Source organism: Aedes aegypti, chromosome 2, assembly GCF_002204515.2.
Source record: "Aedes aegypti strain LVP_AGWG chromosome 2, AaegL5.0 Primary Assembly, whole genome shotgun sequence".
Taxonomy (NCBI): domain Eukaryota; kingdom Metazoa; phylum Arthropoda; class Insecta; order Diptera; family Culicidae; genus Aedes; species Aedes aegypti.
Genome location: NC_035108.1, coordinates 117,366,879 through 117,492,623, shown reverse-complemented (window position 1 = coordinate 117,492,623; position 125,745 = coordinate 117,366,879). Strand labels below are relative to the sequence as shown.

The 125,745-nt window shown below is 37.6% G+C and overlaps 1 protein-coding gene across 2 annotated transcripts; it reads right to left on the bottom strand.

The window, feature by feature from the left end:
* Positions 1 to 23,918: 23,918 nt before the first annotated feature.
* LOC5564462 (protein lin-28 homolog) lies at positions 23,919 to 121,240 on the bottom strand. 2 transcript variants are annotated; one of them, XM_021842090.1, is made up of 6 exons: positions 121,183 to 121,240; positions 120,922 to 121,072; positions 39,474 to 39,580; positions 39,222 to 39,394; positions 39,038 to 39,164; positions 23,919 to 24,858 (listed from the first exon to the last, which is right to left on the bottom strand). In XM_021842090.1, the coding sequence occupies exons 2-6, from the start codon at positions 120,926 to 120,928 to the stop codon at positions 24,853 to 24,855; spliced, it is 420 nt and encodes a 139-aa protein (XP_021697782.1). In that variant the 5' UTR covers positions 120,929 to 121,072; positions 121,183 to 121,240; the 3' UTR covers positions 23,919 to 24,852. The 2 variants fall into 2 exon arrangements, with proteins under 2 accessions (XP_021697782.1, XP_021697781.1); XM_021842089.1 differs by lacking the exons at positions 120,922 to 121,072; positions 121,183 to 121,240 and adding an exon at positions 76,345 to 76,947.
* Positions 121,241 to 125,745: the final 4,505 nt, after the last annotated feature.

The following is a 125,745-nucleotide window of genomic DNA, read 5'->3' as shown; positions in this document are numbered from 1 at the left end:
AAATGGTCTCTGGGCTCACAAAATGCTGGTGGATTACATGAGTAATGGAACACTTTTTAACGACGCGGATGCTGAAAGTGGAACTGGAACATTCGGCCACCGAAGGACTTTTGTGAGCTTCCAAGCAATTAAAATCGCCGACAAGCTTGTCAAGCAAAATCTTTGCTCGAAGTCAAACATTACCCGGTTCTGCATAGTCAGGAAGAAGTAAGTACATTTTGGAACTATGTGGGAGCTCACGGAAATTTCGTCAAGAACGTCATCGATATGATCACATGGTTCCGAAGAACTTAAACTTGTTCAAAAACAAAACTTTTGTTATAATTTCACTAGAAAACATCACCGATCGCCATGAGACACGTTGACTAAGGTAAAGAAAATGACAGTTAGATTTGTGTAACGCCCTGAGCATACAAATTCTTCCATAATAGTCACAATTTCATGACTTTAAGTCATGATATCATGAAACAAAAAATCTTATGAATTCATGACTTTTTGTTCATGATTCCGGCAACGAATTTTTTTCCGTGTATGTGGCTTAACTTATGATAATAAATGTTGATTTGACAGCTGCTACGGATTGATTCGACTTACTTTGTACGAGTGTGCGGGACGAAGCAAAATGTACAAATAAACTCAGAAAATAAAAAAGTGTTTTATGCGAGGAAACTCATCAATCTGACGAGTTTATCCACGGTGTTTTGCGAGTTTGATGTAATTAGTATGAATAAACGAGTTATAACGTGAACTTTCATGCGATTTCTAGTTGTCTGGGTAGGCTTTTATGGAATTACATATTCGTTAATTGACTTAAACTTTTTACACATAATAATTGACGTCTACAGTATCCTACGTTGTGTTACAGTCTAAAATATATCACAGTGATATGCGGTGTGTTCATGTGGAGGTAGTGATGGAAGAGCTCTGCGTCGACTATGCATTCCGCAGAAGCGGCGCACATTGGTCCAGTTTTGAAAAATCATGGCATAAATTGCACATTCTCAAAATTTCACTATTTTTAGCAATTACAAGTGTTTTGGAACATTATTTAGGGTTGAAGACTCTATTTTGGGCAAAATTCTAACAAAAATGCTGTTTTTCATACGTTTTTTGGCTCTCAATTTTTTCAAACAACCATTGTTTAGGCAAACTTAGGCAAGAAGAATCTTCTTCAATCGTTTCCTTAGTCTTAAACGCGCGCTTGAGCAAGATATTTCCGCAGGGAGTGGTGGGGAGCGATTTGTACGGTATAAAGATGCTCTTTTTTAAATATTTGATGAACGTACAACAATAAGTAATAATTTAATAAGGTTAACGACACTCGAATATAAATTTGCATTCGAAGATGTTGAATCTATATGAGAATGAGCTATCGACCAGAAAAAAGTATGCTGAAACCCAAATTTACACAGGTTTTGGTGAAAACTGATTAGTTGAGTTTTGAAGCAAAAATTTAGGTTTTTGGACATGTGCACCTTTGTTACGTCTGAACATGCAGAAAACATGTTTAATTTTAACTTCTCGTACGTATTCTCAACTATCTGATATACTAGATGAATGTTTGACTTTGATTTTCAAAATAAAAACTAAGTTTGGAAATTGGGTTTTTGTCAGCTATTTGAAAATCTGGACCATTGTGCGGCGGTTTGTCCGAACAAAAGGTTTAGTTAAAAACTGTCTTCTGAAAAGATGATCACAGGACTAGTAGCTTTAATTTAGGACATGTTTTAATTCAGAACTAACTCACCAGGTGGCGCACTTCTATAAGTGTCGCATGTAGAGGCAACACTTGAAACAAATTTTCAGCGTGCAAATATTTGTTTCGTATATATCTCAGTCCAGCGATAAGATACAAAATTTATGTGTATGACTAAGTTGATTAGCTAAATGAGACCTATTCGCCTAAAACAATGTTAGTTCAGAAAACACACACAAGATGGTAAGTGGTCAAACATTTTATTTATCTTACATCTCAGTACAGGGATGGGATATAAAATTGTTGTCTTCCACAAAAATGATCAACTTAATGAGATCTATTCGCTAAAAACATAGTTGTTCGGAAAACACTCCCATGGTGGCACTAATAGGCAAACACATTATTACATTATTTGCTCATAACTCAGTGAACCAGTGATTGGATGCAAAGCTGGCGTCTTCAACAAAGTTGATCAACTAAATGAAATCTATTTGCCTAAAATATTTTTAGTTCGGAAGTTATTCTCTTGATGAAGCTAGTTGGCAAATACAGTCAGTGAAATAAGTTAGTAACCAAATCCTGTTTTTCCATACAAAATGCCCAAGTTTTGGGTGCTGTATCTCAGCTTATGGTAGTCTGAATTGGCTGAAATTTGGATGATGAATCACAAATAATTTGAAATTTTATCTGTAAGGGAATTATTACATTGCAGTCATTTTACATAAAGTTTCAGAGGGTTGTTCCAAGACAAAAGCTATTGAGGACTGCTGGCGGTATTGAACTACTATTAAAAAATTGCACTTTTATATGAAATTCCATCATGTATTATTTAGGTATTACAATACCTGATCTAATTATCAGCTGTTATAACTCAATTAGGATAAATTTTGAACTGTTTCAGGACAATTATCCACATATCAGTGAGTATTCGTATCGAAAAAGATGCCGTTGAAGACATACAATTTTGAGTTCATTTTTGATGACCAATCGTTTGAATATTCTAGCAACAGATGGAAAATAGGTTTGTACATCATAAGTTTATGCGCCTCTGGCTCGCCAATCCAGCAATCGAGGAATAATTAGAATTCTATCAGTTATTGAATATTCCAGCTCAAACATTTTTGTAAGTTTGCTTAGAAATTCATTTTCAGAAATTTTTTTATTCTATTGCATTTGGAGTTCATGAAATCAAATTTCTTTTTAGTGTCATAATAAAATTAACTGGTATGTTTTATCTGAAACGCTTTCTCCATGCCTTTTGCAAATATTTTATGTATGCCTCATTTGTACAAAAAATCTGATCCAAAAATTTCAAGATATCATGAACGGATTATTTTGACTCTCGATATTTTGTAAATGTGAATTGCATCAACAAAACTAGGAGTCAGCCTAAGCCCATCAGTATTAAAATTTTAATGAAAAAGTTGACAAATATTCATAAGAATTCTTTCATAACTAGGTAAAAATAATTAGGTGAAAATAATTTAGGTAAAAAAATGATGTTTCTTTGCACGGCAGAATCAATGTTAAACAGTAAATTCGAAAGTGTATCTCCCTGCTTCAACCCGTCTAACGTCACAAACAAAGTTTACACCTCATGTGCCATACCATCACTTGATTTTGAACCATCCAGCATAGCACGTATCAGCCTAATTAGTTTCGCCGGAAAACAATGTTCAGACATTATCTGCCACAGCTCATTTATGTTCACTGAATCGTAAACCGCCTTAAAATCAATAAACAGATGGTGAGTCTACTCTCGGAATTTATCCAGGACCATTCACAAGGTAAACGTTTGGTCCATTGTCGAGTGGCCCTCACGAAAACCAGCTTGGTATTCGCCGAGTTCTTGAGTGGTCTCAGTCTATTAAACAGGATGCATGACAGTATTTTGTGCTCTGAATTCAGCGGGATAATTCCTTTGTAATTGGTTCACTTCAGTCTGTGTCCATTTTTTAGATTGGGCATATGAGGCCGGTGGGTATTCTTTCGCCTTCTTTACCTTAAGGTGAAGATAAATCGAAGCCAAACCTCAAATTTTTAAAAAGCACGGATCTGGAGAACCAAACATCCATTTAAGCTGAAAACATAATCGATTGGTCACTCACTGGTGGTGATCAATCGATTAAGTTTTCAGCTCAAACGGGTGTTTGGTTCTTCAGATTTGTGCTCCTATAAATTAAAGGTTTGGCTTCGATTCATCTTCACCTTAAGAAGTATTCGTTGGATCAACTTCATTTTACGTTTTTAATTTATCAATGAACACATCGAGTATCTAATTATACCCTTTTGGTTAATGACCATTGCACACTATTCTCTAAGGCTGTACTTTATCCATTTCATAGCCACATATTTGTATATGTTGTTTGTTCGAATTTTTCAACTATAAATTATTTTTTTCTGGATTTAAAGAAAACAATAACATAAGCCTAATAGTTTGCCAGTCATTCTTTATTCATACAAAAAAAAACAACAATGAAGAATAATCAAGTCATTCTTCACGAAATTAGAACTAGAAATTGCTTGAAGAATTAATGAAGAATTAAATTGTATATTGTTTAAATTTTCTTTTCACTCTTCACTTTTCAAAATTGAAAGTTTTAAATTGGATAACATCGTGATGCATTAGATAAAGCTTCCTTAAACAAACCGGATCTATTTTTTTTCAGTGTGCTGTGAACTTTAATTGACAAAATTAACTGTAATTTGGATCGTAAATCACATCAGAAAAATCATTTGAAACAAACCTGACATTACATGACAAACTTGACAAACCGCAATTCGAAGAAACCAATGTATTAGATGTGGTACTTGAATGAAATTTTGGCAATGGGATCCACCGCTCAAAATTAATGTTTTCGCTGAGTATTCCCTGGATCATAGATGTCGCTGCCTTCTCGCATGCATAATCGACGTGACTGTTGAAGTTCATCCGATCGTCTAGCATTACGCCCAGGTGTTTCAGCTTTCGCTGTGATGCTATGGCATGCCCCCCCGACAGTGATCTCACCATGCATGACTGCTTTGCAGTTGCTAACCAGTAGCACCTCCGTTTTGTGGTGGGCTATCTTCAGCATGACTCCCTCCAAGCAATCTTCGACTAGAACAATTGCCTCCGTTGCCAGCATTTCTACTTCCTCCTTCGTCTCACCTATTTCCATTAGGATGACGTCATCGGCGAAGCCGACAACTTCGACCTCCCTTGGGTAGCTCCAGCGATAGGACCCCGCCGTACATCGCATTCCACAGCGTTGGTCCCAGTATGGAACCTTGTGGGACTCCAGCCATTATTCTTAACTCCTTCCGGCCGGCGTCGGTTTCATACCTCAGTACACGGTTTTGGAAGTAGCTCTTCAAAATCTGGCACAAGTAGTCGGGAACCCGCATTCTGTGCAGCGCAGTGGCAATGGCTTCCCAGATGGCGCTGATGAACGCGTTCTTCACATCCATCGTGATCACGGCGCAGTAACGATCTCCTCTACGCTTTTGTTTCAATGCTTTCTCGGCCCTCTCCAGCACTGTCCGAATTGCGTCCACCGTCGACCTTCCTTTCCGGAATCCAAACTGTCTTTCTGATAGCCCGTTCTAGGTGTCTGAGCATTTCATCACCCTGCTGAGGATAACCCGTTCCAAGAGTTTACCGAGTGTATCCAGTAAACATATTGGCCTGGGGATTCCATCCGGACCCGGGGCCTTGTTCAGCATCAGCGCTTTCACAGCTGCTATAAGCTCCTTGTTGGAGATCTGACGAGCTTCGGCATTTCCTACCTCTTCATTGTCATATAGTGTGGCTGGCCACATTGTAGGATCATGCTTTGGGAATAGACCCTCGACGATGACTCTCAGTTTGTCCGCACATGTTTTGGCCAGCGTCGACGAGCAGTTGATTTTCGCCATTATTACTCGGTACCCGAGGAGGAAATAATAACTCGCAATAACTTATGCATACCATATTTTGGTACATACCATAAATAGGTATTGTTCAGTTGTCAATACCTCATTTTGGTATTATGATGGTATTTGAAAAAAAAGGAAAATGGTTAGAACAATTAAAAATACTTCATTTTGGCATTCAAAAGCTATTGAGAACTGCTGGAGGTATTGAACTATACTATTAAAAATTTTCACTTTTATATGAAATTCCATCATGTATTATTTAGGTATTACTATACCTGATCTAATTATCAGCTGTTATAACTCAATTAGGATTAATTTTGAACTGTTTCAGGACAATAATCCACTTATCAGTGAGTATTCGTATCGAAAAAAAAATGCCGTTGAAGACAAACAATTTTGAGTTCATTTTTGATGACCAATCGTTTGAATATTCTAGCAACAGATGGAAAATAGGTTTGTACATCATAAGTTTATGCGCCTCTGGCTCGCCAATCCAGCAATCGAGAAATAATTAAAATTCTAACAGTTATTGAATATTCCAGCTCAAACATTTTTGTAAGTATGCTTAGAAATTCATTTTCAGATAATTTTTTTTATTCTATTGCATTTGGAGTTCATGAAATCAAATTTCTTTTTAGTGTCATAATAAAATTAACTGGTATGTTTTATCTGAAACGCTTTCTCCATGCCTTTTGCAAATATTGTTTGTATGCCTCATTTGTACAAAAAATCTGATCCAAAAATATCAAGATACCATGAACGGATTATTTTGACTCTCGATATTTTGTAATTGTGAATCGCATCAATAAAACTAGGAGTCAGCCTAAGCCCATCAGTATTAAAATTTTAATGAAAAAGTTGACGAATATTCATGAGAATTCTTTTATAATTAGGTAAAAATAATTTAAGTAAAAAATTTATATTTCTTTGCACGGCAAAATCAATGTTAAACAGTAAATTCGAAAGTGTATCTCCCTGCTCCAACCCGTCTAACGTCACAAACGAAGTTTACACCTCATGTGCCATACCATCACTTGATTTTGAACCATCCAGCGTAGCACGTATCAGCCTAATTAGTTTCGGCGGAAAACTATGTTCAGACATTATCTGCCTCAGCTCATTTATGTTCACTGAATCGTAAACCGCCTTAAAATCAATAAACAGATGGTGAGTCTACTCTCGGAATTTATCCAGGACCATTCACAAGGTAAACGTTTGGTCCATTGTCGAGAGGCTCTCACGAAAACAAGCTTGGTATTCGCCGACCACTTGAGTGGTCTCAGTCTATTAAACAGGATGCATGACAGTATTTTTACGCTGAATTCAGCGGAATAATTCGTTTGTAATTGGTACACACCAGTCTGTGTCCATTTTTTAGATTGGGCGTATGAGGCCATCCAACCAGCCGGTGGGTATTCTTTCGCCTTCTCTACCTTAAGAAGTATTCGGTGGATCGACTTCATTTTCTGTTTTTAATATATCAATGAACACATCGAGTATCTAATTATACCCCATTGGTTAATGAACATTGCACACTATTCTATAAGGCTGTACTTTATCTATTTCATAGCCACATATGTGTATATGTTGTTTGTTCGAATTTTTCAACTATAAATTATTTTTTCTGGATTTAAAGAAAACAAAAACATAAGCCAAATAGTTTGCCAGGCATTCTTTATTCATACAAAAAAAAACAACAATGAGGAATAATCAAGTCAAGTCATTGTATATTGTTTAAATTTTCTTTTCACTCTTCACTTTTCAAAATTGAAAGTTTTAAATTGGATAACATCGTGATGCATTAGATAAAGCTTTCTTAAACAAACCGGATCTATTTTTTTTTCAGTGTGCTGTGAACTTTAATTGACAAAATTAACTGTAATTTGGATCGTAAATCACATCAGAAAAATCATTTGAAACAAACCTGACATTACATGACAAACTTGACAAACCGCAATTCGAAGAAACCAATGTATTAGATGTGGTACTTGAATGAAATGTTGGCAATGACAATGGCAATGAGTATTCCCTGGATCATAGATGTCAAATATTTATCTATCTATCCAATAAATCTCAGCATGTATTTGGAATATTGCTGTACCTAATTCAAAACTGTAGACTTTTCAGATTTCGAAAGTAACCAACAAAAACTAGATCTCTTAGACCAGTAGTTTACTTCAATGGTTGGGCTATTTTCCCCCAAATTTAATTTCCCCAAATGCCAGTTCCACGAATATCCCGTTTCCCCGAATAGCCCACTTCCTCAATCTTGATCAAATTACTTCTCAGATTATTTCAGTGCTATAGGCAGATGATAAAAAAAGTTTCTTACGGAAACTTGTGGATTGAGTTCAAATTTTGTATCTCCACACAAAGCATTTTTTATTTGTAAATTTAAAACGAATTGAACGACAAAAAAACTTTGACGAAGAAGACAAAACTGCCGAAAATAACATATGTATTTCGTTAGAAGTAGAAACAGAAATTGACTTACAAATTCTTATACATTGAGAATTCCAATGCATGGCAGCCCTTACCGAATCCCACCCAGCCTAGACTAAAACAATTTTCTCAGCAAGTGGTTATCTATCTCCATTTTCACGATTCCTTTTTCAGCGTTTTTCCAATCTCTCCCGCATCATCTCGCTTGAACGCATTACCGAGAGCTGATCTCTTCGGCATCGCATCACGTTTTTCTCTCATTTCCCGTCATCGGCCATCATCTGGTCCCAATCATCGCTGGCCAAACAAACAATCATCGCCATCAGTGAGCACACGACAACACCGACTGAGTTGAGGCATAGGCTCAGAACTAGAGAACCGATGTGATGGTAGGTACCACCGCCAAGAGAAGTGTTTTTGCTTCCGGACCACGACGACATCGATGGGAGCTCTCCCTCTGGACCCTACAACAGCCCCTTGCATTTGCTCATGGAAATCGAAGCCGGAGCCTTTTCTATGTAGGTTAAATGAGGGTGCGGCCGAATTTTTCGCTCGATTCCACTAAGGCAGTTTTCCTTGCGGAATCCCTTCTCAATGTGATAAGGAGAGAGCGGAAGAGAACTCCAGAATCGTATTCCATTCATCCCAGCGATTCGTTCGTATGTCGTCATTGGTGTCGTCCGTTGGCATTTGGCGACACAGGTCACAGTCGTAGATAAGTGGATTATGATACGGATAACCTGATACGTGGGTAGGGAACTGATCGCGGAACTGCTACAATTGGATGTTCAACTGAATTCTATATCAAATTGAAATTGTTTTTAATTTCTACATATTACGCCTCAAAACAAGATCATGACAAAATCTCATTAAGGCTTGTACTGTGCATGTCAAAAGTTGCTACTCCGTGATGGAACAGAAGTGGTAACAATTGCACTTCGTTCCAAATGAATAAGGGATGGGACTATCCACTTACACTCTAAGTGTACATTTTAGCTGCTCTCATGTTTTTGATCAAGAACGGCGCCGGTCAAGTTCTTACAGATCAAAAATACCTTTGCATTTCCATTAGTGAGGGAGGAAAAAAATGGAAGTCGCCTTTAGTCGCTGATGCGATCCATGGATAAGGAGGAAAAATAAGACTCTTGCTCAAAACTAGTTTTGATATTTTGTCTCGTGGTGTAAAGATATTCATGGCTTGTTTGAAAATTACATATATGTAACATTGGCACGATAAAAATGTTGTTGGAGAGCGGTAGGCCATGATGGAAACGAACGAGAGAATAAAAATCTATCAAGCCAGTGTAATAAATCGAAAACCATTTAATTAGAAGCAGTTCAAATTATAATTATAATAACCCATTGTACCCATTGTGGATATTTCCCGAAGAAGAAAAAAGAAGTATTCCGTCGAATTGCTTCCAATAATTTGCAGTTGAGCGAATCTTCCGAAGCAATTCCATACCAGCCTCTGTGCAGAAGCAATAAGAGCTCCCGAAAAGACGTTTCCATCAAGCGACTCCAAAAAAAAATGTGTTTTCATAAGTAGCATCTTTTCGCACTCACACAACGCGAACCGAACACGATTGATCTTGATTCCGTCGCTCATCCCACAGGGGCATGCAATTGCTTGTGTATGGCCATAAAAATAAATGCGAAAATCGTCATAACATGTTATATTCTAGTTTTCATATGGAAAATGAAAACAAAACAAAAATGTTACCGTGATGAATCAATACCCGGACGTTTAAGACAGCACACATGTTCAAACTCTTATTTATGTATGTTTTGTTGGGATATTCATAAAATGTTATTGTTAAACACATTCTTACAAATCAAATCTTCATAAAAGTGAAGAAATATTCGGTATCAACCATGATTTTAACAAGAAAATTATTAAAATATTGACGCTTACCTTGTCTTTAAATCCGGACACCGGATGCAAAATAAATTTTTATATTTTTTGTGGGTCGTGGCCGTGCGGTTAGTGTCGCTAGGCAATGAGCGCATCGTGGCATGAGGTGTGGGTTCGATTCACGCTGCAGCCATTGAAACTTTTCTGGTGATATATTGGCTTTTCAGTCTTGACAAAATTAAAAACTGTTATTTGGACAAAATAAAATAATAGTTTTTAATTTTGTCAAGACTAAAAAGCCAATATATCACCAACAACGAACTACAGTCGATCTACCAACGATTGAAACTTTTCGTCAGGAATGTTTCTCGGCTGTACCATTGGAGCATGCTTGTCCGTTGTCTAGTGTTAAGTTACAGTCTGTGCAGCTAAATGGCTGAAGATGGTGTCCGTGTCTTTAATATCCGGACACTGTAGGATCAAAATCCGGACATTTGGTTAAAACATGATTTATTTGAATATCACTAATGAAAATCATGTCAAATTCAATAAAATATCGTTCTTCGACAGAACCGATGTTAGTACTTCCCTAACAATGTTGCACGTAATATTAATATTAATGTTGTAGTTACCTGAACTGGATGCGGCTTGAGTGTCAATCAAGAAAGATTTACACAATTTATCTCACATTTTATTGTATTCTGATAACTCACACCGCTTTTCATTTATTTTTTACAATTCTTCTCTAATTTTCTAAAAAAAAATTACTTTCACTAGTAAAAATTAGGCTTTCCAATTGTTGTCCGGATTTAAAATCACTGACTCAAAATCCCGGACAGTCTTTCAAGTATTTGAAGCATACCACAGTGCGTTGCTCCATAGACAAAAATCAAATTTCAAGTTATTTTATTCGGCGATAATAAGTATCCACAAGTGTTCATAGATAGCATCCGTTATTGAAACAAGTATTTTTAAGCTTTACAAGGCACTAAAACTACTACAACAAGCGTCGAAAGTAACAGTTGAAGGAGTAGCAGAAAAACTAAATTTTGTCGCATGTTTTCAATATTCCTTTCCAACCAATGTATTCAATCAAAACCTAAAAAAGAACATGGCTGAATGTTGGTAAGGTTTATTTGATGGGATAAGCATACCAATTTTACCTTTGAATTTGAGTTGGCTATGAAATCAAACTTATGAAATACTAACATGTAACTTTGATTATGGATTTAAAAAAAAATCCACTGAATTCCAGCATAAATCACTCACAGACATGTTTTTTAGAGTGTCCTCTATGAGGCCTGAAATATACAGCAGCAACTCCCTGTAACTCTTCGAGTTTTTTTTTTACTATTTTTAGGTATACTCCTTAACCAGCACAAGTATGAAAATGAGTTGTTTGTGATAAAAAATCCGAAAATCTTGCAACGCTCAGGTCAACCAGACATTACATCAGGGTAAGTTTATGCTTAAAATAATATATTTTAAAAGCAGTTTCGAAGATTTTACTCACATTTTATATTCAAAACCGAAAAATTAAAAAAAAATGTGATTTTAGGCTTTTAAGTCACTTTTGCAGCTACGAGTGAGAAGCGAAGTATTTACAAATAATCTCTTGCATCGATATGAACAATAAAAGTACAAATTGCGTGTTTTTTTCTTGGAAAATAATGGAATTGGCGCTTGGGACAGTTATGCGATTATGCGTATAGTGTTCGTCATTCATGCAAATTGTAGGTCTTTTGAATAGAAACAACTTTCCCTTCCATACCAAGGTGCTCAAATGGCTTGATCTTCCAGTTTTGATTTTTGTCCCGCATCTCCACACATTCAACGCACTGCATACCTTCAAATGTTATCATGCAGTCCTCGAGTTCAATGTCTTTGTGATGAAGCTTTTAAAACATCAACGATGAAGTGTGATTCCTCACAGCCCTACACTCTTAAACATAATGGAAATTACTGTGGACGTAATTCATAGTATGACTGAATGACACATGATGTAAATGATTAAACGACTCAAAAATGGGGATTTTTTTATTTCCAAACGGGTTTGTGCCGAAAGGTCTCAGATTTTTATGAAACGTTTTTATCAATATATGAATTGAAAAAAATGATAAAAATTCAGGGTCGCCTATTTTCCCGGAAAACTCAGTTGGATTTTTTTTTGTTTTCCCCTGACACTACTTACTTTGAAAAATCATAACTCAAGAACGAAGCATCATAGAAACAAAGTTTTTTATGAAAATGAAAGCAAATTTTCTCAGGAATTAAAAAAATTACTGGAAAAAGTTTTCCACAAAATTTTCCACCGTTGAGAAAATTCATATAGAAAAGCCGGAAAAACTATGCTCCAACTCGTGGAAAATTTTCAAAAAAATATTTTTGAGAAGGTTATTTCATAAGCTTTAATCGTGAAATTTTAGAAATGGTATTTTTTTTTCGTTTTTGAGTTATGGCCAATTTTGTAAAAAAATATGCAAATGTGCCATTTTGAGCCTTTTCTTTGAAAAACCATAGCTCAAGAAAGAAGCACCGTAGAAACAAAGTTTTTTATTATGAAAATGAAATCAAATTTTCTAAGGAATAGAAAAAAATGTCAACTGGAAAAGTTTTCCACAAAATTCTCCACCGTTGAGAAAATTCGTAAAGAAAAGCCGGGAAAACTTATTCCAATTAGTGGAAAACTTTCAAAAATAGATTTTTGAGAATGTAATTTCATAAGCGCTATTCGTTGAAATTTTTGAAATGTACTTTTTTTTCGTTTTTGGGTTATGGCCAATTTTGTGGAAAATGACCATATAAGCCTTTTCTTCTTCCCATATTTCAATCGAAGCTTCGGAAAAACAAAGATTTTTTATCAAAGCAATTGCAAAATTTTCTAAAACATCTGAAAAAAAGATATGGGATTGGTTTTAATAAAGTATAAGTCGGAGTGGATGATATTTTTCATGAAAAATTACACCGCTAAGAAAAATTGAAAAAAACTGTTTCTGCCTCAATTTTTCATAATGGGGCCTTCCTTAGCCGAAGGAAGGCAAATATTTTATTGTAATCATGAAAAACACGTTCTCTAAAGCCTCCTCCATTCTCTGGTACCAAACAAACTAATATTTTCAACAATCAAGTATGATTTTCGAAGGTGGAAAGTTTACCACCAGAGTATACGACGATCAAACGCTTTTTCTGACTTTTATCGAACAAAACCTTTAAACCTTTTTGCTTTAGTTAATTATTAAGATTAGTATGCAAAATATGATAAAAATCGTCATAGAGAGCTAAAATATGTTAGAATATACCACAGTAATCAAAAATTATATTTACTCACGAGAACAATGAAAATAACGCTTGTGGAAATTTAATGTCAAACCATTACGCATTATTATTTTTTACTAGTGATCCCGGCAAACTTCGTCTTGCCATCAAGTAGGCCAGTGGTCATCGAACTGCGGCCCGCGGGCCGCATGCGGCCCTCGAGAAGGATTTGTGCGGCCCGCGAATGGATTTTAAATAATAATGTGATGCGGCCCGCATGTTATATTTTTTGATATTAAGGTTTATAATCCTTTGCTCTTGAAACTTTATTCTTGAAAAGTCAATCTTCGAAATCACACATTTCTTAGTATCTGCGTTCATCCATCTCTATGACATAAGTAGTGACATGAAATTGACTTTTTTATCAATTAATTATCAGCTCACAATCATTCAAAGATTCAAAGTTTCTAAAAACCTGAAATTTTCTTGAATTTTTAAAGGAGTTCTGGTAAATAGCAGTCTGCAAAAAATCTTCAAATCCCCACTCTTTTGAACATACTTCAGTTTACAAAATTGTGCCATTTGTGCTTAGTCTGCGCGGCGTGTGGGGTGAAACGAGTCGAATGAGGTGACAATTGTCGACTCGCTCCCATTTGATTAACATTAGTCGTCTCATGTCACTCGAGGTGAGAGCGACTCGTCTCGACTCACACGCCGCGCAGAATAAGCACAATTATCTTAGTCTTTTAGAGGTGTCCACAGAATTATGTTATTCGAAGTATTTCAAGATTAATTGCTTTCTGAATTTTTCCAACTGTTTCGATCTTCCATAAAAAATGGTCAACTTTGATGAGCTGACTGAGTATACTAATGTTGTATACTAATATTTTGTGTAGCTTTTTTCAAACTCAAATAATGGCGCGTACATGGTTGGTTTGAGTTTTGAATTTTCGTGTGTTAAGAAAGTTCAGATGAACACCAACTTTTGCACGATGACTTGAATGACTGCTTCATTGATTTCGAATAGTTTTCAGATTTTACGCTAAAATTTTGTGAGAGCTCTTCAAAAAATATATGATTATGATTTTAAAGAGACTTTGATTTCTAGATTCTAGTCAATTCAATGCTGAGAAAATCATCCATGTTTTAAGTGTGTTTTTTAAATGTCACAACTTTAAGTAAAAATTTAGTACACAAATATCAAAATGAATTTTCATGAATTCTGTTATATTACCTAACATAATTTATAAAAAAAAATTGGCCTTGTTTCTCTGGCATTTATTTCCTTTGCTTCCAAACCCCTCTGTTTTGATCATGAGGTTCCCAGAAATGATTATCCATTTGCGTCGAAATAGTGATTTTCTTTTTGCAATCACATTAAAAGCTGTTAAAATTAATCCTCACAAATCTTGCGGCCCGCGACTCATTTTGAAAGCAGTGAGATGGCCCGTGTAGTCGGTTAGGCTGAGGACCACTGAAGTAGGCTGTTGAAAAATGACATGCAATCTCTCGTACAAAATTACATAATAACTTTCTCCCGTTTCTACGACTATTCCGAAGACTTTCATGAACTTTTTCTATGCAAAAACACGTCGGAGCCCTGGCCAATTGCAACAGTGGATTTCTGTTTCATGACTCGATATTTCCATGAGTCGATGGTCCCTTCAATATCGACTAATTAAGGTTTCACTGTAGTTGTTTTATTCATTTTGACGTTTGTTTATCTGTCTATCATATTCTCAATTAAGAGTAAGAACCCTTGTTCTAAAGTGTATTCTTGGAGATAAGTATGGGATCAAACTGTTGCCAGCTCGCTTTTTCTTATTTGAGACAAAGTTGGGAAGGTGTACCGGTATTCGCCATGTACAGTTATTCGTTCTATGACATATATGGTTGCCAATTGTTTAGTGTTCGCTAAATTGCTTTAAGATGACACGCAAACTTTCTTAGAAACCTCAAAGTTTGCTCAAAAAATAATAGAAAAAAATAATTTGCACCTTGTTTTCCCATGGTGTTCCTGATTCGCCACCCTCCATAAGAAATCAACGTAGGTGGCGAAGCCAGGAACCGAAATTGAAACGTGGCGAATACTGGTGCAAGTGGTCTTGTATACGCCACCTCAATTTTTAATACACAAAAAAAAATGTCTGATAAGTTTATATATTTTTCCTGCTGAGCATGGATTGAAAGCTTTCGTTTAACGTATTGACAGTTATCTAGGGTTTTTTTTTAATTTATGTGTAAATAATATATTTCCTTAGGGTGGCCAAAACAGGTACACTTCCCCTTGTATGTTTTGTCTGATGTGGTCTTGCTGAAGTGTTTGTAATTAAATCTGATCCAAACTAATTTGTACTAAATTAAAATGACTACAGAAAGCATTTGCAAAGCTACGATAATACTATCATTAGCATTAGCATTAGCATTAAGCATTTCGCACAAATTCGTAAGTGATACAGTCCTAGACCATTGTATGAGGGTTGCCTCCTTCCCGTCCGTTACCACAGTCTGAAATTTGGGACTTACCTCTAACTCTTAGACAAAATTGACGCATCCTCCAATAGCCGAGAGCTGCCCAGGCCACGTTCTTGCGAAAACTGTTAATATTTACGTATTGTGATCAGATGTGCCAAAGATGAATCGAAGCCAAACCTCAAATTTTCAAGAGCACGAATCTGGAGAACCAAACATCCTTTAAAGCTGAAAACTTAATCGATTGGTCACTAGCTGGTGGTTTTCAGCTTTAAAGGACGTTTGGTTCTCCAGATTCGTGCACTTGAAATTTTGAGGTTTGGCTTCGATTCATTTTCACCTTAATATATAAATGCTAGGAAACAATAAAAAATGAATGAAATGTGCAAAATAAGAAACTTAAGATATCATGACAGGAAATTTTGCATTGAATATTGGAAAGAGGATCTGTTATTCTCAAAATTCTTACCAAGTTTGGTATTTCAGGCAGGAGTATAATTATTTATTTATTTAGTTGGTGTTACATCAATTAATTTGATAAAACCTCGTTAACGATGCTACGCCAATTAACTCGGTCCATGGCTGTGTCTCTCCAACTTCGATTTTGACCCACGTTCTCCAGATCTTGTTGCACCCGATCAAGCCACCTCGCTCGCTGTGTTCCCCGCCGTCTTGTGCTAACCGAATTCGACGCGAACACCATCTTTGTAGGATTGTTGTCCGGTAGTCTTGCAACATGCCCTGCCCAGCGCACCCTCCGGCTTTCGCAACCTTCTGGATACTGGGTTCGCCGTAGAGCCTAGCGAGATCGTGGTTCATTCTCCGCCGCCACACACCTTTCTCCTGCACTCCGCCAAAGATCGTCCAAAGCACCCTTCTTTCGAACACTCCAAGTGCTTGCAAGTCCTCCTCGAGCATCGTCCACGTTTCATGCCCGTAGAGGACTACCGGCCTTATGAGCGTTTTGTACATGGTACATTTGGAGCCTGAGTGAATCTTCTTCGACCGCAGTTGGCGCGGCTTCCACTGATGATGCGTCTCCGTATTTCACGACTATGATTTTGATAGAGATTTGTTCTGTAACACTTAGAACAAATCTCGATCAAAATCATAATCACGAGTACATGCACGCCCAATGCTAAAACCGCTGTGTTTGGTCAACAGGTTAACAGATGGCGGTAGTGTGTAAACGTCGAACACGAACAAAAACGATGCAAGCGCTGCTGGTGGTGGATTGGCCACCTACCATATGTTTGAATCGACCGTTTAAAAGGTGGTCGATGGACGATGAATGTGACATCTGTTTGTCTGTGTCAAAAGTAACAATGCTTCCCAGGCGGGCTCTGTTGCGCTCGGTTTCGCCTACCAGCATGTACTGTGTGTTTGACGCATTCACCACCAGGTCGACTTTTGTCGTCTCACGTTTCAGGCGGGTGTACAGGTCTGCCACCGTTCCAAATGTTCTGCCGACAATATCCATTAGCCTGGGACACGGTTATATGAAAAATTTAGATTCTCGCTCCAGTCCACTTTTTGGATTGCATTTAGGTTCCATAACAACTGTGCAAAATTTCAGCTCAATCGGAGAAACTATATTTTAGCGCCAGCCGTTCAAAGTTTGTATGGGATTTACTATGGGAAAACTTACTTTTTGCAAAGAAAAATCGCCAGAGGTCTCCCACTGACCTCTATAAAAATTCTGAGCACAGATCTCGATAGGTATCACTACGATGATCAACATTGCCGAAGACTGCAAAGTAATCCGATGCTTGTGGAAAAAGTTATTGAGCATAGACTATTCAGAAATTTTGCCCGATTTTGTTATTATTGTTATTCCTTTACGTGTTAATCAACGTCGCCTTGCCAATAGGTTTTCATTGAATAACTTTTTTCACAAGTGTCGGATTGTTTTGCGGTCTTCGGCAATATTCTTCATCGTAAAAATACCTATCGAGGTCTGCATTCAGAATTTTTATAGAGGTCAATGGGCGACCTCTGGCGATTTTTCTTTGCAAAAGTAAGTTTTCCCATAGTAAATCCCATACAAACTTTGAACGGCTGGCGCTAAAATATAGTTTCTCCGATCGAGCTGAAATTTTGCACAGTTGTTATGGGACCTAAATGCAATCCAAAAAGTGGACTGGAGCGAGAATCTAAATTTTGTCCCACGCTAATATCCATATCATCCGCGAAGCAAACAAATTGGCTGGATCTTGTGAAAATCGTACCTCGGTTATTGAACCCGGTTCTCCGCATGACACCTTCTAGCGCGATGTTGAACAGCAGGCACGAAAGTCCTTCATCGTGTCGAAATTTTCGGCGAAATTCGGGCGGGAATAGGCAGGAGTATATATTCTCGTATTGTAAAATTGTTTGAGTTAGTACACTAAAAACTCAATTTACGAAGTCTTTTTTCAGGCAAACTCAATTAAGGTCACTTTTTTACGAAGTTTGAGTTTAGACAAGCATGTAATGGAATAACGTCTGTTTGTGGAAAAACGTTGGAAACATGCAATATGGAAACTTTCGGAACGGGCACGACAAGGTGATGACGAAAATCCATATCCGATGCTATTTTGAAATCCAATTCACTAAAACCTCAATTAACGAAGTATTTTTACGCAAATTTGATTGACCTCACTTTTTTACGAAATATTAAAGAACAATCCATTGATAATTGGTTACGCTTGCAGATCCTAATTAGGCCTATATTCGATAGAGATCTTGGAATACCAAGAACATCCGCACAAATTAATACAATACACCGTTTACTCACATGAATGGTTAAGAGCCTTTGGAGTATTTGAAAATTATCCTCTAAACACTTATTACGGTCGTAGATACCAGGGCCTATATTCAATTGAGTCCTTGGTGGAACAAAAACATCCGTAGAAACGAATAACATATTCCGATGACTTTGATAAATGGCTAAGAGACTGTACCATATCTAAAAACTATCGATAGACCATTGCTCACGCTTGTAGATTCTAAGGCTTATATTCGATGGAAACCTTGGAGGATCTAGGACATCTTTGTAAAATAATAACAATACTCTTTTTAAAACTATGAAAAAATAAGGGCCTGTGCCATATAAAAAACATCGAAGGATTGGTTAATACGCCAGTACATTGCAGCTATATGTTCCAGGAAATTTCTGGATGAACTAGAACATACTACAACCACTTAGTTATCATAACTCGGATCTGACAATATAAACGATTCTTCAAAATATAACAATCTTCAAGGGTCCTTTATTGTGAGATATTTCATTTAGAATTATATGCCCAAACTCCAAAGAGTTCTTGGAAGACCTTAAATTACACGCCATGCAGAACCATGCACACTCCGAAAAAATCATGCGATTTTACGTCTTTTGAATGCACATAAAAGAAGCGAACCAACTGACGTGAATTTGTGTCTCATTTTAAATACGATGGTGTCTGATTCGGCAAATGTCAATCATAGCGGCATTGTTCTCATGACCTTCATCATGCAAAATTACATTTTTCTTTCAGTACATCGTTCAGAACCCATTTTTACATAATTTCATCACTTACATCATGTGTCATTTAGTCATAATGTGAATTACGTACGGAGTGGTTTTCATTATTTTTAAGAGTGTACATATCAATAATATGAAAATATTACTAAAAGAGCATAATTTCTTTAAATAATAAAATAGTTATTTATGCAACAAGTTGCAAAATGATGATTTTTTCAGCACGAGTTGTACATTTATCCAACGAGGCTCACCGAGATTTATCCAACGAGTGCTGGAAAAATCGAGTTTTGCAACTAGTTGCATACAATATTTTTTACCATTTCTAAAAATGCCGTTTCAACTGGATGAACTCTTAAAGCACAAACAAACATTTCAAGAGAACCTTCATGGGCATACAGCCATGCGAAGTTTCAATTCAGTATTTTTCAATCACGTAGGCTGTGATACAGCAGTACCCATGAATGTCACAAATTATCTCGCTCCTCGGTGTCATGCACGGTAAAAAGAAGCAAGGTATTATACTCCGAAAAATGACATTTGGCAGTGACGTCATTCCTATCGCAATCTCGAACGCGTGCAAAAGAAAGCAAGGCCTGCTCTCCCTTTTTATCATCAAGGCCTCATGCTTGACGATAGGAATGACGACACATGTTTTGATGGAAAATCGTTATTAACACGTGGGAATAGCGTACCTTGTTGTGTATACCGTGGGTGTCATGCAGACCCTATTGGAGGAGTGAACAAGTAAGATAGCACAGACAGTAGCTGACTACAAATGCTGATTCCACATCAGAATCGCCTAACTTTGTCGGCACCAGAACGGAAAGAGACTCTAGTGAAGTGACTCGCCGTGTAAACCAAATGGAAAATCACTTCACTCGAGTCGAGAATTGTCACCTCGTTATACGACACCGACAATTCTCCCCTCACGCCAGTCGTAAAATAAACACAAGAATCATATGCAATTGTGCTTATTATGTGCGGCATGTAAGGCGAGACGAATCGGTGAGATGTCTACTCGCTTCCATTTGATAAATATTCGTCGCCTCACGTCACCCGAGGTGGGAACGACTCGTCTCGACTCACACGCCACGCAGAATAAGCATGGCATGAAGAGACTGGGTTATTTGGTTGATGCCTACCAAAACAGTACTAAAAAGTGATACTTTTTAGCACCGAAATAAGTGCTGAAAAGTAGCACTTTTCAGCACTTTTTTTTCGGTAGGAAAAGTAGGCCTTTATGTTCATCACCTTCTTAATGAAAAGTTGATTGATTTGCAATGGAATTGCAATAGTAGTTTACGGAACAAGTTGCAGAATGATGATTTTTACAGCACGCGTTATATCAAAATCGAGTTCTGCAATGAGTTACGTACAACATTTTTTGCAATTTCGTATAGGGTATCAGAAATTATATGCAATGCATTCACCAACATTTTACAATTTCTGAAAAACTGTTGTGTAATGATACATTACGCAACTCAAAACAATTGCGTAATGAGAAAGCGTTGCGTAATGAACCATTGCAGCACTGGTTTCAGTTGTGTAATGACTATTCCAGCACTGCATTCTTCAGTGTCGGAAAGTAGGCCATTTCATGACAGATTGGCGTGATGAAAAACAGCCTATAACGAAGGCAAAACTTCGTTCTACGCACTGATTCAATTTACGTACCCCCGATTTGGTTCGTAAATTGAGGTTACAGTGTATTATGAACACCCATTATGGGGCCTTCCATGGCTCAGTTGGTAGTTTTCTGGCCATATAGGAAAAATCAACGAATTTTATTGGGCGGCTGCAAGCATATTTGAAAATTCGGTTGAAACGATACTAGATCGGAAAATTTCTACCAATTTCAATTCATCTGGAACAAAAGTTGAAGTCCTATTTTACGTGCTCGATGGGTTGAATCAACCAACAAAAATAGCAATAAATCATAGTTTTCTATTCTGATATCGGACTAAACAATCCATAATTTACCGCAGACAAACAATCTTATCCCTCTACTACCCAAATTTTTATTTTCGATCTAAATATCATTTTAATTTATCTAAAATCGTTCTAAACACGTTTTTGGCATTGATTTATTTTTATTCGCAAATCTATGAAGTTTGTTTTTCGATTTTTAAAATTTTTAATTTTGAACATCCCTATCCTTTTACATTTTTTTTTCAATCCTCTTCTAGTTACGAATTTTTAACAATGCTTAAAATTCAATTTTTTTCGGTACTATTAAAAACATATAATTTTTAATTTTGTTTCTGGATTTTTTTTTATTTTCCGTGCAATTAACGGAAAACATGTTTGAAATTATTTAAACACCACCAAGCTCTTCTTCTGTGATACGTTGATCGTAGACAAATATAAAAGCTACGATTTTTTACATTACACATTAGGGGCTGTCCATTAATTACGTAAGACAATTTTAGCGGTTTTTCAACCCCCCCTCCCCCCATGGTAAGATTTTTTGTATGAAAACCAAAAATAATTTGTATGGCGCGTAAGAAATCTTCAACCCCCCCTCCCCCCATAAACCCTTACTTAATTAATGGACCACCCCTTAAATGAACCTGAAGGTTATATAAGAATACCAAATAACTTTCAAAAATACAAAAATTATCAAAAGTCATAAAAAACTTTTCTTATATGCATGTTATGAATCAAGGTTTGAGCCAAAAATAAAATCATTTTGATTTCCGAGCTACGAAAAAATACACTAAATTCCACTAAATAATAATACACTAAATTCGTACCTTTAGACGATAGGGTTGCGTATTAGAGGGTTGCATTTGTGTAATTTTCCATTAACATAAGTTTGGACCATGGTCTTGTGCCAAACTCTCCCACAATAAATAAACACGTGGTATATGGATAGTCCCTAATAAGATATTATAATTATTTGTTTCTCGTAGTGTATAATTGTTTTTTTTTTAATGTTTTCTATTGCGTTAATTTCACGTCGACGTCAAACTGACATAGTTAAAAACTCATCATCCAAATCAGTTATGGGCATAGATGTTTCGTATATCGGCATGCGTGATAATTTGAATGTTTCCATATTGTTTTAACCCCTCTACCGACCGCTTCATTTTTTACCGCTAAAATATATATTCAAATCACGATAACTTTTTTGTTACTTGATATTTTTGCTTTGAAGATATTCCGATGTTCCTTGGGGGACCGACATTCTCCATATAAAATTGTCTTTTTTTTTGTGTTTGCTCAATTTATCAAAAAAAATAAATCTGTTCTATACAATGCCAGGTAATAAGGAGCTACTCTGAAAAAAAAATCATACAAATCGGTTCAGTATTCTTTGAGAAATCTAAAAATTACGATATGATGTTTTTTTTTATAGTTTTTAAGAGCTTTATTTGTCCAGTGTGGCACCAGAAATATAAATGCTCATTACTCAAAGACGGAGTGAATATCCGAATACGATAAAAGTTATGTAGCCTGAGATATTTGTGTGGGTTATGGCTACGGGACGGTCCCCAAGGAATTTTGGAATACCTGCGGCTGATAAATTATCAATATCGACACATATTCTAAAACTAGAAAAGATTTTTGAGAGATTGTGAAAAAATGGTGCAAAAATATCAGGAAACAAAAAAGTTACCGCGATTTGAATATTTTTTTAGTGGTAAAAAATGAAGTTGTCGGTAGAGGGGTTGACAGTGAGATGTAGGATACACTGTTTTGATTCAAATTCCAAAAACTTAGAATCACAGTGATTTTGAGTGTATATGATTCTCATAAATCAGCTGAAATTTGTGTATAGGTTTTCCAGAAAATCTATCTGCAAAATCTAATTGAAAACTTTTGAGTGAGCTGATAAAAATAATGATATATTATGTTTAACTGTTACTTCACGCCAAAAGTACGGAACAACTTTTTGCCTCAAATGCCATTTCTTTGTCTGTCTCATATTCCTTCTTCTTCTTCTTTCTGGCGTTACGTCCCCACTGGGACAGAGCCTGCTTCTCAGCTTAGTGTTCTTATGAGCACTTCCACAGTTATTAACTGAGAGCTTACCATGCCAATGACCATTTTTGCATATGTATATCGTGTGGCAGGTACGAAGATACTCTATGCCCTGGGAAGCCGAGAAAATTTCCAGCCCGAAAAGATCCTCGACCGGGGGGATTCGAACCCACGACCCTCAGCTTGGTCTTGCTGAATAGCTGCGCGTTTACCGCTACGGCTATCTAGCCCCCTGTCTCATATTCCATATACCTTGATTCAAATTCCAATCAGCATGAATAATTGGCATCGAAATTAATAATATCGTGAATAAATTCATATGATCAACTTGAACTACAAAATCATAAAACACTTTATTTAAATTAGCGTACACGCTTTCCTGGAAATTTATTACCATATTTCAATTGAATTTTCCAAAGAAATCTTCATAGTGTTTGAACTGAAACATTAAAAAAAAACTTAAAATGTGAAAGTTATCTAAATTTTTCATATGCCCATATATGTAACCACTTGGTATAATTTCCTTATTAATAGTTTTCTATAAGTAACGTGGAATGAACACGATATGTTAGAGATGGATGGCCGATGAGTTATGACAAATTACGTTAAACGAAGAAATCGACACGCTCGTCCTTTTGTGGCGATAGTGTCACTTGGACACACGATTTGGCAAAATAATGGGTGGAATGGAAAAGCATACAACTTGCGACACACTATAGAATGACAAATTTGATGTCGGAAGATAATAGCATCTTAAATCAAAGCGCATAAATGGACTGTCATCTTGGGAAATGTATCGAAATCGGTATACAAATAAAGCTTATAAAATTTTTATTAAATCAAACTCTCCGCTTCTTAGCTAAATAGTGACTACGAAAAAAAGGTACGCTCCTATGGTAGCAAATTAAATTTTACCAGAATGTCGTTTCTAGTAACTCTCGATGAAGGGTGGGCCATTGTAGGGTTCTCTGTTTCGTTTCTCTCAGAATGTTTCGATATGAATGTCTAGAACTCAATCCGTTATAAAAAGAAGATGAATATTTATGATTCGATCTTGACTGCGATAACGGTTTCCGTTGGTTCTTCTCTAGTTAAACTTGCATTTGATTGCACATACTGTATTTACACGATCACACACGACACATACACTTGCATCCCACTCAGTTTGATTTCAGCAACATTACTGGCTGAGTTCAAATCCACGTCACACAATCTACATCTAATATTGGAATAAACTCCACACGCCGGTGATGACCTAACATTATCTTATACGTATGTGGGCTTGTAAAAACTACAAAAAAAAAACTCATTTGGCGAAGGGAAACCGCGTGAAAAGTGGTGAGTCAAAAGTGACACACCCCTTCCCAGGGTGGATACAAACCTAGGTGTGCACACTAAACCGCCCCTTAGTCCCCTTAGTCTAGGTTGCATTCGATATAGTATGGAACATTTAAGCGTTGCACTTCGCATTCGAGTGATCTGGGTAAGGGTTTGCGTGCAGGAATTTTACTTGGATTTTTGTTTTCTTATTAGGAATCGTTGGTTTCTCTGTTTGTACTGCTGCGGTAACGTTTGTTCGTGTGCGTAGTGCTCTATTGATGAGGTAGATGGTGCGTTGGCTGTAGCGAGGACCAGAACCAACAAGCGTTTCGATTACCCTTGCAAGGGTGAAACATGCTTTCGGATGGTGTTTGCCTCGATGTTCTGGTCTCTGGTGTTATCGTTGATGTTTGAAACATGAGATTTCTGTTACGTCTGGTGAGAAAAAAATATACATAGAGAAAAAAATTAGTTAATTATACTTCTTGACAATGATCAAATTGATTTCAGATTAATAAACTCTTTGAGTGTGTGTAGAGGACAAATTATTTGCGAAATTATGAAAGAAATCCACGTGGTCAGCTTGGAGGAATTGAACTCATGAGTCTTGAAAGTTAGACTTGCGCTTTACCAATAAAGTTACTGAGCCACTTGATGATTCAATCCTTCACATGTCTCGAATTAGAATTATTAGAGCTCACGAGGTTCTCCTTCATAACTAATAAATCCACGTTTTTAGATTTCGAAATAATTAAGATACATTCATAGTAAATATTTGAGAAAGTTCATGGTGTTGAGTGTTTTTGATTGAAAAATATCTGTTAAACATGGTAAAATCTGAATTTTCATTAAAACAGTTTTCCACAAAAACAAAAAAACTTATTTGGAAGCAATATATTAAAACAAATGTCTTTAACTAATGCTTCATTAATTCCTTTTAAAACTGTTGAATGCAGAGTTGGGAAGAGCCATGAGGTTCACACTACAGTAGCCAAGCGAAACAATTCACAGTTAACGAAGCCGATGAAACTCACGCCCATCGCTACAGCAAAATACTCGTTGCTAAGTACATTCCAAAATTACTACTTCCCACTGAATTTTCCACATTTATGAGCCGTGATTAAACTATCGATTGTAAAAATAAATGCACTAAACAAAGGCTTCACGCTTTTCAAACTACTGTAGCGAAACGAGCCACGCAAATTTCGTGAATATCAACCCTACTATTATTACCATTCTAAGCCCTGGGTGAAAGTTGTTTTTCCATTATCTTAAAACTTCAAAGGTATGCATTACAAAAAGAACTAATACTATGCTTATGACTGTAAATCTCAATTAAAATGAGAGAACCAAAACTAAAACTATAGATTTTATCATATTTTAATCACTGCTTGGGTTTTTATGCATTTTATATCTCAATAATATTTAACTCAAACTAAAAATCTGGAGAGGTTGATTACACAATTTTACTACTCTGTGATTATTTTCTGTGAAAAAGTCGAGGTGCAAAAACAATAGGAATTTTATTAACAAACCCTAAGTAGAACATGGAAGATTTTCATTTTCATTTCTAATATTGAGCAAAAAAAAAGAAATAAAAACTTTACTAAAGACTGTATTTTGATAATTTTGAAACTTTGTGAACTGTAGGTCAATTTTTAAGTTTTCAAAGTGAATTATCTTTTTAAAATAACGCTCCAGCAGTAGAAGTTACTTCTTTGAAAGACTTTCGAATGCCTCCTAACGAAACTGACATCAAATAAAAGTCATTAGACACTTATTATAGCTTTACCTACAATTTTCTGGAAGATCATGTTCCCGTTAAAACACGAAACAAGGAAGTTTGAGCCCTAACTTTATTTATGGAGCCCCTCTAATACATATGACACTTTAAGAATCTATTTAACAGGCCTAAATAAAAAGAAAATAAATAATGTCTTCAGCAAAGTTGCTCAAAATAACATTTCCTACGAGGTGATCTATTTCTTCAATAAAAAATAAGTTACACTCAAAAGTTCATTCAGAATTTCAGAAGCTGTGAGAGTTTGAATGAAGTCCATCAAGTTTAAGAGAGGCTCAACAAATTTTAGTTATGTGTGATTAAAATCGATCTTATAAACGAGAGCCACTAGTTTTATTACAGTCTCAATGAACATATTCATGAGAGTATGAAGCCTTGGTTGGCACGTTGGTGATAAGCCACCCTACACATTTTTTTTACGGTGTACATACTGTTATTGTTTTAACAAGCTTCCAACAGCTGAGCAGTTCGATAAAATGTTGAGGCATGGTTATCTTGTTATAAAGAATGTTGTGTCGATATTCCTGTGACAGTCCTTAAAATGCAATGCTTTGTGACTACCACTAATTGAATAGGTTGGTTCAATGCTAAGCAATGGACAATTTTACTGAATTTGTTGAAAGTTCAGTAAAAATTCGGAGTGTCTGTCAAACAAGTAGAAAATCAAGTAGAATGCAAAATAATAGTAAACCTCAATATACAATGCTAGACAAAATCGAAACTCAATTACTAACAAGAACTCCAAAAGCCTTATACATTCCATACTGGAAATATTCCATATATTAATTTTTTTTTGAATCAATAAATAGTTACCACTAGAAAGCTTCTAATTGTAGTGGTCTTCAGTGTTATCAAGAACTCAATAGGCAGAACAAAAATACAACAATGAGGAGGTAAAAAAGAAAATATGGAAAGTAAGTACAGACAACTTGCGGTTCAAAACCAAAGTTCTGAGGGTTTGTTGGTCAAATTCAGTCTTCAGAATATATTTTAGACAACTTATGGAGTTAAAGGTTTGTAGATCAAGTCCAGAGGATTTAAGACCACGTTCATAAGTTTTGCTGACAAAGAAGGGGAGACTTGTGGAAAAAATTCCAACGACTTGCGGAACAAGTCCCAAGGACATGCGGAACAAGTCTCAAAGACTTGCGGAACAATTTCCAAGGACTTGTGGAACAAGTCCCAAAGATTTGCGGAACGAGTCCCAAGGACTTGTAGAACAAGTCCCAAAGACTTGCGGAACAAGTCCCAAGGACTTGCCAAACAAGTCCCAAGTACTTGCGGAACAAGTCCCAAGTACTTGCGGAACAAGTCCCAAAGACTTGCGGAACAAGTCCCAAGGACTTGCGGAACTAGTCCCAAGGATTTGCGGAACAATTCCCAAGGACTTGTGGAACAATTCCCAAGAATTTGCGGAACAAGACCGAAGGACCTACGGAACAAGTCCCAAAGACTTGCGGAACAAGTTCCAAGGACTTGTGGGACAAGTCCCAATGACTTGAGGAACGAGTCCCAAGGACTTGCGGAACTAGTTCTAATGATTTGCCGAACAAGCCCCAAAGACATGCGGAACAAGTTCGAAAGACTTGTGGAGTGAGTCCCAAGAACTGGCGGAACGAGTCCCAAGGCCTTACGGAACAACTCCCAAGGACTTACGGAATAAGTACCAAGCTTGCGGAACGAGCCTCAAGAACTTGCGGAACAAGTTCGAAGGACTTGCGGAACAAGTTCGAAATACTCGCAGAATTGATTGTGAAAATGCATGAAACAGCAGCAGCAAAAAGATTCTGAAAGGTGGATACGTAAAACTCGTCGAGCGGTTCGATTGCGCCGTATGTATTGGCCACCACTTCGATCCATCCGTCAGCTTGTCCGACAGGGCGCTGAGATTATTTTTGTGGATTCCCAAGCAATCCAGAGCAATCAATTGTACCAGAAATAATTAAAAGTCTTTATCGAGATTTTCCCGTTATTAATTTACTAATTACTCAATGATCTCATATATTTATAAACAGACTGGTTAAAAGATTATATAAGTATTTTTCCAGGAGTTCCTCGAGGAATTTCTCCAGTTATTCCTCCAATAATTCTCAGGGCTGGTAGCGAATCACTTTTTAGTGACTTGGTCACTATTCACTATTTGCACCAAGAAGTCACTTTTTTCATTATTCATTTTGATATATTTTATTCCTTCTGAAATTTATCTAGAAAATCTCCAGGAATTCGTCCAAGAAATCCTTCGAAAATTAAGAAAATTTCTATTTCTTTATGAATTTTTTAAGAGAGTGCACTATCCTGTTCCGATCAGGAATATCTCTTGAAATTCTTTCAAGTTTTTCTTTGAATATTTCTTAAAAAATCGTCTAGATATCTTGGAAATGTTCCCCCAGAAACTTCTCCGGATATTTCTCAAAAAATCCTTCAGGGATTTCTCCAGAGATTGTCAAATATTCGTCTGGACAAACTTCCTGAAATATCACGATGGATTTTCCAAGAAACCTCAAAATTCTTCAAAGATTAGAAATTCTTCTATAGATTCCTATATGAAATCCTCGACGGGTTACTTCGGGAAATCTTTGAGGCATTTCTCCAGATATTTTTTCCGAAATATTTGCAAAGATTACTCCGTGTATTCATCAAGTCATTTTTTAAGAAATTACTCTAGAACTTTTTCCAAATATTCTTTTAGATATCTTTCCAAGGATTTTATTTTATTATTGAAGAATTTCTCCCAGGTATTCTTCCAGTGATTCCTCAAAACGTAAGGTTTCCTCCAGAGATTTATCCAAGCATTTCTACAAGATTTCCGTCAAAAAATCTTCTCGGGATTTTTCCAGAAAGTCCATAAGAAATGTATTCAGAAATTATTCCATGGCTTCCTCCAAACGTGTCTCCAGGGGTTCTTTAAAAAATTCCGTTAGGATTTCCTCGGGCTTACTTTAGGAATCGGTTAAGAAAAGTTTCAAAAATTCCTGTAGACACTCTTCAAGAAATAACGCCAAGGTTTCATTTAGTAATTTTTTCAGTTATCCTTTCAGAATAATTTTCCAATTTCCTAGTTTCTCCTAAAATTTCTTGCGGAATTTCATTCAGAAATTCTTCTAAGGATACCGGGGTTTCTCAGGAAACTCCTTTAGAGATCGTTCCACAAACTACTTCTGAAATTTGTATAATTGTCCTACAGCATTTTTTAGGCATTCCTAGAGGATTTTCTCTGAGATTTCCAGCAAAATGATTTTTTTTTCAGTAATTCCTTCTAGAATTATTATTGGGATCCCATCCGGGTTTCTTCCTGCGATTCTTCTTAAGATTCCTACTTTGTTTGGAAATTCCTCCATGAAATCCGCAAGGAATTCAGCTAAAAAGTCGTTCTTTAAATTCTCCAGGAATATTTGCAGAGATTTCTTATGGTGTTCTTGAAGAAGATCCTTCAGAGTGGTATCTCAAGGGATTTCACAAAGAATATCTACAAGTAACTCTTCTGCGCTTGCTTTAGCAATTCACATATCCTATTCCAAGAACATTCACACGATGTTATCTCACAGAAATTCTTCCGGAAAAGTTTTTATGAGAGATTCCTGATGGAATCTTTGGATGAATTCCGGAAGAAATACCTAGAGAAATTCGTGAAAGAATCCTTGAATAAATTTTTTTTTTTTTATTTATTTATTTATTGATTAAAGTGGATCTTTTAACTATTGTCATTCGGATCCACTGTAGTATAGAATTACAAACATCTTGGACATATCGTTAGGGATTTCAAATTTGTTTATACATGTCGATGTTTTTAAGATATTGAATAACATTTTTCGCTTTGTCTAAATTATCTTCCAAAACATTTTGGAGGCTGGTAGATATGTTTAATTTTTGCCTTTCTTCGTCTAATACTGGGCAATCTGTGACTAAATGTCTCACTGTTAATAACGCATTACAGAACTGACAGTTAGGTGGAGGCTCCTTATTCATTAAGTATTGATGAGTAATCTTGGTGTGTCCGATACGAATGCGAGCCAGAACTACATCATCCTTTCGATTTCCGATGAACGCTGATGAGTAGGGTTTAACAGAGGGTTTCACTTCGCGTAACTTATTGTCCCTCGTCGCAGACCAGAGGGCCTGCCACTGAAGAATGATCTGGTTTTTAATGACGGTTTTGATTTCTTTGTAGTCAATCGATGTTACAGTTTCGTAAGGGTCACCCAGTGCACGTTTTGCTTCGCAATCTGCTTTCTCGTTGCCTATTATTCCAATGTGGCTGGGAATCCACATAATTTTAATGTCGTTTCCTGTTTCCCTGATACTACGATAAAGTTGGATCATTTCATCATGCCACTTATTTTTAATCTTGTGTTTTTCTAAAGTTGAAACTGCGCTGAGCGAATCAGTACATATTAAGTATGCTCCAACGTGTTCGTTGTTGACTATCCATTGGAACGCTTCTTTTAGAGCTGCACATTCGGCTGCATATATGCTGCTGTTCCCATAAATTCGCCTTCTTATGATGTGTTCATCACATACCACGCTATATCCGCAGCGGTTTTCACGTTTTGAGCCATCTGTGTAGATGACATTATAAATACGGTATTTTGTTGACTTGATACTAGTGAACAGGTTTCTCATCGCTACTTGTGGTATACCTTCTCGAGCAGCATTCAGTATACCGTTGTCAAGTGGTATTTTTATCCTTTCCCATGGTGGAATCTTAGGTGTTGTGTACCTACTCACTGGAGGTAGATCAAGCTGCATTTCATCAATTACTCGCTGCCCTCTCAACTGCGCTGTTTCAGGAAATTCTACTGTATTTGTTCCCCACATCTCACCTGAACTTTCCTCGCTGCTAGTTGTACAACATGATGATCCTACTGATGAATTAATCGTTTCGGTCGAGCACACGTCCGTATTTTTGACTGCATGTATAGCTGTGCGTTGTTTCAACAGAGTATTGATACTGGGGATTCCTGTTTCAACATGTAGACTTAAGATAGGGCTAGTTCTGAAAGCTCCACAAATTGTCCTTAAACCAGCATTATGTACCGTTTCTAGTTTTTTAAGTGTATTGCTATTGCATGCTGAGACGATCGGTGCTGCGTATAATATTTTTTCTACGGTCGTTGCTCGATAGAGTTTGACGAGTGTAGTCCTGTCTGCTCCCCACGATCTACCAGCGACTGCTCGAAGAATTTGAATCCGTTGCTTACATGCTGCTTTGACTTCTTCCACGTGTTCATCGAATTGCAAGGTTTCATCGAATATTACACCAAGGCATTTGTGATACTTCTTCTGTGGGATGATTTGGTTGTTGAGACTTAAGGTAATTTTGGTCTTTGGCTTCCTTTTTCGATGTTTTCTGAAAACAACCAAAACGCTTTTTCCGGGGGATATATTGAATCCAGTTTTCCCCTGCCATTCCTGGATGAGGTCGAGTGCGTGCTGTAGCTGATCCTGTACTGCTTTAGAATTGATTCCGGGCTAGTATTACTATGTCATCTGCATACAACAAAATTCTAATTCCGCTAGGCATAATACTTGTAATAGTGTCAATTGCTATCAAGAATAATGTTACGCTGAGCACTGATCCTTGGCAGAGGCCCGTCTGCATAGGTCTTTCTGATGACAAGTGACCATTAGCTAAGACTTTAAAATTTCTTCTGTGAAGCATAGTCTCCAAGAATTTGAGAAGTTTTCCCCCGATCTTCCATTCACTCAACCTGTTCAACACTAGTCTACGCCAAGTTGTATCATATGCCTTCGTTACATCTAAGAATACCGCATAAGCATACTCTTTTTTGACGAAAGCTTCTCTAATAATCATTTCCATTTCAGTCAAGTGGTCAACTGTCGTTTTGCCTTTTCTAAATGCATACTGATACTTACTTAGCAGTTCCCTAGATTCTAGGATGTGGATGAGCCGGTTGTTTATTAACCTTTCCATTACTTTCCCCAAGCAACTGTTAAGGAATATTGGTCTATAGTTGTTCGCGTTCGATCTATCACCTTTCCCCTTGTATATTGGAACAACGGTTGATTGACGCCAGCTATCGGGGTACTTAGATTCCCCCCAAAGCTGATTGTATGCCTTCAGAAGGGTAGTTTTACAGTCGTAAGGAAGCATGGAAATCATTTTGTAGTGTATCTGATCTTCTCCTGGTGTTGATCCTCTTAGTCCTTCGAGAGTTTGCTCTAACTCGTACACTGAAAATGGTTTGTTATACTCAGCGTCATTGTTCTCAGGATACTGCAACGGTTGATTCTCCACTGTCGTTTTGTAGGTTTGGAAATCTTTTGGGTAGCTGTTATTGCTGGATACAGTTTGGAAGGCCTGTGCCAAGGCGTCTGCTATTTCCCCGTCTTCAGTGACCGTATTTCCATCAGCTTTTATGGAGAATATTCTGGAGTTTGTTCGTTTTCCTTGAACATGTTGGAAATTTGACCACATTTCTTTTGTGGGTGTGTGTACTGAAAATCCATTGACGAAATTTTGCCACGAATTATGTTGAGCTCTTGATACCGTTTCTTTTGCAGTTTTACGCGCTTCTTGGAACTTTTTCAACAGTTCGTCCTTGTTTGAATGTTTTTTCCCTTTTGATTTTAAGTTTCGCAGAGCTTTTCTGCGGTTCTTAATGGCATCTGCTACTTCACGGTTCCACCACGGAACCGGAGTTTTTCCAGATTTGATTCCTTTCGTTTTTGGTATGGAACTTTCTGCTGCATCCAAAATAGCTCTGGCGATTTCTCCGATTTGATCGTCAACATTAGGAAGGTTTTTAAAATGTACCATATTTTGATAAGTTTGCCAGTCTGCTTCATCTATTTTCCATCTTTTCCTACTCTTGATAGGCCGTTCGGTCGCTGGGAAAGTAATAATAAGTGGCAAATGGTCGCTACCGTGCGAGTCAGCAATTACTTCGAATGTTAGCGATCCAGCAAGATCGCTCGTACTGCATGCTATGTCGATGCAAGACATGTTCCCATTTGCATGGTGAATATGAGTTGCTTCTCCGTTATTCAAGATAGCTAAATTACATTCGTTGAAAGCTGCTTCTAACACTCGTCCTCGGGCATTACTTGAAGGTGAACCCCACAGAGGGTGGTTTGCGTTGACATCTCCAACCACTAATAAAGGGGCTTGGACTTGATTAATCAAGTTAACGATTTCCGATTCTTCAATAGGTTTTCCCGGCGGAATATACACGTTAAGGATGGACGTATTTAACGGGTGCCCCACTTTAACCGCTACTGCTTCAATTTCGCTCTCCACATCAATCTCCTGACAATCTAATCCAACCTTGACCGCAATCAATACGCCTCCTGATGCTCTTCTACCTCCAGTACGCTTTCGATGAAATGTTACAAATCCCCTGATTCGAGCTTGATCTTCTGTTGAGCACATTGTTTCTTGGAGGCAATATGCTAAAGGTTGCCTTTCGTTGTTGATCACTTTAATTTCAGGACGTCCTGTTTTTAGTCCTTGAATATTCCAAGAGATTATTGAGGGTTCACAGGAATTATGTTGGTGTTTGGGACCTGGTTGTGTTTCAATTTCTCCTTCAATATTTCCTACTGCTGTTTCCAAATTCGATCTTGATTCCATTAGGTTTCCGTGTTCATAATCATTGTTTCTGCAAGGGTCTGTATTGATGTGATTGGAGATGCATGTTTTATTTTCGTTGATCATTTTTCCGGTGTTTTGGTGGTCTTCCTCGTTTGGTGTTGTTCGATTTCGATTGATTGCCTTGCTTTTCCTCGAATTTATCGCTGGATTTACTATTGTCACTTTCCGATTCAACATTTTTTCCTCGCTTTCTTCCGTTTTGCTCTTTGCTACCACGAAGCTCGTAGATATCTTCATCTTCCATTGCTTCCGGTTCCGTGTTCTGGGGTTCGGTTTCAGAAGCTAGTTCTTCTGTTTCCGAAATATCCAGATTAAAACGCTGTTTCCCCAATACGACTCTGTTTTGGCTCATCCCTTCAATTACTTTTCTCAGTCCTTCAATTTCCTTTCGGAGACTTGCGATCTCTCTGTCCTTCTCGTCATTGGAAATTTTATTATTGGCTTCCCGTAGCTTGACAATTTCGTCCTTTAGTGTTCTGATTTCGTTGTCTCTTTCATTATCCTTTTGAATCTTTTCTATTCTAGCTTGAGCGCCACTAACAGCAGCATATGATTCCTTTCCGTGCAGTTTCTCGTACTCTTTACGAGCCTCACCGAAAGATACCCCAGCTTCGACCTTGATTTTAATGATTTTCTCTTCCTTCGCGTACCACGGGCACTTTCGGCTAACTGGCGCGTGATCTCCTTGACAGTTCTTGCAGTAAGGTACTTGGTTGCATTGCTGTCCTTCTACGTGTGCGTTTCCAGAGCAGTTGGTGCATGCAGGCATTTTTTGGCACTTAACTCTAGTGTGACCAAACTCACAACAATTGAAGCATATCATAGGACGCGGATAGAAAAGCCTTGTTGGAGCACTCAATGGTCCAAAGAAAATGCGCTTCGGTGCAACAGTTCCGCAAACAGTCAAAATCAAAGTTGGAGTATTGATTTTTTGATTTCCGTCCATGCGTGAAATTCGTCTGACACCGCTTATCCCTTGTGGAGTAAGTTCGTTCAGCAATTCACTTTCAGTCATATCTATGACTTGACGACAACTTACTACACATCGACACGAGTTCAAAAAAGGGTGCAAAATGATCTCCACTTTTGTTCCGTCGATCAATTCTGTCATTTGCATCAGTTTTTTAGCTTGTTCTGCATTTCTTGTTTTGAGGATGTACTTGGTCCCTTTATCTTCGGTCTCTGCAGATTCTAGTTTGCTGCGTCCACTAGCATTCTCGATAGATTTTCCTATTATCCATGGGTTTGGTAGGGGTGTGTTTCCGGCCGGGCGTAGCGATAGAATTATTCTTTGCCCGTGCATTCCCAATCGATCCATCCATTCAGGAACTGTTCGATCATTGTGGTTAACGTAGCTAGGGCCAGGTATACCTTCAGGAGGGGGGTCCGGGGGATGATTTTTTGCTGTGGCCATGTTGGCCATCAGCCTGAATCACGTTGCGTGCGTCAGATGTCTGTGAGTGTTGATGAGCCGGTCGAAGAAATACTTCACGCTCTTGCCTAGGCAAGTAACGACTACCCTTTTACCTGCTGTTACTTGATTGCCCAAGGGTTAAGGTCCAGGCAACAAGTTTTGCGACTCCACCGAAGTGGATGGCGGCTACGCTTTATCCTATACTAACACGATCAAGCGTTTGAAGGTCCAACCGTGAAAGGGACGTTTTTCCTAGACCTTTGCTAGCTAAACGTCCAAAGGTCCAGCTAGCAAAATTTGTCCTCTACCGCTGCTCGAAACAGTTATTGCTCCACTACAAGCGGGTAGTGTGCTGAGATGGTAGAGCTTTCGATTGCGCCTAGCAGTGAGCAACTCCCGTAGCAAATCTTGTGTGCAAAATAGTACACAAGCTTGCTATTGCTAGTCGGCTTTGTACCGGGGTAGCTTTATCGACTGTAGGTTTTGTTTGTCAAGCAAAACTGTTTTCAATGGCGTTGGTTATATTCGGCAACTCTAAATCCGTTTAAAATGCACCAATTAGCTGCAATTTTAATTATACTCCACTGTTCAAAACACGCAAATATGTTTTTATAACGACCGAACACTATAGATCGATTTCTCGTATTCTAAAAACGTCGTAAAAAGGCTTCAAAAATTAGATACGAATCGGCTTCTGCTTTTCGATCACAGATGTAACTCGAAACTGTGAATAAATTCATTTGAGTGATTCTCAAAAAAATTTCTGGGTGATTTATTGAAGGAATTTCGGGGGAATGTTCTGAAAGAATCTCTGAAGGAACTCTTTAAAGTATTACTTAAAGAATCCCATGAAGAACACATAGAGAAATACCAGAAAAAAATGCTTAAGAATTTTGTTCAAGTATTCTGGAAGGAATCTCTGAAACAATCTGTGATGTAAATTGTGAAAGGCTTCGAAATCCCTTGATATATTTCTGAAGAATTACTGGCAGTGGTATTCCTGGAGGAACTCAAAAACTTCATGAATATAATTTTGTAAATACTACTGGCAGAATTCCTGCAGAGTTCTATTAAAAGAAAAATAGAGGAGATTTCCTTGTTGAAATTATGCAGTAAATACTGGAGGAATTGTTGGAGAAATTTGTAATCGAATCCATGAAAAAATCTGGAGGCTATCGTGGAGAAATACCTGAAGGATTATATATAAAAAAATCATCATTAATAACTGGAAGAATTTATAAAGTAATTTTTGAATAATTAGAGAGCTTTGAAAAAAATACCTGAAGAAACTCCTGTAGAAATCATTGCAAATATTACAAAAGGAGTCTCTGGGGGAATTTCTGAAAGACTCTGGAATCCCTTGATGAATTCCATGGATAATATCTGGAACAGCTTCAGAGTAATCGCTGGAAAATTTTCTGTAGGAATACCCTGTGAAAATCATGAGGTATTTTTATGCTATTTTCCAGGAAAAAATCCTGGATGATTCCCTAAGGAAATATCTGGAGAAATTTATGAAGCAATCGGATGAACAATTTTGCTGAAAAGTAGCTCTTAGAATGAATAAACTATTGTTCAGTTGCTAATGTTTTATGGGAATTCTTGTCGATATTCCTTAATATTTAATCAAGAAAATTTTTGAAGGTATACCTTTAAAAATTAAGAATTACTGACCGAATACCGAAAGAGTACTGACAGAATCAATGAAGAAACTTCTGAGAGAATCCTTGGAAATTTCATGTGGAAGCTCAAATAGATTGTAAAATTTCAGAAGCAATCTTTGGAATAATAGTTAGAGTACTACCTTCCGGAAATATTTCTGGACGTATTTCTGGTACAATTTATGTAAAAACTCTTGCAGTAATTCGTACCGAAATTCCCGAAGCAAATCATAGAGAAGTATTAGTTTTAAATATTATTTATTAGAATATTACATATTATATAATATATCAAAATATATTAAATATTAAATTAAACTTTGATATTATAATTAGTTAAAAATATTCCAGAGGCAATATATGATGAATTTCGAGAGAAACTGCTAAAGAAAATCTTTGAGGAAATTTTGTAAAAAAATATGGAGTACTTAAGAAGAATCGTAGAGGAATCTCTGTATTTTTTTAAGGGATCCTGTGCATAAGTTTGTGAATACATCCTATGAATAATTTCTAGTAGATTCTCTGTAGATTTTTCTAGAGAAATTCTTAAAGGAATGCTAGGAGGAATTTCTTAATACATTCCCAGAGGTATTTTAGAACGATTTCGTGGAGGAGTTTCTGGAGGAATATGTCAAGAAATTTGATGGAGGGTTCTTTGAAAATAATCGAGAGGAGGCTCTATATTAAATTATGCAGAAGCTTTAGTCAATTCATTAATATATTTTTGGATTAATCTCTAATGATGAACTCTGGAAAAATTTCTGCGGTAATTTCTGAAGTAATCTCTGGAATAACCTCTGAAGGAGAACTGGAATTTTTTGCATGAAATCTTTGTGAAATTTCTGAAGGAATGTCTAATGATTACTTCTTTAGGAATTCCTGGCGTCATTTCTGCAGAAGACTCTGAATGAATCACTGAAGAAATTTCTGAAGGAATCTGAAATATTTCCAGAAGTAATCCCTGGAGGATTGTGAATAAATGGAATCTCTGAAGGAATCACAAAGAAACTTGTGGTAAAAACCTTCGAATAATTAGGAAAGGAATTCCTGGAAGATTTTACGGAGGAATCCCTGATGAATTTTCAGTAAGAATTCCTGAAAAAGGAATACCTTTAGGAATTTGTTGAAGAATTTTGTAAAGTTTTTTATAGACATTTTTGGAGAATTTCCGGAAAAAAAATCCCTGGAAAGTTTGCTGAAGAAACCTCAAAAGGGATTTTCTTTAAGAATTCCTTAAGGAATGCATGGATCAATCGCTGAAGGAATTCCTAAAGGATTCGACGAATTTCTGGTGCATATTTTGAAAGACTTTTGTAGAAATATCCAGATAAATTTCTGATGTAAAAATCTGGATAATTCCCTGGTGAAATTTTTTAAGAATCCCCTGGTGGAAGTTTTGGGAGAATTTTCAATTCTATTCCTTGCAGGATATTCTGTATGAATCGCTCCCTCTCTACTGGAAACTTAAAAAGTAAATCCTTTTCCATATGTTTCCATTGGACCAATGGACAACGATTAGCTGAAATCCTGCACTAACAACATTTTTAATTAGTTCATTTTCTCGATTCTGGAACGCGGTAACATTGATTCAACATTGATTATCGATTTTTGTTTCATCCGATTGATATCGGAAATAATTTCTAGCTTTTTCGCATTGAAGGGAACAACAGCCAATCAAAAATCAACGGTCGAAAATATTCTCCATCCCGGTCACATTAATGTTGGTGCAACAAGATTTGACAGTTCGTCAAGCTGTCGTACAAACATAAATTGGTTTGATTAATTTGCTGGTGGAGCCAATGTCGGTCAAACAGACTGAGCGTCTGTGCGCTGCACAAAAAGTCTACAGGACTTGCGAAATAAATCCACGAAGCTGACGGAACAAGTCGACAGGACTTCCAGAACAAGTTCAAAGAAATTGCGATACAAGTCCAAAGGATTTGCTGTACAAGTTCGAAAGACTTGCGCGTTAAGTTCAGAGGTTTTATGGATCAATAATTGTACTTCTGGATTTCAAAAAAAATTTAGGCTCTAAACCACGGGTAGGGATGCCGTAAGTTACAATTGAATGCGTAAAACAAACAATAAATATTGTTGGAGCTACTAACGTCTTTCTAGATTCTACTTACCGGTGGTTTGTTCGGACAGTTCGCCACTAAGTGATCCTCGCCCTTGCAATGGTGACACCGTTTTGGCAGCGGACCTAAGGCGCACATTTGAGCAATGTGGTTTGCGAATTCTCCACAGTTGTAACACCTGAAGAAAACCACAAATGATTATTCGGATTCGACTCTTCCCATCCAAACCACCCACCTCATCTTTCTGTACTTTCGCTTAGCCCGCGGCCTGAACTCGCTTCCTTTGCACTGGCTCTGCGAGGGGCCGTACACCTTGGTCGCTTCGTATCCCTTATCAGTCAATTTGGCTTCGAACTCAACCGGTTCGTTTTGCCCCAGCGATCGAAACCCCTCCATTTGAAGCACACTCTGTCGGAAAAAAAGGAAGTTTTTAAATTAGCTATGCTGTTCATCATTCGTCATTTCGGAATCCCCTCCCCTTTCTTACCTGATGGACAAAGACATCCTGTCCTCCGTCGTCCGGCGTTATGAATCCCCATCCCTTGATCACGTTGAACCACTTGCACAGTCCTCGCCTCGGCTGCGTCTTTGCTTCTGTAAGAAAAAAAAAACAAGAAACGGATACAAATCAGATCTCGCATCAAAAGCCATCGGAAGGGGTCAAAACTATCAGATTAACGTCAGGCTTGGTTCTGAGCGGCAATCCAGCGATTGAAATCCTCAGATAAAAGTGACACCTTTCCGGTTGGACGTTGTTGGCCCCGGTTTCCTGTGCGAATCCTGAAATTCTCAAAAGCCGCCAATCAACTCGACGATTGCGATGACGACGTCTTACAGCTTACTGAAAAGGTGGAAGAGTTTTTTTTTGCTTTGAGGATGATGAAATGGATCCGCTACCTGTCTAACGGTTTTTATGCGGGAAATTATGAAAAGAATTGTTGTTTTTTATAAGTACTTGACAGGTGAGGTGAGGGTTGGCAAGGCAGGACAGAGGCAAAAAATGTTCGCCATTGCCTTTTGCGTAGCTCGTTTGCAACTTGAAATCTCATCATCCATGCGTCAAATTGTACAATCTATTATTCCTTGGAATTTATGAATTATGAGAGGGTAACAACTATAGTTTATCTTTGGCTAGATTGAAGTTGAAGAACCGACTTCGTTTGTCAATTTCTTCATTTCTTGGCCAATTTTTAAGTACACTGTATGTTTTAACTAAATGTTAATGAAACGCGAAAACCGTTATCGTAGGATTGATCTCAGAAAAGATGCCCACAAACTGAAATAAATAAAATATTTGTCATGAGATTTGCTAAAGAAGCGATGAACATAAAAATAAATTTCTCAATTCAGGTCAATCTTACACATCATTAAATTGACGCTTATATTGAGCTGTTCGGTAGTCCAATCAGCATAATTTTCAAATAAATGAACTCATTACGCGTGGAAAAGATGGATTTATTAACTTGACATTGACCCAATAACTTAGAAGGTTATAAGTCAAGAATTCAAATCACCACAGATCACGCAGACCCTTCTCATAACCCATATACATTCACCTCATATGTACTACACACGCGCGCAAAGCGAGTGCGATTCATTTAGTGTTGAAACGATGTAGATTTGAAACGTATACTCTTATAGGGTGACTATCCATCGTATGCTTAATTTGATCACTGAGAATCTGCAATTTTCCCAGTATTGCAGTGAATGATGCTGATACAAACCAATGCCAAACAATTGTTTCCCAAAACGGCTTTCGCATTGTACAAAGAGATTTTGATATGATTTTGATTTGATATGATGATTTTGATCTCTTTTTGAAAATAATGCAGTGAAATTGCATCTTGGCGTATTCGTCTTATCATTTTCATTTTTGTCGCAATCAGATTTCAGATTCGTCTTATAACTCACGGCTCACTGTAATATAGTAGGTGGTCAATATACAACATATCAACGCTATAATAAAATGTTTCACTTGAATATATAGATCTACGGGCATCTACCTCCATTCCTTCAGCAAGATGAAATATAATAATTTCCTTTAAAATTAATTGTTCGCCATCAAAATTCTGCTCAAACATTTAAACACAATTCCTTTTGACCGAACATTCATGACATTTGCTCACAGTGCAGCGAAAACAACACAATCAAAGGAATCGTTTTCTACGCCATAACATTTTGTGAATTATAGAACTTTTACGGCGTGTGATTGAATCGAAATCCTTCAGTGAAGAAGTACGAAGATTTCCATAGTGAAAATAAGTGCCCGGCGAATTAAGTCACAACTTGTACCGTAAAGTGGTGTGACTGGTGTCGATCGCTAAGCATTTCTCTCAAATCGTGTTCGTCCATGCGTTTTCGGTAAAAAAAAGTGCAAGGTGGATAATTGAACTGAAGTTATGTATCGAAGTACAGTAGTTTTATTGCATTGTTGGTGTACAAGTGTACGAACCATAACAGCTTTCACAAAATTACACTTGGAAAATTAATCTATGTTGCAGCTAAGTTGGAATTTCCGCCGTAGTGGGACATTTTAAGATTGATAGGACGAATAATAGCGCTTACGACGAAGTAGAACGAAACCCTAGTTATTTACTTAGAGTTTTCTTTGCCGATTGAACTTTCTTGCTTGTGCAAATCGTGTGGAAAGTACAAACATATGTTATGTTCTGGGAAGGCGATAAAATTCACAACTCGAAAAAATCTTCGACCGATGGGATTCTTTCAGGTAAATCTCCAATGATTACTTCAAGCATTCCTCCTGATATATCTTAAGAAATTTCTTCCAGGAAGAGACTCTTGCTGAGGTTTCTCCAGGAATTACTTCGAAGATTTATCAAGGAATTCCTCCGAGATAATCTACAGCGATTTCTCCGGGAATTCCATTGGGAATGTCACCAGTGATTCCTCCATCAAATTTCTTCTTCTTTTTTCTGACGTTACAGAAGCCTGCTTCTCAACTACTCATGAGCACTTCCACAGTTATTAACTGACAGCTCTCTTTGTCAATCGACCAATTTTGCACGTGTATATCGTGTTACAGGTACGATCATACTCTACGCTCAGGAAAGTCGAGAAAATTTCCTTTACGAAAAGATCCTCGACCGGCTGGATTCTAACCTACGACCCTCAGCATGGTCTTGCTGAGTTTTCTATTATGGCTTCCTAGCCCCCAATATCAATTTTACTTTATTTTATTTTTTACATCGAGTATTTCGCTTGAAATTGAATTAACGTCATTATAATATTAGTTTTAAGCAGGGACGAAAATACTCAATCTACCCTCGCCTACATTGATACTTGCTGGGTAGAATCCTCGCTGATTTTTATTTGTTTTTATCTTCACCTTGACAACACAACAAAGATTGGCAAAGCGCTTGCGCAAGATTGTCAGTTTCCTTTTAACCTGCTGCTACTCAACCGCTTTTTGATAATCGGAAACAAATAATGATATTCATTCTAACCATCTTGACTTTATTACATTCCGCTTCGGGAAGTTGTAATTTTTGCACGAGGCATATTAAAGACGCGTCAATATTATCCATTCCGTGCATCGGATCCTTCATTACCCGTATAACAGCATATTTTTTAATTAATTTGAACCTCATTGATAACCAATTTTCTAAAACTGACACTCTTCTGCTTCCGATAATCAAAAACACCAAAGACATACGGTCATCATTGTTTGTTTTGCCCATCTACTTTTGAGTCATTTTCATTGGTACAATCATATTGGTGGTGGTGCGGTTACTTTGATGGTGGCATAAATTCAGTGAATTGAGTATAGTGAGCATGTTTTTTTTTCGTCTCTGGTTTTAAGTACTTGGTAGGACTGAAAGAACTAAGACGGATAACCAACATATAACAGGGAATTCAAAAACTCTTTTAAAAACACATTTTCAAAATCAGGTCATTCACCATATTAAAGCATGAATTTGCTTTTTGAAATTGTTACATATATTTTTACGGAACAAGTTGCAGAATGATTATTTTTACAGCACAAGTCGTAATTTTATCCTACGAGGCTTACTGAGTTGGACAATTACGACGAGTGTTGTAAAAATCGAGTTCTGCAACGAGTTACGTACATCTTTTTTTGCAATTTCTTAGAAGACCACTTGATGGTATCAGAAGTTATATCGGAATGCATTCATCATTTTTTTACAATTTCTGAAAAATTGTTCTGTAATTATTTATTACGCAACTCAAAACAGTTGCGTAATGAGAAAGCGTTGCGTAATGAATCATTATAGCACTGGTTACAGTTGCGTAATGACTATTCCCGCACTGCATACTTCAGTGCAGGAAAGTAGGCCGTTTCATGACAGATTGGCGTGATGAAAAACAGCCTATTACAATGAGAAATTGCAAAAAGAAACTGACAATGCTTCTAATAAGACAATCCATAAGACAGCTGCGATCAGCAGGCTTTTTGGTTTGCCATGAATTTTTAAAGTTGCGCAATCGGTGTGACCGTTAGATTACGAAGAAAAATGTAAAGCTCTGAGGGACGATTCAAATATGACGTCCATTGTTTATCGGGATTTCTAGACCCCCCCCCACCCCCATCTGTCACGCTTTTTTCAATACCTAATACATGCACTGTCACACTTCCATTGACCCCCCCTCCTCTAAATGATGAACGTAATTTTTAAAGATCCCTGACCATACTCGTAAGATTTGTTTTCCTTTTCGTTTCGGTTATATGGGTACTTTTAGCTGTCAACCCTACCATGAAACGTTTTCTGGAAAGCATTATGCACGATTATGACCTTTGAAGGGAGCATCACACGAATCAACGGACTAGCATGCAACGCCAAATGGCACAGTTCCTGACAAAAAACCGAGCTGAAGCGGGAATTTAGCCTACACTTCTTTGATCGATGCAGCTAGTTACTTTGCAACACTATACGAACGGCAATGAAGTCCAGATTTTGTTGTTGTTGTTGTTTTTTATTTATCTTTACGGCCTGAGGCGGAATTCGATTAAGGCTAGATTTTAATTGTTAATATATCAGTCTCAACAATAATAAAGTTTAGTTGAGTATTTCATAGTACTGCAAAAGTTTAAAGTTTCCCAGTTTAAAACGCATTTCGTAGATCAACATAATAAACGATGTTTTTGCAACTAATATCAGCATGGGCTGCATACATCAATAGTACGCTATTTAAAAGACTCTGCAGTTCAGAAGCAAATAGTAAGTAAAGGTTTTAAGCTCCAGTTGTCCAAGTTCATAAATATCATAGCAGATATTGAACCAGCATGCATTGTAGAACACCAAAATGGATTATCGATTCAACATGATATTGACAGATTATCAAAGCAAGGAGAAATTCAAATATTACGTCCATTGTTTTTAAGTCTATCTAAATCCTTCTTATGCTCACTATCACGCTTTTTCCCAAGCCCCTATTACATGCACTGTCACACTTTCGTACACCCCACTCCCCTAAATGATTGACGTAATTTTTGAACGTTCCCCAAAAATTTTACTGCTTCTTAAACTTTGATATAGGAGATTTAAGACAATAAATGTGATTCCTAATCTATTTCAAATATGGACTTATAAAAAAAGGTTTTAAACCAAAGCTATGGTTTTCTGTTACATAGTTTTTGTACGGTACATACTTTTTATGATTCTTATGTAATCACTCATTCACGTTCCAATACAATATTATGCACTATTGTGGACATTAGAACCAGATTCAACCACTTAACTTGATCAAAATACTGAAAATGAAAATTGGTAGTCCACAACGAACATCGACCGGGTAAGGGCCGGCACCAGCACAATTGTGCTGCTCCCACTTTGTCTCTCCAGAAATTTTTGCTGTGTGAATCAATTCACAATTGGTCTTCACCAGTGGTCCTCAGCCTAACAGATTATGCGGGCCACCTAAATGCTCTTTAAACAAATCGCGGGCCACAAAATATGAATAAATTTATTGGAACGGCTTCAAATGTGTGTTGCACGAAAAAATCTCGTGCGGAAGATCTTGAAAACTCTTGTACACTATTTGTAGGATAATTTCTCTCAAAAACTTTGCTCCGAGCACATTAAGAACCTTTGATTGCAGAACTTTTTCCCGAAGAAACTAAAGTTCTATCTCTCATGGTTGCAGACAAATCAGAGATTTTCTTTTTAAAATCATTTTTTTTCAAATGTTGATACTTATCTCTGAAAGGTGCAAACGAATCCTTTGATACCATTAGAAAGACTCGATATTTTCTCTGTCTTTGGTGAGAAAACTATGCGTTCATTGTCTGAAGAGATTCATTGAATATTGAAAATCATTTAATTTTGAGCAAAAATCGTCCACAATTTGAATTATAATCGAGATAGCTTTTCACAAGTGTCGGCTTGCCTCGTGGTCTTCGGAAATATTCTTCATCGTAAAAATACCGATCTAGATTTGTATCCAGAACTTTTATAGAGGGCAAAGGGTGGCCTTTGGCGATTTTCCTTTGCAAAAGTAAATTTTCCTATAGTTAATCCCACACTAACACTGAACGTCTTGCACCAAATTATATTCTCACCAATCGAGCTGAAATATTACACAGTTGATATGGAACCCAAAACAATTCAAAAGGTGAACTGAAGTGAGAAACTGAATTTTGTTCCACACTAGCGATCAATCCACAATCATTCAGACAAGTTGGAATAATCACCCAGAAGACACCGAAAGAATGTCAAGTAAATGCTGAGATCTACAAACATGAGGTTTTAAAGATATCCGCCACGAAAATTGTTGGCGGGATACACAGTATGAACATAAATGTGAAATTTTTGTGTTCTCTCGGGCTCTTCCCATTAGAAACTATTGAAGAGATCAAACATCTGTGTTGGAGATGATTTGAACCTTAACATACTACAATTTAAGAACACAATTTATAAACCACTACACATCCTTACCTAGTCTATAGTACCCTCATTACTATTGTTTTATACATACACAATACACGAAGAACAACCATTTAAATTGCACACATATGCATCGACACTAAGGAGACAATTAACGATGAGCAATAAAATCAGTTTGAATTCGACTATTGTACAGTACACACGCTTTGCAATATCTCTCGCGTCGGTGAAAAAAGATTCCTTCCGATTCGTTTCTCGTCAGTGCTTTTTCTCCCCAGTTCAGTGTGCCCCAGCCATATATCGTCGATCCACCTCCGTTCGATCGTTCTAACGCTGTATAAAGTTTGAAGTTCGTCGATTTTGTGCGCGGTGAATAGTCGCGCCAACAATCTGGTTTATCATGAAGTACCCATAACTTTCAAAATCTCTCAATATTATCGCCTAAGTCTGGATACCAGAATTGCTTACTGAATTTTAGCGCCCATGCAACTTACGAAAAACGTTTCTTCGATAGATCTTAAAAGACATCAACAAGAGGAAAGCAACAGTTTTCGCAAAGCCAATCAATAAAGCTGATACAAATATTAAGTTTATTTTCTTTTCTCCACTTGGAAGGTACGAGGGGGGGGGCGATAAATAAGGAACAAAAAAATAAAAATGAAAACAAAATACTTGTTTTAATTATGAATCGTGGTTTACGGCCAACCAGCCGAGTGGAAGTTTAACAACTACCGAAAAGCTAAACATTACATATAATTTGCAATTGGATTAGATGGACAAATTGATGTGAAGATTTGCGAAAAAGTTACACGTCTTCTCAGTGAGAATCGAACTCACGACTCCCCGATCTCTAGTTGGGGCGCGTTAACCACTACGCCATGAGAGGACTCATGAACGCAGAAGTTAACCTGAATTCGATTTCAGCTCAATAATCACGTGGTCCTCTTTCGCAAAGTGCACCTCTTTCGGAAGAATTAGATGCCCATCCAAACACAACGCTTTCTATATATATCCAATGCCTAGCCCGAGAGCGCATTGTTTTTTAGGTATAGGAATAGCACACTACACTAGCCAGCAACTGCGCTGGCTGAGGTTTCTATTGTGTGGGCTTCCAATGGGTCGCGACGTTCTCAAACGACCGGTTACGGAACATGAGTCCGTTGCTCGATAAATACTTGTTTTAATTATGAATCGTGGTTTACGGCCAACCAGCCGAGTGGAAGTTTAACAACTACCGAAAAGCTAAACATTACATATAATTTGCAATTGGATTAGATGGACAAATTGATGTGAAGATTTGCGAAAAAGTTACACGTCTTCTCAGTGAGAATCGAACTCACGACTCCCCGATCTCTAGTTGGGGCGCGTTAACCACTACGCCATGAGAGGACTCATGAACGCAGAAGTTAACCTGAATTCGAAATCTTCACATCAATTTGTCCATCTAATCCAATTGCAAATTATATGTAATGTTTAGCTTTTCGGTAGTTGTTAAACTTCCACTCGGCTGGTTGGCCGTAAACCACGATTCATAATTAAAACAAGTATTTATCGAGCAACGGACTCATGTTCCGTAACCGGTCGTTTGAGAACGTCGCGACCCATTGGAAGCCCACACAATAGAAACCTCAGCCAGCGCAGTTGCTGGCTAGTGTAGTGTGCTATTCCTATACCTAAAAAACAATGCGCTCTCGGGCTAGGCATTGGATATATATAGAAAGCGTTGTGTTTGGATGGGCATCTAATTCTTCCGAAAGAGGTGCACTTTGCGAAAGAGGACCACGTGATTATTGAGCTGAAATCGAATTCAGGTTAACTTCTGCGTTCATGAGTCCTCTCATGGCGTAGTGGTTAACGCGCCCCAACTAGAGATCGGGGAGTCGTGAGTTCGATTCTCACTGAGAAGACGTGTAACTTTTTCGCAAATCTTCACATCAATTTGTCCATCTAATCCAATTGCAAATTATATGTAATGTTTAGCTTTTCGGTAGTTGTTGAAAACAAAAGTTTTTTTTCGAATTTTTTTTTTTTAACGATAGTTGTTAAACTTTTTCCAATCGTTATCTGGATCATTATTTTACCTGGTTTTTACTCTAAAAATTAAAAAAAAAAACCTTACTGATTACCTTACTGAAACTTTCGGATTTTTGAAGGGGGGGTGACATAAAAGAAAATTAATATTTGTATCAGCCTAATTGGAGATTCGAAAAAAATATGCAGCCCTCGGACTACCAAAGCTTTTTTTTTTTTGTTGATTCCAGAAAATTTGGAAATTGGACGCATGGGGCCTTGGACAGATTGAAAGCAGTTCCTAAGATGATATATAAAGGCTTATTTGTTAATTCCAGATAATTGTTAGAGTTTTCAACATGGACAACGTAGATGCAGACTGAAATGAAAGATAAGTTCTGAAAATTTAGTTGATATAACAATCTAATATAACCCTGGTCACCAAGTAATTACAGCTTGCGGGCCACATAACACTACTATTCAAAATCCTCACGCGGGCCGCACAAAACCTTCTCGAGGGCCGCATGCGGCCCGCGGGCCGCACTTTGGTGACCACTGGTCTTCACCATTTCAAAGAATGACTCTTTCACTCTTAATTAGTATCTGTGCATACCTAGAAAAAACGAATAGTTGAAAAGTTGCTACAGATAAAACTTTTTCAATTCTTACGATGTATGTTTACATTTTGTTTACCCTGAGCTGGTGTTTCCCAAACACGATGTAAACAAAAGTTTTTGCGCTTAATTACAAGTATCAATGATAATTCAATAATCTAAATCAAAAAAGTTTGGTAAAACAATGATTTATTGGCTTAAAGAATTATTCAACGTCATGGCTACCGAACAGCACAATTGTGCTGGTTCGTCGCGAAAGGGTTATCTAATGGAGCAAAAAATCAATTCCAAATCAAGCGCTTTCTTGAACCTATAATAACTATTATATAATGAAGCAGATGTGTGAAATAGAAAATAAGTAGCATTTATATAGTGTACATCCTCAAATGCTTGTTTAATGATCGCTAACATTCCAAATTCATATATAAAATTGATGCCAATATTCTCCTGAAATGCTGCACGTTTCCCTGAAGCCATCCAGTGCTGAAAATATTGATTTGACAAATTCAATGGTTGGATAATTGAATTTTAAAAGATATTGATATTATGCTTATTACACTTTTTGTCAATAAAAATGCCAAATTTTCAAACTTTGTCAAAACATAATCCAAGGGTGCTGCAAATCATTTAAAAACGGCCTCTTTCTACATTTTTCTTGCACTTTAAGACCCATATAAACGCGAACAGTGTAATATAACATCGTGTCATTATGTCATTCCCAATCATATGTAATATCAGAAACATCAAACAAATTTAGAATGATGTCACAGGATCCTAGTTTAGATTACTATCGTAGTTCTCACAAAATCATGGGCAGCATTTTCCTATAATCTTAGAGCAAATATTCGTACATTTTTAAATGAATTAAGGGACCGGCTCTAAGCGATTTCTTAACTCGTCAATTCTATGCATTGATTGTTTTCTAACAACTGCCAGTCAGAAAACTTTGCATGTAGCAGTTTACTAATGTTTGGACACACCACTAAACTATCTGAAAAGACCCAAATTTCGATCATATTTTACGCACATCTTTTCGCAATAACATAAATCACATCCACGTCACAACTGACCATCGGTCAACTGCTGGTCGGTCCCCTTCTCATTATGCGCAAAATCACATCTCGATATGGCTTTGAAATGTTACAATACGTCAGCCCCGGTCGTTTCCTTAGCCGCGGATTCAGAGCGGTCAGCGCATGGCAGGTCCTTCCTCGTTGTTGTTGCCGCCGTAATTTGAATAATCCTTTATTAACAAAATTAGACCCGTGAAGCCTTTGCCGGCCGCTCCTCCGCGTTGTTCCGACCCGATATTCGCCGGATCTCGAATATCCCCTCGGTATAATTCCTTCTCAAGCAGGATTTTTTGTCGCTTCGGTTTGCCTCTCATCATTCATACGGCGAGCTTGTCCTAATTTCAATTCCACAAACAATGTGCGTAATGCACTGTGCTTCGAACGGTGAGCCTTCGTCAAAACCAGGAAGGAGAGCTCCTGTCATGCTTTCACCTTACGCAGTTTATTTTTTTCCTTTTCTTTAGAAGGTTGTTGCTTCCTCCAATCCGTACGTAGCACACTGGGATAGATGGTTGATTTGACGGTCAAAACAAGGAAATACATCCAAGAAATTTGATTTCTTCGTCAAAGTGTTTTGAAATGATTGTTACTACATTTCCAAGTGGTCAATTTGATTTGATCTAGAAAAGGAGAATTCTAGCAAAAATATCTTTTCTCGACAAAGCTGTTATTTTTACATTTTTCCGAAGACGCTTGCGTACTACAACAGACGTATGTATGCTGGATGATATTAATATATTTTTTGATAATGTTTAGATTTTCAAAATTTAAACGAAATCAGAGTGTTTAAAAAAGCATTTTACTGCAGAGCTGAACGTTCCACCCTGGGGAAAAACAAATTTCTAATTTCCAAAGAAAAAGACTTTCGTTTTGTCGTAGTCTCTTCTATAAAAAAGTTAAACATAACATATACCGGGTACCCCCGTTGGTTTGACCACATTTAATCTGAACACTTTTTAATCTGTACTCCGCTAATTTGCACATCATTAAAAATTAAAAATGATTAAAAATGGTTCAAACGTCATTTGGCTCATGGAACGCAGTGATGTGAAATGGAACACTGTGGAAAGGAACGCAGAATCAAAACAAAACAGTGAAAGAGGTAACCAGAAACACGGTTCCAGGGTGACTAGATGTTCAAATTAAAAATAAACCCCGATGGTTTGCATGAGGTACCGTTCAAATTAGCGGGGGTGCACGGTACATTGTAAATGTATTAAACGGACTAACTGAAAGGAAATTTGTGAAAAAGTTACATGTCTTCTCGGAGAGAATCGAATTAACGACTCCCAATACACTAGACAGGGTGCGTTGCCGCAACGTCACAGAACAACCCATGAACGCCGAAGTTTACCTGAATTCGATTTCAACTTTAATCACGTGATCCTCTTTTGTTTAGCACACTTCTTTCGGAAGAATTACATACTTATCCAATCACAACATTCATTGTTCATTTTTGCGGTAATTGTTAAAACCTTTACTCAGCTGGTAGTAGAGTTTTCAATCCCGGGAACATTTCCCGGGAATTGAGATTTCCCGGGATTCCCGTTTCCCGGGAAATGATTTTCTGTTTCCCGGGAATCCCGTATTTCCCGAGATTTCTGTACTTCCCGGCAAGCTCTATTTAAATACAGAATGGACCATGTATATTCAGTTAAAAACTATCGCACAACTTACTTTTCATATCATACCAAACAAAGTCCTCACTAGAAGAGATACGATGTGTTTGTGAGTTAAAATATTGGAGAAAACCAACCCAAAAAGGGAAGAAAACGGGATGTATTTCACTGACATTTTATAGGTGATTTCTACATGGCTTACTTCACTGCCTACTGGTTGGCAATATAACGTTTACCGGGACAAATAGTTGGCAATACAATAGAAAGAAATTTTCGAATAATCTTTTTCAATTTGAGTAGAATTATAAAGTTTTAAAGGTTTCTTCTTGTTTGTTTTTAATTTTAGTTTTGTAAAGATTTATTAAATGTTGGTAAATATTATTTGATACGATACCTCCACATATAATTTTGCTTAATTTTATAAACTTTTTTGTTAAAAAGCCTAGCAAAAAACGAAGCAAATATTTTTGGAGGAACATAAATAAATTACTAATTAAATAAAAATAAAAATAAATAAATAAGGGGCCCAGATAGCCGTAGCGATAAACGCGCGACTATTCAGCAAGATCAAGCTGAGGGTCGTGGGTTCGAATCCCACCGGTCGAGGATCTTTTCGGGTTGGATATTTTCTTGACTTCCCAGGGCATAAGTATCATCGTACCTGCCACACGATATACGCATGCAAAAAATGGTCATTGGCATAGTAAGCTCTCAGTTAATAACTGTGGAAGTGCTCATAAGAACACTAAGTTGAGAAGCAGGCTCTGTCCCAGTGGGGACGTAACACCAGAAAGAAGAAGAAATAAATTACTCATTAAAAGAGAGAACCAATCGTGCAAATGCAATGGGTTAAAATAAAACATACATAAAATCTGGGGGCCCAGATAGCCGTAGCGGTAAACGCGCAGCTATTCAGCATGACCATGCTGAGGGTCGTGGGTTCGAATCCCGCTGGTCGAGGATCTTTTCGTAAAGGAAATTTTCTCGATTCCCAGGGCATAGAGTATCTTCGTACCTGCCACACGATATACACATGCAAAAATGGTCAATCGGCAAAGAAAGCTCTCAGTTAATAACTGTGGAAGTGCTAATAAGAACACTAATCTGAGAAGCAGGCTTTGTCCCAGTTGGGACGTAACGCCACAAAGAGAGAGAGAGAGACATAAAATTAGACATTATTTCAAAAAACTTTATCAAATTAGCATGACTTTTACGTTTTTAGAATTTCCCGGGATCCCGGGAATTCCCGGGAAATGATAATTTTATTTCCCGTTTCCCGGGAAGTCAATTCCCGGGAAAATTGAAAACTCTAGCTGGTAGGGTAAACAGGTATAATACGCCCCCCTCCCTAACGAAAAACTGCTCTATCGCAGTGGCAAATGCATTACTTCTATAGTTTTTGGTTGCAAAGTGTTATTTACTTAGTTGGTCATGCTTTGACTGCATTTTTTTTTTGGCTAGGTAACTTCGAAAAAGAGTACAAGACGTTTTCTGAAAATGGTCCAAATCTTGACGTTTCAAAACAAACCGGGCAATATGCCCCTCCCGTAGAAAAAGTTCCACAGCGCTGTAGAAATGTTTCCTAGGGGAATTCCACCACTTGCTAAGCTTTTGGAATTTCTATTGGTTGTTTATACTTCTCAAAGATCTTATATGCGCAACATCAGTTTTTCGCGGACATTTAAGGTATGTAATCATATTTACGTGTTAAATAAGCCTTAAGCCCTCGAAAATGAAGTGGGGCGTATTGCCCGGTTGGGGCGCATTATATCAATTTACCCTAAATACGATAAATCATAATTGAAAAGTGCGTTTCTTCTATATGGATAGGATAATCTTTAAAACAATTATGAAATAAATTTGTCCTTTAGTCGCCATCTACGGTCAAAAGTGCAACAATGATAGTATATTTTTTCATTTATTCAATAATAAATAACTGCTTAGCTGTTTAGTGTAATACTTTGTGAAATTTAATTGGATAGTACTAAAATAGGTTTTCATATGTTTTGTCAATTTGCATCGTTTTGTTCTAAATAAACAGGGTTAAGGGTTGTAACTAATGATTTTGGAGTTTGATAATTATGGGCTGGATAATTAGATATCGTGGCCGTCAAAAACAGCGATCTGCCCCAGTGTGCACAGCTTGTTCGCCACCAAGAAAACGAACGTATAATTATATAAGTTTCAAAAGTTGAGGAACGCTAGTCCCTCAAGCTGAATCTACCATTGCGGCAATTCTAACACAGGGGTCAACCTAGGAGATGCCCTTGCGTTTCCATTCCACCTCGGAACCACGGACCCTACGAGGTCCGAACACAACCGCTTCAATCAAAATTTGCTACATTTTGATGGAACACATCTTCTGTGCCGAAAAACCCCGAGTTTCCCCTCTGCCCAGTCAGTCACGTCAAGCTGCAAGCGGGAATTTGACGCTTGGCAGACGAATAAAAGACGTTCTAATGTCTCTAATGTATTTCTAATCATAATTTATTCACATGCTTGTAAGATGTAAATCCGAACATTGGGAAAAAAGGGTCGCCAAAAGAAGAAAAAAGGAACAGAAGGACGCAAACCAAGGAAGAAATTTCAATTGCGAACAATAGAAAGGAAAAATTAAACTAATAAGCTACGGTTAGGAAAGGATGATACTGGTTTCCCTCGCGCCTTCTTTTTGATGAGCTCTCTCCTGCGCGTACGCGGAATAGGAAGGAAAGCAAGCGGATTAAATTTTACATGTTGAACAATCTCTTGCGGAGTGGAACCGTTGCATTACTGTTGGGTAGAAATATTCATAGACAAAAAAATTAAATTTGTTTGGAAAATTGAAAAAGTACAACGCAGAGTTTAATAAAGTTTGCCAAAATTAAAGGTTCTGAATGCACAGGAACGCGTCAACCCGAAAAGTATAAAAATAACGGAATGTTCAGAATATTTTTGTCTGCCTCAGGATAATTTTAGTAATAATCAAACTTTAAGAATTCTAATTCTCTCATTTAATCAATAACCTGACTCTGTATTTTTCAGGTGAGCAAAATTCATGTGCCATATTATGTTCTGAACTTGAGCTTTCATGTGGAGAATTTACTTACAGTTGTGTCCAGAATACAATTCGCCGATTTTCATACAAAATGCTCAACTTTGGCATGCTGTAACTTTGTTTCCTTATGAGCAATGAGCATGAAATTTTGGCGGTGAACTACAAATATGCTCAATTTCATTATCACAAAATTTGAAAATTTTCACGCTATTTGTAGGATTTACAAAAGAAAAACTACTATTATTTTGAGCGATTTTACCTGGTGCTTAACTTTTTAGCCGGTAGTGTGAAAATTTTCAATTCTTGAGATAATGTAATTGAGTATATTTGTAGTTCACTGACAAAATTTTATGCTGATTGCTAATATGGAAACTAAGTTACAGCATGCCAAAGTTGAGTTATTCTGAATACAACTGTAGATTTACATGAAACCCTTTTCTTTGTAACCTTTCCTATTTAAACTACAGAAAATGATGCCATATTTGATAAAAATGGTTGAAATGAATAATTATAATGATACCACAATCCATCAGTGTACTTTTCAGATATATCGAGAACACTGCCTTTCATGTTTTCTGATGCATTTTTGTCCAGTTTAAAAATGTTTAGAGTAAGGTGGGGCAAAAGTTCGACCTTAGTGGTATAATCAAAGTTTCCAGGAAAATAATAGCGGATGAAACAAAACAAATACTATACAGCGAACCTTCAACATATTGGCTATAATTTTGCTGAACAAACTTGTGTCAAAATATTTACCCATTTTTAGTTATGACAGTTTCAAAATTGATTGTCTTAAACGAACTTTTGCCCCACCGGTGGGGCAAAAGTTCGTTGGCTAAAACACAAAATATCAATGCTTTTATGCCAGGCATACTTTATACCAGCCGTAAATTAATGTTTGCCGAAATTTTCATCAAAAAATGCCCAAAACAGGGTTAATTGTAATCCACCCAAAAAATAGCAGTTTTTCGCAAAACTAAGTGAAAATGTAAAATTTTTGTGACATTTTTCGCACGATCAGGCAAATTTCGCTAAATTTGAAGATAATATGTAGATTTCAGGAAATTTGAAAAATTTTCCGTGGGTTTATATATGGGTCGAACTTTTGCCCCGCTATGGGCCAAAAATTGATTCCAACTATATATGGAAAAACTAATACACGTCAAAGCATCCTTATGATAGGCCTAGAAACGCCCTTACATAAATATTGAAAAACATTTTATCTTCATTTGGTTCCATGCATCGAAAGTTTGACCAAATATTACAATATTTACGTCGAAAAACAACAAATAGCCATAACTTTTCCAAATCTCAATCGATTTTTATAATATTTGGAGTGGAAGTCTCTTACTTGAATAGCATTCGAACCACCATGACATTTCTAAGTTTTGATTTGATTTGAGCTAGAAATCTTAAAAAGAAACTCTTGCCCCACTCGATCTTTTGCCCCACTTTACTCTACTTTGATAGTTAAAATTTAAACTGCACAGCAAGTTTTTAAGCTTTTTCGCAATTAGTTAGTAACAATTTGTTTTCCTCTTGCAATGCTGAAATTAGCTTCTGATTTTATTTTATTTTTCAAAATTTTAGCTAGTTTCCTGAAGGGCTTAGAGCCAGGGTCCAATTGATAAATTTTATTTTCACAATTGTTGTTTCTGAATTGATTGAAACGTTCTTTAGTTTCTTCTTGCAGATCCAGCCATATTATTTTCAAAGTAGGATCTCGAGTGCGCTGAAATTGCCTTTTTCTCACGTTTTCGGATCAAGAGTTAAATATCATCGTCTATAATCACGGATTCGAATTTTACTTCACATTTAGGTTTTGCACTTGCTTCAACAATGGAATTAGTTAATGTTGAGAAACCATTGTCAATTTTGGTAATACTTACTATTAAATCAAATCATATCAAATAAAATGCTGCCGTTGGAATTGCTTCGGGAATATGAAGGTGCATTTTCCGATGATTTTCTATTGGAATTCCCTGTTGACGAAGAGACGGACTAGGAGTTGCCTAGGGTAGCAGGAGTATTTCCATTTGATTTTAAACATTTCGAATGGTCAGACAATTTGAAGGGCATGTTCTGCAACTTCTTGTGTCAATATTATCAAAGAAGTTTCCTTGGGTGAATCCATTCGAAATTGAAAGATCCGAACGGCTACCCGACGGAAGAAAATTGCTTGTGAATGATCATGATTAAAATTTACCAGATAGGTATGATTGTTGAGCAAGCGATCGTTAACTGAAAAATTATTATTGTTTGAGATTCGGTCAACGGAATTCCGATTAAAAAAACGTTGCAATTAAACTGCCTGGTACGAGCTGCGTTTGCGCGGAGGACAATCCCATAAATTAGACTTATGGTTGCCCCCGCAATTTGCGCATACAAACCTTTTGGTATGTAAATCAAGCCTTTAACATCCATGTGGCAATGTTTTGTACCATGACCCCACTTTTGCCACCGATGACACTGAGTGGAGCAGTAGAAATTTCCTCGAGGTTTCTAGAATTGTTCCCATGTTACATGGACATCGAACTTAAGTCTTGCTTTTTCTAAAGCTTTTAATTTTTTCCTCGTCTGTAAAGCCTTTTAACCACTGCTTCCATTATCTAGGAATATTGTGGAATGACCCATATTTATTTGGTGCTCCTCAAATATCCTTTCACAATTGAGATGTGCTAGACATAGGTTGATGTGTCACGCTGTCCCAACAGGGCACAACTCGTTTTATAAAGTCTATTACCCTATTAGGACTACCTTGCCAAATTTCCAAGGCCTCTAATAACCCTTTTCCAAATGCTAGAGTAAATGCTCTGCAGTTTCGTTTTCAGCTTGACAAAAACGGCACTCAGAGGATTGGATTTTTCCTATATTTTTACTTGGGCAGTGACCGGTCATCAGGCAAGTTATCATTCTAAGATTTCCTTTATTAAGATTCAGTATAGCCCGGGCTTTAGCCAGACTGGGTTTTGTGAATCTTTTCGCTGGCTTGGATGTATCCGTGGCGTTCCAATTGGATTCTACCATGGACATTTCCCAATTTTTCAGTTTCAAGTGCACTCAGGAACACCACAGAACGGTTCATGGCCGACAAAGCTCGAAGCTGCACCCTTTCTTGCTAGATTGTCGGCCATTTCATTCCCCTCAATTCCACAATGGCCGGGCACCCAGTACAATGTAACTTCGTTCCTACTGGCGAGTTATTTCAAAGAATGCATTCCCACACTAACTTTGATCTACATGTGAATGCCTTTAGAGCTTTCAAAGCTGCTTGACTGTCAGAGAAAATACAGATCTTTGCAAGCCTACACATCAAAAAAATCTTAGATTTACACGTAACGTTATTTTAATTTCAATCATGCAAAGCCATCTCTCATGTTTTCTTCAATGATAGAACCTATAAACACATTTATTATATACAACATTGTTACCAAATTCCTTAATATTGTACGCGAAAAGAATGTTGCTTGCAAAACGGCTCGGTTTACATGATTCTCCCGCTGAAAATTCAATCATAAATAATGTACTTGGAATGACAAGCCGTCGATCCATCCATGTGCATTCTTTTTGGCAGAATATTCAGCGGAAGAATCATGTGAACTGAGCGATCTTGTTTTCAATTTCACTTTCAAGATGCAAGAAAGCATGCAATATTGGCGAATATTGGATGAAAGATCATGAAATGTTTCAGTTTCACTCAAGATTGCTAGCATTTTCAAATGCAATGAGACAGTTAACATTATTTATCGTTGAATATTCAGTTATAACTCGTTTAACATGATTATCATGGAAGTTTATGTGCCACGTAAATTTAAGATATTTTTGCTGTGTATAGTTTCTTTTGAGACAAACATTTGTACAGTCAATGATGGCTTGTTTTTCAGCTTGAAACACAGTGGGACTGCGCCCCATAGCGGTTACCTTGCTGATACCAGGGCCGAAAACTCCAGCTCCGGTATTGTCGCCCATCTTTGACCCGTCGGTATAAAATACAATAGAACCTGGACGTAAGCTTGGCCCACCAGAATCCCAAATAAAGCGGCTTAGTTTAACCACTTTAAAGGGAACATCATAGTTGGTCTTCGTTGTCATCCAATTTTCTATTGTTTTCATATCTGAATTCAAATTGAATTCCTTGATGATCTTCATGTGACCAATCAAATCACCATCTAGTATTTTATTATAATGAATAAACTGCAAGGCATTTTTTGCAGCTTGCAGTTTAATGAATTGATGCAAAGGCAGTATATTAAGAAGGGCATCCAAGGCAACCGATGGTGTACTTTTCATGGCTCCTGTCATTGATATACAAGCAAGTCTTTGCAATTTAGCCAGCTTATTATTTAGATCAAAAATTATCAAATGATCAAAGATCTAAAATGTTCGTTGCGTCGGAGACTACCAGGTTAATGTTTGAATAGGTTCGCATTTTGCCACAAAGAGGAAATGTTGAGACATATACAATGTCGGTCCAAAAATTTCATGTTGCTGAAAACGAATCGTTCCAAAATTGAGAAGCCTCTATGTGGTGAATTTTTCTTACAAAACTCAGCAAGAATTGAATAAAAAATCATTATACTGCTCTGATTTTGACCAATTTGTACAAACGATTGAAAATTAAATCACAAATATATCCAATTTTGAAACATCTTGCGATTTTGGCATGGTGAATGTCACCAAAATTTAGCAGTTTCGGGTCGCTAAAATCTAACAGGATCGATATATCAAGATGGAGATCAATTGCCTAGAGGTGGAATAATAATATCAGTTTACAATCAAACTCTCTTTTGCTGATAACTATAAAGAAATTGATGAATTAAACGAATACCACAGGTTCCGGAAAAATGCCATGCAGATTACGCTACACCCGAAAGTGCAATACGATTATGATAGTGCTTGTTGATAGTGGTACCTCGCGTATCTGAAGGAATTAAAATGGCCCTTTTGTGTGGTCCTTAGCCTCCTGCCCTTCTCGCGGTACTGAGTACTGGCCGGGGTACAATTGTAACCTTAGGGAAGATCGGGTAAACAACGCCGGTGAGAACTTAGGTCGAATTCTGACAGTAAAGGGGGGGGGGGGGTTGCTTCTGCAAATTTGGAGCGTCTGCACCAGCTCTGCCGTCGTAAAATTTAAGCTTCTTAGACGTCCCTTTTTGAGGGGGGCGTTACTATCGCCCAGAGGGCGCTTCTGTTTCCAGGTGTTGTGATGTTTTCTCATAAGAAATATCACACATATTTTAGTATATAGGGATCAACTATGACGGAGGTTATATTTGCTATGGGTTTTCGACTTTTAGTCTGTACAGATCATAAACGGAAATCCAAAAACCCTTAGCAACATTCAATATATAAAAATTATAAACATCACAAACACTTCAATATACATTCCTGACAAACGAAAACTAATCTGCTTTTGCACGTATTTAGTTTGTATTCCATTTCTATTAAAATATGGAACGAAGATATCAAGTACATGGGCTTAAAATGACTCAGTTGATAAATTTGCTAATGTAAAAAGTGAAAATTATTTACTCCTTGTACCAATTGAAACTACCATAACAATGCCTGTGACTATTTATTAGAGTCTAACAACTAAGACTGTTACGATGTGCACTTTGAAATTAATCTCAATCCATGAAATAAACTCAGTCTTTTAGAACCTATCACTCAATGTAAAATGGATCATCGAGTGCAAATCCAAAAACCTCATCGAACCGTTTATTTGAAAACGTTTTTGTGTCCGCCTCAAATTTAATTTTTTTCTTATATTTGGCATTTTGCTTTTAAAACAATGTATTGTTATTGCATTTCGCTTTTAAACAAAATTGTGAAAAAATTAAGCAAATTGATGCAACAATCAAAAGTCAAAAGCATAATTTTGACAATACAACTGAATAGTATGATATTTTTTATTATTTGACTTTCTTGTATTTCTTTTTGTTTGATAAATTGACTAAGAACGAAATGGCCTTGTACAAAATATGATGTTTGGATTTAATCAGCAATTCGTTCATTCGGTTAATATTATTGGACAGTTTATGCAGCTGCTCAAACTCAGTTTTTTATAAGCTTTTTGATGCTTATTTTAAAATTCAAAACGAAGCTCTAACGTTGAAACACGTTTTTCTGATAAAATTCACAATGGAGTCGAAATCTAAATGCCCCTAAGATTGCTTTGTGTTTCTAGGAATATATGAGAAGAAAGATACGTGAAGAAATACATAGATTTTTTTTTTTAAAACTGAGCTTTTTGCAAAATGTCAAGCCTAGGATTCAGCATTTTGAGTTATTTTTTTATTTATAAGGGTTTAAACTTGATTAGCCAGTTCATTCGCCTCGCAATTTTAATTAACCAAAACGCTTCTCCTCTAGTTTTATGAAATTAAAGCGAAATACGACTGTTGGTGTAGGATGTTCGGCTTCTTTTATGCAATAACACCGATGATGTTGGTGAAATAAGCGCTAAAAGCTAAGTTAATTTAATTAATTCTTGGTTACATTTTTAGGATAATTACGCAGTAAACTTACATATTTGATCCGCTATCCCACTTGTGGCCAACAAAAAATATAGTTTTAGTTATTCTGCTGAGTTTCGCCCTTAAATTCAATCTATCAATTGCTTGTCATTTAATACAGTGAGAGGCAAAATAAAGTGCCCACCTTACCAGTTTTCGAATTTCTCTCATTGATTTGGTTCAAATTAAAGTTAACACACCTAAATCTTTTGTGATATTTTATTTTTGATGTTCTTTTAAAGTTGCACTTACGAAATTTTGATTAAAAAAAGAATTTTACTTAAAGAAAAAGAAAATCAATTTGTATTGAAAAAAAAGTAGTGACAAAAATAAGTGCCCACTTCCTTCTTGGCCCCAGAAAAGATGATTTAAGAAAAATAAAAAGCAATTTAATAGTTAATGTGTCCTCCTTTGGCCTTAAGGACTTGCTGGAGGCTCTTCGGCATGCTTTTCACCAGGTTTTGTAGGTGTTGTGGATCTAGTTCTTCCCAGGCGCGCTCCAAGGCTTCAAAATAATTATTTTTGTTGGTAACACCAGTTTTTTCAACCCTAGCATCGAGAATCGCCCACAAATTCTCGATGGGGTTGAGGTCTGGGCTTTGTGGAGGCCATTCCAGCGGTTTAATCCGACAAGACCGGAAGAAAGACTTGGTCTTCTTTCCAGTATGCTTCGGGTCGTTGTTCTAGAGAAATATGAATTTCTCTTCAAGGCCCGTCTGGATCAGCGAAACCTCCAGATTTTCCAGCAAGATGTTAATGTAGGAATCTGCCGTCATTATTCCGTCGATTTTCACGACGCTTCCTACTCCACTCCATGAAAAACACCCCCAGACCATCACATTTCATCACATCACACTTCCATGCGTCACCGTTCCTTGGATGTGGCGCTCCTGAAGCTCGAGCTGTCTAACCGAGAGCGGCGGGCTCGTGTGTGATGCAGAGCACCACATCCAAGGAACGGTGAAGCATGGAGGAGGAAATGTGATGGTCTGGGGGTGTTTTTCATGGAGTGGAGTAGAAAACCTCGTGAAAATCGACGGAATAATGATGGCAGATTCCTACATTAACATCTTGCTGGAAAATCTGGAGGTTTCGCTGATCCAGACGGGCCTTGAAGAGAAATTCATATTTCTCTAGAACAACGACCCGAAGCATACTGGAAAGAAGACCAAGTCTTTTTTCCGGTCTTGTCGGATTAAACCGCTGGAATGGCCTCCACAAAGCCCAGACCTCAACCCCATCGAGAATTTGTGGGCGATTCTCGATGCCAGGGTTGAAAAAACTGGTGTTACCAACAAAAATAATTATTTTGAAGCCTTGGAGCGCGCCTGGGAAGAACTAGATCCACAACACCTACAAAACCTGGTGAAAAGCATGCCGAAGAGCCTCCAGCAAGTCCTTAAGGCCAAAGGAGGACACATTAACTATTAAATTGCTTTTTATTTTTCTTAAATCATCTTTTCTGGGGCCAAGAAGGAAGTGGGCACTTATTTTTGTCACTACTTTTTTTTCAATACAAATTGATTTTCTTTTTCTTTAAGTAAAATTCTTTTTTTTATCAAAATTTCGTAAGTGCAACTTTAAAAGAACATCAAAAATAAAATATCACAAAAGATTTAGGTGTGTTAACTTTAATTTGAACCAAATCAATGAGAGAAGTTCGAAAACTGGTAAGGTGGGCACTTTATTTTGCCTCTCACTGTAGGTGTACAATATATACTTTTAGGTAACAACCAGGCTCGTTAACTTGCAGAATTATGCTGTCTTTATAGGTGCTCAAAAATCTACATAAGATTCGGAATTGAATTCAAAATATTCATATTTTTAATATAACTACTTACAATAAAGAAAATTCAATATTATTTGCCAAAAATTGCTTTTAAACTAAATTAAACGTTTGAATAACTTCTCGCTAGCTTCAACTGATTCATAGAGGTGTTGATATCTATTTTCATTCTTTGATACTTCTACCTAGATTCGTGAGTAATGACAGATATGTCAAAAGCTAGCGCACTACGTTCGTGTCAGACCGAGGGGTATCCAAAGGGACGTTGCTATCCACAGTAACAACGACACAAACTGTAAATCTAATTATGTATGCCAATGGTAATCACATTTCAGCGATAATTACTCGACCATAACTCGGGGACGGACCTGGTGTAGTGGTTAGAACACTCGCCTCTCACGCCGAGGACCTGGGATCGAATCCCATCCCCAACATAGTCACTTATGACATAAAAAGTTATAGTGACGACTTCCTTCGAAAGGGAAGTAAAGCCGTTGGTCCCGAGATGAACTAGCCCAGGGCTAAAAATCTCGTTAATAAAGTCAAACCAACCAATCGACCATAACTCGAAACATTTTTAACGAAGTATTATGCGTATTCTCAGTCCTGTCAGACTAAGAAAATTTGATTAGGAAGCAAAGAAAAGTTTTAAAGTTAAGCATAAACAAATTAATATTTAAGATTCAATGTTTCAAATGATTGATTATATTTGAACCTAAAGTATTCATATGTTATACATACATATAGAAAAATATAATTTTTTTTTTTTTGAAAAAATCAAATTGTTAAGTTAACAAAGACTTTTTTTGAGTTTTCTAAAAGCAGGACATCTAGAACGTTCGAACTCCCCACTGGGACAGAACCTGCTTCTCAGTTTAGTGTTCTTATGAGCACTTCCACAGTAATTAACTGAGAGCTTACTGTGCCAATGATAATTTTTTGCATGCGTATATCGTGTGGCAGGTACGAAGATATTCTATGCCCTGGGAAGTCGAGAAAATTTCCAAGCCGAAAAGATCCTCGACCGGTGGTATTCGAACCCACGACCCTCAGCTTGGTCTTGCTGAATAGCTGCGCGTTCACCGCTATGGCTGGCTTAAATTAAAATAAAATATCGCTCTTGAAGTGATGTCAAAATGAAAAAAAGTCAACAATTGCTCTGGATTCCAATATATTTCGCTATGGTTTTATCTTTTGTAGTTTTACGTTGAATATATTTGTGAATCTTGGAATTGTCAAGTATCAATTACAGAATTTTATCAAATTTAATAACACGAAAATGCTGCTCTTTTTGCATACTTGATTATGAAAATTATTGGTCCAAAATAAACAAGGGTATGAACTGACTGTCTTAAGAACATATAAGTAGAAAAAAATGTTTCAGCTTTAAACATTAACATATTTCATCAAACTTCGAGAGTGGTCTTGGGCCTCTTAATAATCACGTGCTGTTATCGAAGGATCTCTCAAGATAATGTAACCAACAATTTCTTTAATAATACCGAATATTTGAGATAAAGCGCATACAGCCCATTTAATTAAGGGATTGTGCTACTTTGCCCTAAAGTAAAGGAAAAGTAGCAAAAGCGTTTGACAAATAGTATGGAAATGACAAAATATAGATATTATAAACAACGTATGGGCCCATTCACAAATATCATAATGCTTGAGGGGGTGGGTGGGTGTCCTAAGGATGTTACGGCCCATACAAAAATTGAATAATGTTCATACAAAAAGCGTTACAAAAGGGTGGGTGGGTGTCCAAAATGGTCAATTTTAGCGTTATGAAATAAATGAATGATCCCTTATAAAACGGAAAGAACTCACCAATATAATAAATAAATTGCTCAGCATACTCAATCAACATTGATCTTGAATGCATCGCTCGTTCTTGCAAGAGCAGATGACGCAACTAAAGTACCAAATACCACTCTCCACTTGATATACGTTAGTTAAGGTCATTAATTGTTTTTTATTTTTACGGGGCGTTGAGATGCAGCTGATCTACGTGAAAGTATTATCACTTCAGGGCGTTGATACAGAATGAAAAATTTGATTGATATTTACATAGCGTTACGATTCGAATCATTAATGTGGACTTAAGTTAAATTACTGCAGGATGTTGATAGAGCTTGGAATTTTCAAGTAATGACCTACAGAGCATTGAGATCTACCTGATCTATATAGAAAAGGTCAAATTACTCCAGGGCGGTAATACAGTTTGGAATATTCAATTGATGTTCTAAAGGGCGTTAAGATGCACCTGAACTACATAAGATAAGCTTGAAATATTCCAGGACGTTGAACAGGCTAGAATTTCCAATTGATGGCGTAAAGGACGTTAAGATATACGTGAGAAAGGAACAAATTAATCCAGGGCGTTGATATATTTTGACAATTTCGATGACATCAATCAGAGCGTTGAGATGCACCTGATCTTCAAAGGATAAAGTCAAATTACTCTTGGGCGTTGATACTACTAAGAAATTTCTATTGATTTTAAACATGGCGTAAATATCCTCCAGATCTTGCAAAGATCTATATGGAATAAAACAGAATTACTTCAGACCATTGATATAGCTTGGTCGATTGATGTTATACAAAGTGTTAAGATGTTTCTGAACTATGAAAAATAATGCCAAATTACTCCAGGGCGTTGCAAAAGCTTGGAATTTTCAATGGATACAGGGCACTAGGTTGCAGCTGGGCTTTAGGACATTTGGTCGAATGACATTTGGTCGAATGACGTTTGGTCGAATGACATTCGGTCGAAAGTACATTTGGTCGAAGGGACATTTGGTCGAATGGACATTTGGTCGAATGGCTTGACTGGAAAATCGTTTGGTAAAAAAAGATTTGAAAACAAACTTAATTTGTTGCACAATAAATGAACATTGGGTCTTACGTTTGTTTTGGGTAGACGGGTAGACAATTTATTTCATCAGAAGTCAATAACGAATCTTTCTAAATAATAATCATTATTTACGTTTTACAACGAGGTTTGCATATGTACTAGTGTATATAAAGGATGAAGTATTCTTGTCATTGTTCTTTTTGTAGTAGTTCAAAGGTAATTCTGTCAAATGCCATAGAACTATTATTTTCATGTTTTTCGTATTTTTGAGCTTTTTTTAAAATTTTATTACAAATAGTACTCTATTTATTGCTATATGTTGGATGCATAATGATCTGTTGAATTAATTATTCTTTCAAAATATCATCATTCTTTGGAAAAACGCTTCCTTCATGTTTTCGTTATTCAGTTATTGAAATAATAAGCATTGTAATATTTATTATTCTTTAAAAATTTCATCGTTCTTTATATTAATCTGCTGACACATTTTCAGTGTGAGTGCGCGGAACTTTTGTTGAGTATCTAGTATTAGAGCGAATGACCGTGGAAAATAATTTGAAATGCGGGATCAGGCTTTGTACGGTTGGGTATAGAAGAGCTTTGTCGTCTCAAATTGTCAATTTATATTTTCATATGTAGAATATGAGGGGCCAGTTTAGATGGTCAAATCATTAAGGAAACGCTTCGACGAAGTGCATTAAAAGTTCGGTAAGAAAGATACATTTTGCTTATCATAGTGAATAATTTAATTTGACTTCCGTCTAAATTGCATTCACTGAACATGCAGCTTTGATGACGCTGTCGATGACTTCGACTGATAATTAATTTCATCCGAAATAATCAAACAAGAGAAGAGCTTTTATCCCGTGATCGCGTGGCGTGAGGCGAGTCGACAAAGGTGACAAAAGTTTACTTTCTTTTATTTGAAATCAGCTTGTCGCGATTTGACTGATTTGAAGAATAGGCCAGAATAAGAAAAATGAAATCAAGTTAAGTCAAAAAGGCAAGGATTCAATCGAATTTGTGAGGAAGTCAGAGTGAGCATCTGGAACCCCAAAATATTATTCATCGCATATGGTAGAGCTGATGTTTGTTCCATGAAATTCATCAAAGCCGATTCACCAAAGCAGATTTCTTGAACTCTATCCAGTTGTTCTAGAATATGCCACCTCCAGTAATGGACCATATATGCATTCTTTTTTTTTCACTGACCCTATCATTGTGTATTAATATCAAAAGCGCACTCTGTACGACAATGTACAAATGATTTTAAAGCAATTAAATTCTTTTCGACCAATTGTCCATTCGACGAAATGTCCAGTCGACCAAATGTACTTTCGACCAAATGTCATTCGACCAAACGTCATTCAACCAAATGTCTTTCGACCAAATGTCATAGATTCAGGGCACTAGGTTGCATCTGATTTACGTAAGACAAGGTCATTGGACAAGGTCGTAAGACAAGGAAAATAGATATCGAACAGGGCGTTTATATGAATTGATTACATGACACGAGTCCAAATTACTCCAGGACGTTGATACTGCATGGAGTTTTCAATTGATGTCCTACAGGGCGTTAATATGCACCTTATCTAAGTTCTACGTGAGACAAGGTCGAATTACTCCAGGGCGTCAATACAGATTGGAATTTTCAATTGATACATGGCATTGAGGTGCACCTGATCTTCGTAAGACAAGGTCAAATAAGTGAAGGGCGTTTATACATCTTAACATTTGTCCCACAGGGCGTTAAAATGCAGCTTATTTACATGTAACAAGGTCAATTCACTCCAGGGCGTTGAATATTCAATTGTTGTCCAACAGGGCGTAAAGATGCACTTGGTCTACGTAAAATGAGGTCATATTACTCCAGGACGTTGATAAAGCTTGTATTTTCAATTGATGTCCTACAGGGCGATGAGATGTATTTGATCGACATAGGATTAGGTCAAATTACTCCAGGGCGTTGATAGTGCTTGGAGTTTCTATTGAGGTCACACAGGGCGTCAAGATGCACTTGATTTACTTGGGATGAGGTTCAATTAGTCTAGGGCATTTAAACAGCTTGAAATTTTTAAATAATGTCCTACAGCCATGTGCGTTAAGATGTTGCTGATCTATATGAGACAAGTTCAAATCACTCTAGGGCGTCAATAGATTGTAGCTTTCAATCGATGCAGGTCATTGAGGTACACCTGATCTACGTGAGACAAGGTCAAATCAGTCAAGGGCGTTTGTACATCTTGACATTTGTCCCACAGGGCGTTAAGATGCAGCAGATTTACATGGCACGAGGCCTAGTTACTCCAGGGCGTTGATACAGCTCAAAAATGTCGATAGAATTTTTACAGGGCGATAATATGTTCTATATGAAGTTCTGAAAGAAATAGGGTAACAGAGCGTTGGTAGGTACAGGTTGGAAGTCTCGATTGATATTTTATAGGGTGTTAGATTGTTGTTGATTTTGCACATTTTTTTCTATGACTTCGGGTGAAAAATTCAAAAAAAAATCTGAGAAAAGCTTCTTAGTCGTCGACTAAGCGCGACTAAGCAGGACGACAGGGCTGGTCTGCACTGCATCTCAGGGGCAGATAATCGTCGTCCGAGTGTCAGAGAAGGACTCTACGCTAAACTGCGCACTGCACTAGCCACACAGCAAAAAAAATCTTAAATTCACATGGCACGTAAACTTTCATGATTGTCATGTGAATCGAATTATCATTTGATATTGAACGATAAATAATGTAAACTGCCTCATTGCATTCAGGAATGCTTGCAAACTTGAGTGAAACTGAAACATTTCATGATCTTTCATCCAACATTCGCCAATGTTGCATGCTTTCTTGCATCTTGAGAGTGAAATTGAAAACAAGATCGCTCAGTTTACATGATTCCACGTTGAATATTCTGCCAAAAATAATGCACATGGATGGATCGAAGGCGTGTCATTCCATGTGCATTATTTATGATTGAATTTTCAGCGGGAAAATCATGTAAATCGAGCCGTTTTGCAAGCAACATTCTTTGAGAGAAGGCGTTTCGCGTTTCGGAATTTGGTAACAATGTTGTATATGATAGATGTGTTTATAGGTTTTATCATTGAATAATACATGAGAGATGGCTTTACATGATTGAAACTAAAATAACGTTACGTGTAAATCTAAGATTTTTTTGGTGTGCAAGTAACATTTGTTGCCGAATAACAGCTTATTCAGCTAAAATACTGTTTATTCAGCCTCTTTTCAGCTACCAATGTTACTTGGGTATAGCCCTCCGAACATTCAGGAGGAATGGTCCTCCGGAAATCTAGAGGGCTGGTGTCAGGCAATGCCCAATTCAGCCGTAAAAAAATCAAGCAACGAATAATCAACGTGAGAATACGAACCGGAATAATCGGCGAAGACCACAACGACGTAAATGGACTAACGATTGGAAGCTCGCTACGTGGAACTGCAAATCTCTCAACTTCATCGGGAGCACACGCATACTCGCCGATGTGCGGAAGGACCGCGGATTCGGCATCGTAGCGCTGCAGGAAGTGTGTTGGAAGGGATCAATGGTGCGAACGTTTAGAGGTAACCATACCATCTACCAGAGCTGAGGCAACACACACACGAGCTGGGAACAGCTTTTATTATTTATGGGTGATACGCAGAGGCGCGTGATCGGGTGGTGGCCGATTAATGAGAGAATGTGCAAGTTGAGGCTCAAAGGCCGGTTCTTCATCTTCAGCATAATAAACGTGCACAGCTCTCACTCCGGAAGCACTGATGATGATGCTTTTTACGCGCAGTTCGAACGCAAGTATGACAGTTGCCCAAGCCATGAAGTCAAAATCATCATAGGAGATCTAAACGCTCAGGTTGGAGGAGGAATTCAAACCGACGATTGGAAAGTTCAGCGCCCACCGGCTGACGAACGAAAATGGCTCACGGTCACGACTAATTGATTTCGCCGCCTCAAAGAATATGGCCATTCTTAGCACCTACTTCCAGCACAGCCTTCCATACCGATGCACCTAGAGATCACCACAGCAGACAGAATCACAAATCGACAACGTTCTGATTGATGGACGGCACTTCTCCGATATTATGGACGTAGGGACCTCTCGTGGCGCCAACATCGACTCTGACCACTACGTGGTATTAGATAAACTGCGTCCAAAACTCTACATCGTTAACAACGTACGGTACCGGCTGCCGCCCCGGTATGATCTAGAACGACTTAAGCAGCCGGATGTCGCAGCTACATATACGCGACACCTCAAGGCTGCATTACCGGAAGAAGGTGAGTCGGAGAAGCCTCTCTTGAGCAGGGTTGGTAACCATCGGTTTCGTCACTGACCGATGACGAAAAATTGAGAAAAATATTCAGTGCGTATAAGATCGTCATTTTCTTTGTCTTCAATGACTGGCAAGGGGACCACGACGAAACAAAGCCGCAGAAAGTCCACGAGTAATATATTTCGTCACTCTTCCCGTCATCCCTCCGCACTGAACCAACATAAGCTTCTAATTGTCACCGAGCGCACAATTGCAGAAAAAGAGAGTCGGAGCCACAAACTACTAGTCAACAAGGTGTCTTGTGTTAGCAATTGGGCAAGCACATTTTCAAGAAGTTGTGTTAGCCCTGTCGGTAGGCGCGTGCTACTGATAATCTTAAGGTTTTTTGTTCAACTCCGGAAGCGCGCAGATTTTTTTTAGCGAGTTCCTTTTTTGGTCGGCCTTTCAATTGGCACCGATTAGTTGCTGTCTTTCCATTCAAGCTGAACATGTTCAACGAAAATACATACAGAGAGAAACGGTAAAGATTTTTCGTCGCGACGAGGTGCTTGATTCCTGGTAGTTGGGCGACTAAGTTTGCGCTGAGCTGAGGTAGTGACGAAAACTTTTTATTTTTCGTCACCGTCACTGATAGTCTGTCGATTCCGGCGACTAATAACAACCCTGCTCTTGAGGACTGCAGGAGAACAGAGAAAGCAGCCATCAACAATATTTTCATCTGTACTGCGGACAATGGAAACTAACCAGCCCCTTCTTTGAGGGAGGATAAGGATGCCATTCACCAGTTCAAGCTCAATAAAGCTGCTGGTAAGGATGGTATCGGAGCTGAACTCATAAAGATGGGCCCGGAGAGGCTGGCCATATGTCTGCACCAGCTAATAGGCACAATCTGGGAAACAGAATAGCTACCGGAGGGTTGGAAGGAAGGGGTTATATGCCCCATCTACAAGAAAGGCGACAAGATAGATTGTGAGAACTTCCGAGCGATCACCATTCTAAATGCGGCATACAAAGTATTATCCCAGATCATCTTCCGTCGTCTGTCACCTAAAGTAAACGAATTCGTGGGAAGTTATCAAACCGGCTTCGTTGACGGCCGACCGACAACGGACCAGATCTTAACTGTACGGCAAATCCTCCAGAAATGTCGTCAATAACAGGTCCCAACACATCATCGATTTCAAGGCGGCATACGGCAGTATCGACCGCGTAGAGCTATGGAAAATCATGGACGTTAACAGCTTTCCCGGGAAGCTCACGAGACTAATAAGAGTGACGATGGAAAATGTGCAAAATTGTGTGAAGCTTTCAGGCAAACACTCCAGTTCGTTTGGATCCCACTGAGGACTACGACAAGGTGATGGACTTTTGTGCCTGTTGTTCAATATTGCGCTAGAAGATGTTATGCGGAGAGCCGGAGTACGATTATCACGAGAACCAGTCAATTTTTTTGTTTCGCGGATGATATGGATATTGTCGGCCAAACATTTGAAAAGGTGGCAAACCTGTACACTCGCCTGAAATGCGAGGCAGCAAAAGTTGGACTGGTGGTGAATGCGGCCAAGACAAAGTACATGCTAGCTGGTGGGGCCGAGCGCGACAGGGCTCGCCTAGGTAGCAGTGTTACGATAGACGGGGATACGATCGAGGTGTTCGACGAGTTCGTCTACCTTGGATCCTTGCTGACGGCTGACAATAACGTTAGCCGTGAAATACGGAGGCACATTATCAGTGGAAGTCATGTCTACTATGGCCTCCAAAAGAAGCTGCAGTCAAAAAAGATTCACACCCGCACCAAATGTACCATGTACAAAACGCTCATAAGGCCGGTAGTCCTCTCCGGACATGAAACGTGGACGATGCTTGAGGAGGACCTGCAAGCACTTGGAGTGTTCGAACGTCGGGTGCTAAGGACGATCTTTAGCGGTGTGCAGGAAAACGGTATGTGGCGGCAAAGGATGAACCACGGCGAACCCAGCATCCAGAAGGTGGCCAAAGCTGGAAGGATACGATGGGCAGGGCATGTTGCAAGAATGCCGGACAGCAACCCTGCAAAGATGGTGTTCGTATCGGATCCGGTTGGTAGGTACAAGACTCAAGTAACAATTTTAGTTTTACGAATTACTTCCAGGGTGCTATAAATAAACGCACATAAAACCATGGTCAAGGAACTATTGCCTGCATCGCATCCCCCGAAACCTCTTGTAGGCTAGAAGGTGACTAGAGGCTATGAAGTGTATATTTATGTCACAAAAATATAGCAAAATAGCATTCATGGTAGCTATTTTGAGGCCGTCTGTTCTAGATGAATGTCGCTTCATCTTGAAAATGATTTTATCATAACGTCGATCTTGCCGGATTTATTCCAACGTAAACAAAACAAAATAAGATTGAAAACACGCATGTGATTATTTATTACGTAGTGCTTTTTATTTGAAGTGATTTATTTGGCTATAGTGCTCAAATGCCGAGTGAGATTTACTGTGAAATGTGATGAGAAAAAAGTAAATTTGTCTGTGCCCCCTCTGAAAGTTGCATATTTTTAGTTATTTAGCAATTGCTAAAATAAAGCGCCAGGTGAAGAATTCAACATTTCTTGGTTTGATTGGGCAGTAATTGTGCTTCAAGTTATATTCAGTCAGTTTAATCATCACACCATAGCATCTTATGAGCGGATTCATGGAGATAATTTGATTTGAAAAAATGAAATTGTGGCAACTGGAGTGAAATTAATATGGCGGAATCATAATTGACAGATTGCCATCAACAAATGCTGTTTTGTCATCATAAATACACAAATAAGGGCACACTGTTATGCTGCGGCATTTGTGGATGTGAAATTGCCTTAAAAATGCTGATTGAAGATGATTCACCTTTTTTTCGCTTTTTATGGCAACTAAGCAGCATTCAATAAAGTTTACAGTTAGGGTATGTTATTATGAAGTATATTCGTAAAAACAATGAATACGCACATTAGTTTGTCGTATTTCCATCAGGAATAAGTGTTTGCAATGCATCGCAATGCATTCCGAAGAGCCCAAATACTGATTTCAGAGATATAAATAAGGTAAGTTATCAAGATTCAAGTGCAAGTCAATCAGTTTGAAAGCAGCTTCAATGACAACAAGGTGTATTATATCAATCTTTTATCAAAGCCGTCACATATAAGTGTAATTCAGCCACTACTAGCAGTTTAAATGAGGTATTATATGCTGCAATAGAGATGGTTTTGTAGCCACAAAACTTCAACTTCATGGTTTATATCTAAAAGGTTTTGAAAACAATTAAGAGCTGACTTACAAAATATCATCTTCTAGCAACGTTAAATGTCGCCTCTAGCTATTATAACATTCACGTTACTGTTATAAAACATTAATAAATCTGCACGAATGCCAAATTGCTGTGGAATTGTTACTTGGGGAAGGCGTGGAGCGCAGCGTTCTAGGTGGGCGGATCAAGTGCGCATTGATTTGGCGAGTGTGGGGCAGAACCGAGGATGGAGAGATGCGGCCACGAACCAAGTATTGTGGCGAGAAATTGATGATTCAGTGTTGTCGGTTAAGGTGTTAAATTAAATAAATGACAATGAATTACATCACATTTCAAATATTCAACGTTTGCATGCAGGCTTAGCATTATCGGATTGATAATAAATCTTCGAGCTGTTTAGGGGAATGCCTATACATAAATGAAAACCGAATTGAGTAGTGTTGAAGCACTGATTTTGGGCAGACTAAGAGACAATATTTCGAAGGTGTAGATCTTGAATAACGTAATTTTGCGTTTTTTAATTATTTAAAACATGTTTAGAACTACAGTGGTGCTCAACTCGACTGCGTCCTCAGAGGCTTTGTGTTCATGAATGCGTAATAAAAATGCGTAAAAGGAAAAGATACATTTTTTTTTGAAATTGTATTAGATTTTGTAATGCCTCAAATGTTTAATGAACTAACTTTGAAATTTAAATTATGTAGCGGCTAATTGAGACTAATAATATATGTCTCATGTCTATGCCGTTACATCTCACGCATCTTCTATTGGATTTTTGTGCGATTTCAAGTAGAATGCGCGTCACGGCACCTGTTCGCTCATTCTTTTCTCCGAACAATAAAAACACCCATAGCAAAACAACATATTTTTCATTGCTGCTTTCAACTTGATCTCAACATTTCCACATTTGTCATTTATTTCCTTCACATGGCAGCATCCACACACATCCACGCACCGTTGGAACAGTTTCTCTCTTCAAACAGCATCTTCCACCTCAGCCTTACCTTTTTTCCGGGACCGAAGATGACAAGAAGGGCACAGAAAATATGTAGCGAAAGTAAGTTTGCCTTCGGTCGGAGCATCGACACACTCACACCTGGTCCCATTTGGTACCTGCTTGCTTGAGGTGTGCTGACCCCGTGATTAAGATGTGATGATTAAGAGCTTGCTTCTTTAACCCCCGCTTTCACAATGCAGTCTAACAAGGATACAATTTGACGCGCACACTTCCGTGCCAAAGTTTGAGGTCACCCCCTGAAACACATAAAACAATGTATCGTTCCAAGGGTGAAATGGAACTGCATGATTTGCGGAGGTTCTTCGCACGCTAAGGACGTCTGTCCAGTGAAGGAAGATACCGATAAGTTCATATGCGCGAATTGCGGGGGCAATCATAAGTCAAATTTTTGGGTTTGCCCTTCGCGTAGGCGAGTCGTCGAGGCTCGTGCTAGACAGATAAACAGTAATATCCGTTTTGATAACGGTCGTTTCCAGAATTTCCCTGGTAGAGTATCAAACAATGCTCATTTTTCAGTTCATGATCGCTTGATTAATAATCATACCCATCGGGAAGATTATAATCACGCTTATTCACAAACTAATTTTAATCCGTCGGGTAGCCGTTCGAATTTATTAATTTCGAATATATATACCCAAGGAAAATCCTTTGCCAATATCGTAGCAGGTAATTTGAACTCCTTTTCATACTATGAGTACCCGTTCTAATGGTTTAAAATCAAATGGAAAAACCCTGCCGCCACAGGAAACTTCTACTCCGTGATTATAGACGATTATCTTAAACTCTTGATCCGTCTTAAAAACGTGAGGAGAAGGCAATTTCAACGCACTCACGATCCTGCTATGAAAATTATATGGCAGGATTTGCAGAAATAAATCAAAAAACATTTTTCACAATTAAGAAACAAAAATTTTGAAAAAAGATTTATCAATTGGACCCTGGCTCTAAGCCCCTTTGGAAATTACCTAAAATTTTGATGAAACCTCAAAAGCCAATACCGGCATTGAAAGGGGAAAACAAATTATTACTAACTAATTGCGAAAAAGCTCAAAAACTTGCTATTCAGTTTGAAAGTGCGCACAATTTAAATTTACGACTTATAGTCCAATTGAAAATCAAGTTACTCAGGACTTCGCAAATACCCTCAATCAAGAGAACATTTTCGAAAATTTCTGGGAGACGGTTTTGTAAGAAGTGAGAACTATTATTAAAAAAAATAAAAAATATGAAAGCTCCTGGCGATGATGATGTTTTCTACATCCTCATCAAGAAACTTCCAGAAAGTAGCTTATCATTTTTAATTGATATATTTAACAAATGTTTTCAATTAGCATATTTTCCTGACAAATGGAAAAATTCTAAGGTTGTTCCAATTTTAAAATCAGACCAAAATCCTGCAGAAACTTCTAGCTATCGTCCAATCAGTTTGCTTTCCTCCATCAGTAAGCTTTTTGAAAAGGTCATTTTGAACAGAATTTTTGCCAATGAACAGTTTTCAATTTTTGTGAATTGTGAATTCAATTTTTGCCAATGAACAGTTCGGATTCCGCCATGGACATTCGACCACTCATCAACACTTACGTGTAACAAATTTGATCCGTTCCAACAAATCTGAAGGCTATTCTACTGGTCTCGCTCTTCTAGACATAGAAAAAGCATTCGACAGTGTTTGGCATTAAGGTTTGATCGTAAAATTAATAAACTTTAATTTTCCAACATACATTGTTAGAATAATTAAATTAAATTAAATTAATTTACGGTACATTGAATAATCCAAAGTTATGCGTAAGATCGTACACTTCAGGTTAATTATCAGAACTCCAAGACTGAAAGACTTCCTGTAAGAGCTGATGTTCCACAAGGCAGCATTCTGGGACCAATATTATACAATATTTTCACATCTGACTTACCTGAGTTACCTCAGGGATGATAAAAAAATTAGTTTACGTATGACACAGGACTCTCCGCCAAAGGACGAAGCCAGCGTGTCGTCTGTAGTAGATTGCAAGAAAGTTTGGATATTTTTTCTTCATACTTGCAAAAATGGAAGATTTTTCCTAATGCTTCCAAAATTCAACATTTAATATTCTCATTCAAACAAAAAGCTCTTTGTATGAAACTTTTAAGTATCTACTTGAAGTTATCTACGTGTTGTTAAATGAAAAGAGAATATTTCGGTGTTTTCAATACAATAGTAAATGTTCTGAATTGCTGCGTCAAATGAAGTTGTTATAATTTTTTTAATAATAATTTAATTTATTTAAAAAAGAAATGAATGTAATGTTTGGAATGTTACTAATAAATTGATTAAACATGAGTTTTTACTGAACGCGTGATCACAAAGATCTGAAAAAAAAACTTTTATATGTTTTAGGAAGTGTCCCCAAACTTTTGCACCGGAGTGTAGATTAAGTACCTTCAGTCTCAAAAGTACTGCCACTGGAACCACTTGGGACGGGAGCGTTGAAATCCTCACTCGGAATCGATATCGAATCCTTGGCCATTGTTGTTTGCTGCACTTGATAACACTTTCGATATCTTCACACTTTTGTCACTTTTAACACTTTGTATCTTATATCACTCGCAGCATGAACATTTCACCTTTTTTTCCAATCAAGTTTTACAAATGCTGAGGCCTGTATCAAATTCCATCAAACGATCCGCTTCCAAAAATGGTAACAGCAGCAACAACAACGCAATACAAGTGCACCCATAGAAAATCCATCGCGCTCAAAACGAATGCGCCCAGTTCAGCTCATATCTAAGTGGGCTTCCAATTTTGATTGTTCGGTGCAAGCGATCCCCTCTTGGTCCAAATTTCGATTGCACTCTGCATAGAGAAAAACAAACGGGAGTCTTCTCCCTATTCAGCGGTGAACCAACCAACGCCAGTCAGTGGAGTTGAACTCTCGGTACAAATTCAAGAAGAACGCACGCGCTCACGCACTTGGCTGCCTGTGTTTTCACGTTTTCCGTACTTCCGAAGGACTGACTGGTCTATGCTGCGTTTCGTAGCTAATGTTTATGCTCCACTATCCGAAAAACAACATCGACCAGGGTAGGGTAGGGTGGTGCGAGCGGGACGGGACGTTGGCTGATCTGCTCTAACAAGAAGACAGCATAGACGCATAGATGTGTTTTCTATGTCCGTGTTTTTTTTGGCAATGTGCGTCTACGCACCGAAAATCGAACGCACGGAGAAGGTCGACGTTGGAGCGAGCGAGACAACCAGTGGTTCTAGCCCAAATTTGTTGGATTTTAGTGCGTATTTAGTTTGTTGGAACTGTGTCGGGCTTCATTGATAGCTGCAAGGCTTTCTCCCATGGTTGTGGTAGAGGAATCTATGTTGTTATGTTTGGTGAAATTATGCTGCACGATTTCTGTGGTGAAGGTTCAATCTGTGCTTAGTAGATCAAGTATATGACTATTTCAAGGTTTTGAGGAAAAGTTTAGAGTGCCTCAGCATGAACATCTCATGGAATCCTCAAAAACATTCAATAATAAAAATCATCTAAAAGTACAACCAAAATTGAAAAATAAAATCAAATTGTTAAATTCAATGCCAATACAAATTTAATGTCAATACAAATTATCCAGAAGATTTGAAAACTAGACAGAAACATCACCTGCAATTCGTCTATAATTTTACTGAAAAAAAGTATGAGGTTGTTTCCGAGATACGACCGTTTGTTGTATGTCAATTCTGACCTATTATGGATATTTTGTGTTATTATTTGTTTGGTTCGGTTAACACTTCAACAATAGAACCGGTCGATGGAAGAAGAAGCATGAGCGGTAACTTTTGCTCTTGAAACAAATATTCTGGTTGAACGTTAGATCCACGCACATTCCTGGTTTCCGCTTCCCACTACACGGAGCCAAAAATTACGTAAGAATTTCATAAGAGAACGCTTGTGAATTGCTTTCTTGACTTGTCGTTGTCATTAGAGATCTTTTAAATACCTCTCTTTTCTTAAATTTAATGAGCGATTCTCTAAATACCTAATGATCCTAAAGAATTCCATAATTGAAATCTATGATCCTTCATAATAGTATCTTATGATATTACACTCATTTGTATTATGAACGCAATGATCGATGGAAGTTCACAAGTTTTAATTATGAGTCTCATTAGCTGCTTCTTATGTCTTTATCCCATTAGAAATTCGTATGAAATGCCTACGTGTTTTTTGACAGGAAGTTGACTCTTTTTCACAAGTGTTAATAATCATTGTCGTACGCACACTTATGAATCTCTATCGATAACATTATGTTATTGACATCGCTCCTCGTAATTCATAAGATTTTCGTATGATTCCATTAGATTGTCTTATTGAAGCCAACGATCAATCCGTATGATTACCAAATAGAGTTTCTTATAAAATTATATCTGTTTATGCTATGAGTATAATTTCATAAGGCTTTTATGGAATATTATAAGATTCTCGAATGAAAAACAAAATACTTCTTATGTCGTTATTCCATAAGAAAATCTTAGTACCTCATACGTTCCATTTCCTCAGTGAATATCATAATATTATCAATAGAGATTCATAAGTGTGCGTATGACAATAATTAGTAACACTTGTGAAAAAGAGTCAACTTCCTATCAAAAAACACGTAGGAATATCATACGAATTTCTAATGGAATAAAGACATAAGGAGCAGTTAATGAGACACATATCATAAATGAGCTTGAACGTGATTGGTTAGATGAGAAAGGGGTCAACATTTTACGATTTTGCAATATTTTGTTGCTTATAATCAATAGTGTTCTCCATTTGAATCAACGCGTAGATAAATTTCCGATCGATTGATGGATAAATATTGAAAATCTATCGATAAATGGCTTAGTTATTAGCGGTCAAAACCTAACCATTTTTCGTCACATGCTCAATTTTTCGTTTTTTGGTCTTGTACCCCCATATGTTGCCGAAGGACGTTATCCAACGTCAAAACACATTTGTTAGAAAATTTTGGCAAATGAGTCAAAGAGGCTGACAGTCGTACTTGTTTTCCTGCATTCAGTTTTTCAACATTATTGAAAACAGACAAGGAAACCATGAAAAATAATCAATTTCACCCGAAATTACGGTACATGTAAACTTCAAACGTCAAAACCTTATAACAGCAAGAAAAATGTGCTTTTCTATGGAAAATAAGACATGCCTCGATATTTACATATTTATCAATAGTTTAGTCATGAAAATCAATAGTTTTCATTATTGGAGTCGATTCGTAGAAAGATTTCCAATCGATTGGTGCAAGAATTTTGAAAATCTATTCGGGCATTAGTATGTTATTAACAGTCAAAATCTAACCACTTTTCGTGACGCGAGCGATTTTCGTTTTTCGAAATTGTACCCCAGTATGTTGCCCAAAGACGTTATCCAACGTCAAAAAAATATAATCTTAAATGTATTTAAGGATCTAAATGGGATTTTTTAAGCAGCCTTCCTTAGTCGAGTGGTTAGAGTCCGCGGCTACAAAGCAAAGCAATGCTGAAGGTGCCTGGGTTCGATTCTCAGTCGGTCCAGGAACTTTTTGTAATTGAAATCTCTCGGACTTACTTGGGCATAGAGTATCATCGTATCTGTTACACGATATACGAATGCGAAAATGGCAACTTAAGCGCAGAAAGTTCTCAGTTAATAACTGCGGAACAGCTCATAAGAACACTAAGTTAAGGCGAAGTAGGCCGTCATTGAAATTTGTATGCGTCGTTGATGGTTGTTGCTAATTCATCTCACGATTTCGAATCAAAGAAAATCAGTTGGTTTTGTACTGAAACAGCTGAAAAAGTATCAGCATACTTTATGCATGTTATCGCATACAGTGATACTTTTTCAATTCAATATAAACTATCAAGACTATGTTTTATCACTTTGAAACGCAAACTAAAAAGTCGTCATTGATGCCAAAATGAGTGACGGGCTACTTAGCCTTAAGGCGAAGTAGGCCATCATTGAAACTTGTATGTGCAATTGATGATTGTTGCTATTTCATCTTACAATTTCGAAGTCATGAAAATCTATTGGTTTTCCACTGACATAGCTGAAAAAGTATTAGCATACATTTATACATTCAGCGCTTGTACTGATACTTTTCCCGATCAATATTAACATTAGAGGCTGAGATTTATTACTTTTAAACGGTTCCGGTCATTTGGCCGAATGCCATTTGGCCGAATGCCGTTTGGCCGAACGCCATTTGGCCGAAAGGGTCATTTGGCCGAATGCCGTTTGGCCGAAATTGGAAATAATAGTGAATTACAATTAGCATATTATTGCAGTGAGTTTTGAAGCTGAATTTCAAAGAACTTATTCAGCTTACTTTTAAAGAAGGTTATCAGGTTAAGATTATCAGTTATCAGGTTAAAGAAGGCTTCGATCCCTCGAATCGTATTAAGTAAATTATTTCATAATTCTAGTAACCGTAAATTTTGTCTTCTTCTTTTTGCAAAGGGGAAACTGTAAGCTCTTTCTACGTAATTGTTCACCGAGTCAATCGGTTTACTGCTATACGCAAGCAATGGTGCAGAGCTCAGTTCACACGTTGCAATCCTAATATTGGAGGTGAAACAGAAAGAACAGCCTATGATCAAAAGTAGGAAAAATCTCTTATGAAAATTTAAGCAAGTGCTATGCAAACAATTTATATTAGTATAACTACAGTCGACTCTCCACATCTCGATGTTCTACATCTCGATATCTCTCCTTATGTCGATGATTTCCTCGGTCCCTTCATTCCGCATATACATTTTCTCTCCATATCTCGATATCCTCCTTATCTCGATATCTCCATATATCGATGTGGTTTTGTTGATTTTTCGTTCTTGTTTTTCTCTCCGTATGTCGATAATCACTTTATCAAAGGATACTAGACCAGATTTTCGTGATTGAACATAATTGAGGAGCATGAAATGACGTCTGCTTGTTTATTATTATTCCTATTTTCCTAACAACGGATTGGTTTTCAATCAAGTATTCATTAGACATATATTCTATGTCTCGATCTCTCCCTATCTCGATGGTCCCTTCGATATCGAGATGTGGAGAGGCGACTTACAAAGAATTGCCGATGATTTAAAGTAGGTAAAATTCTCAATTAACATATAAGCTGAATTATTGCCAACAGTAATGAAACCTGTATAACTCGAAAGAATAGCCTATGCTTAAAAGAAGGAAAAACTTCTAATGAAATCATTAAAAAACTGTAACCCTATCATACCGTTGGTAGCCCCAGATGAAACAACCATGAGCTTTGAGTCTTGATGCAATGAATGGAGTTCACAACTTCGTCCTAAATTAACGGGTCAATTTTATCATTCTCTTGGAGCACTTATATAGTGACAAACATGACGTCCCGTCACATCATTAAAGTCAATTATTTGGCTGATCAATTATTGGACAACACCTAACAATCTTAATCTTAAGTGTTGTAGTAATTTGATATTTGTTTTGTTCGCAATTCGGCCAAACGGCATTCGGCCAAACGGCATTCGGCCAAATGGCGTTCGGCCAAATGGCGTTCGGCCAAATGGCGTTCGGCCAAACGGCATTCGGCCAAATGGCCGGACACCCTTTTAAACTGCGGGCTGCAAAGTCAACATGACTGCCAAAGGATGACGGGCTACTTAGCCTTAAAAAGCAGGCTTTGTCCCAGTGAGGACGTTATGCCAAGCAGAAGAAAAAGAAGAAGAAGAATAAGAAGAATAAGAAGAAGAAGAAGAAGAAGAAGAAGAAGAAGAAGAAGGAGAAGAAGGATCTCCTTGGACCAATAGAAGCAGCAACGCTAAACCAAAATTGTTATTACATGGTGTTACTGGATAATTTTAGGCACTACTGCATCGTGTACTCTCTGAAATATAAGGAAAAAGCTTCAAAGAGATGAGAGGGTATATTGAATTGCTGTACAATCAACATATCGAAGGATGTACGTTCTGACGGAGGATGATAATTCTGTAGCAGTCGAATAAATCAAATATTTGCTGAACACGGAATCATCCATCAGGCAACTGTACCATATTACCCACAGCAGAATTAGAAAGCAGAAAGTAAACATCGATATTTGAACGAGATGCTCAAATGTCTTTTGGCTAAATCCGGACTTCAGAAGCTATAGTGGGGCGAAGCAGTGCTAACCGCCAATTATTTACAGAACCTGCTGCCGTCGTCAACAATGAATATAACACACCATTCGAAGTTTGAGGTGGAAAAAGTCCTAACTACTCCCATTTGCGTGTTTTTTGAAGTGAAACATTTGTTTATGTACCCAAAGAGAAAAGGAAGGAATTGATCAAGGAAGCTGAGAAACTGTTGTTCGTTGGATATGCTGAAGAAAGAATAGCGTACCGTTTTCTAGACCCAAGCAACAACACCGTGGTAATTAGTCAAGGTCAAGTTTTTGAAAATGAAAAACGTAATGAAGAAGTATGCTACATGAAATGGTCGGTGTTCTGACAGACTGGACCAGGTGTTTTTATTATTTCATAAAACGAACTCCGAGCATTCAAGAAAACAAAACATTTGCCTATTTGCTGTTATATCATATCATATCCACTTAATGTGGCATCTGCATCAAAATAAACCGGAAAATCAAAACTGATGAATACTTATATTTACAAGAACAAAATATCGTGTAGTCCGGTCTGTCTGAACAGCGACCACATGTAAGATCCATGATAGATTTCGAAAACAATGATTGCGATCCAAATTTCGAGCCAGATAACGATGTGGATTTCGAGAACGGAGATGATAGTTTCAAGAGTTTATCAGGAATAGGAGAACAGATTAATGAGAAATGGTTAATGAGTCTGGAAATTAATCCTTCAATGAATGCTCCCAGTCGTAGTTGCTTCCCAAATCTCTCCAACTCCACTGTAGGTTTTGATCTGACCATGAAGCGAGAAATCCATGGAATTCCAGATCAACTCCGCTCGGAGTTCATATCACTTATTGCGGCGCTTATATTAAATCCACATCCAGCGGCGGTGGTAACGCGCAGAAGATATGCGCGCAATTCAAACGCAACGTCAAAATTCAAGTAGGCTTGGATTTTTTCGCCCTTCAAGGACACAAATGTTTCAAAATTGCTAAATCTGAAACATTTGGTGATTTTCATTACCACTGCGACGGTATATCGACATTTTCAGATAATCGCATTACGTGGATTTATCCAAGGTATATTGAAGACAGGTAATGGGATCTAAGCAGTCAGTGGATGCGAAGTGTGGTAAACCGCGGGGGGAGGAAAATGACAGTTGGCGAGTCGGCGAGCTGGCAAGCTTGTTTAAATGGTTTTGCTCCGCTATCGTTTCCATAGATATGTTGAATTATTTGTTGTTGGTAGCAGCGTCTTGAACATGAATGAAAAGTTTTACAAAAACTTTCGGCTGTAAGTATGTTTGTAATATTGGCTCAAACAAACTGTTAATATTGCTATTTTCAGGATACCGTTATAACATTGGACTATCTATGAGATACGAGAGGGACACATGCTAGTAAGATAGAGCAGAGTACCCGTGTTGAAACCCGTTATTGTGCAAATCCCCAACGGGAGTCATCAGCTGAATTGACCAGAGGATTCACAAGTTCTGAGTGACCGATAATTCGCTATATTCTTGAAAACGAGAGTTGTTAAGTTGTATATTTTCATAACCTTATACTAACGTATTATCTAATTGTCAGCACTACAAGCACATCAATGGGGAAGATGTTTCGCATTGTGGCATGCCTAAAAATATACAGCACTAGCTCCTGCTGAACTGGTCGTGCAGAAAAGCCGACAGATTGTAATTCGAAATGGAAGTGTTTTATAATCATGCTTGTGTTCAGAATGTTCAGAATTAAAACCTAATTTGTCGTAAGACCCACATACAATGCAAATATTTAGGAATAAAAAATGAACAATTGCACCTAAAGTTGTTTGATTTATCGAATGCAATTAGATTGAAAAAAACATATTTATTCATTCAATTCAACTGTTACGATAAAAACTAAAACATAAATAGTTAGGGCTAAATGTTCAATGACGTTTCTTCAAGATTGAGATAAAATGTTTTTGGATTTCATGGCTTGCTGACCTGATCGTGCAAAACAAACTGGCCAGCTGTCAATTATTTTTCCAATATGGCGAAACACTGTAATTGACACATTGAAGTACCTCCCTTCTAAATACCTTGGATTTATCTTGCAGAGCACAATATTTTTGCATACAAGTTCGGCCAGGTCAGCAGCGATTCAATACTGACGGGTCGAAAACAAACGATTCTACTGATTTTGGTGTTTATATAGAATTTCATAGCACCACCCACAAACTTCAGAACCCTTGTACAGTATACGTCGCAGAATTCGCGTCTATACACAATGCATTAAAGCGGATGGCCTTTCATCGAGGCTATACATTCAATGCGGCCAGTGAAGCACTCTCCGTATTTCCTCCGTGAGATACCATCCTCATTGAGTGTTGTGTCGGATCATACCTACGCCGTAGTTTGGGTCCCCTTGTATTGCAACAAACATGTGACAAAGGGGGTGGTTACATTCCCTTCTCCCGTAGGTGTCGCGGTTTAAAGGGATGAACGTGAGTCGTGACTTTATCAAAATAATGTGTCGGCTGATGTCCAACCACTACTCGTTAGGCTCGCATTTCTATCGAATAGGGCTTGTAGTTAGTAATCGATGTGATTGTTGAGGAGGCTATCAAGCCATCAATTATGTTATCTGGTACTGCCCCAAATACGGAATTTCCAGATCAAAACTGTGCACATCCCTCAGGACCCGAGGAAAACTAGATAAGCAAAACATTAGAGATGTGTTGGGTAGACTAGAATTTGACTACATGCTCCTTGTTAACAAGTTTTTAAGGTGATTATAAAACGAAGCCAAACATTGAATTTTCAAGTTCACAAGACTGGAGAATCTGACAACAGTTCGCGTTGAAAATCAATCAAATTGCTTGCTTGCTGGTGGTGACCAATGGGATAAATTTTCAACGCGGAGCGCTGTTCGGTTCTCTCGTCTTGTGCTTTTGAAAATTTGAGGTGTGGCTTCGTTCTATAATCACCTTAAAGCAAATCGACATCTTTGTTTGATTATTAGCTTTGGGTCGCACATGTCCGCTCACATATCCCCTCCTATTTGTAAGTTGTCCAATTTGTTCCCTTCAAAATCCATTTGTATTTTCCGTTACAGGTTGTCGACACTTTCTCGACATGCAGTCATCGAATTCAATATATTCGTTATGAAATCTTTCAAAACGTCCATGATGGGGTAAGATTTTTTACAGACCTTGTCTTGAATATTTGTGCATATCAAACGATAAAATTGATTCATACATGGAGAGCAGGATACTTAAACATATTGTAGAATGAATAACTCATTCTGGAGAGCCGTGATTAATCGTTCATATAAGTGTGATAAACGGATTATTCTTGCTCAAAACCTATGAGCTAGTAGCGGTCTAAGTTGTCACTAACTAAAGGAACAAGCATCTTCTAAAAAAAGAAACTCTTATAGACCCCTGTATTTTTTACTAAATTTTAACAAAACGTAAAGGCACATCAACCCATAAAAGGCAGATGGTCTCAAAACATGACCTTGGTAAAATATTTCATTGTAACCATTAAAACCACGTTTTCTAAGAACTTCTCCATCGCCTGAAACCAAACACTGTTACACTGGCTTATTCATTTGCCAAATAACAGTTCGGCAACATCGGAACATGGTAGTCTACATTCTACAGTATTACATTTATATTTGCTAAAAGACCATAATCTGTAAGAACGACTGAACGGCGTAGTAGTAGCGTGTCCGAGTATTAATCTATATGTCAGAGTTTCGAGACTTTTCCGGGGATATTTTTTCGTTTTTATTTTCTTTGTATGTAAAAATTAGGTTATACAAGGTGCAACAAACAGTCAAATACGAAGTTATAGTGAACGCCAAATCAATTCTTCAAAAGTTGCATTGATCATGATTAATTGACTAAGATGTACGCATATGGCCTCCAGTTTGGTGCGAATAGAAGGAATTTGTGCATTTTATACAATCTGTTTTTACCAAATAAGTGTACACTTTATAGACTTCCAGTCTCCGTTATGTGAACATATTTGTTGGCTGGGTATGGTCAAATACATGTTTTTTTTTTCAATAAAAACGAAAAAAAGGAGAACACTACTTTCAACAGAGGCATATTTTGAAAGTACACAAATTTGATGTTTCACAAACTTTTCAATTTCAAGGAAAATGATGCTAAAAAAATTGGTTAGAAAATACCAAAGCTGTGAAGATTTCACTGGAGGTCAAGGGTGAAGGGCTTCCCTGAGCAAAGGCACAACCTTGCGATCAGCTTGATTCTTGTAAGGTCTCAGGCCTCAAATGCATCTTTACTCTGCGATTGCAGTGCAATTGATCAAAATGACTTTATTTTTCTACTGTAACTTTTTTGATCGTAGTTGTAAATCGTAAATTATTTAGTAATGATAACAGATGGTAAATAGTTATAAAAATGAATTATTATGAAAGTAGTGTAATGTTATTTTGATAAAAAATTGTAGCTGTGATAGTGAAGTGATAAAATGCAAAGTATACATAATATGATGTGTACTACAAAAGTTAATGAGTGATAATCGCCGATATAAGTAATAGTGTTAAGAACAAAAGTGTCGACGGCAAAAGTGTGGTAATTATGTGACAGTAGTGACTGCTGAAATGAAATGGGGAATGAGGACCTTTTAATTAAACTATTTCGTTCTTCACTTCAACCACTTTGATATCATTTCAGGTCTTATCATAGTTTTACAGTAGTCTGGAATACCAGACTGCAAAACTACGGAAAGGGCTGATTGCTGCTGGGATATACAGTGACCATTTGAACAACATTGCTTACGAACGTCCGTGTGATGAACGTAATAGAGGCTTATTAAAGCAAATTTTTGGGAAGGAGCTGAGCAGCAGATTGAAAGTCCCAGTACTAACCCTATCGCTACTGAAAAAAAGGAGCAAGCAACTACCAAATATAGTTATCTTATTCTGTTCTGATTTTAATTGAATTCTGCCACAGATTCGCAAACTTCCTAGAGTTGAAGACGATAAAAGCCGAAGAACCGATACAAAATCAATAATAAAAAGCATGAAGAACCCATGATAAAGGCAGGAAAGACAAAATGAGTAACTAGCAGGTGATATAAGAGTGAAAACATCATCATCGATTACGAAGAAGAGAGTGAAGAATAAAATTGGGACATATAAAATATTACAGGTAATTAATAAAATCCTTTATTTATTACCTGTAATTAATTTTTAAATTAATTTTTAAAAATTCGTATATTGAGTTCTCGATTCAAATGAAAATAGCTCTGATATGATGTGTCATACTAATTTACATACTTTTGTATTTGTTTTTTAACTGATCAACAGATATTATCTTGATTCGTTTTGTATGTCGTGGGTCCCGCACTATCAGAGATACCCGCATTATTAAAGCTACTCCGTTTTACGGAATGCATAGATAGGTACGAGTTAAGACTCCCCCAAATCAACGCAATTTTGTTCAGCAACAGCGATTTCGGTTTTGTCGCTGCAAGCATTCTTATATGGAACCATCTAGACAGACGCGACAAAAATCACTGCGAAATTGCGTCGCTGTGGCTTAGGCACGCTTATTAAACTATACATGCAGCTATGCATCAGCGAAGTCGCTGTCGCCGTAAAAAATCGCCTTGATTTGGGGAAGCTACTCGGGTTGGCCATTCGTTATTTCAAATTCTGGATTTGGGAGGCAACACTGATCGATTGTTGTCAAAATGCCATAGTTTGCAGATGCACATATGTTCATGTTGTTGCACGGGCTTAGCCAGGATTTCTGACCTCAATGGTATAATTCACCAAAAACTCACAAAAGGTCTGCCAGCAATTACTTCAGAATGTTTACAGGCAGCCTTCGAAAATTTCCACGAAAAAATTGTCCAAGTAGAACGTCACGAGTTCTTCTGTACATAATTCCTTGAGAGGTTTCACCAGGAATTATTCATGATATTTCTCCAAGAACTTGAGACACTTTTAGGAAAGCAAGGCCTCGAGATATGACTTTTGAAAAACCAAGGAGTTGATTTATGAACTCTACTGGAATCTTCTTCTTTTTGGCATTAACGTCCTCACTGGGACAGAGCCTGCTTCTCAGCTTAGTGTTCTTATGAGCACTTCCACAGTTATTAACTGAGAGCTTTTTTTGCCAAAGTTTGCCATTTTTGCATTCGTATATCGTGTGGCAGGTACGATGATACTCTATGCCCAGGGAAGTCAAGGAAATTTCCATTACGAAAAGATCCTGGACCGAACGGGAATCGAACCCAGACATCTTCAGCATGGCTTTGCTTTGTAGCCGCGGACTCTAACCACTCGGCTAAGGAAGGCCCCTTAGTTTACTGGAATATTAGGAATGATTCTTCATGGGGATTGTCTGAGAATTTATCTAATGACTCCTCCTCAAATCAGTCAAAGGTCAGTTTTAAGGAGTTTCTTCCCGATTTTCTCACGAGTTGCTCTGCTACGCTCTGCTCTATTGATTAGTTCATGTACTATTTATATTTCCTCTTTTTATTTCGATTTTGTGTTATTCTGTATTATTTATGTTCAGATAATTTATTAAATTTCATAAGCTGTTAAGTTAATAGCTTAATAAATTCAATTATTTGGAAAACCAAATTGAAAATAGATTATTTAGGGAAAAAAATCATTGAACATTATTCAACATTGACTCTCCCCTCGTCGAGAATGCATACGCACATCCACGCACACATCGTCTCCCGTAATCCTCCGAATACCATGCGGAAGCGAGACACCTCCAATGTTATTAGTGCGTTTCATCAACAATTCTTCCCTCTCTTTCACCTTTCCATGTCTTGCCACTCCGCCACCATCGTCGTCAAGGACGGCAGCGTGTTACGATTCCAATATGCGTTTCCCAAAAACAACATCGCTCTAAAAGTCCCCCAAGCGAACGCGGGAGAATCTCACACCACCAACAACTGACCAACGAATAGACGCACGCATTGATTGGCAGCTATGTGGGGCACAGGCGACCCCCCATTCATTCGTTTGCATGCGCGCTGGTGTGGATTTTCCTCGAGTCTAGTTTTTGGTAAACAACACTTCTTACTGCGTTCGTCATTCGATGCGATGTGTAGGTATAGATATTTGTGGACTAAAAGTTTAAAGAATGCCTTACTACGAGTGCTCGAAGAATGCAAGCGTGTGTTTACAAAGTTGTTATCGTAGCAGCAGTCAGTCAGTGGTGGGACCCTCTTCACCGTTTTCTGACGCATCTTGTGCTGTGGCTCTGATGGTAGTAGAAAGCATTCACAGTTAAATACAGCTGAAACGCTATACGCTTGGATTCTTATTTGAATTTTGAACCAAAGAGATGCACGTGGTTGTTTCGGTGCGTATACGCCTAAGTGCGTTAAAATATTGTAGGCGAATTAGGTGATGAATCGTTATCGATCAAAATTGTGTTAGAATTATCGCAGAATTCAGTTGCACTTAATAATATAAATAAACAACAACAGCGAATTTCCGGTAGAATGTTCGACCTTATCAATTGGTATTACTGACGACAAATACAGTATGAGATTTGTGCGAGAAATTCATAATATAGTTTTCAAAACACCAGGGTACTTCTGAAAGTCCCTTAAAAGCTTTTGAGTACTCCCGATACTTTTCTTAATTTTTAGCCACTAAGAACTGGCGTGATTCTCTCAAATACCCGTCCAAAAGTAGGTACTATAGATCTCTTCAGATCTCTGCAAACACATTGATAGCCAACCCTTGCGACTCTATAAAACCATTCAGACTGGAAACTTCTGACAACTACTTGGGAATCCTTGAAGCCCCTTGTAACCCTTAGCAACTTGAGAGAACCTTTATCGAGGTCGGGAAATAAATTTGGCAACATATTACCTATGAAATTTGCTTCTTTTTCAAAATATATCACAAAATTATAGTGAACAAAACACTAAAGATTTCTATAAGATGGTTGTCTGTGTCAATATCGACAGAGGCTCTGAAAATGGAAAAGTTTATTTTAAACAAATTGTGAGAAAATGGTGCAAATGTATTGAGAAACAAAGAAGGGTTATGACGATTTAAACATTTTTTGTGATGTAACAATTTAGCTGCCGGTACATGGGTTAACTCTTGAGCATCTGGATTAATTTGCCAACACGCCACATGCATTCGGTTTTTGGTCGAAAACAAATACAGCGCAGTAGAACCTTGTTTTCTATTTATTTCTAATGAAGATCTTGAGCATACAATACCCAGGATTTTTTAACCAAAAATCCATTGTATGGGAAGCAGAAAATTTGAATACTACTACAGTATGGCCCATAAAAAAAAGAAAAATATTTTGAATGTGAATTTAGCATGAGAGATGTGCATTGTTTTATGACTGCATATAATTTTTGATGACTGTAGTTTGGTCTTATAACTTCGCTATATAAAATTATTTTTGTCATATTTTTATCATCAAACTAAATAATGAGCTAAAGCAGAAAAGTTTGAAAGTTTTGATCTCCAAAAGTCAGAATAAGCGTTTGTCCGTCGTATACTGTACTCTGGTGATGAACTTTCCACTTTCGAAAATCGCACTTAATTGTTGGAAATATTTGCTTGTTAGGTATCAGAGGATGTAGGAGTTCTAAGACGACGTGTTTTTCAAGTTCACAATACAATATTTTGTCAGGGTCATGGTTTTGGGAGCATTTGTGTCTAATGGGTTTGATGTGTCTTTATTTTTTGTTAAATATTAATGAAAAATTGATTCAAAGGTCGATAAGAATTTTTTGGGGAAGAAGTTAGTTTCTTTGATTAGAGACAACTTAAATTTATACTAGCTCAAAGGCTTTTAGCTAAACAGAGCTGCTTATAACACTTGTATGAATGTTCAACCACGTTTAAGTCTCCAGCGCTCCAAATATAAATCTATCGTCTTATCGTTAACGTTTTAAAAGCTTTCATCGCAAAGGTATTGAACATAAAATGTGCATGATACAATTTGAAGGTATACTTCCAATTACTCTCTAATAAAAAAGCAACAGATAAATATCATGTTCAAAGAGAAAAATAATGTCTTAACATATTAAACAATTCAAACAAAAAATAAAATGATATGAAGATTATCGCATTTTTTATGGGCCATACTGTACAATTCCCATAAAATTTCTCATGTTTTGTATCATATCCATACTTGTATGGAAACTATGTATATGAAACAGACCCGGTACAAGTCGGTTTATCTGTTTTTAAGTTATGCGTTGTCAAACTATTGCCCTTTATTTTTATATATTGAAAATAGATTTAAGAATTTTCCAATTTCATCTCTGTTTGGAGAAGTTCTTCTTCCTAGTGAAATAATTGAAACAATCTTAAAGGAATTCATGGAATGAATGGTGAAGAAAATTTTAAAGCTATCACTGAGAAACAATAGCTTAGACATTAAAGACATTAAAATTTCTGCAGAAATTAACACAAGAGATAACTGTATTAATAGCTCAATACGCCTTCAAAGTGATTTCTTCAGAAATACTCCCAAAGATTTTCCAAAAAAGCATTTTTCAACGATTATATATATATAATCGGAAAATTGGAAATTTATATATATATATATATATATATATATATATATATATATATATATATATATATATATATATATATATATATATATATATATATATATATATATATATATATATATATATATATATATATATATATATATATATATATATATATATATATATATATATATATATATATATATATATATATATATATATATATATATATATATATATATATATATATATATATATATATATATATATATATATATATATATATATATATATATATATATATATATATATTTATTTATTTATTTATTTATTTATTTATTTATTTATTTATTTATTTAATGTGAAATAATCATCGAACAACATGGTCTATATGATCTACTTAATCCAAAGTTATACTAACACAGCTAATATTAACGAGAATTACGGTGTCGATTTTTAAAAATTTCTATAAATGAGTCAAAATCAAACAAATAATAAACTAAATTAAACACATTGCACATGGATCGTATAGGCTCATTAAGCCCGTAAAGTGTACGACGAGAAGGAAGGTACAAAAATTCTCTAGTTCTTAACGGTCTTTCGATGGCATAAATAACAATTGTTCCTAAAATCTTAGGTGAATCTATCTTACTAGTTAATAATTTAGCTACAAATAATGCTTTTTGATTGTTTCGTCTTGTATACAATGGTTCCATTCTCAAAAGTTGACAACGATCTTCGTATGGAGGCAGCTCATATCTATTGGCCCAAGGAAGAAATCTTAAAGCAAACCTCACAAATTTCGACTGTATGGATTCAATTCGGGTTATCCAATTATTACTATGCGGGCTCCATACTATTGAATTGCTGTCCAACACAGAGCGGACAAGCGAGTAATATAAAGCTCTCAAACAATACGGATCGCGGAATTCATAACCGACACGCATTATAAACCCTAGGTTTTTGTTGGCCTTAGCAATTGTTTGGAGGTAATGACTATGAAACGTTAACTTTTTATCCAGAATTACACCTAAGTCCTTAATTTCAGATACTCTTGTCAGTTGCTGATTGTCAATACAATAGGGATATTCAATGTCATTTTTCTTACGACTAAAGCTTATCACATAACATTTCGAAACACTAACAATAAGAAGATTTCGATTACACCATTCAGTAAACAAGTCAATCAATCGTTGAAGCTCGAGACAATCACCAGTAGAACGAATATGGAGGTACAATTTCAAGTCATCAGCGTACACTAGCTTACAGCCTCGCGGGAGCAAACAGCACACGTCGTTGAAAAATATAGCAAATAATAATGGTCCTAAATTACTGCCTTGTGGAACTCCCGAAGTATTACAAAACATAAACGATTCTGTGTCTCCAATTTTTACAGACAGCTTACGGTTGCACAAGTAAGATCGAAGCCAAAGAACAATATCGTATGATACACCTAGACATTCAAGTTTTGCTAGAAGTATTCGATGATCTATTCTGTCAAACGCTGCTTTAAGGTCGGTGTACACTGTGTCGATTTGCGCCCCTCCGTCCATTCCGGTCATGCAAAGCGAAGTAAACTCAAGCAAGTTCGTGCTTGTGGAACGCCCAGGGAAAAAGCCATGCTGCTCTGTAGCAATGTACGTCTGCATCTTTCGAAACAACACCTCTCCCATCAACATCTCGAACAGCTTAGAACCCGCGCACAGTGAAGTTATACCTCTGTAGTTGACGATATCTTTCTTGTCACCGAGTTCTGTTTGACCTTTTGACCTTGACGCTTGCTAGCCGAGCAAACGAGTTAAGCTGAATGTGAATTGTTGCTGCTCAGTCAAGGATGACGGATCAATTGGTGAGCTCGTTTCATGCTACTATTTCTAATCTATAAAATATGTATGACTGCACATTTAATGGATACAACGGTAGGACGTAAGTATGATTTTTCAACAAACTATGAATGGTTCGTCACTGTGAGTGTCGACATAAACTCTAATTCATGAATTATTTATGTTTAACATTTTTTTTGTATTCAAAACACCCCTTTCATTTTATCTTTATTTTTGTAATTATAAAAAAAACTTTGAATGGTTCGACACTACAAGTGTAGACTTGCGAAAGGTTCACTTTATTCAACAAACTTTGGATGGTTCGCCACTGTAAGTGTCAGCATAAGAATAAGAGTGTTCTATGATGTTCCAGCCAATCGAGTTTTTGTTTTTTTTTTTCAAATAAGTAAAACATAATAACACATGCTTTCGTCCTGACAGTTGTAGGAATGTTACATTTAGATATTTGTTCAACAAACTTTGAATGGTTCGTCACCTCAAGTGTCGGCATAATTTTCCTTTACATAGAAATTGTTTATATCAAATGAAAATATTATATTTTCATAAAAGCATATTTATATTTGACAAAAAACTATTTATCATGGTCTAATCACTTATCAAAGTGAATCCTTTGATCCAACGATCCTCCCCATTAACAAACATCCTTCCCAGTAACCTTTGTGGAGATGCAGAGGCAAACACGGTCTCCAAATAGCAAAGGTTACACACTAACATTCCTTCCCCCAATCCCACCTGACTGCAAGGACGTGGCCGGCGCCGTTATTGACCCTGTATAAATAGAGGCACTGAATTATGCACACTGAAAAAGGTTATGACCAATCCCAGCCGAACTTCTAATTGATTCTTTGTGCATTTTCACTGACTTCGGTCAATCACGGAATAGCAACCATTGATATGTGTAGTCAGTCTAAGCTAAGCTAAGCTAAGCTGTAGTTGACGATATCTTTCTTGTCACCCTTTTTAAAAACTGGGAACATATACGAGCGTTTCCAGCATTCAGGGAATCTACCACTCCGCAAAGAAAGATTTATCACCATACGCAATGGCTGGTACAGGGCTCCAGCGCATTTTTTCAACATTACCGATGGAATACCGTCTGGACCAGGTACAGATGAAGACTTCATTCCTCAAAGAGCTTGGAAGACATCATTATCGGTGAATTCTACAGCACTTAAAGAAATAATGTGTTCAGGAACGTCGCGTAAAGCAGTTTCAATTTGTTGATCCGTTGCAGCATCTGGATTGAATACATTAGAGAAATGGTCGGCGAAGAGGTTACATTTTGCTTCGGTTGAGTTGACAGTAGTTTCTCCAAGAAACATATTAGTTCGCAGACCATGCTCACTACGCTTCTCATTTATGAATTTCTAGAATGATTTAGGATTCTGTTTTAGCTCCGACTGCTTCCTTTCCACATACTTGGAGTACAGAAAACGATTATGGCGGCGATAGCGGTTGCTAGCAGACACAAAACAGTGCTTCGTATAATCATTGCGTTCTCTGGAATATGCTTTCAGAGCAGATGCGCGTGCACGTTTCAAGCGACGTAAGTAGGCATTCGACCAAGGTGGTTTGCAACGTAGACAGGGATGTATTGATTGAAGAAGCTAACAGACAAGTCTATATCGCTCATGCTTTCTATTTATGTCCAGTCGATATTCTCGTAAGCGATATTAAGAGAAGCAATATCCGCTTTGTTGAAGTTGTACCGATTAACCTCAGCTGCATCCACAAACTTACACGGCAACAAAATTTTCAATACAGCTACAAACGCAGGATGGTAAAGATCGGCTGATACATACGAAACTAATTCTTCAAATACTGAACAATGTGTACTAGCATCTTCATTAATAAATAATAGATCCAGTGTACGATCGCGAACGTTTGTAATAGTGTTCAACTGTCGCATATTATTGAAGGACATTCCATCGACGAATTTCGAGCTGGCAGTATTGAAAGTACTTTTTTCGGCATCCAAGATAACAACGCCAGTGGGAGCCTTCTTCCAACAAAGATGAGGATGATTGTAGTCTCCTAACAGTACATGAACATCGCCGTACCGCATGGCTGAAGTGACTGTATTAACGGCAGATAAGTGACGGTCGATTGTTGAAACATCGCTAGAAATATCCGGAGCAAGGTACGCTACACCGATCCACAATCTCCTATTAGAGCACTGTAAAGTGATCCACAAATGTTCCAGGTCATCTGTTACTATAGGGGCAACATCGGAGATCAGCCGGTTCGATACAGCAATCAGAACTCCTCCGCCTCTGGATTTACCCGTGCTGACAGCACAACGGTCTTTACGGTATACGGTGTAATGGTTTCCAAAAAACTGTGCATAATGAAATTGATCGTTAAGCCAAGTTTCAGTCAACACTATAACATCATGCTCTGCTTCACACGTAGCGGTAAGAATATCGTCGGCTTTGCTACGTAGGCTCCTGACGTTCTGATAGTAAATGCGAAGAAATTCTTCCGGAGCATCAGCACGACTTGAGGTGGATCCGTTAGACAATTGCAGTAGATGGGCCGCCTGGAATGCGTTTACATTTAGGAGAGGTGCAGCATCAAGTCTAGCTTCGGCAGGACATATACTGTCCATCGAATTACCTGACGGAGCAGGAGTGTCGACTGCTTCTATCGTTCCTGTACAGTTGCCTCCATCCTGAAGACCAGTATCACCAACGAACATTGACAAAGCAGGGATAACTGCTACTGAACATCCAGCAGAACGGCAGGTTTCGCCAAAGGGATTTCGTGAAACTTCTTCGGACCCAGGGAGAGGGTCGTCATGATCGGGAAATCGGCAAGTCATATCAATCTGTGAATCGGATTGACTTAAAACGGGCGCAGCATCTTGCCTAGCTTCGACGAGGCATATACCATTCTCAAAGTTACCTGAAAAAGCAGGGGTATCAACTTCTATAGAACATCCAGCAGAACAGCAGTTTTCGTCAAAGAGACTTCGTGAAACTTCTTCGGATCCAGGGAGAAAGTCGTCAGAATCGGGCAAACGGCAAGTCATATCGTTCTGTGGATCGCATTGGCTTAAAAAGGGCGCAGCATCTTGTCTAGCTTCGGCGAGGCATATACTATTCTCAAAATTACCTGACAAAGCAGGGCTATCAACTGCTATAGAACATCCAGCAAAACAGCAGCTTTCTGACGAATCAGGGATTTCAACTGCTATGGAACATCCAGCAAAACAGCAGCTTTCGCCAAAGGGATTTCGCGAAACTTCTTCGGATCCAGGGAGAAAGTCGTCAGAATCGGGCAATCAACAAGTTATCTGAAGTGCGTTTAAATTCAGGTGGGGGGCAGTACCATGCCTAGCTTCGGCAGGCCATATACTCTGAATCAAATTGACATCTTCAAGAATTCCTCTAGAAATTCGCTCATTAATTCCTCCAGGGATATCATCAACAATAAATAAATTCCATTGAGGTTTCCATTGCAGTGTTTTTTCCTCTAGATTCCTCCAGAAACGACTTTCCTTAAGACGTTTTTTTGAAAAATTCTTGGAGCAGTATCGCTAGAAAAATCTAGAGTAATTCCTAAAGGAATCCTCGGTTGTATTTCTAGAAGAATTCATGGAAAAATTCTTGCTAAAGCCTATGCAGGAATTCTCAAGAAAATCTCTGAATTAATTCTGAAAGAAATCTCTGGAACATCAAATATGCAATTTCTAGAGGAAACCATGAAGAAGTTTTTCTGGAGTAATCCTTTGCTAAAAGTCCCGAAGAAAAACTGAGAAAATCTCTGCAAGAAACCCTGTAGAGCTTCTCCTAGAGAAGTATCTGGAGAAGTCACTGGAGAAACTTCTGCAGACAACTCTGAAGGAATATCTAAGTAAATCACTGAAAGGCTCCTGGAGGCATCACTGGAATCCCTGGAGAATCCTTAGAGGCATCGCAGAAAGAATCACTGTAGAGATTTCTGGCAGGGACGAATCCCTGGAATAATCCTTGGATGAACCCATGGAGAAATCTCTAGAGGAATCTAATAAGAGATTTTCCAAACGTAACTCTTGTAGAGATTTTTCTGGAGGAATATTCGTAGAAATTTTCCTTATGTAATCCCTGGAGAAATGCTTGGGATAATTTCAGATGCAACTACTGCAGGAATTCATGGAAGAATCTCTGGAAGCACACTTTCTCATTGATGTGTATTGTTTACACGCTGTCAAACTCGAAGTTGTGTTTTTCGATTCAAAGAAAATGGAGGTGAACCATCGCGAGTCGAGAGAACAAATTCTTTCCAAGCACCTGGCATTTCCTGAACTGTCGCACCGGCAGTTGGGAAAAATGTTGAACATTCACCATTCAACCGTCTCCAGAGTGTTGAAGCGGTTCCAGGAGCGGTTGACGTTGGACCACGGCAAAGGAGCTGGAAAAAAATCCGGAATGGGAGAACAAAAAGACGGAGGGAAAGGTGAAGCGGATGATTAAAGTAAATCCCAACATCTCAAGCCGTGATTTGGCTAAAAAGATCGGCATGTCGCAGAGCTACGTCCAGAATGCAAAGAAGAGAGCTGGAATGTATACATACAAGGTATAGAACTTCCCAAACCGTGATGAGCGGCAACAATCGACGGCTAAAACTCGGGCACGGAAGCTCTACGAGAAGATGCTGACAAAATATGGCTGCTGTGTGATGGACGACGAAACGTATATAAAAGCCAATTTTAAGCAAATTCCGGGATTTGAGTTTTTCACCAGCAAGAGCAAGTTCGATGTGGACGACAAATTTAAGATGTAGAAAATGTCGAAGTTCACCTCCAAATATCTCATTTGGCAGGCCATCTGCTCTTGCGGACTGAGGAGTGAGCCTTTCGTGACAAAGGGCACAGAAAATGGCGAGATCTACAAATCTGAGTGCCTCGAGAAGCGCCTTTTGCCGTTCTTGCAGCAGCACGACGAAGCTCCACTATTTTGGCCAGATTTGGCATCAGGGCATTTTTTTAAATTATCGGACAGGTTTGGGCCGGAGGTTCTCCGATTTGCATGAAATTTTCACCAGAGGTAGAGCTAGTGGATACATGACCAAAAGTGAAATTCAAAAAAAATATAGTGGCCTATTTTCCCGGAAAACTCTAGATGAATTTTCACGATTTCTCTATATACCTCAAACTTTGAAAATTCATATCTCCTGGACTATGCATCGTAGAACAAAAGTTTTTTAGTGAAATCGAAAGGAAATTTTCTTAGCAATCTAATAAAAATATAAAAAGAAAAACATTTCTCGGAAAATTTTCCACCATGGAGAAAATTGTCGGAAAAATAGCGAAAAAACTATTGTCTGTATCATGAAAAATTTTCAAAAAAATATTTTTTGTTTCATTGATCCATACTCTAACTTTCGTCCATAGACGCCAAAGTGGTATCTTTTACCGTTTAGGCGACAGAACTGAAAAACCGATGGCCACCCGCACGCTTCCCATAGGAAAATGTGTTCTATTGTGAGCCTCATAACCGTGCGCTAACGGCGGCAGTAATTTACACGCATTGTAAGTGTAACACAGTAAACCATCCTTTACTTTCCAGTCAGAAGAAGCTTTTCGTCAATCGGACCACTCTCCATTGGTCAGTTGGGTGTTTTGTGTGCCCTTCATCAGCAACGTTATTTAGTATTAAAGCTAACAGCCTCTATGAAAGCCGCACGGGAAGTTCTTGTTACAATCAATCATTATGGTAACGTTTGAAGAATCAAATCTTAAGATCCACTTTCTTTGAAAACTTATGAATATATTGTTAATATGTTGTTTCGGCCAGGACGTCTTTCCTACGTTGTGTTTTTTACGATACAACGGACGGCAAATCAAGCGAACGGCTTCACTTTAACAGATTTATTACCACTGAGAGGCAGCATGCCTACTCGGTGGAGAAACGAAAGAAACTACATTCTTACAAATTCAATGGGTGCGCCTTATATAGGCGCACGATACGGCCAGACAAAACATACAATAATTATTCATTACGCGCGTACGCTTCTCAATACAGTTTGGCGCGCTGTTGGGTTGGCGCCAACTGTAGAGGCTGCACGCTGACTGGCAGTGGAATATTCCACAGCAGCCATCAATGAAACAATAGATAGCGTCCCTGAGTGTTATACAGTTGATTGATATTATATACATGCAAATACTATACTATATTCTTCCAAGAAACAATCAGAATTTACATCAAATATATCACTTTGTATAGAAAACAAAACTGAAAATTTATTCGCGCGCTTTTAGTTAATTATCTAATCATTTGATAAATTGAACAAAATTTGAAAAAAGCAAGAAAATTAAAAATAGCACTTTATGTATGCATAAATATCCTTTTTGCTTGGCAACTATATGATACTGAGCGTCAAGCATGGGAAACACCTACTCAGTTATTGTGTTTCCCTCACTCGCTTCCACGCACAGTCGGGAGCGAGAAAGCCGTTTTTTAACCAAGCCGAACGTTTCAATTTCCAGTGCCCATTCTGTTTCTTCGGCGAGCACTAAGCGAAACAAAAAACGGCATCTGATCAGTCGAATGCAATACCAAAATTCGGACAAAGGACAAACATTTGAAAAGGGCCCAAGAGGTCTTGAGCTTTTTTCAGAAACGTTGCTGTTGAGCCCTTTTTAGCCCGCCCACGCAAACTTACCCCACTATCAGAAAGATTGGTGTTAGCTCTTCCTGATAGTGGTATTGGTGAGCGTGATCGAGTTGAATTGGGTTCAACAGCGGCTTTCAAAGCCAATGTTTACCAATATCGATGTGCTCTTTTGAAATGTTTGTCCAGGAATGATTGTTTACATTCTGATTCCGTTCGAATGGCATTCGGGTTTGAGTGCTAATGAGCGTTCACTGACTGGCAGTCCACACCACGGAATGATTCAATGAGTAGGAATCCTCTCAGTCAGTTCAATGCATTCGGCGAATGGATGCTAAGTGCATTAACTCGTGCCACGCAGATACAAGTGTATTGGTATTCACTTCTCTTCGCGTTCCTTCCGATTGTCGCTTTTACACAATCAGTTTCGATGCTTTCATGCTACACTCCGCCTAGGACGGTTCAGCTATCACTGAATGTTCGATAGCAGCAGATTTTTTGCTATTTTTCATCGGTGGCGTTCGGGTGAGTGAGTGAATTTTCCCATGCTTGCTGAGGGTCAGTTGCTATTACCTATATTATTAAATGTTAGGATCGTATTCAATTAAAGACTGTTGGTCTCAATAGTAAAGGTTACGAATAAAGGACATACAAAACACCCAACAGACCAAAGGAGAGTGCTCCGATTGACGAAAAGCTTCTTCTGACTGGAAAGGAAAGGATGGTTTACTGCGTTACACTTACAATGCGTGTAAATTACTGCCGCCGTTAGCGCACGGTTATGAGGTCCACAATAGAACACATTTTTCTATGGGAAGCGTGCGGGTGGTCATCGATTTTTCAGTTCTGTCGCCTAAACGGTAAAAGATACCACTTTGGCGTCTATGGACGAAAGTTAGAGTATAGATTAATGAAACAAAAAATATTTTTTTGAAAATTTTTCATGATACAGACGATAGTTTTTTCGCTATTTTTCCGACAATTTTCTCCATGGTGAAAAATTTTCCGAGAAATGTTTTTCTTTTTATATTTTTATTAGATTGCTGAGAAAATTTCCTTTCGATTTCACTAAAAAACTTTTGTTCTACGATGCATAGTTCAGGAGATATGAATTTTCAAAGTTTGAGGTATATAGAGAAATCGTGAAAATTCATCTAGAGTTTTCCGGGAAAATAGGCCACTATAATTTTTTTGAATTTCACTTTTGGTCATGTATCCACGAGCTTTACCTCTGGTGAAAATTTCATGCAAATCGGAGAACCTCCGGCCCAAATCGTCCGATAATAAAAAAAAATCCCCATCATGCAACTATTCTTAAAGTGTCCTGGAGTGGTATTAGGCCAATTCTGTCCATTTTGTTCCAAAGGACATGATTCCGCCAAACTGTCCGGAGCTGCACCCGGTGGAGCAGTACTGGGTAATAATAAAGCGGGAACTTCGGAAGAGCAAGAAGACAGTCAAAGACGAGAAGGACATGTTAAGAAAATGAAAAAAAAAACTTAGAAACTGGTACCGGATGACACTGTAAAGACTTTGATGAAGGGTATCAAGCAAAAATGCCTTCAATTTTACACTCAAGGCTCCATCGATTAACTTTTCTTTTGATTTTTAAAGTAAATATATGTATGAAATTACTTTAAAATTTTGGTTTGATTCTAAACGTTATAAGAAAATTGGCATGACATTTTCGGTGTCGCAATAATTTCGTGTTCGCCCTTTTTATGGAAAAGTCATGGTTTAACGGGTATTCAATAAAAAAAATGAGAATTTTTACAGTCACTGCTGCACTTTTTTTGTAATTTTCTAGGACATCATAAAACAAATTACGTGTTTGTCAATTTAGATTTATGTGCTGCTCAATCCTCTATCGACTCACACCGACAGTCTTGTTGAAAGCTCTTTGAAAAAGTTTTTATAACGCTTCCAACAGGTCTAATCAGTATTACTATTCTAGGCAGCCTCGTTTTCTTCGGCAGCTTTCCCATAAGAACTGCAGGCGGATCTCTTCGGCAGCACCGAATCAGCCGCATTTTGAGACGAATTCATTTGGATTGTTCACGTATTTGGCGAAATTGTTTGTTCAGTTTCGGAAATCTCATTAGCGGGAAGCTGACATAACAAAGAATCATCTGAATGTTTTCATTGGTTTGTTTAAAAAAACAAAAATACTGTGTATTTGGCATATGCAATTTGGTTGCCGTTAATGGTCGAATGGTGCGAAATCCGTAAACTACGTAAAAACAGTTTCAACGATTTCAGTTTTTTTTTTATTAAAAACATAATGTTTATTCTTCAAAAAATGTCGATAAATTTATGAGAAGTTGCATTAATTAGCCGTACGACGCAACTTAGTCGCGATTCTCTCACAAGCACTGATGCACTGACGTCCATCTTCCGAATACAATTCAGGATCCTCGTGGTCAACTGCTTCATATCCTTGGCTTGCTAATTATTTTTGTACATAAGGGCACTGAGGGACCCGAAAAAACCCACAATGGGACGGCACTGGGGCAAGTTGGTCGGGTTCATTTTCTTCTGGCATGTACGGTAACACAGCGTAACAAAAATGACATTTTTGCGTGTCTCAAGGATCAAATTATGTGTCTCTAGTAGATTTTGGGTCGCTAAATCAGATGCCGTTCTCAGAAATAATCCAGCACGTAACAATTTTTAGCTACAGGTCGCCAAAGTTGCATAAAACACTGGGTTTTTTTATGTTTACATGAATTTTAAAGTATGATTTATCAAACTTTTTAGTGATATAATCTACCTAACATGCTAAATAGGACTTGAACTTTCAATTTAGATACAATTTAGCTGAAATTTTACTATAAAATTTATATTAAATCGATTTTTTCAACATGCTTGCAGTCTTCATATAAAGTTCTTCGTTTCTCTTATATGGCAAAATGCGATACTTTTCTGAACCACCAAAAAATAACATTTTACCATCGAAAATATTATGAACTTTATTGATAACTAGTGGTCCCGGCAAACTTCGTCTTGCCATCAAGTAGGCTGTGGAAAAACGCCATGCAAGTCCCGTGTAGAAAATGACAGATTCGTTTTCTCCCGTTTTCTTACTATCCCGATGACTTTCCCAAACTTTTTCTTCGCACAAACACGTCGGAGCTCTGGACGAATTCAACAGTGAAAGAATCATGTAAGTTCAATCACCCGTTCTCAAGCCATTTCGTGACATACGAACACCATTCCATTTTTATTTATATAGATAATTGTTTTATACATGAAGTTTGGATTCTGTGACAAATTATGCAAATAAATTGCCGTACAAGCTGGCAAAGTTGCATGCAAGTTGGCTGAAACAGTCAAATTTAGCATTTTCAACAGTCAATAACTCGAAACCAAGACGTGCTATGATATTTCTGAAAACGGCAATGGACTTAGCTACCCTTAATTTAGAAAATAGCGGTATTTTGGTGCTTGAGACAAAAACGTGTTCCGCAGTGTAATCCGCGAAACCATACAACGCGCTCGCGGAGTGCCTTCGTTTTCGACGACATCTTCGATTGAACTGACAGCACCCGTGCGAAAATAAATATACCACCCATTTATAGGAAATCCAGAGAGCAACTTTCCTGGAGAGGAAAAAAACACGGTTTTTACCTTAATTACACAAAAGATATTGTACTCCTGTTAGTAACTTGTATATTCTCTAAAATATTTTATGAAACTACTTCTAAAGAAATCCATTAAAGAAATCTTAGGTGGCTTCGAAGGTGAAATTTAGATTGCAGGAATATTTTCCATTTATATTTAAGATTTACTGAAAGTAAGCTAAGAAAAGAAATTTCGGCACACCATACGCATCCAGTGATAATAACTTGCCAAGTGGAGTTAGCGATTAATAACAACAGATATGGATTAAGTAATTAACCTCCAATTCATAATACTGGGAACGTCGTCCATGTAGGAAACGATTCGGTATTGTTGTGATGGGGACTCCTAGTCAGAGATGAAACTAAAATTAACTTGATATTTAAATCCATAGTATTTTTTTTAGTATTTTTTCTATCTTAATGTTAATACCTAGATTACTTTATTAACGTATACAATGTTATTTATTAGGGTTTATTGCATTGAACAAACCCCATTCATACAAATCAGCATAATGGCAATCTATTAGGCATAAAACGTAGAATCCAAAGAAATTCAAACCAAAATTAAACGAAACAAATGCATTCCACTGCTATTTTCGACCCAAAGTGGAATCCCACCTCCAACGAGCACAATCGGAAAGCATTTCACGCGACAGCATTTAGTGAATGAAATCGTCGTGTCTATTTCCGTCTCCTCGTCTGCCTGTCTGTCGGAAACCCAACACCGAAGCCATGCGTTTTTGAAACGTGCCCCCGGTAGTGTAGCACTTATAGATGGGGCCCCCTATTGGATAGATTGAGGCGGATGGAAGCAGTCAGTCAGGAATAAGGTACAACTGTCACTGACCCCGACGACTTCGACAGACGACCACGCGACCGATTCCGGATTTCGACATGAAATGGAGCACCAACATAAACAACATACATCGACTTCGGATTTTGGTATTGTTGTTTGATTCGAGGTTTGCCAAAGCCAACAGCAGTCTAGGGTATGATGGTTCGAAATGCTAACTTTAGCTCGATCATAGAGATATACACGGTAAAAAATAGGCACCATGCTATCAATAGTTCTGCACTTGGATTTGCACTACTGTTGAATCTTGACAAAATAAAGGTAACAGCACTTGAATTCAACGTTGCATGTTTTGATTTGAAATAAAAAAAAGTTTAAATAAACATTTCCGCCTGACCCAGATTTGAACCACCAACCTTCGGAGTGCAAATCTAGTGTCTTACCTCGACACCAACTCGCATCTGATGCAACGAAGTGAATTGATCTCAATCACTTTCTACAACGAGCTGTCAATGATTGCTCTCATACAAAAGACATGATGTTCAAAATCAACAACTTTTCACTTCAAAGTCTAGTTCTAGAGACAGTAGAGCAAATCCAAAGTTGAAACTCTTCAAATCATGGTGATTGGTATTTTGAATTGAGTCAAGTGATCAATCTATTCAATCAAACGTGCTGATTTTTTACCGTGTAACAAACGTTTTACGAATCAAAACTGAGACTTACGAAGTCTTTTTTCCGGAATTTTAATTTACTTCACTAGTTTTACGAAGCTCGTAAATTGAATTAGAACGGTTCAATGCGAAATTACGTATTGAAATGATAAGTTTGGCAAAAATGAAGTACTTGAAGCGAATCTTTGAATTTATTCATTGATTTCATTACAAAAATCAATTGAAATCAAGAAATATCCTCAAATTACACTTACACCAACCACTCTTTACACCAAGATGATGTAGTATAAGCAAATATTAGAACAGTTTAATGGATCATGTTGGTGTGGTGTGAAAGTTTTATTTGAGATTCATGAGTGCATTTTGAACCACTTCGTCCTACAATTTGAGCAACGTCACGATGACACGAGGAGAAATGGATCGAAGCTCTGTGGTTCACACACCAAGCACGCATCCAGACCATTATTATCGCTGTGGGGGAGAAATCTCACTGGTGATTTATTGGAGATTTCCCAATCGTCTTTCCAAGAGAATGCTCCGCACAGTCGCAAACGCGTTCTTCTCAAATGAAAAGAAGGTACATTATGGTGCGGGTACAAGCATTCCATGATTTGACGCTGGTTGTAACTGGAAAACATTGTTAGCTTGAATTGAAAAAAAAAAAAACATTTATTTGCCTACAAAATGCCTCGCTTTTGAATCTAGATCCCGTTTTACTATCAGCAGAATGAATACAAATTCCACCAGTTGTTTACATTTCAACTTCATTCATGCTTTCTTACGTTCCGTTTCGTTTCGAGAAAAAAAGTTGAATGGAATACCAAGTGCGTTATCTGTTTGTTGTTACTCTTTACTGAAGCGCCGTATGACTAAGCGCATTATGAAGTAGGAAAAATACTTCTTTGGTAGTGGTTACAAAGTAAACAAACCCACATGAAGGAATCCACGTTTCGGTTACAAAATAAGTGGACGGCGAATGAGGGATTACGATACGCTGAAAATGAATTGATACCTATGTGGAAACCAGACATGTAATGTGCTGAAAGTCCCTGGTGATTTTTGATTTTTACATCCTCATCAAGAAACTTCCAGATAATAGCTTATCATTATCAGTATTTCGGAACGCTGAACTGCAACAGATCCGAAGTAGTGTCCCATTGAAGTCCCAATGACTTTATGGGTGAGGCTGAGGAATCGAGCTCGAAAAGACTTCGCTCATCCCTCAGATGCAAAGGTACTGCTTCTAAAACGGCCGAATTGTTCGAAGCCCATTTGCAGAGCGGTAGACCAGCTGAGTTAGTCACTTCGATCAATTCTTGGCAGAGATTCCGACCTTCATCGATGTTATCGGTTCCGGTGAGCATGTCGTCCATGTAGAAGTCACGAAAGAGGTGAAAACAAGGGATAGCACACAGATATGGATCAGAGTTGGCTTAAAACGGGAATATCTCATCAAATAATGTTGCAATTACGCAGAACACATTGTACCTACGTGAACCATTAATCTGAACAGCTTCGCAATCAATTGTAATATTGTAATATTTTTCCGTCCGTAGGAACTAAAATGTCAACCGTATTCCCAGAAGCGTTGATTCATAACTGTGGGGCTTTGAAACCCATACCACAGTTATGAATCAAAGATAAGACGATTCCGAAACAAACGCCAAAACGTATGCTTTCACAGGCTTTCACTAACACACCATTCGTTTAACTCGTGGATAAATTGCTGTTATAGTGCATTGATCCATAATATGAGTCGATTTGATCCATAATAAGGATCCTCCTCTCCCACTGATCCACATCTGTGGGGTGGACATCGTTTACAATTTCTATTTAGCTCGACACTTTTTCGTAAATAACCTGTTTATTTTAGGTGTATTCACAAAACCAATAATATTCTGCAGTGCCAGGAAGGTAATTTTGTTTTGTACAGCGTCTCCATGTTTTTTAATCATATTTTGTTCTGAAAAATGACCCTTGGTTTATCCATAACTGTGGGGTGACTGTAAATTCAATTAAAAGTGAATTGTATAGAATCAGCAAACCGGTTTCAAAAAATGAAGGAAATTCCACTGATCCGATTGAGTCTTCGAAATAACAATGTAGCCAGGAGCTTGCCTGGAATACTTCTCCATTGTCGTCTACTAAGCTCAATGCAATAGTTGAAAATCGCTGCCCCTCTACTGATGATAATCTGCAATTGTACGTAACGAATATTGCAAACGATGTATCTGATGATGAAGTTAAAGATATGGTGTCCATAGGTGCAAGAGAAGTATTGGGCATCAAACGTTTAGTTGCATATGGGACGAATATTGCAACGTATAAAGTGACAGTCGACACACAATTCCGGAGTACTGCAACGAGATGTTTAAGCTGGCCCGATGGGGTAAGATGTCGCAAATTTCGAAGCTATACTCGAAGAGTTTGGAGACCGTCAACCAGTGTTGATAGACTCGCACTCAAATGTCAATCAATACACTCCCACGAGAGAGCAAACTCATTAGAGATCTCTTTCGCAAATCTCACGCTTGACATTTTGATGCAAAACCAACTCAATCAACTCAAACCGTGAAAAATGATTCAGTCGCAATACTCGGCCAAAACTCGTGAAACCCGAATATTGTTGTTTACGTTAGAAAGGATTACTATAATTTTACAAGACTAACAAGAAATTATTGCCGTGTGTGAGTTAACTGTGCAAATATGAGACAATGAGTCAAAAAGGGGAGCCAACTCATCCATGATTTTTTGACTGCTGAGTAGGGTGCGGCTTATTTTTCAAAAGTTGGAAAAACCAAAAATTCGTGTGCTCTACTGAATTCAAATCACATTAAAAGAGTTACCTTAAAATCTGAGCCAAAAATATTAACATTTAGAGGTGGCGCAAGCGTCTTGAAGTTGAATTTTCAGGTTATAAAATATGACCTTCAGTGAAGTACACATAACTTTGTTATTTTTCAACCGATTTTAAAACTTTTAGCATCAATACCTTCAAAATTGAATTTGAAAAAACTTTGTTGAACACCAAATTTGTCTTAAATCAAAACAAGTTGTAGTTAAAAGTTATTCATTCCAAATTTTTCCTCATTTTACTAAAAATTTCAACTTTGTTTGACCATAACTTCGTGATAACTCAACCGATTTCAAATCTTTTTACATGCTTTTGAAGCTAATTCAATTGTTTTAAAACCTTTCATAAATCACATTTCACTAAAAAAATGTCTTGACCAAGTTATTCAGCAAAAACTGCACAAAAACATGATTTTTAACAAAAAATGCCTGTATTTTTTAATCTTTGGCGGTTAGTATTATCTCTAAAGCTGAAATCGATTTTTCTCATTTGTTAAACCTTTGGGAAGGACTTTGCAACAATTTTTGAATAATTTTGAAACAAAATTATGTTTCCATATGTTAAAAAATATATGCACTATTCAACTCGTAATTAAGGCAAGATGCTTTACATATTTAAGTTTTATAGAAAAAATGCTATTTTCGGCATAAAAACTTAAAAAATCCAAAGATATTTGATTTTTTCATTGAAAAATCATGTTTTTGATAGTTTTTGTTGGATACCTAAGTCAAAATTACTTTTTAGAAAAATGTGTTGTATGTACAGTTTGAAAACAACTAAATTTGCTTCAGAAACATGAAAAAGGATTCGGAATCCATTGAGTATTAATGAAGTTATGGTCGAACAAAATGATTTTTTAAGTAAAATGAGGAAAAAATTTGATAAAAGTATTTTTAACTAAGACAAGTTTTGATTTTGGACAAATTCAATACACTACAAAGTTTTCATAAATTTAATTTGAAAGAAAATGGTGCTAAAAGTTTTAAAATCGGATGAAAAATAACAAAGTTATGTTTACTTCACCGCAGTTAATTTTTTATAACTTGAAAATTCACCTTCAAGACGCTTGCGCCACCTCTAAATGTTAATATTTTTTGCTCAGATTTTGAGGTTTATCTTTTAATGTGATTTGAATTCAGTAGAGTACACGAATTTTTGATTTTGAGAACTTTTTAAAAATAAGCCGCACCCTACTGCTGAGTTGCGTGATTGACAACTAACGCATGAAAAATCTCAAGCGTGAGTTGTGAGAAATTGAGTTTTTCACAACACTGCCGTCAACTGCTCAACAATTGATCTACATAATTCTTATTGTGTTCTGCTGGCGCGTCAACCGTGGCCAACTCCGGTTGGGTCGGGGTGGACTGTATTTCGGATGAAAGAATTCGACACCACTGGTTTACTAATCACACCTCAAACTTTTTTTTTACTGCTTCACTTTCACTATTTCACTTTTGGAACACTTTTCATTTCACTTTTGTATCGGTTATAGTCACGCGGCGGATAAAACAATACTGATTTGCTACGCGAACGGCTCGCGTATATAAAGCACCACGCACGCATTCTAGAATGCACGCGGGAGCTTCTAGAATCACTGCCACTGCACGATGAACCCTTGGATGAACCACACGATGAGTGCCATGATGACGATGACGCTGATTGTGGGACACTCACTGTTGGCACTCACACCCGATGTGGGAACTCTCTCTCTCTCAGTGACGTAAGCAGTGTGTGTCGTATCAGGGGCTGCAATTGGGTGAGTTCATCGTGTGATTCAGTGACGATAGAATGTGTGTCGCTGTTTTTCATGCTACTTGGGCAGTGATTGGGGACACTCGTTCCGGACGGAACATGTTCCATACTAAATGTATGAATATTTCAACTGTTAGCATTACTTCTGTTAAATATGTTTTGATGACTCACGTTGTTTTATTTAAGTTTTCAATATCGTTTCAAATTCTGTATCATTTCTCGTTGAATCAAATTGTATTTGTTAATTTAGGTTAATAGAAGTAGCCTGTACGAACCAATCGAAGACAAAATCAAACATCTACATCTACGAGATTCCCTGCAAAAGTTGTCCAGCGATAAACATTGGACAAACCCGTTGGAAATTTAAGGCCTTTTGGTGCGTCATCACAAAATGGCTTCTTCCAAAATCATTAACATATTGTTATGATAGTATTGGTATTTGCAATATCGATGAAATATAACTGCTTATCACCTGATTTAATGGATAATTTATGCGAAGAAAAATGCTTCAGGTGGTATTTCAATATTTAATCAACACTTTCAGATACAACATTATCAATTTAGCGACAATATACATGAGATTTATATTCTCAAAAAAAATCTCCGATTTCAAGCCGCATTTCATTGCCTCACACAACTACACTTGTAAATAGAAGGTGCTTACCTTTTCCATTGTAATTCTGCAGCAAGCATTTGAGTTTTGGATTTCATATTGCGTTCACTACACTTCCACTAAACAAATCTTTAATTCACTTTCCTTAAAGGAACACATTTCAAACGGGAATCAAATATTTATAAAGTTTTATCAACCGCATCACTAAAAACTATTATGGCGATGGTTTCCACTTGCTGCGAATCGACGCCGCCACCGCACACTGAGACATGTCTGTGTTTATAGTCTAAAATATCCAACTTTTTTTCTGTTGTATTAATTTTCATTGCGGAAAGGTCGGGCAGCATAGAAATTTTAAACTCATACGTTGTTTGTTTTTCGATTCTCTCAAATTACAGAAACCATCTTCTTCTTACTTGATACTTGATGGGCAACAATTCCTTGCTATTGCGTTGAATCTACGCCGAATGAAGAAGCCTTCTCCGTTGGACCCGGTCCTGGGCCAATCGCTTCCAGTCGCCCTGAACGTTAAGCGACCTTAAATCCTCCTCAACTGCAAAAAGCCATCTGGTGCTCGGCCTTCCACGGAGGCGACGGCCTCTCCCTGGTTCCCTGCTGAATATTTGTTTAGCTTGACGTTCCTCCGACATGCAAGCTACATGCCCAGCCCACCGCAGCCTGCCGTGTTTTATACGCTTAACAATATCCATTTCATTATAGACTTGGTATAACTCGTGATTCATGCGACGCCGCCAGATGCCATTGTCCAATCTACCGCCGAGTATTGTTCGCAGCACTTTACGTTCAAAGACCCTAAAAGCTCTCCGGTCGACCTCTTTCAACGTCCAAGATTCGTGGCCGTACAGAGCTACCGGAACGCGAGTTTGGTCTTCGTCTGTAAGCTGCGGGACTTTAGCTGGTTACGAAGTCCGTAAAAAGCCCGACTCGCAGCTGCAATACGCCTCGCGGGTAACATCATTATCGCAAGTCACTAGAGTTCCAAGGTACACAAATTCTTCAACTACTTCAAATATATCACCACCCATCACCACCTCACTACCAACATCACCTATGGGCCCACGATGTCTACCAGCGACCATGTACTTTGTCTTCGTGGTATTGATAATGAGCCCAATTCGCATTGTCTCCCTTTTAAAAGGCACTTATGCCTCTTCCACGGCTCGGCGATCAATCCCGATTATGTCGATATCGTCCGCAAAACCAAGAAGCATATACGAACGAGTGATAATAGTGCCATTCCTATGCACGCAAGCTCTCCTTATTGCTCCTTCCAACGCTATGTTGAACAATAGGTTTGAAAGTGCATCGCCCTGCTTTAATCCGTCTAAGGTTACGAAGGATGTGGAAATCACATCCGCAACACGTATACTTGATTTCGATCCTTCCAACGTTGCACGAATCAGTCTAATCAGCTCCGTCGGAAAGCCATGTTCCATCATTATTTCCCACAACTCGTTTCTTTTAACTGAATCGTACGCCGCCTTGAAATCAATGAATAGATGATGAGTCTGCAAGTTGTACTTACTACCGGAATTTATCGAGGATCCGTCGCAGGGTAAACATTTGATCCGACGTCGATCGGCCCTCACGAAAACCGGCTTGGTATTAGCCGACGAAGGACTCTTCAAGCGGTCTCAATCTGTTGAACAGAATACGTGACATTATTTTGTACGCCGAATTGAGGAGTGTTATTCCTCGGTTATTGGCGCACTCCTATCTATGCCCTTTTTTGAAGAGAGAGCAAATGAGGCCATCCATCCAGCTAGCAGGCAGTTCTTCTTCCTCCCATATCCTTAGTAGTATATGGTGAATTATTCTATGCAGCTGCTCACTACCGTGCTTGAGAAGTTCGGCCGGGAGCTCATCCTTCCCAGCAGCCTTGTTGTTCTTCAGCTCTTTAATCGCCTTCTTAACCTCATCTAGAGATGGAGGCTCCACAGCTTGACCGTCGTTGTCGATGTTCATTCTGTTCTCCGATGCTCTATCGTTCCCTCCATTCAGTAACGTTTCGAAGTGCTCTTTCCACCTGGCAGCCACCATCGATTTATCTGTCAGCAAATTTTCTTCACGGTCGTTGCACATGACGGGAGACGGCGTTGACTCTCTCCGCACGCCATTGACAGTTTCATAGAATCGTCGCATATCGTTCTGTTCCATACAGTTTTGCGCCTCGGCTATCACGTTCTCATCAAACTCTTTTTTCTTCCTGCGATGGATTCGCTTTTCGGCTGATCTTGCTTCCCTGTACCGCTCTCTGTTCAGCCTGGTACCAGACCCTGGCACTCCTCGTCGAACCATCCGCTTCTGGGGCGTCTTCGAGCAGTACCTATCACTTCTCGCGCTGTTTCACTCACCACTCCATGGATTGCATCCCATAGATTGTTGAGGTTTTCGCTCACATTGACCTCACTTATCCGCTCGTCCAGCTTTTGGTGGTATTCAGCTGTAACACCGTCTGCTGAGAAGCGCTGGATATTGAATCGCATTGTTCGCTGTGGTCTTGAATTCGCTACGGTTGATAACCGCGCTCGAATTTTACTGACAACGAGGTAGTGATCCGAGTCAATGTTAGGACCCCTGAAACTCCTAACATCGATGACATCTGAGAAATGTCGGCCATCCACCAGAATATGGTCTATCTGGTTGCAAATACAGTCATCTCTCCCTTACTCGATATTTCGTATCTCGATATCGAGTTAGAGAACCATAGTAAAAGTTAGTTTTCATGGCTACCTCGATGGTCCCTTGGATCGCAGTTGCATTGATTTTGTGTTCTGTAACTCGATACCTCCCTAACTCGATGGTCCCTTCAATATCGAGTAAGGGAGAGATGACTGTATCACCATTTGGATGCCTCCAGGTGTGCTTCCGAATATCCTTGCGAGCAAAGTAGGTGCTGCAGATGGCCATCCCCCTGGCAGCAGCGAAAGTCACTAGTCGTAGGCCGTTGTCATTGGTAACGGAGTGAAGACTCTCCTTACCGATGATCGGACGGAAAAAGTCCTCTCTTCCGACCTGCGCGTTCGCATCTACGATAACGATTTTCACGTCGTGTTTTGGGCACTCTCCATAGGCCTTATCAAGGCCTTCATAGAACGCGTCCTTCACGTCATCAGGTTTGTCGTTCGTCGGTGCATAGATGTTGATCAGGCTGTAGTTGAAGAATTTGCCCGTATCCTCAGTACACAGATTCGTTCGCTAATCGGTTTCCACTTCATAACGCGTTTCATCTGCTTCCCGATCACTATGAAACCGACTCCATGTTCTGCCTTATCGGCGCCGCTGTGGTAGATGTTATATTTGAACGTAGTGTTGGCGATGGGATCAACCGCCCGGAATTCACGTTCTCCAGATCTAGGCTACCGCACTTCTTGAATGGCGGCCACGCCCACTACAACCTTCTGCAGTTCACAAGCCAAAAGGCTCGCTCGTCCGGGTTCATTTAACGTCCTGACATTCCAGGTACCAAGTTTCCATTCATAGTCCTTATTTCGTTGCCAGGTCGGTTGCCGAAAATATCGTTCGTTATTTCTTCTTTCTCCATTTTTCGTGGTAGGTGAGAAATTCGGTATGCTACCTTACCGGGGTTGAGCTACCTAGATCAAGTTGATGGGGCTGCCACCTTAGGTTAGTTGACGTGATACAACATTTCATACTCAGCCGCTGGATACCAGAACAGACGCTGTTTGAGCCGCACCTCCTGGTGAACAGACGCTCGGGACGCACCCCCTCACTCTAGCTGATGTCAGAAGGACAACAGTGCCCAGGTTGCACTACCAGATAAGTACGCAACCCTTAGCTGGCGGTCTTTGTCATCGTTAGACCCGAGGAAGCGTGAGGTAGGGACTTGCGAGGACCAGAGCTATGTTGGACGCTCCTTCCTGGTTGTCGACTCACCATTTTACAACCCAACCAATCTCTACGAAGCATAAAATCATACCAAGTGTTTATCAATTTAAACCATCAAAATAATAGACCATTTCCGTGAAAAATTTTTTATTGGCTTATATGCTTTCTGTCAATTTACTGAACAAACTTTCCTAAGGAACCGATATGTTTTGGAGCCTTTAACTGTTAGAAAACAATGAAAAACTTGCGGCACGTTAGTTCACCCCTCGGTCCCCTACAATTTGTTTCACCTCGAAAAAAAGCAGACCCCTTTTTCCCCTACGGCTTTGCCACCACGATGTGGTGAATTTAAAATCAGCTGGCATGACTAGACGATTTTTGTTTATGTTTTCATTCATCATAATGGGCTCCGTTGCGGTTTCGCTCCCTCCTTCCTTCACGGCTCCTGAAGTCTCCGTAATCACCGCGCCGGCCGGTTATGACCGCACCCGGCGAACACTACACGGTTCTGTAACGCAAGGATTGTAGTCGACAGATGCCTGAACTCTCTGCTTTGTGCCGACGAGGATTAAAGGGATTGAATATGCTGGAAGATTCCCGCCTAGAGGCAGCAACAGCCGCTCAAAATTTCCTTGCGCGGCTGTTGCTGCCTCAAGGCGGAAATTTTCCGGATCAACATCCAACAGACAGATTAAGGCATTTCTCGAAAACTTATTCTAACAGACTCAAGTCAAAAAAGTATACAAACTTACTTTATCGATTCTACGTGTTTCGCAGACGAAATTCTACACGTTGCGCTTTGAACCAACCCGATTTTTCACTTTTAAAACGTTTAATTTCCGGATTTACAAAACGACGAAAGTAAGATTCTCAACTTTCGCAACCTAACCACTACTTTCGCCGCCCCGCTGTATGGAGAGACAAAGTGACTTAACCACGAATCAAAACAAAACACTACTTGAGCCGATTTTACACTGGTAGAAAAACGTCGAAAGTAACTGAATAAATCGGCTTATCATTTTGTAATATTTTTTTTTTGTGGGAAATAACAGAAACTCCCTAGTTTTTGAACGCGAGCTTAATGTATGCAAAATTTAAGCGATGTACACGGCGAAAAAAAAAATTAAAAAGTTGATTAATTTTAAAACAGTTTTAAAAGACAGGTTGTGATTCTTCTGAATTAATTTTCTCAAAACCATATGAAAGTTACTTACGTCGATTTGAAAAAGTAATCGAGATTTGTCGGCATGAATAGTAAAAAATAGCCTCTATTAGAACTAGCAGTACCGTAACTGCTGGGTGGGTGAGAGATTTGTTGTTAGGGGGTGGTTTTGAATTTTGAATCTGTGGAGGAAAATATATTTTCCTAAAGGAAGACTTCTAGAGGAATTCGCGATTAGGGCCTATCTGACAAATCAATAACAATGAGAAAATAATCAATGAAATTCTCATGTGCAATTTTAAATCCCAATTGGAGAAAATATACTCAAACTTAAAACTTTTCACTTTAAAAAATATTTCATAAACCTAGTTTTAAAATCCTCATCAATACCACACACATCTCCTACAATATCCCCTAGCTATTTCGTACTCAAAAAATCTTTAAAGGTTTCGCCTAAAACGTACTCGAGAATGCCAGTATTGCCCAATGTTATGAGCCTGTAATCGATATTATTTTCAGTGTCGCCTATTACTTTTGCGCCGTGTTTACATTCTGGTTTCAATTAAGCCCGCCATGTACGCCTTGTTTATTTTTTGTTTGCAGTGTCGCCGTGTTTTGATTTCGATTTCAGATGCGCGCATCACTTTGAAAAAAAAAACACAGGCGTAATCAACAAAGTGTGTGGTTTTGCATGAGGTGAAGTTTCGTCTTCTACAAATTTGCGTTTTTCGAATAGTTAAATTATCGATAGGGGGAAAATTCAAGTGCAGTGAATAGACAATCAAGCTACAATTTCAACGCTATATTTTCTTAAATTGTGTACATTTTGTAAGTTTCGCTTGATTCGCGAATCTTTTTAGACTTGAATCGGGTTGGAGTTGGAACTGTGATCAGAGCGGGTTGTGCCAGTTCCAACCTGGTTTAAAAACGTTTGTTTGAGTAGTTTCGGTGGCGCTCCTGTTAGGGGCGCCCTGACCGGATTCACGGTCAGTTTGAGCGCGCACCTGATTTGACGTTTGCAAATGTAAACAAGCATCCCAATGCAGGGGGGAATCGAAAAACTGTTGCAAAATCACCACGCTGATACCCATAGGGTTGAACAAACTGTGCCGCATCTCGAATTATTTTTCAAAATGTGGTGAGTATCCATGTTTTCAAAAATTTGCAAGAAAATCAGGAGTGCATATAAACAAAATCTGAGAGCGTTAATATTCATTAAAAATCATTGTCTTTTGAAGAAAAATACAAAAACTGGGGGTTAGATCTGACGGAAATGGTCTATTGAAAAGCTCCACAGTGCGATGCGTCGGGACGCGTCTACCGTGTGTGCACAATCATCGCGATCGTTGAGCGCAGTGATGTCAGAGTTGCTATCTGTAAAATCATAGCATTTAATGTGATTTGATCACAAAAATCATTAAAATTTTATTAAATCAGTGATCTTGTGATGGAAAACTATTTGCGAAACGATAATTTTTTATAATATGCAGCAAATGTTCCGAAAACAAGCATATAACAATTGCTAGAAAAATCTGTAACCAATCACCTGGCAACACGGTCATCCCTTGCAAACATAAACCGTACCGATGCATAACAAAAATATGCGATAAATCCAATAAAAGCAGAGAAATTCCGTTGCCCTTCATTAAATTGTAATGTTTTCTTTTGATATGTACGATTGAACAGTTGACTTTGATTTCCAATACTCGTCAATCTACTAAATTTCCCATGTGTTTACATAAAAATATGCTTAACACAAATATTATATTTTTTGTTTGTTTGTTTTGAAAATATACATGGAAAGGCGACACTACTACTATTACATCAATGATGCTTCTAATGATTCTTTGAGTTACACGCCGCTTCACCTTAAAGTTCGTTTGAGGGAGCATAAAAACGCCGTGGACAACGAAAAAGTCCATGAATCAAGTGTGGCAGCACACTCTACAGAACTCAATCATACCATGGACTGGGAACACGCGAAGCTTAAAAAGAACATCAGAAAAGTTTCCCATCTGAATGCTTGGGAATCAATGTTCATCGCCACTGCAAATCAACCTCTGCACAGTGGGACGGGTTGGGGTTTTAGGAGGAAAGATGGAACTCACGCCTTCAATTGTAATTTTACGTAAAAATGATGTTCTACAAAGTTGTTCCTATTTTTAAAACAATTTTTTTGGTCGGAGCCAAAATTAGGGTGGCCCTTTGTTAAATAAGATAAACATAAAAACTTTTTTATTTTAAAGAATATTGGTACAGTTTGTTCTACAAAGTTGAAGATCAGAAAATTTTAAACTGTATTGACCAAAACAGTTTTTTTCTAGCTCAAAAATTGACCGTTTTAGAGCATTTTTCGCTATTGATATAGGGTGGCCCTTTAAAAATGGGTTTTTGTGTTTTATTTTTATTATTTCAAGTTTTGTCAGAAAGTTGCCTTCCCATCACTTTTAGAGCAAATTGGAACGCAAGCATACAAGATAAAGCTAATTGAAACGAATAGATACAAGAATCTTTTCGTCATGAAAATTTAATTTACTTTCATAGACATAATTTATCATCGATACTAATACATACGATATACGAAAGCAAAATGACAAATATGATAAAGAAAACTCTCAGTTAATAACTGTGGAAGTGCTCTTAAAAACAGTAACCTGAGAATCATAATCTGTTCCAGTTGGAATGTAATGCCAAGTAAAAGAATATTAGACTATTTTTTCTGATGAAGAGTTATATACTTTTTTATAACAAAAAATAGCATTTTATTGGTTTATAAAGTAGAAGAAATAAAAAAAAATCATTGATATTATTATAGCGTTTTTCAGCTTAAAATATGAATAAAAATTGTATTATTCTTCGGCTGACTGGATCATAAGTACATAACTGTTAAAAACAGTTTTTGAGCATCTTCCAAAGCAGCTCTAATAATTAATACATATGGTTATTTTCCTTAATCTGGACTGTAAAGTCAGCATCGTAATCATAAATTATACTCTAATAATCAACCGTTTCAGGTACCGTAATTTCGGGTGAAATTGATCAGTAGGGTGAAATTGATCACTGTGTCACACGATTTTATTTCCCTCTGATAGAGCACAGAAACCATTGCAACCTATGTAAATGAACGTTGTTTGTCTTAACTATTGTCAAATTGCATGATGTGAAGCTTTTTGTGTTAAGGAATGTTTATTTATATTAAAATAATAGGAAATTCCATCATCGTGTTCTGTGTGGTATTGTCAGACATCAATAAACTTATAGTTTTAAACAAGGATTTAGGCATGGTGTCAACCTGAAAATTTGTAAGGATGCTTGAAATATATCCCCAAAACGAATTTTATCATCAAAATTCGTACCAATTTGTTCATTTTGTTGTAATAATTGAATTTTTGTATAGATATCATCAAATTCCTTCGGAAATTGCCTACATTTAGGCGTTTTCTGCGGTATTGCTGAAAATTAATTGTTAATTATTTACATAAATTTTGCATTGTTAAGAATTTGGCAAGCATATTTGGATTCAGGAGGCTGAAATTAAATAAGTAAAGTTGTTTTCAAAACTAACAATAATTGTTTTAACAGGTGATCAATTTAACCGGAAATTGAATTCCTTGATTTTTTATTTAAGAGACGATTTTCAGCACTAAAATCACAACTGTATGAAAATTTGAGTATATAAACCAATGAAGCTCACCGTCGTACTTGTTTTCCTGCATAAAGTTGTTTGGAATTGGCAGCATCGTAGAAAACAGACATGGAAAACAGTGAAAAGTGATCAATTTCACCCGAAATTACGGTACGCTTTATCTCCTACGATGCACAAATTACTTGAAAACGGATTTCCGGTAATTAAAAATTCGTTACTTCCAATCAAAATTTTTCCCGTTGAGGCTGGTGAATCCCGTAACGAAAGTGTTTAGATGATGTTTAGAAGACTATTTTCCTTATTTTTATTGCTAACCTCCTTCGAATATATTCACAAGTACTTTTATATGAATATGAAATAAAATACTTTGTTATTCATATTTAAAGCCGAAAGGAAATCATTATCATGCAAAAAAAAAACTTTTTGTTTGCCTCAAATACATCTACAAGTGGAAAAATTTTTGTTTTTCATGAAAAATGTTTATAACTCTTCATCGGAAAAAATATGCAGGCCCCAAAATATGCGTTTCAATCAGCTCTACAGGTGATGGGAAGGCAACTTTGCTGAAAAACTCTAAATAAAAAAATAAAACACTAAAACCTGTTTTTGAAGGGCCACCCTACATCAATAGCGAAAAATGCTCTAAAACGGTCAATTTTTGAGCTAGAAAAAAACTTTTTGGGTCAAATTAGCTTAAAATTTTCTGATCTTCAACTTTGTAGAACAACCTGTACCAAAATTCCTTAAAATAAAAAAGTTTTAAAGGTTATCTTTTTTAACAAAGGACCACCCTAATTTTCGTTCCGACCAAAAAAATTGTTTTTATAATAGGAACAACAATGTAGAACATCATTTTTACGTAAAATCACAATTGAAGGCGTGAGTTCCATCTTTCATCCTAAAACCCCAATCCGTCCCACTGTGCACTGATGAATGATGACGATGCTCCAATAACTTCACCACTTATTCACTTGACGAGACAAAATATTCGTTGATGCTTTCTCTTTCTGACGTGTACTAGAGAAAGTACGAAGCTGTGTTGTTTTCTTCGTGTATTTAGGGGGTTTTCTGCCATTCATTTCAATAAATACAGATCATATTCATAATTATTGAATGATTGAACAATTATTGAAAGTTTATGTGCTAGTTTTCAATTAATAACTAATAAATGATATATTTTTATAATTTTTTATTCCTCTTCACGCTTTTAGTGAGGAATTTTCAGTTAATATTAAGTGAGATGTGACATACCATTAAATGAACGTCCATCATGTCCATCAAATATGTACTCTAATTAAAAAATCAATGATTTATCAATCCTATTATCGCACTAGTTGACTTACTGGTGTTGATTGACCCATGAAACTGAATGGGTCCCACTTGCCCCGTTCAGCGAGGTAACTGCGTCTTATGGCTCACTTTACAACTTTCTTTTAATGTTTTCACAATTTCGAAATTATTCAATCAGTTTCATGCACACACGAGCAAACATGTTGCCAAAATGTGACCGTGTTGTTGGATTTGAAAAATATTGACATTTGAAAATTATATTGAACTATTTGTTCGAACTATCGTTTTTTTCAGGTCTCACTTGCCCGGGGTACCTTACTATAAATGTAAATTGTTGTAAGGAGTTGAAAAAAGTTACAAAGTTCTGAAGTCAAAAAGTGAAAATCACATTTTAATCAGTAAATGTTTTCAAGCTGTCTGGATATTGGTACCGTTCGATTTTAAATTTTTCACGATATCTAGAAATGGAAAATTTTCACGGCGAAATCAAGCAGTCTGAAATCGAGGTTTTTATGTCAAAATTCCGATTATGACTCATATTCCGAATACTCGACAATTGTATCGCACTCCCTAACTTCCGGGAGGAATGCGTCTCAAGTTTTTGGTCCGATTCGACGAAGAAAACAAGTCACAAACGTTACGCGGCCACATAAATACCTACGAGGCATCAGTGCGTGAGTTGTTTGCCACTCTCTTGGCTGTATGTCGTCTCGAAGCGTCAGCGCCAAAAGCGTAAAGAGTGGACACCGTTGTTGTCGGACTGCCTCTAAAACTCACTGCGTTCAGTAGAATGAACGGCTGCTGTGTGAACTCTTTTGCGGTAGTGTGCGTAGGAATAAGCGTAAAAAACGAGGTTATTAGCTGTTTGTTTTTTGTTTTGCTCTGGAATTTTGTATTTTGATGGTTTTGTTTTGATCCTCACCAATACGCGCGAAGACTCCGCTATTCGACCGAAGCTCATGCGTGACCGAGCGCCTCCGTGGAATGTGTGCATTGAATGTATGATTTACGGTTTTAAAGCGTGGAATGATTTTTTTCTTTGGTTCCACCCTGATAAAAAATATTATTTGGATACAATAGATTTTGTTGTTAGCACATCATATTTTCCTATATTTTAACCATAAAACGAAAAGTATATTTTGAATTCACTTACCATCTATTGGCTGATACAATTGAACTAATTTGAAATGGAAATTTTACTGCTAAAACAGGGGTCATTATGTATCTTGATTTTCATGACCATTTCTTACAAGAAATATCCCATGCATCTTGATAAGAGATTGCGTTTTTTTTAAGTCTATAGTCCCCACAACAATGATTTTTTTTCAAACAGTAGAAACATAATACATGCTGAAACATCTAACAATAAACAAATTACAAGACTTCATTATACACCATAGGTTATGTAATATTTAAATGAGTTCAACTGTAAAATAAATTGTTAATATCTATTTGGGCATCCAACTTGAAAGCGCTTTCGCAGTAGCAAAGGAATGTGCTTTTGTTGTTTTTGTCAGCCAGCGTCTTTGTTGCGCATCGGTTCAATTGACGAAGCAAATCATGTGATGATGTGATTGTAGTCCATAAGAATCGAAACCACCGAAAATTGATATCATTGTTAGGGTGGAAAACCGCCACCAGCATCTCATCGGGATAAATGCGTGGTTGATTACTTTCTCCAGCGCGCGAAGTGTCGGTTGCCATATCCATCGGAGAACTTCGGTACCTGCTTGAACAATTGAAAGGAAGATGCTCGTGGGTTCTTATGCTGGCGGTTGGAAGATAAAGATAGAGTTGTTCTCACGAGAACAATCGAACTCGAAATTAGGTCAATTTGAAAATTGAATGAGCGCGTGTGCTCCGTGGGAAGGCACCCCGACTAGACGGAAGAAACAAGATCATAGCAAAATGTGTTCAAATGAAACAATTTACCATTAGTAGTTGAAATACCGTCGATGGGGGTGACAATGGGTCTAAAGGGTGAGATTGGGTCAAAACGTAAAATTATGATTTATGAAATATTTCACATAATAACGCTGATATTACTAAAATTAATAATTCATGTGTTAGGGTACATAGTATTACATGTAATTCATCACAATATACATTTTTAGAAATAGTAGTTTTCGTTTACTTTACCAATGAACTTGTATGTTGAAACTAGATAAAATTGACCACATTAAATTTCTCCTGTGCAAAGTATCACGCATGTACTATGACCTCTATCGTTAATTTAGTAGAAGGTTGAAAGTCTTTTCATTGCACTTCACACGTATTTTCCGGAATCCTTTTTTTTTCCATTTAAACTTATTTTTTTCGGTACGGTGTCTTAAACATTAAAAATGGGGGTGAGATTGGGTCAAGCAAGAACGATAGTAAATGAAATTGCAAGTCCATTTTTTTGACATTTTACGGTGCCGGGGGTTCTTATTTTTCATTAAGAAGTGTTTGCTCTTTCTAAATACAACATCTCTGAAACATCAAACTACTTGAGGATTCCGTACATTGAATAACAATGCAAGGCATTTTGACAACTTCTCAAACCAGCAACTGTGTTTCGTGCGCAGCAACATCGTAGAATTTTATCAAGTGGATTTTTTTTTCGAAATTTATTTATTTATCAGTGATTTCATATTATTAAAACATCTCACGGAAGTACAAATGAGTTGGATCGCTGAAATACTGGGATTATGACGTCAACATCTGCCTGAAATGTATTGATCGTGGAATGTTGCACCGAAATTTAACTATTTGTGAAGGTTTAAAATAATCACTGTTTCAGTACACCTTTGGGGAAACTGAATAGGCTTTATGGTAATGGGGATGAGACTTTGAAGAAAATTTAAAGGAAAAAACAAGAAAATTTATGTAAACTTGACGATAAATGTTACATTTACATATTTTTCTCATAGCTCTTCAATTTTTTGGTATAATCGTTCTTTTAAGTGGGTTTATCATACCTGTGAAGCATCTTAGATATCTTCTCGTCTGGTTTGCATCGTATTTCATCAATATCTTTCAGCTGTGAACGGTTTTGCAATAATATTCTCAAAAACAAGTTATTTAAATTACAGTGACCCAATGTCACCTCCTCTATGGGGTTTGATTGGGTCATTTTTCATTCACTTGTGGTGCCGCTGTGAATAAATATTGTTCTTTAAGTTTTTGAACGGTTGTTAATGTACCATCAAAGTACATACACACCAAATTTGAAGTTTGTTGGAGTTAAATTGCGATAGTAATTCAATAAATAAATCGTACATATCCCTTTTTGACCCATTCTCACCCCCAACGACGGTAACTAATATTCTAACAAAATTTGCTCCAAATAAAAAAAAACTGTAATAATTATAACAAAACTATTAAAGAATGTGTTCAAAGTATATTACAACACGAAATCATTGCAAATTGTGTTACTGTTTATAACTTCATATGTTATTTGGTCGGGGTTCTGCTAAACCGCACTATCTTTATTACGAGATATTTTACTTTAAAGTATTTTTCTGTACTAGTTTACGGCGGAAGATAATTTTAATTTTTTTATCGCTCACATGCGATTAACAGTGTTGAATAAATATACCGAGAATAAATATACTAGTAAATCATCCAAAATTAACGATGTAATTGGATTTCATTAAACAATATGAAGCACTCAATTCACTCTGGCTGAACAAAAATTGAAAAATATGATTCTTGGTTCGGTATGGTTGGATGTGTTTCACAGTTTTCAACAACACAAGTAAAATTGGAGACAAATGATAAGCATCGTGCATGTTGGAATCCATGTCACAAGTATTTATGGGAAGGATTCGTATGTATTCAATCAAGGTTCTCACGTGTTCATACATAAATCCTAATGATCGAAGAAAACCACGAATTCGCTCTGTTAAAGCGCACCAAGTTGCTCCCATTTGGTGCACCTTTGCTGATCAAGTTCACAGTTCAATGCGTGAAGTGTTCACCAGGAATGACCATCATTTCAGATATACATTGACCTGCTGGTGTTTTGCTGCAATATAAAAATAACTACAGAATCTAAAAGTTGGTTGATTTCCATCACCATCGGATAGAATATCAGAAAAAAAGTTTCGTCGGGAGTTGAACTTGTGCCTTCTGAGTGGTAATCTAGTGTGCTACCACTAGGTCATCTTCACTTCTTGAAGGAATGGTGATAAACTTGAATCAAGTAATGTGCACTTTGTCTGACGGCGTTTGATGGCGAAAATGCCATTTTCCTAACAACTAAAGCGCACCAAGTCCACCTCACACAGCAACAGATTGAATAATTAAGTTTTTTCATTACGGCTTCTGTGTGGATTGATAAACATGTTACATAACAAGCAAATGCAAGTATTTATGGTGTGTAAATGCCTTTAATTCATGTCTAAATGTGATTTTCAGATAAACAGTACTTAGTGCGGTGTGGCTGGATGAAATTTCAAAGAAAATAGATCAACGCCACCGAAACAAATATTTAATTTTAATAAATCAATTGCTGCCCAATTTAACTGGCCTCTGTTTCTATGAGTTGGTTGGAATGGATAAATTGTAAGAATATAGAAGGAAATAGAAGGAAATTTAAAAAACATAGCTTTATATTTGAAAAATGCATTCCCTCTGATGACGTGCGTTGGTTTATGGTTCACTCTGGCTGAACAAAATTACTGTTTTACGTGTCCTTCCAAACAAAATTTATGATCTAAGATTACAAGGGATTGTTCAAATCACTCGATATTTTTATGGTAGAGAGGTTATGATTATGTAAGTCCTTTGGTGTGAAAAACTCAATTCGGGAAAAAATGGCACTTGGTGCGGTTTAGCAGAACCCCGACCATTTGATATATGAAATGGCAAATATGTAACAAAGATAAGAACAAAGCCATCTAGTCAACAAAGCGTTATCGATTTCTATTATTTTCAACAGCTGCTGATTTAAACGTGCTGTAATATAATTATGTGATACTAGTCGGGGCATGCGGCTGTTCGATAGGTTTTCTCTGAAGGGAACATCCTATCTCGCGTTCATGAGGCGACACAGTTCAGAAGAAGCGAAAGTGGTTGGGTGTTGGTTTTCAGCCGACTTCCGGTGCGATAGTGTATATATATGGGAAGGTGTTACTTTTCTAGTATAACTAAATGAAGCAATTTGACAATGGAGATTGTTAAATGAATTGAACCCAACTGTAACATGATTATTAATTGTATGCTTCCAAGAAACTAAAATTAGCTCTTGTCAAACTCTAATTGAATAAACTGCACATAAATAACTCATTTTTCACCCCTTTCCCGATGTTAGAGATAAGCAATAAGCAGAAAAAATATCATATAACAAGGTATTCCAGCAGCACCGTAAGAAAGATACTACAATTCACATTAGCGTAAAGAGAGTTTGAAGCCCATTATCACAACTGGTAAGAACAACAGAATGTTGAAATTACAGTATCGAACATATAAAATGCACCATAGTCATTTTCCCATACAAAAT

Excerpts from the sequence above, each read along its gene's own strand:
- LOC5564462 (XM_021842089.1), bottom strand. The coding sequence starts at position 76,432 with ATGGCCAAGGATTCGATATCGATTCCGAGTGAGGATTTCAACGCTCCC. Across the intron at positions 39,581-76,344 it reads CAGTACTTTTGAGACTGAAG|AAGCAAAGACGCAGCCGAGG; the intron begins GTACTTAATCTA and ends TTTTTCTTACAG. Across the intron at positions 39,165-39,221 it reads CGAAAGTACAGAAAGATGAG|GTGTTACAACTGTGGAGAAT; the intron begins GTGGGTGGTTTG and ends GGTTTTCTTCAG.